This window comes from Tenrec ecaudatus, chromosome 10, assembly GCF_050624435.1.
Source record: "Tenrec ecaudatus isolate mTenEca1 chromosome 10, mTenEca1.hap1, whole genome shotgun sequence".
Lineage (NCBI taxonomy): Eukaryota > Metazoa > Chordata > Mammalia > Afrosoricida > Tenrecidae > Tenrec > Tenrec ecaudatus.
This window is the reverse complement of record NC_134539.1, coordinates 134,032,488-134,154,383: the sequence shown is the minus strand read 5'-3', so window position 1 is coordinate 134,154,383 and position 121,896 is coordinate 134,032,488. Positions and strand designations below refer to the sequence as shown.

At 41.5% G+C, this 121,896-nt stretch overlaps 1 protein-coding gene, 1 non-coding gene and 1 pseudogene across 2 annotated transcripts; 1 reads left to right on the top strand and 2 right to left on the bottom strand.

Annotated features, from left to right (window-relative positions):
* The first annotated feature begins 3,489 nt into the window (after nt 1-3,489).
* On the top strand, nt 3,490-92,333 carry NPEPPS (aminopeptidase puromycin sensitive). Its single transcript, XM_075561716.1, has 23 exons — nt 3,490-3,856; nt 16,986-17,070; nt 47,251-47,328; nt 60,653-60,774; nt 64,785-64,892; nt 66,317-66,517; nt 66,968-67,064; nt 67,177-67,210; nt 68,164-68,278; nt 70,650-70,814; nt 71,796-71,900; nt 72,274-72,334; nt 74,580-74,689; nt 76,956-77,019; nt 78,686-78,825; nt 80,822-80,956; nt 82,117-82,336; nt 85,436-85,578; nt 85,989-86,045; nt 87,419-87,526; nt 88,019-88,174; nt 88,413-88,460; nt 90,894-92,333. Exons 1-23 carry the CDS (start codon nt 3,596-3,598, stop codon nt 91,050-91,052), a joined length of 2,772 nt encoding a protein of 923 aa, XP_075417831.1. The 5' UTR covers nt 3,490-3,595; the 3' UTR covers nt 91,053-92,333.
* LOC142460441 (U6 spliceosomal RNA) lies at nt 89,215-89,314 on the bottom strand (annotated as a pseudogene).
* A 26,475-nt stretch (nt 92,334-118,808) lies between the features above and the next one.
* Nucleotides 118,809-118,917, bottom strand: LOC142460380 (U6 spliceosomal RNA). Its single transcript, XR_012786592.1, has one exon. It is a non-coding gene; the product is annotated as a U6 spliceosomal RNA (small nuclear RNA).
* Between the last annotated feature and the right edge of the window lie 2,979 nt (nt 118,918-121,896).

Genomic DNA, 121,896 nt, shown 5'->3' with positions numbered 1-121,896 from the left:
GCCCTCTGAGTTTTGGCCAATGATTGCCCTCTGGATGTCCTGCGGTTGGTTCGGGGGGGGGGGGGGGGCCTCCCATGGAGGCCTGTTGTTTGGCTGAAAGTTGAACCACAACTGTGAGTGTGGTTCTAGGCTTCAAGGGTATAGGAGAACCAGACCCTCAGGGGTTAAGACGTACAATTATGGTTAGGTGTGCCTCAGTCAGTTCTGACTTCCAGCCACCACAGGTGTACCAGAACAAGACACTGCCCAATCAGTCTTCCTAATTTATCATCCAGCCTTCACATGCACAGAGAAGTAGAAATCAAACTCACCGCCACCAAGTCCACCAAGTCCGTTCTGACTCAAACATGCGCATGAAGGGATGGAAATGCCCTGGCTCAGGTCAGGTGCTCCGTGGGCCTCAAAGAGATTATTTGCTTTTGAATATTTTAAGGCGCTTGCAATAAACGACATGGGGACTAGTGTCATACCTGACCTCCCCTGGCACCTAGACTTGCTTTCACCATCCAGCCTTCCTCTACTTCTGTGCTCTGATTGATCATTTGTTGCAGTGGCTACACAAAATTCAGACACTATTCACAACCAAGGGGGGAGGGGGTGTTAAGCAAGTGAATAGGACTACAAGCCAGGAGCAGCAAATAGTAAGACACAGTTCCTGGTCCACAACATCTCTCCTCAGCCAGCAGCCAAGTCTTTCTCTAGTGATCAGCCACATGCCACATGGTCCCCGGGCCTTTGCCTCCTTGGGCCAGGAAACTCCACCTTACAGTCCCGTAGTCTGTGCTGCTGCTCATGCTCTGTCTCATAGACTTTATCCTACAGTCTCTGGGGCACCTGATCTCGGTGACCTCGCCACTTCAGACAGAGATCTTGGACCTTCCCTTTCTGGGTTCCAAGGCTCTTAGACACAGAAGAATGGCTTTGATGGAGGTGTAGTTTTCATCTTTTTTTTTAATTAAAATGTTTTTAATTTTAAAAAAGTTTATTTAAAAATTTAAAAAATTTATATTATTATTATTATTTTAGTTTTTATCTTATAGCTGACCATAACCCCAAGGAAAATTCAGGATGGAGTCTTAAGTCACATCCTCTAGTAAAGTAGTCTTAAAGATACAGAACACCCTCCAAAATGAGAGCACAGCCATAGGCACAGCGTCCAGAATTATAATACATCAACTAGGGAATTATAGCTATGAGACTCATATTAATTGACTGTACCTCAGAGGTGTTTTGCAGCACATTTGCCCAATGCAATATACCATTCAACTTTTTCCTTTTAAAGTTTTATTGTGAATCGAGTGAAGGTCAACAAAGCAGATCATCAGTTTTGCATTTGATAATCCACACACATTGTGCTTCATCTCACTGATCACAATTCCCGCAAGGTAACATCACTTGTCCCACCCCCTTCCTGTGTTTTTCATTTCTATTCGTCCTTCTTCTAATCCTGCTGAACTTTGGCCTTGGGTAAATGCTGCCCTTTTGATCCCAAGTGGGTTGATTATTCTAAGGTGTGTGTACCTCACTGGTGTTATTGTTCCGCCTTATAGATCTGTCTATTGATTGAGCCAAAGAATTAAGTTCCAGACCCCCAAAGAGTGACTAAGGGCCATAGCTTAAGAGTTCTACCAGTCTCTGTCAGACCAGTAAGTCTGGTCTCTTAGCATTTTTGTTCCCACTTTTTCTCCCACTTTATCCAGGACTTTTTGAAGGAGCCCTGGTGGTACAGTGGTGACACACTGGCAGTGAGCTGCATGGTGGGCAGTTCAAAACCACTAGCAGCTCTACAGGGGAAAGACTGCGCTTTCTATTCTGGTAAACAGTTACAGTCTCGGAAACCTACAGGGGTCACGATGAGTCAGCCTTGACTCATGGCCGTGAGTGAGTATCCAGGAGTTTTAATGTAATCCCTTTCAGAACAGTTGGTGGCGGGAACTGGGCATCATTTAGTTCTTCAAGTCTCAGGGCAGTGGAAACATGCTCTTGTGGTCCCCTTGTCTATTGGACTGATCCTTCAAACGAATAGTTGCACCCTAGATAGCTGCTCACCAGCTTTGAAGACCCCAGTAGCTATTCACCAAAGTAGGAATGTTGGACACTGTCTTGCTGTTATGATGATTTACCTTGGTGTTCCCTAAAACATGCATTTGATTACTTGACTGGTGCTTAATGGGCATTGTGAAGCCAAGTTAAAAAAATGCTTGGTAACTTAAATCTTTTATGTTTATCATCGTGCTACTTATTGGTCCACTTATACGGATTTTTCTCTCTCGATGTTAAAGTGTGATCCATACTGAAGGCTGTATGGAGCCTTTGGTCTTCGTCAGTAATTACGTCAAATCCTCTTCCCTTCAGCAAGGATTTGTCATCTGCGTAATGCACACGGTTAGTGAGTCTTCCTCCAATCCCAATGCCTCTTCTTCTTCCTATGGTCCAGCTTCATGAATGATTTCTTCAGTACATAGATTGCATAGTGTATAGTGCAGGGACACAATCCTGACACACACCTTGCTTGAGGAATTACTAAAGTAACTGCTTCACTTTTACGTTTTTAAAAAATGTAGCTACCTAAAAAAATGTAATTACTAGGCGATTCTTAACTATGAGTCTACTTCAATTTTTGCTTTTTTCTCCCCTTTTCAGTCACTCCGACCAACATTTTGGTCTGAGGGGTAAGGAATCTGGAAGGTTCTAAGGCAACAATCTTTGTGAATAAATGGATTTAACTTCAGAAGTTTCTATAAAAAGGAATGTGAGAATTGGGGCTCAATCTCCTCTGAACACATGAAAAACAAATACATGCACCTCCATTTGTGAGATAGTCATAGAACTGAAGGAATCACATCTAGTTCACTATTAGCCAGGCCACAATGGGTAAAAGTCTCTTAGGAAGAAACAAACATAGAAAGAGGAGAAAGGTGAAACGTTTTACTTTAGACATTAGTCTACGGAAACAAATGAAAATTTGTCCTAACTTTAAACATCTTTCCTTCAAAGGGCTAAGCTGTCATGGTTTAAGTAGCCTGGACGATTAGGCAAAGCACCTTTGAAACCGTCCTTCAGCCTGGTGGTAAAATCCAGTTTGGGGCTTAGCGCTCAGTTGCTGTTTTAAAAACGTGCCCTGCGGTACTGACCACCTTGAACTTGCAGAGACGTTTCTGGAGTCCGTCGTGCCTTTCCCTCCACGGCTCGGGTCCTCCCGGCTCGCTCGCTCCGTTTTGGCTTCGACAGGTGCAGCAGAGGCTCGCGCCTGCGGCCGCGCACGCTCCCCCTCCTCCGAGGGCCGCGCCTTCGCCGGCCCGCCCTCTGCCCAACGCGCGCGCGCACGCACGCCGACGGGGGCGCGCCCGGCCGGCGGGGCCGCGCACGCAGCCGCCACCGTCTCCTCCCTCCTTCCCTCCCACCCTCCCTCCTGCCGGCCCTCCTCCCCTCCCCTGCCCTCCCCTCCGCCCCCTTCCCCGTAGGCAGCCCGCCGCCCGCCCGCCCGCCCGCACTGCCTCCCTCCCTCCGGGCCCCTGGCGCTCCGGCTGGGTCTCTCCCCCGCCCCCCAGGCTTCCCCGGTCGCTCTCCTCAGGCGGTCGCCCGCACTCGGTGGATGTGGCTGGCCGCCGCTGCCCCCTCCATCGCTCGCCGCCTGCTCGTCCTCGGCCCTCCGCCTCCTCCCCTCCTCCTTCTCCTCCTCAGCCGCTCCCCTCGCCGCCGCCGCCGCCTCCACAGCCTGGGCCTCGCCGCGATGCCGGAGAAGAGGCCCTTCGAGCGGCTGCCCGCCGATGTCTCCCCCATCAACTACAGCCTCTGCCTCAAGCCCGACTTGCTGGACTTCACCTTCGAGGGCAAGCTGGAGGCCGCCGCCCAGGTACGGCGACCCGGGGGCGCCAGGGGCCAGCAGTTAGGCCGCGCCCGCGGGCTGGGCTGGGCTGGGCTGGGGGCCCCGGCCGGCGGGCAGGCGGGCGGGCGGGCCGGGCTGCGGGGCCCGGGCGGGGAGGCCGGCGCGGGGCCGGGCGCGCCCCTCTCGCTCTGGGCGGCGGCGGGGCGCCCAGCCGGCGTGCTCCCGGGCTCGGGCTGGGGCCGCGCTGCGGGGGGCGCTGCGGGCGCTGGCGGGCCGGGCCCGTGCGCCCCCGGGGGCTCGCACACCTGTGTGGGGCTTCCACCCGGGCCCTTCCGGGCTGGGCAGGGCTCCGGGAGAGGCTGGAGCGTGTGGGGGGAGGTCGGAGGGGGGCTATCGGGGTTCACGCGGTCGCACTCTCCTGACTCGGTCCTTTGCTTGGGGGGTAGCTTGGAAGGGGCGGGCATCGGAGACTCCCCGGCGGCGAGCCGTAGCCAGGAGGGGAGCTTCTACAAGGGGGGAGAAGGGAGACGGCGAATGTTACCCCAGGCCGCCCAGCCGAGTTCTCCCCGCCTGCTCCAGCCCCAGCCCCGGGGCCGGGCTTCCCAGATGATCCGCCCCCTCCCCCTTTCCCCGCAAGTGACAGTGCGGCCGTGACTTTGTTCTCTTAACCTCTGGAGAAGCTGCGGGAGGACCCCGTCTCCTCTTTCCTTCTCTCTCTCTTGCTTTTCGGCCTGGGAAGCAGGTGGATTAATTGTTACCGTGATGGTTGCTTAGCATCTTCCGAAAGAAGCTCTCAGTTTTAGCCTACCACTGGTGGAAATATTCCATTACTCTTCTTTGCAGTTTTTGGTGAATCATGGCCCCATCGCACGATTGGAAGGACTGTTTGATTTGGGGGACTCTTCCTCTGGGGGCGGGGGCTCCTGCAAGGGCCTGAACAATAGACTTTTATAGTGCCAGGTTGGCTGAAGTGGTCCCTGGAGTCTTTTATGGACACTGGGCGCTGTGTAATAATAAGCTATCTTGAAAACCAGTGGTGGTAAATGTATTTGGTTTCCTTTCTTTACCTGCTGCAGCCAGTGGGTAAAAAGTCAGTAGGCCTCAACCCCGAACAGGGTGTATGTAGCAGCAGAGATGAAAGAAGTGTAGACCAGTCCTGGGATGAATTGAAAGTGGGCAATTGGCTTTGAAAGTCAAGAGACCACGATACTCTGTTCGAAAAGATGTCTAAAAGGAAAATTTAAAAGTATGCTATCAGATTTGGGGTGCTGATGTGAGGGCCGGAGCTCTCTAGCTAGGGTCTGGCCACATCAAAAGGCAACACTTATCCCTGTGAAAGTCAGGTGATTTAAAAATTTTCCATTAAGTAGATGAGTCAGAATGATTGCATTTTGATTCTAAATTAGGATTTGAGAGGGCTCTTTGGGAGACTTTGGTTTAAGCCAAGTGACTTGAGTGTTTGATATATATTGGCAGTGGATAGATGGGAGGAATTGTCAACAGAAGCCAGTCTTGTGACTTGGCAAACTTGCTGGGAGAAGGCCCTGGTGATGAATGAGCTCAAATTATGTGAGAAGACTAACGTTTAAAAAAAAAAAAAAAAGAGAGAGACTTTTAACTTCCTTGGTTGGCACCATGAGTCCCAGTCAGCGCAACAGGAACAGGTATACGGTACAAAGGTATTTGAAAGCAACTAATTCTTCAATCACTGCACATTGCTTAATTCCTTCCTGTTCCCCAGTAGTCAGCACGCCAGGCCTGGTTAAAAATCCACTAAGTTTCTGTGTAACCTGTACAAATACTCTGGGTTTAGCATAAAGTTTTCATAGCTTTGAGAAGCATATATATATATTTAGAAAAAATTACTTTAGGAAGGCAAATGATTTTACATGATTATTCAGAAGCGACAGTTTTGTTAAGTCCTCTGCCAGAACAGTACTGGGTGACCTGCTTCTTTTTTTCCCTTTTAAGCTTGCTTTTTCAAAAAAAAAATCTCGAGGATGAGAACTCCTGTGACAGAGTTCTTGGGCCACTGAAGAAGTTCATAAGGTATCATTACCAAGGACTTGTTAATTTGATACCAGAAAACAAATGGGCCTTTTAGTATCATGAACAATTTAAAGCATTTCTTTTTAGAGATTCTTTTCTGGGTAGATGACAATATAAATTCAAGAAAGCATGGTAGTGGATTTTAATAGGCTTTATTAGTATGATTAGACTTTTTTATTAGATTTCTTAATTAAGCTCATTGCTATCTTTGGAAGTATAGCAGAATTTATATTAGTAAGAAGTAATAAGCATATATTGATGTTTCTTTACTACATGGACTTTAACGGTATGTTTAAATTGTGGCATTAGGTGGTATTTCATTGTATGAAATGCTAAATTACTAGCAAAATTATTTTCTCTAGAAATCTAGATTTATATCTGTTGTTCACAGTTCTTAAATGGTTCTTTACAGTGTCTTATTAGTTGGAGTCGTTACACAAAGTACGCAAGTGTCTGCACTGCTTTAGATGCAAAATTTTATGATAAACCCAGAGTATTTGTACAGGTTACATATTAGAAACGTAGTGGATTTTTAACCAGGTCTGGGGTGTGGACTCCAGGGGTACAGGGAGGAATTAATCAATATGCAGTGACTTAAGAATTAGTTGCTTTAAAAAAGAAAAAGAATTAGTTGCTTTTCAAATAACATCCATGTCCCTGTTACTGTGGAGTTGACTGGGACTCATGGGGATCCCCCTTCATGTAGTCTAGTTCAGCAAGCTCTGGAAACATGTTACCGTGGACTGAGGAATGGGACATTCCTCCTCCCTTTCTTTTCCATTGGCTATTTAAGAGCAAAGTACTTTTGTAGATATTTAAAATTTTGATTCTCTGAATTTGTGGCCAGTTGAGATTAAGGAGTTTGTTGTAGTTGGTACAGTAGTTACCCTTTATACTCTTGTATAAACCGAGTTTTTCCATCACATTTTTTAAAACGTTTTATTAGGGGCTCATACAACTCTTATCACAGTCCATACATATACATACATCAATTGTATAAAGCACATCTGTACAGTCTTTGCCCTAATCATTTTCTTTCTCTTTTTCCCCCTTTTTTTACATTTTATTAGGGACTCATACAACTCTTATCACAATCCATACATATACATACATCAATTGTATAAAGCACATCCATACATTCCCTGCCCCAATCATTCTCAAAGCATTTGCTCTCCACTTAAGCCCTTTGCATCAGGTCCTCTTTTTTTTTTCCCCTGCCTCCCCTCTCCCCACTCCCTCATGTGCCCTTTGTAATTTATACATCGTTATTTTGTCATATCTTGCTCTATCCGGAGTCTCCCTTTCCCCCCTTCTCTGCCGTCCCTCTCCCAGGGGGGAGGTCACATGTGGATCCCTGTAATCAGTTCCCCCTTTCCAACCCACTCACCCTACACTCTCCCAGCATCGCCCCTCACATCCTTGGGCCTGAAGGTATCATCCACCCTGGATTCCCTGTGCCTCCAGCCCTCATATGTACCAGTGTACAACCTCTGCCCTATCCATTTATCACATTTTTAATGTAGTTTTTGTGGTAAAATTAGGTGCCTCGACTGATATTTGGTCACTGTGTACTCGAGTATATACGGTAGTTGGTCTTTCTCTTGAGGAAATATTTTACCTGTGCCTGAGAGATCAACTTCGGTTTCAAGACTAGAAACTAGGATATGCTAATCCAGATCTCCAGCTTCTGCCAACCAACAATCGTGTTGACAGTGAGTCACCTGTCACTAAGTGGATAGGTACAGATACCGTAGTTTGTTTGGCAGGCCCCAAACTTGGCTCCTAATTCGGTGTTATCGTCAACCCTGTTTATATGCTTTTAATGCAGTAATTTTGATGGTGGTTTATTATGTCAAAAAAAAGGCAAAATAAATAATTTTTTTCAGCATTGTGCTAGAGTCAGTAAATATATTAAAATTTTATCTAAATTTGGAAGCTTGATGGTAAGGAATTGAATTTGTTCAGATTTTCTATTATTTCTTGAAATGTATCTATGAGGAATTATCTTAATTATAACAAACTCTTATATGTGAACACTGTACCCAGTATCTTCTGGCAGTGAATTCTGTAATGAATTTTCTTGATATGGATGCTTACTATTTGAGGCATTTAGACCTCCAAAAAAAAAGTTACTGATTTAGATAGAAATATTCCTAAATTAGAAGTTGTAAAACATTATTTGACTTCTTTTTAAAGTGTAGGATGTTTTTTCCCAAATACTAGACATTATTCTGGACATGTTACTGGTGCTAGATACTTATAACGAACTTTAGTGGCTACACAAAACGATATATTGCAACTTTTAAGTTTTATGTCTGTTCTTTGAAGTTTTTAAATTTGTTTTCTTTGCTCAGGTTATTACTTCTTGTTCCTTGTTACTGTCTCCCTTCTTTTATTTTACTGAGCTTGATTTGAAGAGGTTGAGTAACCAGATAAACATGCCTGCCTGAAATTTGTTTCTAAGTAAAGGCTGGATGGATTTCTTCTGAGTGAAGGGTATTAGTTTTATTGTATGGACTTTGTATCATCCATTCTGACTCCCCCCCCTCTCCCCCCAAACTTACTTCCTGGTTGATATTGTTCAATGCAGCCTAAGTAAACATGGTTTTGAGTAGTAAATTATCTGCGGAACTTTTTGAACTTTGCTACATACATGAGTTTGTTTTTATATGGTAAAGTCAATCTTATTCTAATCTCTGTGTGTAAAGGACAGGATGGTAGCTGTTTTGTTGTTAACTGAGATTAAGTTCTCCAGATTTTAAGAGATTTTTTTGAATACCATACAAGTATGTTCTTACTTATGTTAAAAAAATTTCAGTTTTGTAATTTGGAAAATATTTTCAAAATACAGAAAAGTGACTTAGTATTTAAGTTTTGTCACATTTGCTTTGAACTATGTAAGGGTAGCCTCAAATGAGTTTGGTTTACTTGTCTCTCTGTTCGGCTTGAGGGGGTTCTTGATAGGGCTCAGTTGCTCCAGGGAAAGAACTCCACCTTTAGAGGGAACAGCTTTGCTATTGGTTTTGGAGAAATAAAATGTCACTGCACTAAAGCCCGTTTCTGTCTCTTCCCCACACCCAGAGGTAGCCTCTGTCTTAAGGTAGGTGTAGATTATTCTTTTGAATATTTGTTAACGTCTTGCATATGACGTAGCCATGAAAAATAAATATAAATGCTCTGTGGGTTTAAAATTTTGACGTTAATGTTATTTTTGGTTGACTTGCAGCTCACACTTTTCACTGTCTCTTATTAGGAAATGCTTAATTTGAGCTAATTATTTGTGCCTTATTGTCTTTGGCTATTATAGTAATATTCTACCTGTACAATTATTATAAAATTTCAGTGGTGAAATATCCTGATAGGCTAAATGACTCCGCCTATAGACTGACTGATATTTAACATTGTCACATTGGAGATTTCCTTTTGCTACAGTTTCGAGACTTTGGCCATCTTGGGGAAAATAACATAAAAACCCTCTGATTTGTAGTAAATTAAGGTGTGTTCTGGAGTGATTCTAGTAAAAACTCATGAATAAAGATGGATTTAGGAAAAAAATTAGTTGTCTTAGATTGCTGCCTCTTCCTTCTAGGAAACTTCCATGGTCAGATTGCTACCAAGAGTCAAACTACGTCTGAAGTAGCGCCATGGGGTGTGGTGCAGTTGAAGTGCAGTTGTAGGACCTCAAGAAGACTTGTCCTTGGGTTTGAAACCAAAAAGGATACTAAAGTTCCATTCTCTAGTTGCAGCAAATGGAGCACTTAATACATTATCGACATAATTTATACACCAACTTTAAGATCTTCTATTTTAAGTGTAGAAAGCGAAGCTATTGCTGATATTCCTTTGAAATGTGTGTTACCTGATTTTGATACTGTGACATGCAGATAATACTAACATGATGTCATGTGTTGATTATGTGAGAAGTCACCCATGCATCATCAGGTCAGCTGCTGCTGTTTGGAAAGCAAGGAAAAGAGCAATGTCATGGCATATTGCAGCCAGCAGTAAAGCTTACCTCCACACTGATACTTGAAATGACCTTCTTTAGTGTTCTCTCTCTCTCTGTCTCTCTCTCTCTCTCTCTCTCTCTCTCTCTCTCTCTCTCTCTCTCTCTCTCTCTCTCGCTCTCTCTCTCTCTCTAGTGGGATACGAATATCCAAACCCACTACTGTTTCCTCAGTTCTGGCTCATAAAAGCCTAAGCCAAACTCTCTGCCTTTGAGTAAGTTCTGACTCACAGCGACTCTACGTAGGGTTTCAGAGGCTTTTAATTTTACCTGAGCAGGAAGACAGCCTCCCCTCTCTCCCTACAGCCCCCTCACCCCTTGCTGGTGGGTTGGGACAGCTGACCTTGCAGTTATCAGCCCAGTGTTGAACCTATTACTCCACCAGGCCCAGCGTCGACGTAAATTACTAGGGGAGTGTTATTACCTTAGTTTTATGCAAATGATAATGGCACACAAAGGTTTTAAAAAGTTCTGGGGAAAATTCCATTATCTGTCCCCCTCCCCATTATCTTTTAATTCCATTATTCCATGAACCTTTGGAAGCCCCCGCATACCATGTGCACAAATCCCGCATCTCCTTCTGTACTTCCTATGTTTGCTATGCATGTGTGAGTTATTTAAAATATCAATGCAAAAGCTACAGAAGATGGTATTCAGAGTAGTCATATCTTTATGTCTCAAACTCACTCGCTGCCATCAAGTCAAACCTCATAGGCGAACCTATAGGACAGAGGTAGCGGTCTCTGTGGATTTCCAAGACTAACTATGGGAGTAGAGCCTCATCTGTCTCCTGTCTTTAAGGCTAGCACGCATTCATTTAAGTTTGTGTGTGTGTGTGTGTGTGTGTGTGAATAACATCTGCTAATTGACTACAATGTATTTGGTAGTGAGTGTTAAAATAAGTATTTTCATGGTTACCCCATCTTTAGTCCGTTTTTTAAAATCACTACATTTCCTTTTCTTTGTCCTTTTTAACAGTTTTATTGCCGCTTCATCCACATATCATACAGTTCAGTAGTTCATTCACATTAAGAAGAGTTGTACCCCCAATAAAATGATTTTAAAAGAAGAGTTGTACAATCATTACCACAGTCAATTTAAAAATATTTTATTCTTCCTTGTACTCCTTGTTATTCGTGGTCATGTTTTTCAATTGTGACAAAAATACACATAACAAAACATTTTCCCATTCAACAATTTCTCCAGTGCCAATGATTATACCCTTTTGTATTGTATAACCATTGTTGTACATCCTTTTCCAAATTATACTACCACATTAACATAAATGCATTTCCCTCTAAGCAAATATGGTAACCATAGCTCAAGTCTGGTTCCCTTTTTTTAAGTAGTTTTCTTGGTATATCATTCACTTCTATAGTTAAATGCTTTTACTTTTTAATCTTTATTTTCCACACCTGTCAGTGATTTAATTTTTTAAAGGTGGAGAGTTTTGGAGGTGAAGGGGGAAGACTGTAAAAGGGAACACTGAAAATTGAGTATGTGCAAGTGTAAACCAATCTAAAATATAAACGTGGGGGGGTGGAGAGGGAATTCTGATGCAATTAGACAGTAGAGGTACTTAAAAAGTAAACTAACAACCCAAATTCCAACCTTGTAGCTTGGGTCTGAGTTATAGTTTATATGAAAATTAAAAAACCATAAGGTTTCTTCACTAAATTCTACAGGACTATAGGATACCTAACATATGCTTACAAAGTCTGCCTTGTTCCCTTTTTTCCAATTAAAATGCTTTTTAAAAATAGTTGTATTTACATCTTCACAACCAGTTCTAATGCTCCCTCTCCCCTCCCGCATTCATTGATTGCTCCTCATTCCCCTCTCCCTTCTCCCCCATCCTGTTCCTGATAAACCACTATGTTAGGTACTTTCTCTCTGCATCCACTCCTGTGCGTCATAAACTGGGAAACGTAACGGAAACAATTAAAAAAGAAAAACCAGGAAAATGAAACAAAGAAGAAAATGATAATAATAAAAGTATAAAAATAAAGAATAAGAAAGAAAAGACCTCCAATAATATTTTAAAAGCCAGAGAAGAAATTTCTGTTTGGGGCAAGAGAGAAATATTTGCGCCTAGAGCAAATTCAGGTTGGGTCAAGAGCCCTGGTTCTCAACCTGGGGGCCCACGACCGCTTTCGGGATTGAACGATCCTTTCACAGGGGTCGCCCGATTCATAACAGTAGCAAAATTACAGTTAAGTAGCCAAGAAAATAATTTCGTGGTTGGGTGGGGTCACCACACACAAGGAACTGTATTAAAGGGTTGCAGCCTTAGGAAGGTTGAGGCCCACTGGTCAAGAGGGTGGGCGGCTGACCAAGTGTCATATTATACCGTGGTTCCATCCACCACAGTCAACTTTACAGTCACCTGTCTGATAGTAAAGCTGTTCCAGTCCCTTACCTTTGGCAGGAGGGGATCTATCACCAGAGGCTTGATCTGACTACTCTGCAGATGGATTTTGGGTTCCCACTGCTGTCTTCATAAATTGGGTGTTCACAATTTAAGCTTTGATAGTTTTACCTTTATTATATTTGGATTTTGTTGTTGTCACTATTGGATCACACTGGCTAGTGTGCTTTTTGTGAGTGGATTTAATTGACACCCCACTTAGTGGTTGCTTGTTTGCATACAAGCCTTTTACGATCCCAGACACTAAAAGGAAATAATAGAAAGCAGAATATACTGATGGACTTTTAAAATTTTAATGGAGTTCTAATTTTCAGATAACTTTTTGATCAGAAACCAGTTTCCTGAAGGGGGTGGGTGGGAGGAGAGAAGGCTGTTGACCACAATTTAATTCATTAGTATAAAGAGGTAGGCCTCTAAATACAGGAGGAATAGCAATGCTCTCAAAATTGAATGGTGTAGACTACGCCTTTCCAAAGCTCAGACACTTTCCTCAGAACGCTTACAGCAGTGTACACTGCAAGGTGAGTTGGCCTATGCAGTGCTCTACAGGTACCTTGGCACTGGGGGATTAACTGCTTGGCTACCATTAAATTCGCTGTAGATGTTGATGGATGAAAATGTAGTTGCCTAGATAAGAGGATTAAGGCCGGCTACTAAAACCACCGTTACTGTTCAGGCAGCACAAACTTCACACTGTAAAAGTCTTGGCTCACTTTACTCTGGCATACCCCACTAAGTCAGTAAATGTTTGATTTCTTCATGTTTTTGAAGTTTTTCCAAAGTCAGTTTATGAAGAGGCAAAAGATGTCCCCCCCCCCTTTTTTTTGTTTGTTTAAATGTAGCCGTATAAAAGGCCAGTTGGGACATAAAGGCTTTAGCATTGTTTAGGTATGGTTTAGTGAAATAAACAATGTGAAGAATATCACCACTTGAAAACATAAAAACTTTGTTAAATGACTGTTTTGAAACAATTCTTTGAGAATGGTTTATTTTTTCCAGGGCTAAACAAGTTTCACTCTATGTCTTAGAGATTTTGAGGGTCTGTTACAGGCCTACTAGCTAACTGTCTATAATTTAGGTCAAGTAATTTTAGCTTAAAATTAATTAGGTTTAAAAAGGTATTGGTATTAATAAAATTATTGTCAGGTAAAGCTTTTTCATCTAGATATTACTTTGATGTTTTCGCCGAATTCTGTGTTCAAGCATCTCAAGCTGAAAACATTGTTGACTGACTTGTATGTGTTTTGCTTGGTCCACACAGAATCTAAAATGAGTTGCTGGCATTTGAAAATTGGGAGACTATATATCAAATCTGAATTTGTGGCATCTTTTGAAAAATTGTCAGCACTAAACTTGTTTTTTAGATCCACTTGGGTGCTTATAAGAAATGAATACCGTATATACTCGACTATAAGCCGACCTGAATATCATCTGAGGCACCTAATTTTATCACAAAAACTGCGTTAAAATTTTTTTTAATAAAAGAAATGATTAAAAATTTTTTAATAAAGAAATTAAAAAGTCCCCCAAAACTGCGTTTAAAATGTGCGGGAAAACTCGGCTTATATATGAGCATATATGGTACTTTCTCCATACTTAGAGACTTTGGCATAACCCCCCATTTGGCCTGTTGCACTCATTTGCAATACCTGCTTCACTGGCCCTGTGGAGAAATGGCAAGAAGGCTGAGTCTGACTTCCTCAAACCAAAAAAACAACCAACGGGGATGGAGTCAGTGCTGACTTACTGTGGTTTCTGACACTGTAACTGTGTGCAAGAGTACATCTTCCTCCCAAGGCGCTGCTGCTGGTGGTTTCAAACTGCTGACCATGCAGATCGTAGCCAAACATGTAACCACTATACTACCAGGGCTCCTTTCTGACTACACTGGGGGAGAAAGAATCCAACTCGACACTACCTCAGGGCCCATTGCCACAAGGCAGAGGTCAGACCCTCCAAAATCCTTTATTCAGTTCTCACACCAACCATTTCTCACAGAACTCACAGACAGTATTCACGATTGTGGGGTATGTTGGGCAAGGTAACAGGTTATCACAAGTCAAGATAAAAAAAGACATGAAAGGATAAATATAGACCTTTAGTCCACAGCAGTGCTTCTTTGTTAGTCATGCTGGCAGGCACGTCTCTCTCTCTGGCCCTCAGCCTTGTGGCCCCTGGCCTTTCTCCGTTGTTACAAAGCTTAGCACTGACAAATATTCAAAGAGTACCCCACTCTGCAAGCCGGCCTCCTGGCCTAAATACCTGGGCTGGAGGAAAGCTCTTGATCTCAGCATCGCTCTCTGGTGGAGGCCTCTGCTGCCTCTGCCCCTTCACTTCAGGCAGGCACTTTACATGCAGGTGACTCCTCTTTTCTGGATGGTCAGAGATTCCTCTTCCGGCTTCTGAAATGGCTCACTTTATACCCAGTGGAGTGGCGGAGCTGACCTGTCCTGACTTTAGGGCCCTCCCTCTATAGTTATGTGCTTGCTCTCCCCCCAGTCGATGTCAGGTATCAAGATGCATTTTGGTACTACTTTAGATCATAAAAAGTGGAAATACCCTAACTTCCTTCAAGAGGAAATTATAGTTTAGTTGTGGAATGGAATACTATTTACAGTAGTTAAAATGAATGAATTTAATCCACATCTGTAAGTATTCACCCATCTCAAAAACATAATGCTAAATGAAAAAAAGCAAATTGTAAAATGTTACACATATTTTGATACCATGTGTATAAAATTATAAAATGCTGTTGGTAAATCTAGCAAAGTTCTAAAATATATATCAGCTGTGGGCAGGAAATGAGGAGAAAAGGCTTTCATTATTTTATTGACGTTGAGCCCAACGAATAGGCAATATTGTAGGACATAGCACTGCCCCAGAGGGTTTCTAAGGCCATAAATCTTATGGAAGCAGATTGCCACATTTTTCCAGTGAACTGGCTGGTTGGTTCAGACCACTAACCTTAAGCTGACCACATAACCTCTGTACCGCCAGGGCCAAAGCATGTGTTCTCTCTATATACAAATACACATTTTAATCTGAAGCAAATGGACAAAGTCTTAAAAGTTTATTTAACTTTGGTAGTTAGTACATTGGCATCTGCTAAATCTGAAATGTTTGGGAAAAGAAAAACATGAATGGTTTATGAGGTTTTTACATGATAGTTTATAGTACGATATTTTCCTCTAGCCTCACAAAAGGCCTCTTTTTTGTTATACGGAAACTCGTACAGATACCGTAACATTCCATAGTTCAATCACATGGTGCAATAGTGTACTGTTGCTACCACAGTCAGTTTCAGAACATTTTCTTTCTTCTTGACCTCCTTGATGTCAACTCCTCTTTGTCCTCTCCCTGCCCCTTCCTCCCCCACAGAAGAGCTCTCTGTGTGTGGTGTTTGTTTTTTTAAAATTCTTAATGGGTTTTACATACAGGATGAGATATATTGTAATATATGTATGTATTTTTTATTGATCATTTTATTGGGGGCTCTTACAGATATTATAACAATGCACAGACCAATTATAAATTAAAACAAGCAAACTTGTACAGATGTGCCATCATCATTTTCAAAACACTTTCTACTTGAACCCCTTGATATCAGCTTCTCTTTGTTCCCTCCTTCCCCTACTCTACCACCCTCATGAACCCCTTAATAAATTATATATTATTATTTTCATATTTTACATCACCCAGTGTATCCCTTCACCCACAGTTCTGTTATTCGTCCCCCTCAAGGGGGGGTTATTACATATCCATCATTGCTATCAGTTCCTCATTTCCCCCTTTCCTTCCTATATGCGCATATAATTGTTACTCCCATTATATTTTAATATAATATATAATGAAGAATTATATGTTACTTTCTTTTAAACCATGAGACCAGAAGAAATGGATGGTGTCCAGCTTCCTTTACCAAACATTTTGATCAAGGAATCAATAGATGAATCTTGATCAAAAAGAGGATGGGGTGGCAGGGTGGAATAGAGTTTCAAATTCTTACGGGATCTATTGAAGTTGGCAAAACTCCTGAATCTGTGGCTCAGAGTATCTTCAAACCATGAACCAAAATTATCCCCTGAAGTCATCTTTAAATTAACTATTTAGCTAAACTAGTAAAGAATGCACCAGAATTGTGCTATTTTAAATAAAATAAAATAATAACTAAAATATAGACGAAAAGTTTAAGGATAGAGTCTAAGTCAGTCGTGGTGAAACAATATGGGTAGAGATAGCAAGAACAGTGATGTAATGTGAACAATGGTAATTAATAGGACTTGGTTGTGCTATTTTTTGGAGAATGGGTATTCTGCTCTATATATTTACACCTAAATTAAAACTAAAACATTTAAAAAATAACAAAAAGTATTTCATAACTAAATTTTAGTTATATTTAAATAAAAAATTGGTAGAAGAAAATTACTTTTATTTGGCTCATTGGTCACATGTTTAAATGGTATGAAATGCTCAAGCATTACTTTCTTTTAGTATAATTTGAAAATGTAAATAAGTTTTGGACTTAAAAATAATCATTTATATCTACCTGAGGCATAAATATTTAGCTTGGATTTTAGTGAAGTCTAGGTGTAAGAAAAAAATTACCTGGGCTAAGATGAAGATGTAGTATTAATTTAGGATGTTTCTGACTCCTGATTTTTCTCCCCCTTTAGGTGAGGCAGGCGACCAATCAGATTGTGATGAATTGTGCTGATATTGATATTATTACAGCTTCATATGCACCAGAGGGAGATGAAGGTACAAATGACTTTTCATTTTAATATGCTGTCTATGTATGTATATCCTTGGATATTTTTAAATTGATTTTTTCTTTATATCGATCTTTGTTACTTTAGAATAGAATTTTATTGATATTTGTGGGAAAAAATTAGTGGTTCTGTTTTGGGCTACTAACCAAAAGGTCAGCTGTTTTAAATTACCAGTTGCTCTGTGAAAGAGAGATAAGGCTTTCCTACTCCTTTTAAGAGTTATAGTCACCGAAACTCACAGGGGCAGTTCTACTCTGGTGTTGACTAAATGACTGTGAGATTTTGAATTAATCGGATCACAGTTACGAGTTTTATAAAGGAAATGTCACAATTGTAATTCTACTTCAAATATTAAGTTATTGTGTGACCTCCTCTGCCATTGAGTCAATGGTGCCTCATAGTGACCCCCCTCCCGCTATGGGTTTCTGAAACCATATCTGTTAAGGAGAGAAGAAAGTCCAGTCTCTCCCGAGGCGCTGCTGGTGGTTTCGAACTGCCAACCATGTAGATTGCAGCCTGTTTTTGTTTAGGGTGAAATGAAGAAAATAATGTGTGTAGAGCTGAAGAGTTATTTCTAAAAATAAGGGGTTTAAAAATGAAAGGTTCATGAGGGACTTAGTTTGCATGTGTTTTTATTAAACATTTAAAATTTCTTCCTCTTGAAACAAATTAAAATGGACATAATCTTATTCACAATTGGAAGGAAAATAATAGCTTTTGAGATTGACTAAGAATTTAAGCCAGATGGTGGAGCTAGTTATAGAGTAAGAATACGAGAGGGCTTCAGAATGTGGGGAAATGGAATTAAAAGACAATGGAGGTTGCATAGAATGTGTGAGCACTTTATATTCAGAGCTTTGAAATGAGCACTGTTGCAGACCTTGCAGTAACGATTACATTGGGTAATTAGTTTTGCCCTGAAATCTCATTCCCGTCTAAAGTTGCCTTTTTAAAAGTTACAAAGTTTGGCAAGAACTCATACAAGTACATTTATATTGAAGCTAAATTACTTTTTAATCCTGATTTCACTACGGTGCTTTTTGTCAAATGGTCTTTTTTCTACTGCCCTTTTAGAAAATACTCTCATTTGATATAAAATACATTAGAAACTTGTCCCTTTAAATTATGTTTGTACTGCTATTTTCTCTTTCCTTTTCATTTCATTGAAAAGTTGCATACAAATAACATTTTAAGATTTGGCAGTATTTATCTCATTAATTCTTACTTAATTAAAGTGTCCCTGGCAAGACAAGAAAGAAGAAGTATTTGTGTTCATGATATGACCATATTTATGATTTTAAGTTTTGAGGACCAGGTCCCTCAGATGGGCTTGAATGAGTGCCACATTAAAGAGAGTTGTCTGGTAGATGAAATAGTGAATATTTACATATCTTTAACTCTGAAGAATCATGGAAGCACCTTAGCTAAACATATAGGCAAAAAGCATGTAGGTGGAAACATTGGAATTCAGTGCATGGATTTAAAGTTGTGCCCAGTATATCCAGAGGTAGACATAGTAAAACAAATGTGCACTTTTCAGCTGCCATCGTTTGAGCTCAAGTTTTTTTGTTTTGTTTCATTTTCAATTGTAGGAGATCCAGACTTTTAAAATTGTAATTTTAAAAATGATTTTTAAATTGTAAATTAGGTGGGAGATACCAGGTTTATTTTTATCCTCCTCTTCTAAAACTGCCAGAAAAGAAATCAGAAGACTTAAAAGTTCTGAATCTGTATAACTGGGTGATGCCAAGCTCATAATAATCTATCTGTACCTCAAGGAAGCAGTGATAGTTTATTTTATTTTATTTTTTGATAGTTTTTTTATTAAGAAGATTAGGAGAGAAATGAAAAGTTAGCAGGATGTAAAGAGGGTTTAGAACCCGATTTAAATAAGAACTTTTCAAAAGGTACATAAAATATTTTCCTCCAGAACAAGCTAAGGTGCATTTTTCAATTCTTTTCTCCTACAACCTTGAAAAACCTGGAACTATATGTGAGCCCATTTAATTTTATAGAGTTGGAAAGTTGTATTAGATTTGGGTTAGGAACAAGGATAGATTTGTCTCCTTTTGCCCTTTAACGTGGTAGCATTTTGTTACTTTTTAATCTTAGGAGAAGACATAACATATTGTTTCTTTAGAAATAACTTATGAATTTGACTGCAGTTCTTTCCAGTGCTGTTTTCTGGTGACAGGACAATAGATGGAGCCAATTGGAGAGAGATCATATCGTAACACAGTTAATTTCATCTAGTGTCTGCTGATACTTAAGATTGCCTTCCGAAAGATCCATTTAGATATGCATAGCCATTATACCTTTGTCCTTTAAGGTGAAGTCAGAAAATTATTTGAAGGCATGAAACTGTTGCTTCTTGTGTAACTTCTTAATTGATACAAAAGGCCATGTTGTGTTATGTGTTGAGTACTCCAGAAAGACCTGTTGGCATGTGCCTCTTTCTGGCACTGTCTTCTAAACAGCAATAGTTATTTAAAAACATATTTGAGATCTTAATTTGTAATATTTGAAAAATGAGAAACCAGTAAGAAAAACGGCTGAAAACTGTTTTTTTACTGTTCTGCACTTCAAGGGTTGGTGAAATCACTAGCACTTAAACCAGTGCAAGGAGTGCACCTCCCTACACAGTGCAGGGATTAGTATTGCCACCAGCTTCGGCAAGAGAGGGACGAACTCAGGTCCCGGCAGGTAAAGAGTCTTTTACTTTATCATTCCTAGACGGCTTGGGCAAAACCAATGAAAGTGATCACTTGAAAGAGTTTATACCAGCTTTTCCCTTAGTCTCCTCTGTCAGGTATGTGCTTGTAGAATTAATTGTATAAGCATTTTTTTTAATTGGTGGCATACTATTTCATACAGTGTTCTAATTCAGTTTCCTATCTGACAACATCACTTTGGTTTATCCATATAAGGCACAAGAATCATTACCATATTTATTCTTGAATAGGGTTGTATATTTAAATGAGTGCCTATATGTGTGCTTGTGTAGAAGGACAAAATCACTTAGAAGGATTGCCACATATTAATGATTTTGGAGAAAAGCTATTAGTATGACAAAAAGGAATGGTTCCTCACATCTTATCATGAGCCTTATTTAACTATTAGTAATATATATTATGTCATACAATTATGTATAGACTAATAATGACATCAATAAACCACCAACTTTGGCAGTGGAGTAGTTTATGTCATTTGAAGATAATATAGCTTAAATGATTAAAGTGCTAGTACTCATATCAGAAAGCTTAAAGGAAAAAATCCATTTCTAATAGAAGGCATTGAAATAAAAGATAATAGGAGTTTCATAAGGAAACTTTAAATGAATGGAATCTATGTATAACATCAGTTCTATAAATAAGACTAAATCTTAGGGCCCCAAAGCAAAGTTCATGTTGGGGTTAAGCAAATAATAAAAGTTATTGAATTGGGCTGGGTGTTGGAAAATAAGAATGATAGAACAGAGACTGAACAGAACATTACATGCCCCATGTAAATGTAAAACTAAACATTATCTGGCCAAGAAGGACGTTTCTGTGGACCCTATTGAGTTTTCTTAAAAGTTTAACCTGTGAAGAGGCCCCATTAAAAAGATGGAGGTAGAAAAACACACGAGTCTTACATGTTTTAAAATTGCCAGTGATATAAATAATGCATAATATTCTGATTGGTTGGGTTTGTTGTCTGTTTTCCAGTGGGGTTGTATGTGTGTATTTATAAGTACGTATATTTTTAGGAATTCAGAACTAGAATATATGAGAGGGGTTAAAAAAAGTGTATTGAAAAATTCCATTTCTTTTAATTCTATTATCCCATGAACTTTTTTGAAGCCCTCTCTTAACTATTTTGGGTAGCTTTTAGAGTTCTTAGAGCAGTAAAATTGCCCTATTTCTGAAATTGTGTTTTTGTCTCTGGCTTATTTATTCTCAGTGTATCAAGTTTTGAAATTTTGAGTGTAAGTTTGTTATGTACTCCTATTCTTAGAATGAATAGGTAAATTTATGCATGAGCCAGCCACTTATATTGAGGAACTAGATATTTTCCCAGTGTTTTGATAATTTTCCTTTATTCCCCTGGATGAAATGATGATTTTATTTTTATTTCTGATGTAAAAAGCTCTATTTACAAAATGTTAAAAGTCTGATTGTGTAGAGAAATTAGAAAATTAAAAAATAAATGTTAAAGTTTTTTCTATGCATACATACTTACTGTTAATAGTTTATCTCTAGTTCTTTTTTCTGAGAATAAAGATATCCATGTAGAAATGTTGTTTGAGTACATTCAACTCATAGCGACAACGCGGAACTGCCCCCCAGGATTTTCAGACTGTAACTGTTAGGGTTGCTGATAACCAAGTCTTCTTCCTGTGGAAGATCTTGGTGGGCTTGAATTGCCACCTTTCAGTTAGTAGCCAAGTGCTTACTTTTGGTACCACCAGGGTCTGTTAAGAAACTCACAGTGAAAAACAAAGTAGAGCGTTTATAAGATAACGCGGCTTATAAGAGATACATTTAATATAGATATTGCAGATTTCAAAAGAGTTTGTTAGCTGTTTCACTTAGGACCATATACATATATTTTTGGTTTATTTTTCATGAGAAAGGAAAATTGCCTAAACTGGAAGCTTTACCCTTGAGTAAAACTGATAGAATTTTTTTACACATACGTAGAAGTGAAGATCTTATTAATGATAATAGCTTCATGTTCTATTGAAATGATACAATGAGCTGTTAGTTTGACAGAGTAAATAGATTCTTAATGCCTGTGGAGTTGTCAGGAGACTTCTACTTCCTTAAAGATTTACTGTCTTGGAAACCTTTAGAGGCAGATTTACTCTGTCTAGAGCTGTGGTTTTCAACCTTCCTCACGCTGCAACCCTTTCACACAGCTCCTCATGTTGTGGTGACCCCCAACCATAACATTATTTTCGTTGCTACTTCATCACTGTCATTTTGCTACTGTTAAGGATCGGGCGGCCCCTGTGAAAAGGCCGTGCGACCCCAGGTTGAGAACCGCTGGTCCTAGAGGTTGCTGTGTGTTGGAATCAACTTGAGGACAGGGAATTTTTTTTTTGAGTTCTTCAGAATTTGCGTGTTTCAGTTTTTTGGCAGATTCTTCTATGTTTAAAATCTTTTGTATATACACACAATTTATTTCAGTATTTTAATCTAAAACTGGAACACATTTTGTAATTGCTAGCATACCATGATTTAATTGGCAATACATGTTTATTTTAGATTTAACAAAATAATGATATGCATTATAATTGTTGATGAATATGGTGAGCATGCATCCCTCCTTTGACTTTCAAAGGAAATCGATAGAATATGAAAAAAAATGTTTATGTTGCTTCAAAGACCACACATTAAAAAAAAATCATTTTATTGGGCCTCATACACCTATCACAATCCATACATACATCAATTGTGTAAAGCACATTTGTACATCTGTTGCCCTCACCATTCTCAAAACATTTGCTCTCCACCCAAGCCCCTGGCATCAGGTCCTCATATTTCCCCTCCCTCCCCACTCCCCCTTCTCTCATGAACCCTTGATAACTTATAACTTATTATTTTGTCATATCTTGCTCTGTCCCACGTCTCCCTTCCTCCACTTTTCTGCTGTCTGTCCCCCAGGGAAGAGGTCACATGTAGATCTTTGAAATAGGTTCCCCCTTTCCAACCCACCCTCCCTATACCCTTCCAGTATTGCCACTCACTCCACTGGTCCTGAGGGGACCATCCGCCCTGGATTCCCTGTGTTTCCAGTTCCCGTCTGTACCAGTGTCCGTCCTCTGGTCTAGTCAGGTTTGCAAGGTAGGATTCGGATCATGATAGTGGGAGTGGGGGGAGGAAGCATTTAGGAACTAGAGGAAAGTTATATTTTTCATCGTTGCTATATCGCACCCTGACTGTCTCGTTTCCTCCCTGAGACCCTTCTGTAAGGGGATGCAAAGACCACACATTTTAATTGCTCAGTAAGCACCCATCTGCCTTACTGTTTATAAAAATTAATTTGCCTTTCCTAAAACATCTCTAATTTTTTTTCTTAGCTAGAGCTCGTTTCTTTTTAGTACTTTAAAGAGTATTCTTAAATTTATTCTCTTGATGTTAATCGGTTCTCACCCTGTGGGTCGCGACCCCTTTGAGGGCTGAGCAACCTTTTCACAGGGGTCGCTCGATTCAGAACCGCAAAATGACAGTGTGAAAAAGTAGCAACGAAAGTAATTTTATGGTTGGGGGCTCACCACAACATGAGGAACTATATTAAAGGGTCGTGGCATTAGGAAGGTTGATAATCACTGATCTAGCTGCTTCTTTCAATGATTTACTGTATTAGAGCTATACTGGCCAGAGTGGTAGCTGCTAGCAGCTGCATGTAGATCTTGAGCACTTAATAGTCTGAATTGAGGTATGTTGTAAATTAAAAGCCACATCAAAATTACTGTATACATAAAGAGAATGTAAAGTGTCTTAGGCTTTTTATATTGATTATATGCCAAAATGGTAATATTTTAGATATGATAGATGAAATAAAATGTATTAAATGAATTTCATTTTCTTTTTAATGTGGCTTCTCAACAGAAATCAAATGCATTGCTTTGAGTTATATTCTGACTCATAGGAAGTTAATAGGATAAAACAGAACTGCCACAAAGGGTTTCCCAGGCAGTGAATGCTTGTGGAAGTAGACTACCACATCTTTCTGTCTGAGTGGTTGGTGGGTTTGATTCCCCGACCTTTCGGTTAGCATACACACCCTGAACCATTTGGTGTCACTAGGTCTCCGTCAGTGTGACTACTAGAAAACTTAGAGACAAATGAATGTGTAACTCACTTTAATGGCTTTTACAATATTTCTGTTGCATAGTGCTGTTATCGAGAGTCCCTAACTTTAAGTTTGAGTTTCTCTAACTTCACTAGAGGGAGAGAGATTTACCATCAGCATCAGCCAAAAAGCTGATTCCTGTGAAACAGATCACACGTAACCTGTACAACCTTTTAACCAATTTTGACACCAACGATCCCCATTGGTACTCGTGATTATGGCATTGATTAGGGAAGTATAACAGGTTATACAGCTCTTCTGTAAAGCCAGTCTCTTCGCAGCTGTGTCTACAGCAGTGGCTCTCAACCTTCCTAATGCCACGACCCTTTCATACAGTTCCTCAGTTGTGTGAACCCCCCCCAACCATAACATCATTGTCGTTGCTACTTCACAACTCCCATTTTGCTACTGTTATGAATCGGGCGACCCCTGTGAAAGGGTTGGGCGACCCCCAGGTTGAGAACTGCTGGTCTACAGGCGTGCTCTTCTCAGGCCCCCAGGTCTCTTGGGTTGTTAGCCTGCCTCTGCCTTGCCTAGGAATGTGTTGTAAAGCTCTTAGCTAGTGATGAAGAAACTGAAGAATTCTACCAGATTTACTAGGACATCGATAGAGCATGCAATCAAGATGCATTGACAATTGCTGGCAATTGGAATGGAAAAGTTGAAAACAAAGAGGAAGGAGCAGTCGTTGGGAAAATATGGTCTTGGTAATACAAATGAAGCTGGAGATTACATGATAGAATTTTATAAAGGCCAATGACTGTTCATAGCAAATACCTTTTTTCAAAATACATCAACTTCTCCCCGTGGAACACACAGAAACCAGAGTGACTACATCTGTGGGAGAAGACATGGGGAAACTCAATTTAAGCAGCTAAAACCAGGCCAGGGGCTGACTGTGGAATAGATCATCAAAATGTAAGTTTAGGTTGAAGCTGAAGAAAATTAAAACATGTCCATGGAGCCAGGCAGAATACAACCATGAGTTTGTCCCACCTGAATTTCGAGAACATCGCAAGAACAGGTTTGCTGTATTGAACATTAATGACAGAGGCCTGATGTGCTGTGAAAGGACATGAAACACATCGTTCATGAAGAAAGCAAAAGGTCGTTAAAAAGACAGGAAAGAACAGATCAAAGTGGATGTCAGAGAGACTCTGAAACTTGCTCTTTATCATAGAGCAGGTAAAGCAAGTGGAAGAAATGATGGTGTAAAAGAGCTGAATAGAAAATTTCAAAGGGCAGCTCGACAAAGTTAAGTACTGTAATGAAATGTGCAAAGACCTGGAGTTAGAAAACCAAAAGGTAAAAACACATTCAGCATATCTAAAACTGAAAAAACTCAAGAAAAAAACTCAAATATCTAGTTGCAATATTGATTGGAAGATTCTATGGGCCAGAGATCGAATCATGTAGGAAACATCCAAAGAAGATGGAAAGAATCCACAGTCATTATACCAAAATATTCCACCATTTCAAAGGTAGCATAAAAGCAAAAACCCAGTGAGACTGAATGAAACCACTCAAGCTAAACTGAAGGCATTATACTGAACAGCACTCAAAAAACCTTTTAACTACTATTGAGTCAATTCTGGCTCATAGCAGTCCGACAGGACAGGGTACAACTGCCCCTGTGGGTTTCAGTCTGTACTTTTTAAAAAATGTCTTCTAGTAGATTTAATTTAGATTTGTTAATTTTACTTTTTCCTCTCTATTTTTAAAACATTTTTTCCTTTTTTTAAAACATAGTTTTACATCTCTTACAACAAACAATCCACACATTTGGGTCCGACAGTTCCTGGGGGACATGAGAGAGGGAGAGGTGGGGGAAAGGTAGTGGTGTTAACAAACCCAGGGACAAGGGAACAACAAGTGATCAAAATCGGTGGTGAGCAGGAGTGGGAGTCCTGGTGGGTCGTGATCAAAGATAATGAGGAATTTCTGAAACCCAGATGGGGACTGAGCATGATAGTGGGACAGGAGGAAAGTCAAAGGAAATAGAGGAAATAGGTGGGAGGCAAAGGGCATTTATGGAGGTCTAGATAAAGGCATGTACATATGCAAATATATTTATATATGAGGATGGGAAATAGATCTATGTGCATATATTTAAAGGTTTAGTATTAAGGTACCAGAAGGACATTGGGGCTTCACTCAAGTACTCCCTCAATGAAAGAATACTTTCTTCTGTTAAATTGGCTTTCTATGATGCTCACCTTCCCAACACAACCGTTGAAGACAAAATGGGTGAATAAGCAAATGTGGTGAAGAAAGCTGATGGTGCCCAGGTAACAAAAGAGATAGCATCTGGGGTCTTAAAGGCTTGAAGGTAAACAAGCGGCCATCTATCTGAGAAGCAACAAAGCTCACATGGAAGAAGCACACCAGCCTGTGCGATCACAAGGTGTCGAAGGAATCAGGTATCAGTCATCATCAGAAAAAAAAATCTTATCATAATGAATGAAGGGGGAAGTGTGGAGTGGAGATCCAAAGCCCATTTGTAGGCTACTGGACATCCCCTTACAGAAGGGTCACAGGGAGGAGACGAGCCAGTCAGGGTACAATGTAGCAACGATAAAACATACAACTTTTCTCTAGTTCCTAAATGCCCCCCCCCCCATCATGATCCCAATTTTACCTTGCAAGTCTGGCTAGACCAGAGGATGTACACTAGTACAGAGAGGAACTGGAAATGCAGGAGGGAATCCAGGGCGGATGATCCCTTTAGGACCAGTGGTGAGAGTGGCGATACTGGGAGGTTGGAGGGAGGGAGGGTAGGTTGGAAAGGGGGAACCGAGTACAAGGATCTACATGTGACCTCCTCCCTCGGGGACGGACAACAGAAAAGTGGGTGAGGGGAGATGTCAGACAGAGCAAGATATGACAAAATAATAATTTATAAATTATCAAGGGCTCATGAGGGAGAGGGAAGCGGTGAAGGAAGGGGAAAATGAGCTGATGCCAGGGGCTTAAAGGAGTAGAAGGCCTCATCCTTCTCCTGTAGTTTGGAAGTGGATTTCAGCCTAACACATAATCACTACACCACCAGGACTCCACCGAGGTTTAGCAATCCACTACCCCATCTTCCAGAACTCAGTAAGCATTAAGGAAAACTGCTTATGTGGTTGTAGGTGCTATTAAGTCACAAAACCAAAATCTAGATGTCCATCTGAAGGAGCCTCCCCTCATACAGGACTGCTTGTAGGTCTGGTAATTGGCCAGAATTCAAATCCCAAGAACCCGGGCTCAAGCAGAAATTAGTCACAAGTAGACTCCAGAGCCAGAAGTGAAAAGGTCCTAACAGCCAAAACAGGTTTTGCTTCTACAAAACAAGGCTCAAAGAATTGCTAGAATGCAAATTGAAGTGTTTCAACAAGTTCATGAAGCACTGGAAAAACTTTTTTTTTTTTTTTTAAGATTTGTAGTTGTTTTGTTTTTATTTTTTTAAACATTTTATTAGGGGCTCATACAACTCTTATCACAATCCATACATATACATACATCAATTGTATAAAGCACATCCATACATTCTTTGCCCTAATCATTTTCAAAGCATTTGCTCTCTACTTAAGCCCTTTGCATCAGATCCTCTTTTTTTTCCCTCCCTCCCTGCTCCCCCCTCCCTCATGAGCCCTTGATAATTTATAGATTGTTATTTTGTCATATCTTTCCGTATCTGGAGTCTCCCTTCCCCCCCTTCTCTGCCGTCTGTCTGCCAGGGAGGAGGTTATATGTGGATCCTTGTAATTGGTTCCCCCTTTGCAAGCCACTCCCCCTCTATTCTCCCAGTATCGCCCCTCACACCCCTGGTCCTGAAGGTGTCATTCACCCTGGATTCCCTGTGCCTCCAGCTCCCATATGCACCAGTGTACAACCTCTGCCCTTTCCAGTCCTACAAGGTAGAATTCGGATCATGGTAGTTGGGGGGAGGAAGCATCCAGGATCTGGGGAAAGCTGTGTTCTTCATCGGTACTACATCGTACCCTGACTGACTCATCTCCTCCCCTAAGCCCCTCTGTGAGGGGATCTCCAGTGGGCGACAAATGGGCCTTGGGTCTCCACTCTGCACTTCCTCCTTCATTCACTATGGTGTGTATATATATATATATTTTAATTTTTGCGTGATGCCTTATACCTGGTCCCTTTAGCACCTTGTGATCGCACAGGCTGGTGTGCTTCTTCCATGTAGGCTTTGTTGCTTCTGAGCTAGATGGCCGCTTGTTCACCTTCAAGCCCTTAAGACCCCAGACACTATCTCTTTTGATAGCCGGGCACCATCAGCTTTCTTTACCACATTTACTTGTTCACTCGCTTTGGCTTCAGCAGTGTGTCAGGAGGGTGAGCATCGTAGAGTGCCAATTTAATAAAAGAAAGTATTCATGCATTGAGGGAGTGCTTGAGTAGAGGCCCAAGGTCCTTCCGCCACCTTAACACTAAACCTCTAAATATAGACACATAGATCTATTTCCCCATCCTCATATATATGTTTGCATGTACATGTCTTTGTCTAGACCTCTATAAATGCCCTTTGACTCCTAGCTCTTTCCTCCATCTCCCTTGACTTTCCTCCTGCCCTACTACCATGCTCCGTCCCCACCTGGGTTACAGCTATACTTCTTCTCTACGTAACCTTATTCTTGATCATGCCCTACCAGGCCTGCCACTCCCCCCTCACTACCATTTTGGGTCCCATGTTGTTCCCTTGTCCCTGTGTTTGTTAACACCACTTCCTTACCTTTCCACCTCCCCCTATCCCAAGTCCCCCTGGAACTGTCGGTCCCATTGTTTTTCCTCCTGATAGTTCATTCAGCCTGTCTTTAGACAGACCTGTGGAGATAATGACATGCACGGAAACAAGACAGAGGAAAACAAAGCAATAGTATACAACCAGACAACAAAACAACAACAACAAACCACTGACAAAGAACAAAACAAAACGCATCAAGAAAGAAGAGCTTGTAGTTAGTTCAAGGATCATTTGTTAGACCTTAGGAGTGTTTTCCAATCCAGTCTGTTGGGGCACCACGCCCTGGCCCCAAAGTCCACTTTCAGCATTCCCTGGGGACCTTGCCACTCCATTCCCTTGCTGTTCCGCTGCAGTCCACCACACTTTGCCTCGATGTGAGATCAGGTCAGGTGCAATTCGCACACCGTGTCTCCAGTGCTGTCCCCTGTATCACCCTTGGTCACTGAGGGGCATCATGTCTCATAGTGGGGCCAGCCATGTTGTTCTCTGAAGAACTCATTTTCCCAGGAAATCTGGGAGACAGCTATTTGGCTAACTGACAGGAAGAGATCCATATTTGTACCCATTCCACAGAAAGGTGACCCAACAGAATGCACAAACTATTGAACAGTATCAGTGACACCACATGCAAGTAAAGTTTTGCTGAAGATCCCCAACAACAGTTGCAGTAGTACACTGATAGGAAATTGACAGAAGTTCAGTCCAGCTTCAGAAGAATACATGGAAGAAGAGATATCATTGCTGATGTCAGATGAATCTTGGCTCAAAGCAGAGAATACCATAGAGATGTTTACTTGTGGTTTATTGATTATTGCAAGGCATTCAACTGTATGGGTCATAACAAACTCTGGGTAACCTCCAGAAGAATGGGAATCCACTTCACTCTACTCAAGCAGAACTTGGACATGAATCCAAGAGGCAGCTGTGCAACAGAGCACGCATGGCTTAAAATCAGGAAAAGTGTGCATCAGGATGGTATCCTCCCACCAGATGTGCTCAGTCTCTATGCTCAGGATATACTCTGATAAATTGATTACGTAAAGAAGAATCAGGATTGGAGGAAACCTTGTTAACCTGCAGCACGCAGATGACAACAACTTTGCTTACCGAAGTGAGGACTTGAAGGACTTACTGATTCAGATCAAAGATTGCAGTCTTCCATGTGGATTACAACTCAATGCAAACTCCTCATAACTGCCTCAGTAGGTAGCATCATAAGAAATGAAGAAAAGGTTGAACTGGTGAAGGGTTTTTCTTTCTTTCTTGGATCAATAATCAATGCTCATGGAAACAGCAGTCGAGAGAAAGGATATATTGCATTGGACAAGTCTGCTGCACAAGACCTCTTTGAAGTGTTGAAAAGCAAGGATGTTACTTTGAGGACTAAGGTGTGCCCCACCCAAGCGCAGGTGTTTTCAGTTACCTCAATTGGATGTGAAAGGTGGACATTGAATAAAGAAAACTGAAGAAGAATTGATGCCTGTGAATTGTGCTGGTGAAGAATACTGAAATTACTGTGGACTGTCATAAGGACAAACCAATCTGTCTTGAAAGAAGTAGGTTTCCTTATCGGCAAGAATGGCGAGACTTCATCTTCCATACTTTGGGCATTTTGTCAGGAAAGACGTGGAGAAAGACATCATGCTTGGTAAAGTAGAGGGGCAGCTAAAAAGAGGAAGGTTCTGGACAAGATGGGTTGACTGAGTGCCTGCAACAATGGCCTCTCCAGTATGGGACCGATGGTGGTGATGACTCTGAACTGTGCACTGCTCTGCTCTCTTGTGCGTGGGGTCCTATGGGTTGTAACCAACTGATGGCCCCTAACAACAACTCAGGTAAAGTTCTCTGTCAGGCCAACCCCAGGCAGGTTTTTCTCAGGTTCTTAGCCCCTCAGGCCTTATTTCTGCCTTGCCAAAGCACATGTTACAAAGCTCTTTAGCTCTGCTCAGAGGTATCCCGATGCTCCAGTAAGGCTCTGCCCACAAAGCCATGACTCTACGGTGAGTCTCATGCTGGTCTCCTGGTTCTCCACCTCTGCATCTCTGTTTCTCTGTCACAGTTTCTCACTGTCTGCAATATTATAGTTCACATTTTTGGGTCTAGGAGGTTCCCAGTGCAGGGAGCATAACTTCAAATGATGTGCTCTATTCTCTTAATTTCTTCTTGGTGGTAGGCAAGTCCTCCATTTCCACCTCTGGGATAGCTATTTTAAGCTGCACAGGCTAGCAAAACTGACTAGTCCCCTCCTTAGGGCTCCATATATCTTATTTGTATGTTTCTACCTCTACAGAGTTCCATGAACCTCAATAATAAATTAGCAAATTGTCCAGTATCCTTGGTGGGTTACAAAACACCTTATTTGCATAGTCCTATGTAATGGTTTGTAGAAAGCAGTAAGACAGGCTTAAACGACCTTATAAAAGTGGTTCATGTGGTGGGTGTCAGGGGAAGCCAGCCCCTAACACATCATTTCAGGTTCAGTAGGCGCAATTGTACAGCGATAATAAGTAAAGATTATAGTAAAATTATAGAGAGCATGAGAGATAGAAGTATTGAAATAAATGGAGTCAACACAATTCATTGTAGCATGCTCACCTCAGCCCTGCTTGGTGGTCCATGTGGAGGGAGAGAGACCTATTTAATGCTAGCCCAGCTTTTATATTCTCTGGAGACATGCAAACCCCTTAATTACAGGTGAGGACCCAGGTCACAGGGAGAGGCTGTGCTATAGGTTATAGAGCATTGAGAAGGGGTGGTCTAGGGAAATACACGCAGTAGGAAGAGGAGGGATTGGGGGTATACATGTGACAAGATGGACAGATCTTAGAGTCAGGATGGTAGCCTAACCTTGGTCATCCTTGGACGGGTTTGACCTCTGGTGTCTCCTACAGGGAAACAGACAACTACTATCCTGATCAGAAGGGAGTGGACCCTACTTTTTGTGGGATAAACAGTGGTGTCTGCTCGGTCTAGATGGCCCATAGCTCTTAGGGAGAATGACCTCTGACCTGCTTCTGATGACCTCCAAGTGCATAGTCATTCGCAAGCAGCTAAGTTTGGCATATATTTTGGGGAGATAGCTTGGGAGAAATCCTTGTTTCCCACAGGTAGGAGGGAGGGGGAAAATGAGCTGATACCAAGGGCCCAACCAAATAGAAAACAAATGTTTTGAGAATGATGATGGCAACAAGTGTACAAATGTACTTGATATAATGGGTGTATGGATGGATTGTGATATGAGTTGTACAACCCCCAATAAAATTATTTTTAAAAAGTTAAAGTTCCAAGGGCTCAAATAGAAAGTACATGTTTAGAAAATAATGATGGCAACATATGTACAAATATGCTTGATACAATTGATGTATGGAATGTTATGAGAGCTGTAAGAGCCCCCAATAAAATGGTTAAAAAAGTGATTCATATCATACTAACTTATTATATGAATTTATTTGTTGAAAAAGCATCGAGTGCCTGTTATATATCAGCTAGTCATCAGGAATACAAAGAAAATAAAATTGTGTTTAGGCTTGTCCTTCAGAAATTTGAAACTTAATATATTTTGTAATAGAAAACAATACTCGCAAAGGACCATTACTCCTAGATTTTTTTGAAGACCAAAATTTTGAGTGTGTCCCTTCACTTCAACGCTTAACCTTTGTAGTAAAAAAGTTCTTTAAGGGCGCTCTCTCCTGGCAAAGCCAAGTGAAGAAGGCGGGGATTTCCTGGGAGAGTAGAGAAGAACTGCAGCAGGGTCTGATGGCAGCAGCCTGGCAGGAATGAGCGAGCGACTTCTTGGGCGGCGTGAGTTAGGAGGCTGCAGAGTTTCTATGTGGCAAATATGTTTAGCTTGAAGGTTTTTTTAGTTGGAGACCGTTTGGTCTTTAGCAAAGTTGTTTTAATTTGTAAGTTGCTTCTGAGGTAAAAACAGTGGTTTGTGTCAGTAATATCATGTTAAAATAAGATTCCAGTGAAAATGAGGGTGAGAGTTCAGTGTGCCTGTGAAGCAGAACCACTCAGCTAGTGGTTAAAGACTTCATTTTCTGCTACCTGTCTATTGTACACCAGTCATTCCAGAGATGAACTGACAGTACGATTTTGCACACAAATTCTTTTTAATAAAAATTTTATTTATTATTTTAAATTTACTTATTTACACACAAATTCTTACTATGCTAGAAAATAATTCAAAGTACACATTCTCCTTGGCCTTTCTGGATATACATGAACAATATGAATTTAAAAGAAACAAATCAGATTTACAGTTATGATAGTTTAGATACCATCTATATAAACGAAGAAGTGAAGAACTTCAGTGTACTTTTAGCTTAATGGTGAATTGTTTGTATTCATATATAAGAGAGCTTCAAAGTTTGTTGGAAAGACAATGAAAAATTTCCACGAACTTTTTGAAGCCCCTCTCCTATTTAAAGACTCTAAAGTATTGTATTAGGCTTTATGTTCATATATGAACTTGTTTGACTTTGAGTCCCTGATTCCCCAACTAATTGATATATGTATATGTAAGTAATGTTGTACATTTTAGTATATTATTCCTTTTGCGTTTACTTAAAAAAAATAAGAATAACAAAACCTACCCCCATTGAGTGGTTCAGAGGATTAATGAGATTAAAAGTAAATAGTAGCTCTATGTCCCTGACATGTATGTTATTTTGTTCTTCTTTGATTGACTTGTGTGTTGTTGTGGTGCTGGAAGGTGTACCACTAGTCTTTCAAACACCAGCCAGGACAGGTTGCAGTGGAGCTTCCAGACTAAGACAGTCTAGGAAGAAGTAGTAGGCTATCCACTTTAGAGGGATTAGCCACGGAAAACCTTAAGAATAACAGAGGTACATTATCTGAAATAGTGCAGGAACATGGGCCCCTTAGGTTGGAAATAGGGTCTACTTTAATGACATGGATGGAACAAAGCTTTTAGGATTTGCTGAGGAGGCATGATGAAATAAGGAACAGTTCCAAATAGCCATTAATAATTAGAACATAGACTGTACACAATATGAAAATAGAACAATGAAAAATTGTCAGAAGTTAGGGGTGAGCGGGAAGGGCGGGGGAAAATGAGCTGATGCCAAGGGCTTAAGTGGAGCGCAAATGTTTTGAGAATGATGAGGCCAACGAGTGTACAAATGTGCTTGAAACAATTGATGTATATATGGATTGTGATGAGTTGTATGAGCCCCCAATAAAGTGATTAAAAATGTAAAAAAAAAGTTGTCAGAAATGAAATGGAACACATAAAGATCAATTTCTGACGCTTAGGGAGCTAAAATAGTTGGTATTGACCGTTTTTAATCAGGCAACTATCATCTGTGCAGAGAATGACATTTAAAAGGAATAGTGTCACCTTTATCAAAAAGAACATTTGAAGATCTCTCTTGAAGTACAGTGCTGTGATAGGATGCTATTTGTGTACCTGGAAGGAAGACTAGTTAATACAACTATTACTCAAACTGATACACCAACCACTAAAGCTGGTGATGGAGAAATTGAATGCTACTGACTTCTTCAGTCTAACTTTGATCAAATATACAATCAGGATACACTGGTAATTACTGCTGATTAGAATGGGATATTGTAAATGAAGGGGGGGGTGCATTTGTTGAAAAATATGGCTTTGGTAAATAAACCAAAGCTTAAAATCACTTGATAGAATTTTCCAAGACCAATTTCTTCATTTTCCAATAACACATACACGTAAACCTCACCAGATGAAATAGATAGGAATCCAATTAATGACATCTGTTAATGACTCAATATCACCAGTCAAAACAAGGTTAGGGGTTACTGTGGAACAGAACATCAGTTGCTCTTAGGCAAGTTCAGATTGAAGCTGAAAAAATATGAAACAAATCCACGAGAGCCAAAAGATACCCTGAGTATATATATCCCACTTGAATTTATAGACTATCTCTAGAATAGATTTGATGCATTTACCACTAATGACTGAACACCAGACCAGTTGTGGTATTATATCAAGAACATCATATATGAAGAAAGCAAAGGGTCATTAGAAAGACAAGAAGAAAGAAGACCAAAGTGGATGTCAGCTGCGGCTCTGAACCTTGCTGTTCCACATAGAGCACTAACATGAATGGAAGCAATTATGAAGTAAATGAGCAGAACAGAAAATTTCAAAAATGGCAGCTTGAGACGATCAAGTAAAGCTTTATATTAAAATGTGTCAAGTCCTGAAGTTAGATAACCAAAAAGGAAGAACATGCTCAGGATTTATTGAGCTGAAAAACTGAAAGAAAAATAAAAGTACGCCTTGAATTATAATGTAGCTGGACTCTATGGGCAAAATGCTGAAAGATGCAGGAACCATCAAGAGAAGATGGAAAAATACACAGAATCACTACCAAGAACTAATGGCTTTGAAGGAAGAAGTCCAGCCTGCACTGAAGGCATCGGTGACAGACGAAGTTCTACACACTGACAGTACCAATGGAAATATTTCAACAAACTTGATTTTGTGCTGGAAGTATTCACTAGTCTATGGCAAGAAATTTGGAAGATCCGGGCAACCAACTGTCAAAGATCCATTTATCATAGTTTGTACATGAAGACATTTGGAATATGTATATAAGCTATTATCTGAACAGCTCAAAACTATGCAGAAAGCAAGTCTTTTTCCTGCCTTTATCCTTTCCAAAGGAGATCACGAATAGCATATTCTTTTTTAAAATTGTTTTATTAGGGGCTCATACAACTCTTATTACAGTCATTATACACACATCAATTGTGTAAAGCACACCTGTACATTCATTGCCCTCATCATTCTCAAAACATTTGCTCTCCACCTAAGCTCCTTGCATCAGCTCCTCATTTTCCCCCCAAATGCCATATTCTTTTGTGTCCTTTAAGAGCACGTCCTATTTGGGTTAAAATAGTCCTTTTTATTTATTTCTATATCATCATTATTGTTACTGGTGCCATTGAGTTGAGTCTGCTTCATAGCAACCCTGAATACAGTAGAAGGAAACACTACCTGGTCCTGCACCATCCTCCCAATTATAATGATACTTAAGCCCATTATTAGTCACTGTGTCAATCCATCTCTTCTGAGTTGCAAGCACGATATCCTTTTCAGGGACTCATCTGTCCTGTTAACATGTCCAAAGTGCGTGCAACGAAAACAAAACAAAACTTCATCACTGAGTGATAGGATATTGTGGGGATATAAAAAAGTTTGGAAGAATTCCATTATTTTTAAATTCCATTTTTCCAAGAACATTTCAAAGCCCCCTCATGTCTGATTGCTTCTCTTTCTGTATAATATCCCCAACGATTATTAATGGCATTCCCCCTCCCCCCCGTTTCCCTCCCCCCCCCCCCAGTCTTTATCTTCAGAAAGGTCAGCATGTCTGATCGAATCAAACCACTTAGGTAATTTGTCAGGTAAACTTGGGAGGACTAACTGTATGGCCACTGGTTCAAACACACCATTAGCTCCATGGGAAAGCAGTGAGGCCTACCTGCTCCCCCAAAGAGATATGGCCTCAGAAACGCTATAGAGGGTTACTGTGGGTCAGCAGAGACTCAATGGCCATGGGTTTGGGTTTGGTTCTGGTTTTTGTCCATCCTATTTTTTGTTATTTATGTCTTTCTGCCAGAGTTCTTTGTTTTATAGTCAGGACTGCTTGCTTTCCAGATCCACTTCCACAGCAATCACGCTGGTATGTACCTCTTCATTCTCCTGAGAATTTCTGTTGCCTTCCTCTTTGATGGGATCCTTTGTTTTCCTCTTAGATTGATCCTTTGATATATTTGATGGCGTACATCCTCTGGTCTTTTTCTGAGACAGGACTCATAGGGAGAACAGTTTTGAGACTTTACATATCTAAAAATATTCTACGCTAGCACTTCATCAATAGTTTGGTATCCGTAGCGTGGGAATAAGTTTCCTTCAGAACTGTGATGTTTTTGCGCTATATTTTCTGCTTTCCAGTGTAGCTGTTAGAAATCCCATACTCTCTTGATTTCTAAATTGCTGTATCCTTTAGTATTCTGAAATGTTATGATACTGAATATTGGTTTTCTGTTTTGTCATTCGTTTTGATGGCCATTTAATAGATTTTTTTAAAAATCTGGATGTTTATATATCAACTGTGAAAATTTTATTGAACTGCTTCTTTAATGGTTTTTCCTCCAGAGTTTTTCTGTTCTGTCTTTCTAGAATTCCTAATCAATACATTTTGAAACTTGTATAGATTTCATCTTTTATACGTTTGTAGATTTTAATTCTACCTATATCTTAAATGAGGTTAGCTGCGTAATCACTTCTATGTTTTCTTAAATTCCATGAGACACTATTGTTGCTTCAAATGCTACTATTTATTTATATTTATTATACCTAGTGTTCTTATTTCTTTTTCCATGACTACGCTTTCATCTGGGATATTTCCCTTCTACCTGAAGGAAGTGTTTATCTGTCTCCTATTCTTGTTCTGAAAATAAGTTTATTTGGTCTCTATATTTTAGGAATATTTTTTCTTGAACCTCTAGAGTCAGCAAGTGGAATAAGGGTTTTGGGGGGAGGGGAGTCACTGAGGTGGTGGCAGGATAAAGGAATGATGACATAAAAAGGGTCCATATAGAAAAATAAGGTTTGGAAACGGATTGTGGTAGTAAATGTACAATTCTGCTGGACTTGATTGAACTGTGGGATGATTTGATAAATGTATTAATCCCAATTAAAAAAAGAAAGAATATTTTCCGTGTTTTGGGTTTAATTTTGCAGCTGTTTTCTTTTAGTCCTTTAACTTTGTTGCATTTTCGTGTGGTTTCCAGCAGCTCTATGGGGAAGCCAGCTACACTCTGTGGTGGTTCTTTTCTCAGGGGCCCTTTCCACTCCCTCGACAGCCCCATCTTTAAGGTATAATTGGTCTGTAGTAGCGTTTTAACCATCACCACAGTCAAAATGATGAATGTGTCAAGGCAGCCTCAAAGGTTCCTTACTTTCTTTTATAGCCCTCCTTGCTCTCCCCTGTTTCTAGGTAACCACCCATCTGGGTTTTTCTTTTTCTGGAATTCTATATAAGTGGAATCATGTTGCATATACACTTTTTTTTATTTGACTTCATATGCTCAGTATATTTTTCATCTAGGTTTTTGTGCTTATGTCAATAATTTGTTCCTTTTGTTATATATAGCTATCTTAAAATTCATCTGTTAAAAAAATCACCTGTTTTGGATTTTTTCCCCTAGTATCTGGCTAGTATCTCACTAATAAAGTGCTGTGAATATTTGCGTACAAGTCTTTCTGTATATAGGGCTTTTATTTGTCTTGAGGATCCTAGGGAACTGTAATGTAACTTTTGAAAAGCACCTGCTGGTTTTCCAGAGCGTGTCCCAGAAGTGCGTTCGAGTTGTGTGGATCCTGGCCAGTGCCCGCACCGCACTGTTTTTATTTTAGCTATCCACTTGGAGTATTGTCGTCTTAATTTGCATTTCCTAATTTCTAGTAATGTTGAGCTGTTTTATGTGTGCTTATTTGCTATCTTATATCTTCATTGGTGGAATATTTGTTTAGAGCTTTTCCCATTTTAAAAAATAGGCTTGTTTAACTTACGGAGTTATAAGGATCTTAAATATGTTTTCTAGATAATGTACTCTTTGTTGGACATATGTTTTACAAATATTTTCTCTCTGTCTCTGGCTTGTAACAGTATATTTTTAATAGCAAAAGCTTTTAATTATATAAAGTCCAGTTTATTGAGTTATTTCTTTTGTAGTTTGTGGTTATTTTCTTCTTTCCAAAATTGCAAGCTTCAAGGACATTTAAGATTTTCTCCTTCTAAAATTGACTGTGGTGATGATTGTTCAACTCTTAATATGATTGAACCTATTGAATTGTATAGTTCTTGGATTATGTACCAATAAAACTGTTAAAAAGATAAAATTTACAAAGAAAGACTTTTTTTCCTATATTCTTTTTGTAAGTTTTAACTTTCACATTCAAGTCTTTGATCCATTTTAAGTTAAGCTGTGGACAGGGTATACAGTGTGGGTTAAACTTTATGTCTGGTGTAGTGTGAGGATCGAGTCGGTTCCGACTTAGAGCGACCCTACATCACATCCGATTGAAGCACTGCTGGCTCCTCCTGCACCATTCTCCCAATTGCTGAGGTCAAGCTCTGTGGTGCAGCACTGTGTCAATCCATCTCGTTTTTGCTTCCCCTCTACTTCACTGAGCATCATGCCCTTCTCAAAGGACCGGTCAGTCCCGACATCATATTGCAAAGCACATGAGACGGAGTTTCCCCATCCTTGCTTGCCTCTAAAAACCATTCCAGCTGGACTTCTTCCATGGCAGAGTTGTTATCCTCTTGGTAGTCCATGGTGCTTTCAGTAAACTTTACCAGCATTTTTCTGTGTACTGATTGCTCTCGTTTTCTAGGATGGCTATACAAAATAGACAAACTTGAGTGGCTTGTGGGAACAAAAGTTCGTGGGGTAGTTTAGGAGTCCACGTTCAGGATATTTGACAGGGCCATGTGCCTTCCAAAGAACAGCCTGTCTAACCTGGCCCATTTCTGGTGTTCCTTGCCTTGTAGGTAGTTTTTACATGGATCTCTTTTCTTTGTGTCTGTATTTTCTCTTTATAAGATCAGCAGCCATATAGGATTTAAACCCACTCGGCGGATGGTGTGCTCTAACAGTAACTATTAATGCCTTCAAAGATCCTATTTCTAGACAAGATCACATTCACAGGGACTAGGGGTTAAGAGTTAAACATTATTGGTTTGGGGAATACCATTGAATACATCATTGCTATCCAGTTTTGCCAGCACCATTTGTTATGAAGAATATTCTCCTCTTGAGTTGCCTTGACACGTTTTGGTTGGAAATCAGTTGACCATAAATATGTGGGCCTGTTTCTGGACTTCCTGTTCTGTTATTGTAAATCTTCAAATCAGGCAGTATGTGTCCTCCAGCTTTGTTCATTTCAAAATAATTTTGGCTAGAATCAGGTTATCCATTTTTATTTAAAAGCCTGTTACTAGTTCTATTTAAGCTGCATTGACACCATTGTGGGTGAGCAAAATTGAGCCTCTCATACTATTCAAGGATCAGCAGATTTTAGGAGATTCTAGTGTATATTATTCCTATCTAGAGAGGTGTTTTGGGAGGCATTAGCTTGATCAGGTTGGATCTGATCTTTTTCAACTTGCTCACCCACCTGATTTGTAGCCCTGTAGAGGTCTTTACAAAGGCTTTTTTTCATTCTTTATGGTTTAAAAAAATCAGTGTTAAAAAAGACCCCGTGTTTAGCTCCTTATTGTTATAGAACTTTTTAATTTTGTTATAGAACTGTTAAAACCTAGTAGTCAGCAAATGTCTTGAGAGGACAATGATCAAAGAATGTTAGACCTTCTTTTTAATGTGGCCTCTTTTTTGGGATCCTGGCTCTTGAATTTTGGTTTCCTTGTAGGTCCTGAATTCTAATTTTTGTCCCCCAGCCCAGCAAGAATACTGCAAGTGCTGTACCTGTTTTCTTCTTTGGCTTCTGTGTTGTGCTTACAAGTAAGCAGATAAACCAGCAGAATAAAGAGACAATTTCTGTGGGGTTCCCTCTGACACTTTAAACATTTTAATCCACTGTTATTCTGATATCAGCTAAACTGTCACAGCCAGAAGAGTCTAGATATGACATTTTAAAATAAAATATAAAACATATCTCATAATTTTGATATCTATAGCAGGAGGTATAACTACACATTTCATGCATTTATTAAAGGTGGCATAATGATTAATGAATTGGTCTGTTCAAAAACCAACAGAAACTCACAGGGCTAGCCCTACTTTGTCTTGTAGGGTAACTATGAGTCCTAATTGATTCAGTGGAAGTAAAGTCTCAACCCATATACAAAATATCATTAGTATTGACATAGTGGTTTAATAATATGAAAATTATTATTAATTTTCAAAATGCTTTCCTAAGTATTACACAGGGATAATTTTTTTTTATTTTAACAATTTATTGGGGCTCATACAATTCTTTTCACAGTTCATACATATACATACATCAATTGTATAAAGCACATCCGTACAGTCTTTGCCCTAATCATTTTTTTCTCTTTTCTACACAGGGATAATTTTTTAATCTGTAAATGTTCATGCTATCTATCTAGGTTTTATACAACCCATTTAAATATTGTCTGGCTTCTCTTAAAATTACAAAAGGTATTCATGCTTCTTGTAATAAAATATAGAATTATATGAAGATGTGAGAGCCCTCCGCTTTCTTCATTGCATTACCCATCTAGTCCCCAAAGCAACCACTCTTAATAATCTAGTATGAATTCTTAATAATCTAGTACCATTCATACATGTTAATAAAGGTTTCTATGATTTTTATAGCTTTACTTTTTGGCTTATTGTCATATACCTATCTTTGTATATTTACAAACATACCTATAAATTAGATAAAAATGAAAATACTATATTAAACATGAACAGATAATACAAAAGATCCTTAGAAAGTTACATCAAGAGTATAAGAATGTTTACTACTTTGGCCATGTCACTGGATATTGTTCTTCAGCTTTATTTTTTTGTCAGTCTGAGGAAAAACTATAAGATTGTAATGTGAATTTTTATTAGAGGCTGAATATCTTTTCATCTATTTATTGACTTAAATTTTTTTCTTTATATTTTTAAGTAGTACCTCTGTAATATTTCTTGCCCATTTCTGTATTGCCTTGAAAACATGTATTCTGTATAACTAATTCACAACTCCCTATTACCATTGAGTGTATTCTGATTCATAGCCACTCTATAGGACAGGGTCGAACTGTCCCTGTAGGTTTCTGGACTGTAACTTTACAGAAAGCCAAATTGTTCTCCCGAGGAACTGCTGGTAGGCTTGAACTGATGACCTTGTGCTTAGCAGCTCAGCTCATAGCCACTACCCTAGCAGGGCTCCTTACTGTGTTACATACATGTGTTTTTGTTACATTTATAAGTGTGTGTTATATCTTGTGCTTACCTTTTATGCCTTCTTTAGAATTTCTGGACTTCATTCGGTATATGAGGTTAAAGATCTGCAAGCTAGAATTCCTAGTTAACAATGTATGGTCATCTTTTCATTGAGTACTATTGGGACCTACTCTACAAATAAAAGAACTTGTTTTAAAATAATCTTTGATATATTTTATACTAACTCTTTTTTGAGTATTGAAACGGATTGTGGTAGCAATTGTTCAATACTGCTTGATGTGACTGAACTATGGAATGATATGATATCTGTGTTACCTCCCATTAAAAAAGTTTTGGAAAAAAATTAGCTATTCTACTCTGTCTCCCTTGGAAAGATGAAAGTGAAACCATCTCAGATGAAACACCACTTTGTTTTTCATCTCTTGAGTCGATTTGAACGGTAGATTCACACTGATAGAAGCAAATTTCCCAGTAGTTTGTACTTCTGGAATTGTGCCATCCACACATCAAGAGGCTATTTAACTTTATTAGGAAAGTCTTCATCAGCTTCTTGTCTTAATTGCACCATTTATACATGTTCTGCCTTGAACTTCTCTGGCAACTTACAGTGTTGATTTCAATATAAGTATAAGTTTAATGACAACTTTAAGTAAGTTTCCCTTCTTCCCATGCCCTATTTCCCATGTTAGTGGAATTTTATTATGAAACTACACACTTCCATCGAAGTGGTTGTTGTTAGCAGTCCCGTTCCCACTTGTGTGGAACTTTATTGTGCAGCTGTGCGTTTCCATTTACGTTGCTGTTAGCTACCGGCAGGTCTTCTGGCTACTCACGGCAGTCCCAGACTCAGAGACTAACAGTGCTCACAGCCCTGACCACTTCTGTGAGTGCCTGTGAACCAGACCATTGTGAATCATTAGATTTTCAATAGCTGAGTTTGGGGTGCAGATTTCCCAGCCTTTCCTCCGAGGCTGTCTTGATAGGGAAGCTCTGCTGACACCTGCTCAGTGTCCTAGCAACGTGCAAGCCTCCAAGGACAGATGGGTTGTGGCTGCTCATGAGGTACATTGGTTGGCAATGGAGCAGAGTCTCCCATATAGGGGCATACCATTGAACCACCACTGCCCTTAAAAGGTAGGTAGGTAGGTATTATTCCTATGTAAGGAGGCTAATGAGACTCAGGTTAAATAGCTTGGCCAAAAGCCACAGAGAGAGTGACAGAGACTGCCCCACAGGGTGACTGGTCAGATACATTTTCTTGCCTTACATGCATTATAAGGAGCTTACTGTTTATTTGAAATGCTCTCCTTCTCAAATGTCGAGGCGCTTTGATTTTGCAGAAGTAGTAATTTATGTAGTCATTCAAGTTTTTAGTACATAGCCATGTCTAAGTGATACTGGGATCAACGTGAAAGCAGTATGGTTGTGTACTAAGAGAAACTGCAAATAAATTTGCATTGAGAGAAAACCTTATATTTCTAATTCATAATCTTGTTTGGATTTCTAAGTTTGCATGTGAAATATTTTCACGTTTCTAGGTTCCTCTGAAACCTTTCGTAAGCCAATATGACATAAAGTGAAGAAGTAGTTACTATTAATGTATATGGAAATTTTTTTTTTAGCATTTCCACACCTAAAAGAGTAATGACCAAATTATACCATATAACCCACAATCTAAAGTAACACTGACATATAGGAAAAGCAGGAATGATATGATTATTGGACAGTGTAGTTCTGGGGAAGGATTGGCAATGCTACTCAGGGTAGGGACTGCCTCTAATGGCTTAACAGAAACAAACACTGAATGAGTTTTACTTTTTGTGTGTGGCAAAAGCAAAAATCCTCATGGGATGTCTTTTGGTGATTGAAAACAGGTGCTACTATAAGTCTTTTGTAAAGGTAAAGTGGTATAATCAAGCTATCCAAAAAATGAATGACCTCTGTAATATTGTTAGTTCAAACTGGAGTCATAAGAATAAACAAGAAACCCTTTGTTAGAGCAAACTAATGACATCCAACCCTTTCATTCTTTTAAGTGCAAGTCAGAGCTTGATACAGGAAGTTTACGTCAGTATTATTTATATTCGTTTACTTTCACTTTCATTGGCTTTAAAATCCTAAAAGGCCAGCTTCCATATGATTATGTACAAATATAAAATACAGTCATGCATCACATAGCATTCTGTGAGATAGGTCGATATGTGGGTTGGCCATTGGGTAAATACCATATTGTATTCTTGGGGCTTCAAAATTTTTTGAAAAATTCCATTATCTTTTAGTTACCTTTGTTGTGAAACATAAAAGACATTATACATGAAGAAAGTAAAAGATCATTAAAGAAAGTTAGCAAGCAAGCAAGAACACAAGTGGAAGTCAGAAAGAGACCAAAGCTTGCTCTTGAATATGGAGTAACTAAAGTGAACAGAAGACATAACCGCTGCTTCCGTCAGTGCTGGCTGTGGGACCACTTCACTCTTTTCACCATTTAGCATGATGTTGGCTATTGGTTAAGTTGTGAACGTTTTTATTTTCTTTAATTGAGTTGTAACCCATCTTGAAGGGTAACGCCTTTGGTCTGTGTCAGTCAGCGCTTTAGGTCATGTTAGCTGCATATCTTAGTCTTCCTTACTCTTGATGCTGCATTCTTCTTCATGTGGTCTAGCTTCTCAGATTACTTGCTCAGCAGACAGGCAAAATACGTTTGGTGAAAGGACACGACTCTGATGCTTACTGCTCCTGATTTTTAACCTGGCACTAATAATCACCTTGTTCAATTGTAATGACTACCTCTGGATCTGTGTACAAATTCTCCCTGAGCACAAGACAAGTCCTGAAATAACCATTTCTTACAGTGTTGCCCTTCGTTTGTTGTAGTTCTTTCTCCACCACTCCCATCCTTCTCCCCTCCGCAGTCAAGGAAACAGAAATAAACATTTCTAAGTCTCTGGTTTCAGCCCAGATGCATTTGACGTTAGATTTAATATCCCGCATTTCACACCCTCCTCTGAATCCAGTTTGAATTGCTGGCATTTCCCTGTTGATGTACTGCTGTAACTGCTTTTGAATTATCTTCAGTAAAGTTTTGCTTGGCAAATGATACTCAGGATTCTGTTTGATAATTTCTGCGTTCTGTAGAGGTCACCCTTTTTTGCAATGGGCAGGAATATGGATCTCTGCTAATGAGTTAGCCAGGCAGCTATCTTCCAAATTTGTTGGCACAGACAAGTGAGTGCTTCCAGTATACTTAATTAAATACATTTCAATTGGTATTCTGCCAGATCCTGGAGCATTTTTTAGAATAATGTATTCAGTGTAGCTTTGACTTCTTCCTTCAATACCATCACTTCTTGAGTATATGCTCCCTCTTGAAATGGTTGATTGTCAGCCAGTTCTTTTTCGTACAGTGTCTGTGCATTCCCTACCCACGCCCCCACCCCCAATCTCCCTTCTTTTGATCATTTTTCCTGCATAATTTGTATTTTGCCCCTAGAATCTTTCACTGTTGTAACTCTAGACTTTGCTTTTTTCTTCAGTTCTTCCAGCTTGAGAAATGCTGAGTGTGGTCTTTTAGCTGTTAGGATGTTTTTTTCAAGATGTCTTTTGAAACTTGTTGTTCTGATCTTTTACTTTGGATTGTCTTAGTCACTGCTCTTTTAAGGATTTAGATGGCTTATAATTTATTATAGAAGGTACATTTGTCTTCCTAACTTAGGTTCCTTATTTTTCAGACCAGGATAGTTACCCAACTGAGTATATAATTTTGTATGTATTAATACTTAAAGATAATAAAGTTATGAAGAATCAAGTGTTTACTAGTATGTCAGACACCCTATTGCAATATTCTTTGGGTGCATTTTAGTAGTTTGCTTATACTTTAAATTCTTTAAGGCCCAGTGGGCATGATCTTCTATTAATGCCTAGGATGTAGTAGGTGTTGAATAAATATTTATTGAATGTACTTGAGTGTGAGAGTAAACCAGTCTCTAACAACCGAGGGGGTCTGTAGGTGCAGTTGTCTTGTTATCATATATAAAGATCGTAGTAAAGTCATAGAAGATAGAAGAGACAGTAAAATAAAGGAGTCAGACACATTTTATAGTAGCATGCTCACCTCTGGGACGGCCATGATCCCAGCAGCCAGGTCTGCACAGAGAGAGACTGCTTACTGTCTTGAGACATTTATAGGTAGCCATATGACATGGATATTCAATAGTTACACACGTCACCAGGTGGGTGGTCACCACAGTAAAGTCCCTGAGCTCACAGGTGAGGAAGCCTAATGCCTGCAGTGGGGGAAGACATGAGGGGCATGGGTGTCGTAGCGGGAGGGAATGACAAGAATGTCTGCTGCATCCACAGGGAGACAGAGTCAACCACGTGCTCACTTTAAGGCAGCAGAGCCCTTAGGGGAGAATCTGTGGGAATGTATTTAAAGCAGGATCATGTGCTTGGACTTTTATCTCTAATTTACCAAAGTGACTGCTTTCCTACCGTGGAACACTAGCTTTTTAGATTCCCTCTGTTATTTTATTATTATTTTTAATCATTTTATTGGGGGCTCGTACAGCTCTTACCATAATACATCCATCCATCCATCCATTGTGTCAAGCACATTTGTACATTTGTTGCCATCATCATTCTCAAAACATTTTCTTTTTACTTGAGCCCTTGGTATCAGCTCTTCATTTTTTCCCTCCCTCCCCCAAGATTCCCTCTGTTGTAAGTTGGGGAGTAAGTCCTGCTCATATTTCCTTCAGTGTGAGTTTCCCACACTTGAGCAGAATCTAGAGAAATGAAGTAAGTCTATCATGTTGGTTAGGTTTTAATTTTTTCTTACATTTAATACTGTCAACTTTATGGACAATAAAATTAAAATGTATTTGGTATTATCTTGTCAGTAGCTTTAACTTGTGTTTTGCTTCTTTGAGGAATATACACCATCAAGGTATTTTCTAATTGCAAATATTCTGTACACAGTTTGAATATTGAGAAAAATAAGCATTTTTCTTACATTATATAATGTTGGATTAAATAGAGAGGAAAGTGTTATATGAGAAACTGTTCTAAATGCGAACCTGTAGGAGTTGTCCTCCAAATCAGTGTTCACTAGCTTCCCCTCCCCCATCCCTGCCTTCAGGCGTTATTAGAAAATGATAATGCTATTTACCTTTCCTTTGTGTTGAAAATGTTCCTTATAAGAGTTTACATATTTCCTTTTAAGTGTATTCTTAGCTGTTTTATCCTTTTTATTACTTTTATAAAGGCATTTTATTTTATCTTCCAGTTGTGAAGGCACTTGAAAACCATTGAGAATCTATGTTAATTCTGTAGCCTATCTTAATAAATTTTAGCATTTGCAATAGGCAATCATTGTTTGCTTTAGATTTTCCTGGCATGTCATCTTAACATTTAAAAGCAGTGAACTTTCATCTATATCCATTTTATTAAGGGTTTCTATCAAGAATAACTTCTGAATTTTAGTGTGTGTTTTTATCATCTATTAAGATAATTAAAATGTTTTTTCCCCACTTAGTTTGCTGTATTTCATTGGTTTATATTTCATGTGGATTGGTTATGTTCATGTAATCAGACTTGTGGTCTGAAACTTACTTTCTCTTTCAGAAATACATGCTACAGGGTTCAACTACCAGAATGAAGATGAAAAAGTCGCCCTGTCTTTTCCTAGCACCCTCCAAACAGGTGAGACAGCAGCTCTTTAAAGATGGCGTGGTAAACAGTGACATGTCTTTGTTTTTCAAAAAAAATATTATTTTTGCCCTACTTTTTTTATCAGATTAGGATAAACTTTTGAAAGAGTGGTTCAGTGTAACTTGAGCCACGTGTTTCTTCTGAGGAGGTTGGCTGTGGGAAGAACAGTTCCGTTTCCTAGTGCTCCATATTTTCAACAACCACTTAAAACAGCCCCAACTAATGACCCTATCTTGAATACAATGCATTGTAGTCAACATTTGAAACCTACACTCTTACTGTGGCTCAGTGAAGGCTTCTAGCCAGGTGACTCCCACCAAGTAATGGTGTGGAATCAGACACATTCAGTGTTTGAGACTTGCCATGGAGTATTGGCTAGTCCATTAATAAAGCAGTAAATAGGTGTGTCATTTCTACACTACATCCATTTTCCAATTGAATTCATATCTCTGAAATATAGGACTTAGAATTGTATTTATAAAATGATGCTCTGCAGATTATTTTGATGCACAATCAGAGATTAGATGCTAGTGAGGACACTAAGAAAATACTGATAAGTTACTCTTATTAGGCATCAAAATAGAAATTAATATGCTTAACCTTTGGGTTAGAAGAAATCTCTCTGTGGTTAACATAATGAAAGAAATAATATACAAAGCAATAGCTGTAAAGCATTGAGATTTTGATAAATGACAAACCCCTAAAGCCCAGGCTCAATGTCAGTAGTTACTCATAGAGCCCTTTGGGTTTCTGAGGCTATAAATCTGTACGGGAATAGAAAACCTTATCTTTTTTCTAAGGAGTAATGGTGGAGTCAAAGTGCTGACACCATATAAAATCTACTTCGCCACCAGTGGACCATAAACAAATGAAATAAAACACATAATGTGCAGGAAAGAAAATGCAAATAGCTAATAAACATAGAAGAAGATATTTAGCCTTCCAGTAATGAGAGATCCCCAAACAACAGTTACCAGTGTTTGGTTGTCGTGTAACCTGGAGAGGGGTGAGGGGTGGGAATTCTGGATGAGTGACTGCCTTGACAATACTAGCTGGAGCCTACATCCATACTGCTTATTTTCTCTTAGTTTCTTAGTGCTACTTTATAAGAGCAATATAAGTGGGTGACTTTAATGAACAGAAGTTTATCTTCTCACAGTGGCACAATGAAGAAAGTGCTTGACTGCTAACTGAAAGGCTGTCAGCTTAAACATACCCATTTGCTCCATAGGATAAGGCGGTGACTTTCTGTTCCTGTAAATGTTGTTGTTAGGTGCCATTAGGGTGTGAACTCCACCTACAGGAACCAAATCAATGACCACAGGCCTGTCTGGTGACTGTCTTCAGGGAGGATGTCTGTAAGCATCTGACCTCCCCCACAGCACTGGGTCTGGGTAGTGGGGTGGGGAAGCATTCAGGAACTAGAGGAGTGAGGTGTGCCTCCTTGGTTGAATTGCCTCTTCTTTGTAACTCTTGTGTGGGGGGCGGGGGTGTCCAACTGTCTACAGGTGAGCTTTGGGTTTCCACTCCAACCCTTTTCGTTCACATTGATATAATTGTTTGTTTTGGATCTTTTGATACCTGATCCCCTCGATACCTCCTGGTCACACAGACAGACTGGTGTGTTTCTTTCATGTAGGCTTATTTGCTTCCCTGCTACATGGTTGCTTATTTAGCTTCAAGCCTTTAAGACCCCAGATGCTAAGTCATTTGATAGCCGGGCAGCATCTACTTTCTTCACCACATTTGCTTATACACTCACTTTGTCTTCTGTGATCGTGTCGGGAAGGTGAATATCAAAGAGTGCCAGGTTATTAGAACAAAGTGTTATTGTGTTTAGGGAAGCCTTGATTAGCAGTCCAAAGTCCATCTGCTATCTTAATTCTTTATATATATATACACACACACACATTGGCCTCTATCTCTTTCATTATAAATTAATATATTTACATTATACGTGCCTATAGCTATACATCTATAAATAGCTTTTGCTTCCTACTTATTTTTTCTTTCCTTTCACCTTTTTCCTGTCCCACTATCATGCTCACACTCCACTTGGCTCTCAGTAATTCCTCTTAGATACATTGCACTTGATCAAACCCCACTAGGCCTCCTCGCCATCATTTTTAGATATATATATGTATATGAATATAATAGTGATGAATCATGTCCCAGAAAAGGTACACATAAGATGCCTGATTTTTATCTCAGTGTTGACATAATTCAGGTGACTTAAATAAAAATTAAAAAGAAATTTCTCTAGTTTCCAAAATTCTTATATTGACGGTTCTGTTGCCTTAGTTTAAAAATATTTTAGAAATTAAGAAAGTTTTAGTGGGTGAACAAGTAAATGTGGTGAAGAAAGCTGATGGTGCCTGGCTATCAAAAGAGATAGTGACTGGGGTCTTAAAGGCTTGAATATAAACAAGCGGCCATCTAGCTCAGAAGCAACAAAGCCCACATGGAAGAACACACCAGCCTGTGTGATCGAGTGGTCCCAAAGGGATCAGTTACCAGGCATCAAAGAACAAAAAATCATATCATTGACTGCACACCTCCATGATAGGATCGCTGAAGACAAATGGGTGCATAAGCAAATGTGGTGAAGAAAGCTGATGATGCCCGGCTATCAAAAGAGATAGTGTCTGGGGTCTTAAAGGCTTGAAGATAAACAAGCGGCCATCTAGCTCAGAAGCAAAAAAGCCCACATGGAAGAAGCACACCAGCCAGTGCGATCACGAGGTGCCAAAGGGACCAGGTATAAGGCATCATGCAAAAAAAAAAAAGAATATGAGTGTGTGTGTGTATATATATGTATATATATATATGTATGTGTGTATATATATACCACATTGAATGAAGGGGGAAGTGCAGAGTGGAGACCCAAGGCCCAAGTGTCGGCCACTGGAGATCCCCTCATAGAGGGGTTTAGGAGAGGAGATGGGTCAGTCAGGGTGCGAGGTAGGTACCGATGAAGAGCACAGCTTTCCCCCAGATCCTGGATGCTTCCTCCCCCCAACTACCATGATCCGAATTCTACCTTGCAGGGCTGGATAGGGCAGAGGTTGTAAAAAAAAAAAAAAAAAGTTTTAAAGTTTTACTTTAGTGGTATTTGCTTTTTTTCTTACTAGGATTTTGTGTGTGTGTGTGTGTGTGTGTGTGTGTGTGAGAGAGAGAGAGAGAGAGAGAGAGAGAGAGAGAGAGAAGAGAATTAAAAAATTTATTGTCAGGAGCATGTTTTTGTTTTCAATTTTTTAATTGTAAATTTGATGAAGGCTGATAGCCATGAATGTGCATTAAAAAAATACCGAGTCAGAGCATAAAAAAACAGTTGGATTTTTGCCAGGGAAGTGGTGAAAGAAATATATACTGAAAAGTATTAAAAAGGTGCTTAAGGAAATGAAAGAAAGCCTTAAATAAATGGGAAAACATCCTGTGTGTATGGAGTGAGAGATTTAATACTGTTGGCAATACTACCCAAATTCAGTGCGATCCTTATCAAAATTTCTTAACAGCCTTCTTGTGAAAATGGGATAGCATGTCCTCACATTTGTGTGGAATTAATCAGGTGCCTCAAATACCAAAGTACTCTTGAAAAAGAAGGCCAAGGTAGATGGGCCTTCTACCAAAGTACCAAGAACTCACACTTCTCAAGTTCAAAACATGCTTTAAAACTATAATAAGCAAAACAATCTAATTTCGGTATGATGAAAGACATATAAACCAATGGAATAAAATTTTAACAATTTTTTAAACAATTGATACAGGAACAACCAAATCTCTACATGCAGAAGAAAAAAAATTGGACCCCCGTACGTTTTGGGTATATTACCATACAGAAGAACAAACTAAAACGGATCAAAGACCTTGAATCATAAAACTTTTAGAACAGAAGAGTAATGTTTCAGGACTTAGTTTCTGACAGTGGCTTCTTAGATAAGACACACACCCCCACACAAAACATGAGCAACAAAGACAAAAGAGATAAATTGGACTGAATAAAAATTTTGTGCATCACACCTCCATGATACGATCGCTGAGGGCAAACAGGTACATAAGCAAATGTGGCTCAGAAAGCTGATGGGCAGCAGAAAGCTGATGGTGCCCGGCTATCTAAAGAGATAGTGTCTGGGGTCTTAAATGCTTGAAGGTAAACAAGCGGCCATCTAGCTCAGAAGCAACAAAGCCCACATGGAAGAAGCACACCAGCCTGTGTGATCACGAGGTGTCGAAGGGATCAGGTAAAAGGCATCATCAGAACAAAAAAAATCTTAACCACAGTGAATGAGGGGGCAGGGGAGTGCAGAGTGGAGACCCAAAGCCCATTTGTCGGCCACTGGAGATCCCCTGTGGAGGGGTCTAGGGGAGGAGATAAGTCAGTCAGAGTGTGATATAGCACCGATGAAGAATATAGCTTTCCTTTAGTTCCTAAATGCTTCCTCTCCCTGCCCCCTACCCTCTCCCCCCACTATCATGATCCGAATTCTACCTTGCAAGTCTGGATAGAGCAGAGGATGTACACTGGTACAGATAGGAACTGGAGGCACAGGGAATCCAGGGCGGATGATACCTTCAGGACCAGGGGTGTGAGTGGCAATACTGGGAGGGTAGAGGGAGAGTGGGTTGAAAAGAGGGAACCGAGTACAAGGATCTACATGTGACCTCCTCCCTGGGGGATAGACAACAGAAAACGGGGAGAAGGGAGACGTCGGACAGGGAAAGATAGGACAAAATAATAATTTATAAATTATCAAGGGCTCATGAGGGAGCGGGGATTGGAGAGGGAGGGGGGAAATAGAGGACCTGATGCCAAGGGCTTAAGTGGAGAGCAAATGCTTTGAAAATGATGAGGGCAATGAATGTACAGATGTGCTTTACACAATTGATGTATGTATGGAGTGTGATCAGAGTTGTATGAGCCCCTAATAAAGCGTTTAAAAAATAAAAAAGAATGGAAAAACAATTTTGTGCGTCAAAGGATTTTATCCACAGCGTGAAGAGACAACCTACAAAATGGGAAGGAACATTAAAGGAAGTGAACACAAACAAAAGACAAATGCTTTATTAGTATTTTACACAGTAAATGAAAAATTCAATATAAAGAAAACCAAAAGTAATTAAGAGTTACCAAAAAAGGGGAGGAGGGGAACAGAGGGGGCTTTGTTTAGAATACACGAGTGTACATTAATGGCAGTGGGAGAATTTGGAAAAAGAGGGTAAAAAATGTTTGCACAACTTGAAGTATACATGTTGAAATTGATGAAATGTGTAGTTTCTGCCATGTAGCTCACTATAGTTATAATAAGAATTTATAAAGGCTGTAACATAACAATCAAGACATAGCACAAACCAATAAAAAAATTGGGCAAAGAAGTTGAATAGGCAATTCCAGAGAGTATACAAATAACTATGAAAAAATAGTATTATTAGTCATTAAGGAAATGCAAATTGAAAGAACGTCACACAAAGATAGATAGTATCTAAAAGAATGAAAATAACAAATGTCCGTGTGTAGTGTGTAAATTAGGAACTTCATCGATTGCTGGTGGGAATGTAAACGGTGCCACTGTTGAGGAAAACAATTTGGTTCCTCAAAAAGTTAAAAGTGGAGGGTTCATGAGGGGAAGGGGAAAGGAGGGAGCAAAGTGGAGCCAATACCAAGGACTCAAATAGAAAGTAAATATTTTCAAAATAATGATGGCAATATCTGTACAAATAAGTGTGATACAGTTAATATATGGATTGTTATAAGAGCTGTCAGTGGAGGTAGAGTGGGGTGGAAAGGGGGAACCGATTACAAGGATCTATATGTAACCTCCTCCCTGGGGGATGGACAACAGAAAAGTGGATGAAGAGGATGTCCGACAGTGTAAGATATGACAAAATAATAATAATTTATAAATTATCAGGGATTCTTGAGGGAGGGGGAAGCAGGGAGCGAGGAGAAAAAATGAGGAGCTGACACCAAGGGCTCAAGTAGAAAGCAAATGTTTTGAGAATGATGATGGTAACAAATGAACAAATGTGCTTGACTCGATGGATGTATGGGTTGTGATAAGAGTTGTATGAGCCCCCAATAAAATGATTAAATAAAATAAATGATTTAAAGCTGTAAGGGATGGAGGGAGAAAATGAACTGATGTCAGGAGCTTATGTGGAGAGCAAATGGTTTGAGAAAGATGAGGGTAACAAATGTACAAATGTGTTTTGTATGGTTGATGTATGTATGGATTTTGATGAGTTCTATGAGCCCCCAATAAAATGCTTTTTTTAAAAAAAGCTGGAAGAGCCCCCAATAAAATACTCTTTTTAAAAAAAAAAAAAAAAGGCTAAACATAGAATTACCGTATGATCCACCAGTTGGACTCCTAGATACATATCCACCCAAAAGATTGGAAAATGAGGACCGAAGTAGATAATTGGTGGAGGCATCAGAAGAAGGTGGAAAGAATGCAGTCACCATATCAAAAAGAACTAGTCGAGCTTCCACTGCACATGCGCAAGAACTAAGGGTGCTGAAGGACCGAAAGCTTTAGCCAAAACCAACACCAAGATCCAGGAATTGATGGAATACCAATGGAAATATAAGCTAACAAAGCACTGAAAATACCAACTTATGCCAGGAAATCTGGAAGACAACTACTTGGCCAACTGACAGAGATCCTTATTTATACCCATTCCAAAGGTGACCCAACAGAATGCACAAACTGTTGAACAATATCAGTGATATCACATGCAAATAAAATTTTGCTAAAGGCCAACAGGAATTGCAGCAGTACATGGATAGGGAATTGCCAGACGTTCCGACCGGATTCAGAAGAGGACATGGAAGAGGAGGTCATTGCTGATGTCAGGTGGATCTTGGCTCAGAGCAGAGGATACCACAAATACGTTTACTTGTGTTTTATTGACTAATCCAAGGCATTCGACTGTATGGGTCATAACAAACTGAATAACCTTGGAAAGAATGGGAATCCCAGAACTCTGCACATGGACCAAGGCAATTGTGCAACAGAAGAAGGGGACACTACATGGTTTAAAGTCATGAAGATGTGTATTTTAGGGTTTTTTCTTCTCACCATACTTAATCAATCTGTGTGTTGAGCAGATCATCAGAGAAGCTGGATTATGTGAATAAGGATTCAATGTCAAGATTGGTGGAAGGCTGATTAACAACCTGTGATGTGCAGACAGCTCAACCTTACTAGCTGCAAGGGAGGAGAGCCTGAAACTGACTGACGAAGACCAAGGATTGCCGTTTTCAATATGGATTACAACTCAGTGTAACGAAGACCAAAGCCCTCTCAACTGGGCCAATAGGTACATGATAAATGGAGAGAAGGTTGAAGTTGTCAAGAATTTTGTCTTGCTTGAACCCACAATCAATGCTCATAGAAGCAACAATCAAGAAATCCAAACACTTCATAAGGTAAATCTGCCACATGAGACCTTTTTAGGGTATTGAAAAGTAAGACTGTTTGTTTCAGGACTAAGGTGTGCCTAACCCAAGCCGTGTTAAAATTTTCATTTGCTTCATGCATGTGAAAGTTGGACACTATGGAAAACCAAAGAAGAACCGAGGCAGTTGAATTGTGCTGGCAAAGAATATTGAAAGTACCGTGGATGGCTAAAAGGACCAACAAGTCTGTCTGGCTGTAAGAAGAACGGCTAGAATGCTCCTTGGGGGCAGAGATGGTTAATCTTAGTCTAACATGCTTTGGACATACTGTCAAGAAAAAACAGTCCCTGAAGGAAGGACATTATGCTTGGTCAAGTAGGGGCAGCAAAAAGAGATAGGTCCTTAACAGGGTGGATTTATTGACACAGTGACTGCAGTACTGAGCGCAGACATAGGAGCAATTATGAGGACGCATAGGAGCAGGCAGGTTTTGTTCTTTTGTGCACAGACCGTGGGAGGGTCTAATAACAACAAGTAGATATACACTAGTACTCATTGTTGCACTGTTTACAATAGATAAAAGGTAGAAACTAGTCAAATGCCAACAGATAAAGAAACTATAGTGTCTGTGTGTGTGTGTGTGTGTGTGTGTGTGTGTATGCAATGAAATACTACACAGTCCAAAAAGTTTTAATATATGTTAGGACACATGAGTCTTAAAAATGTGCTGAGTGAAATTTTAGACACAGAAGGACAGATTGTGTCATTTCAGTTCTGGAATATCTGGAATGGCAAGTATACTGCCAGAGGTGAGTGCAAAAAGGAAAAGGGGCGTCAGTGATTAAGGTACCTTGTTTGTGGCTCAGGGTAAGGAAAATTTGGAAATTTTCTACTACATGTTCAACATGGTGAACAATAATGTCACCAAATTAATTGAACATGTAAAAATGGTTGAAATGGTAAATGTTATAATTTTAAAAACTGGGTGGGTTGGGAGTCTAAAAATTAAAATGTGAAAATAGAAATTCCTCCTCTGACTCCTTTCGTTTCCATTGTCTGGTGCATTCTTCTAGAAATATTCTGTGCCTACATAAGTGTATGTGTACATTTTATACATGCATGCATAATCCACAGATAGCATCACACACCTCAGTGGCTTTCAACAAGTATTTCCTGCTTACATGCTGGCCACAAAGACTGCTGGTGATCATCGGCAGCCACGCCACAAACTGTGGTCCTCTGCTCGGCTCAGACGTTTCTCATTCCAGGACCCTTCGTGAAAAAGCAGCCGCTATCTGTAATATGTTATCACCCTGACCAAGGGCAGAAGCTCGGGGATGGGGACAGAGCCAAATCACAAAGACACATTTCAAGCTTCTGTATGGATGGTGTTACACTCCCTACCCTAGATTTCAAGACCAGCACACCAGGCCCAATGGCAGTCTGCTGTCTGTGTAAAGATTGCCTTGGCACACTGTGGACCTGCTCTAGTCTGCCTTACAGGGGCTCACACACTCGGTTTGGGGTTTTTGTTTTGTTTTAATTTAACATTACAGATGATTTATATGTGTCTGTGAATTAGATACACGTGGGTAATATAAATATTTTATATTCTTTTTCATTGCATTGTGAATATATAGGTAACAAAACACTTGCCTTTACTGCAGTTGTCACATGTACAGTTAATTGCATACCTACAAAATTTTAAGCATAATTTTTATTGACCACTTGATCTGTGCTAACTACTGTTCCAAGTGCATCATACACAATTATTTCCCCTTTATCAAGTAACTAAAGTTAACTTGCACAAAGTCACATAACTTAATTGGCAGAGTTGTGATTTGGACCCAAGCAGTTCATCTCAAGAATCTGCACTTTTAACCAACACTCTCTTCTTAAAGATTATTGAAAATATTATATAATATAATTTTTCTTAATTATTAAAGATAGTTAAGAATATATATAAGAGGGTACCCACCCCCAAAAAACAGAATTGTGCTGGGCTGAATGAAGTTTTCATAGTATGCATTTTTCATGCTAGGCAATCATCCAGCAGCTCGCTCGGAGTTACTGCATCCAGCAGCAGGGCCTGGGTAGGTTCTCTCTGGTCACAGTGAATTTTTTCATAAAAAGCAGTTTCGCTTGAACCTTGTGAGAGCCGATTTAAGAGAACAGCGTGCGGCTATGAAGTTTTGTTTCCTTCTTAGGAAAAATGCTGCAGAAACTGTTGTGATGTTGAACACAGCTTACAAGGACAGACCTCCTTCTGGATGTCCCATCAGTTTCCCAAATGGACAAAATTGCTGACTTGTAGTGCACTTGGAGTTCACTACACCAGGTCAGACTGTTCATCAAGCTTTCTATTTTGAGGTTCTGGAAAGATTGCGTAACAGTGTGTGACAAAAAGATCTAATTTGTGGCAGACGGGACTGGGTTTGCCATCTTGACAATGCACCTGCTTACGCAGCCACCTCAGTGTGCCAGTTTTGGGCAAAAGCTAGCATTCCTCTCTTGCCCCACATACTTAACTCACCTGACCTTGCTCCATGTGACTGACTTCTTTTTATTTCCGTGAGTAAAAAGGGACATGAGAGTACAGCATTTGATAACATAGAAGAAGTGAAGAAAAAAATGAGGGAGGTGCTGTCAGCTATTCAAACAGATGAGTTTGAAAAATATTTCAAAGAATAGGATCCCAGATTTGATAAATATAAGGCAATAAGATGGTTTTGTTAAAAAAAATTTAAGTACATGACTTTGAAAACAAAAATCCGTTTGTTTTTTGGAACCCCCTCGTATATGTATGTATTTTGAAATTCAAAAGTTAGCATTGTGGAAATTTTGTTGGCTATTCTATTGCGGTCTTCCTCCCTCAGCTCCACTCCCCAGAAGCAACTAGTTTTCTTGTATTCTTCCCAAACTAAGCCATGCTGCTAAAAACATCTGTGTATAAATATGCTCGTAAGAACACACACACACACACACACTGTATATGCTTGTGAATAAGCCAAGTTGTTCAACATATTTTTTGGACCAAAAACAAAGGCCCTTTTTTCTTAAACATTACTTTACAACCATGTGTGCAGGCATAGCTCAAGCCTGAACCAGCTCCAGAGGAGTCTAGGCCACGCTAGGCCCACCATCGTCACCCTTAGGTGGGGACCCAGCTAGGTAGGTGTTCAACACATTTTAAATGCCGTTTTTGTGGTAAAATTAGGTGCCTCAGCTAGTACTCAGCTTGGCTTATACTCGAGTATATACAGTATATATGTCATGTTATACATAATATTCTGCGTCTTTTATATAAGAATGGTTTCATTCTTGATAAGGACTTTACTGCAGGCAACCTAAATCATTAAATTTTAATAAAAATAGGAAAATGATCATTATTAAAACACTGCATTTTAGCTAATATAGTTAGAATAGAATAATTTGATTGAAAGTCTGACTTTCATGTTTCCCCAATGTTCTTTGAGTCAAAATTATATAGTCATTCTTTAAGAATGAAATTGTAGTGTTTTCAAATGTTACTAGGCTAAAAGTGATCTTCTGATTGAGTATACTTTGAGGCCTCATCAAATATAACAATTATTCTATCATATAGCCTCGTACACATGTGAAAGTTGGACACTGAATTTAAAAAAACCAAGAAGAATCAATGTGTTCGAATTATAGTGCTGATGAAGAGTACTTAAAGTACCATGGACTGCCCAAAGAACAAGCAAATCTTGTCCTCCTTAGAGGCAAGCATGGTGAGACTTCATCTCACGTACTTTGGATATGTTACCAGGAGAGACCAGACCCTGGAGAAGGACATCATGCTGGTAGAGAGACAGCGAAAATGAGGAAGGCTCTTGAGAAGATGGATTGACAGTGTGGCTGCACAATAGGTTCAAACATAAGAACAATTGTGAGGATGGTGTAGGACTCAGTGGCTCTTAGTTCTGTTGTGCATAGGGTCACTGATTCAGCACCAATGGGAAGGCACCTAGAACAGCCAAGTAAAACTGAAATTAGGAACATTCTAGGGCAGTGGTTAGGTTACCATAATTATTTTGAAGGCTAACAACCTCAGAATTGGTGATTTAGTGTCTTTGCAGTGAGTGACATTACTATCGAGAAAAACTAGAAAGTATTAACCCTTTGAAGAACGAAAATCATAAGGGTCATAAGAAGCGACACCAAAGCAAAAACTTTTGCTCCCTTTTTTTTTTTTGAAAATTTAAAAATTTTTCTCCCTTTTCATATAAATAGATCTTTGATTTTGCAACACTTTAGCAGGCTCCTTAAGTTTCGCATTAAAGCATTTCAAGATCTATTCCAGATTTTACAACATTACAGTTTCCTCAGTTTTAAACACACCATTTTGCCAGTTTGTTACACTGGGTTGCTATGATACTGGAAGCTAAGTCACTGGGATGTCAGATACCAGCAGAGTTTCCCACGGTGAAAGAGAAAAGTTTTCAGTGGCTCTTCCATACAGGGAACAAGCTGCAAAGAAAGGAATAGGTTATCCGCTTCTGAGTGACAAGCCCCTGAGACCCTTATGAGTACCACTGGGGCATTGTCAGTGCAGGGAGATGAGCAAGAACTGCGCCTTCAAGTAGAGTCTCTCTACTATCATGTTCCTAAAAGGACACCTGCCCCAATTAAGGAGGCACCCTTTATTCCTCTCTCCTCCACTCAGCCTTTCAGGTTCTGTATTTACAGTTACTACCCAGCAGTCTGTTTCCTTTATTTAAGAAAACACTGTCATATTCCAGCAACCACAAGTGTACTTCGTTGTGTTATGCAGTATGTCCTAGGCCCCCTCATAATTACTTGAAGAATTTGTCACTTCAGTGAGGCTTTTGCTTCAGGGAACTGACTTTTTAATTTGCAATCACTTTCAGAACCAGTTGAGGCACATAAAAAAATCAGTTTGATTACTTCAGAGACAGACTTTGTTGTATAGTTGTAGTAGATATTTGACTTGTTGGACTCCCAAACACTAGATTCTGTTATAAGTAGGCACTGTTATAAATAGGCACTTTAAAATGATCAATTAGAGTGAGCATTTTTCTGTTTTTGTGTGATTTGATTTGCAAACTGTAGAGTTGGATCATTGATTTGTCTTATATCTCAATTCAGCAACTGACCAGAGGATAATAATAATATTCTTTTTACTTTTCTTAAAGTACATTTACTCACAAACAACTCATATTTTGTCTAAATTGGTTTACTCTTCTATAAGAATATAATACATATTCAGGTTATATTTTATCAATGTTTAATAATTTACTTTAAACATTTTTAATATGATCAGGTTTCACATCATTGAGGTATTTGTAAAACTTGGTTTTATGCACTGTTGCTGATCAAATCTTCATAGAGTATGGGATTCATGTTCTTTGGATTGAATTAATGTTCTCTTGTCTTAATGTTAGAGTAACTGACTACATTTCTTTTCCTATGCATGAAGTTGGCTAAGAGATAAAGATAAATGAAGTGTAATATGTAATTGACAGAAAAGCATGAATATTGGATTAGCATATGCCTAAATTTTTATTCCTTCCTTGTTATTTCCTAATTGTGTGAATTTGAACAAGTTAGTAAACTCTTCAGTCTGTCAGTTTCCTCATAAAAAATAGGGACCTACTTCCAAGTTTATAAATATTTATATGGGAATTTTAGTATATGTAATCGTATGGGTCACATACTTAGTGTTAATTCATTTTCTTACTTGTTTTTTAATCTTCATGTATTGCTGATTTTCTAAGTATTACAGTAACATGGTGGCTCCATTGCAGAAGTATTTGAGAGAAGAATGATTTGAACATTATAAATTTAATCTAATGCAGTATCTTGAGGCCTTACGTTCCATAACTTACACTTAGCATTTCTGTAAAATTGGTCTTCATTTATCTTCCCTCACAGGTACAGGAACCTTGAAGATAGATTTTGTTGGCGAGCTGAATGACAAAATGAAAGGTTTCTATCGGAGTAAATACACCACCCCTTCTGGAGAGGTGCGCTATGCTGCGGTCACTCAGTTTGAGGTAAGACTGTTTGTCTCAAATACTGTACTTTTAGAATCTCAGCATTGTGAGAAAGGCGGCATTGGTTGCAGGGATGGTTATTTTGTTGTTTGGGATGATTATTTCAAGCCAGGCGTTTTTAGCTATGGTTATTACCATAATTTTGGAATTTTTACCTTGTGTTCAGCCAAGTTATATCCTTCTCCAGGAAAGAGGGAATGAGGGTGCAGGTTGGGAACTAGGTATATATAGGTATTTGGACAGAATTTAATTACCTGGATTGCTTTTACACTTCGAACTGTTAAAATTGTAATTATTCATTAGAATCATTCTTTTAGTGTTGACTTCCCTGACTTTCCATAATTTAATACTAATGCTGATATATAGCATTCCTTTGGTTTGATATTTCTTGTATCTTACTATATCACCGTTGTTTTCTTTTGATTTTTGTTATTTCTAGTCCTTGCAAGTTATAAAACTAGTTTAAAATCTAATTGCGGTGCTTTCACGTGTTACATGTACTTGGATTTTTTTCTGTAATTTTCCATATGAATAGCAATTCACTATGGAAACAACTGATGGCATCCATGCCCATATCCCTGGATTGTTTGTTTGACATGGCCTTGAACTTTAGATTGTATTTACTACTTGGAGTATTTTTCTTTCAAGGATTCTATTTTATTTGCTTTATGTTTTATATTGCTTTCACTGTGTTTTAGGTGAAAGTTGACACAGCAAAGTTCCCCTGTCAATACTTGTATATAAAGTGTTCAGTGACACCGGTCATGTTTTCACACCCTGTGTGTCAGCACTTTCCTCATTTCTACCCTGGGTCCCCCATTTCCTTTTGTCTGTTTTTCTCCTTCCTGTTTTGTCATCTTTGCTTTTGGGCAAATGCTATCGTTATTGTGTCTTAAAACTGATACAAGGAACGCATTCCTCTTGGAGGTTACTGGTTTTAAAGTGAGGGCTTATTAACTATTTTCTTAATGGAGGTGCAGTGAGTTAAGCATTGGATTAGTAACCAAGAGTGGTGGGTTGGACCCACCAGCCACTGTGAGCGAGAAAGATGAGACTATGTGCTTCCATAAAGATTGACAGTCTCAGACAGTGATGGTGGTGGTGGGTGTGCGTTTGTGTGTGTGTCCTCAGATCAGAAGGGTCTCTTTGGCCTATATTTTGAAGTTTCCTTCTGTTTTAAAATTGTTGTTAGATAAGGCTAATTGAGAATATCCACTTGTAGAATTGCCCTTGGTTTCTGAAAGCATTCTCTAGAGCTGGTGTTCTCAACCTGTGGATCACAACCCCTTTGGGGGTCGAACGACCCTTTCACAGGGGTCACCAGATTCATAACAGTATCAAAATTACAGTGATGAAGTAGCAACGAACATCATGTTATGGTTGGGGGGTCCCCACCACATGAGGAACTGTCTGAACGGTTCACGGCGTGAGGAAGGTGGAGAACCACTCCTCTAGCGTGAATCCTGCTTTCTTGGTCCTCCCTCAGAATCAGAGGAGATACTCCATAGTTGGCTGTGATATAGGCCCTCTCTTGCTATAATAAATTGAGGACTCACCTTGTTCAACTGTATCCTTACCGTTGAAAAGCTTTTGGCATCTCATTTTGTTAAGGGAATAGTCATAGCTATGATATTTTTTCTCCTTTTGTAGGTAACATGCTTTGCCCTCCCCCCCGCCCTCGGTTATTTGTAAAATTATTTGGCCCTAAAATTTGTAAATATTTTATTAGATTTTTAATTAGTTTTGCATAATTGACATTTTCATGTTCCAATGTGTCATTAATAAAGCAGTTTCCTCATTCTAAATGTGGTTTCTGGCCTTTTTTCGAAGAACATTAGTTTAATAATAGAGTAGCTCGGGTGTCTGAGCCTCCAACGTATCTGTGTTCGCTTTCATCGCTTTGTCCTCTGATGGTTAAATGTTTCCATCTTGTTCTCTACACCATTCATTTCTGTAGCATCAGCTCATTTCTCCCCTGCTGCTGCCTCACTTGAAAGTCTTTTATGCTAGGATTTCTTTCCTGATACTTAAGAAATCTCTGATGCTGTGGGTTTAGCCCGGTACCTGTGGCACTTCTAACCCTGCCAGCGACTCTGGGAGAGAAGGGGCGCTCTCTGCTCCCATTAACCTTTACTGTCAGAAATCCACCAGGGCAGTTCTGCTAGGTTCTCTAGGGTCACTAGGAATTGGAATCAAGTCACTGGCAGTGAATTTGCTTTTTTGGGTGCGTCAGGATTGACTCAGTGGCATTGGGCCTAGGCGTACTTTACTCTTATTTTTTAGATGTCTTAAAGGAGTTTGAAAAAGTTTGTGGAAAACAGAATTACAAGAAAAGTTTCATCTTCCATAAACTTCTTAAAGCCCCTTCATTTTTATTATTTGATGGAATTCATAACTTAATTTCTTTGTACAAACAGCTTTCCAATTTTTTTTTTTGAGAAAACCTTTTCCGAGAAACATGCTTCCTCCCGTTGCTGCACATTTTGACACTTCCTTTCCTGAGACAGAACCCTGACATTGGTTCCATGTTTTGTCTATTTAAGTTTCTGAATCTCTCTTATGTATACCTGTGGGAGTGTTCTTCAGGTGAATGTTGCCTATTTTTAAAATCACTGTATTGGGGCTCTTACAGCTCTTATCACAATCCAGACATAGATCCATTGTATCCAACACATTTGTACATCATTTTTAAAACATTTTCTTTCTACTTGAGCCCTAGATATCAGCTCCTCATTTTCCTACCCCCGCCCATAAACATTGCGTTTTATTGTGCGTTAAGAAAAAGATCCTTTGAGGTAGATCAAATGGGGGCAATTTTGTGTGTGGAATGTGAGCATCGCATGAACCGAATGACCTGTTTGAGTTAATAGTGATGCTCTTTGCCCACTGCTGCCATTCCAGGTAACGAACAAAGCACATTCAAGACTCTGAAAATAGTTTCCCTCTTTTTTTAATTAAATAAAGACCATAGAAACAACCTCTCCTATTTCCCAGCTCTGAATCCTGACAGTGTATTTGTTGATTCTCCGGTGCTCTGTGTTGCATAAGCATTATTGATGAAACCATTTGCGTTATGTTTGAAATGTTGTAATGTTTTAGAAACATCAACATAATTGTATTTTTAACAATTTAAAAGGTGTTAAAGTGTATGCTAACTTTTTAACACTACAAATTAAGATCTGTACCTGTTTCTCGGCCAGGGCTGAGGTGGTGGTGACAGCAAGTACTGTGCTTTGTTTGCTGTCAGCACTGAGGTCTTTGCCTGGACCAAGTAGAAAGTATACGCTGGAATCCCCCCATTTCCCACAGTGCGCTTGACACTGCTCTGCTTTTACAAAAGACAAGCACTTGGTACTTGTTTTTCACTAACTGGAAGAGGGCCAAAGAGGATTTTTGCTTTTACCAAAGAAAAGGGCACAAAGGGAAACTAGCATGGGGCATTAGTTTGCAGGGACCTACTTCGAGGCAGAGTGCGCTCAAAGCAAGGGAGAGAGTGCCCAGCTGCTGGAGGCTTCCAGCAGGGACTTCCTGCCCAGCATTTCAGCTCCCGACACAGGAGCTTTGAATTGTGTCTGTGAGCACTTTCTGGTAGCATTGTTTTGGTTTTATGTGTTGTTTGGTATGATGTAGTAGGATCTGGGACTGCTCAAAAGTTTTTCCAATATAAATTAATGGTAATTACCAAGGGCTCAATAGAAAGTAATTGTCTAGAAAAGAATAATGGCAACACATGTACCAATATGCCTGATACAGTTGATGTATGGATTGTAATAAGAGTTGTAAGAGCCCCCAATAAAAATGATCTCTTAATAAAAATAATTAATGGTAATTTCATCTTTGCTTCATGGCAGTTTGATTAATAGAAAGTTTCACAGGAGTGCTGTACTTTCAGATGGTGTGGGAAACTTGTGTTTGAATAAGTGAACGAGTGAGTAAATGATGAAGGAGAAACGGCTTGTTCATGAAACAGCCTATTAGGTTAACTCAGTATTTTATATTCTCTTATTAAGGCTACTGATGCCCGGAGGGCTTTTCCTTGCTGGGATGAGCCTGCCATCAAAGCAACTTTTGATGTTTCATTGGTTGTTCCTAAAGACAGAGTAGCTTTATCAAACATGGTACGTATGTGTCTGTAAGTATTTTTAAAGTTTTAATAAGCTTGTAGCATATGTAGTTTGCTGATTAGATGGAATAACAAGAAACAGATCTAGAACAATTCTTGATGCTAATGGGAATACAAATGTTAGTTTTCTTTATTTCCAATAAGCCCTATTTTTCTTTTTCCTTACTTGTCTTATTTGGTAGGGTTATTTACATATTTTAGAGATATAAATGTCAAGTTTAATCAGTTATTACCTGGAAGAAAAAAGTCAAGCTTCTTACTAAATGTCAGAAGATATGGGCATGCCATAAAGTGTATTTACCTTGTTGACAAATTGTGTTCCTATAACATGCTCTCTCCATCCATGTCATTGATCTCGTTCATCAAGTAAGCATTGTTCACCCCAGAGTATTCTAGGACGACCTTGGAGTAGCCTGTAACTCTTGCCCTCCTTTTTGGTTGCAGAGAATTTTATGATAGACAGAATGACATTCTCTCAGGAAACTAATATATTAATTTATACTTCAGAGTGGATTAATTCAGATCTTGGAGCCCTGGTGGTGCTTTTAAATAAGCATTGGACTGCTAGCCACAAGGCCATAGATGAGGCTTCCAGGCTCTCTGTTCCTTTGAAATTTACAGCCTCAAAACAAACCAAAAACAAAACGCCACTTGCATTTGAATTGCCTCAGTCACAGTGGGTTTTGGGCTCTTGAGCAAGAATACTAGAGGTTGAGGAACCAAGAACTTGAATAGAGGAAGGAAGGAGAACATCAAAGAGAAATGAAGAATTCAAAAGGTAACATGTAGTCCACGGGTGGTACAAATGGTCAGTGCATTCAGCTGTTGCTGAAAGATAGGGGCTTGGGCAACCGACTTCAGAGAAGCAGCTATGGAGCACTAGGCCACACAGTTATACACTGACACCATCGGACAGTCGTGAGTCAACCATAACTTAAGGCAACAGGGGCTTTTGCTTTGTTTTTAGAGATAAAGTGGAGGATTCTGTGATTTGCACAGAGCCAACCTCGGTACCCACAACTCTACAGAGATCTGCTCTTGTTTGAAATGGCTGATTTTGCATTTACATTTGGTTTTGATTAATGTCTCATCCTATTTCACTTTGAAAGTATTGAGTTCTTTCTTACATCGCTGTACTCCCTGGCATATAAAAGTTTTTTAAAAATTGATTCCATTTACATTCCTGCTGGGTTAAACACTTTAGCCCCCAACTCCTTATGGTATGAGTGCTTTATCAGCTTACTCTCCTTTGAAAAGGAAAGTGCTTGACAGAATAAAAGCCCTGGGTGAATTATAGTAGAGAAATAAGTAGTAATACATGCAGAAGAGAGGCAGTAAAGCCTACAGTTTGGGGTTAGTGTTCGCCCTAGCATATTTAATGTAATTCTGTTTAATTTCCCCTCCTTTTTTTCCCCTAAGAATGTAATTGACCGGAAACCATACCCCGATGATGAAAATTTAGTGGAAGTGAAGTTTGCTCGAACACCTGTCATGTCTACATATCTGGTGGCATTTGTTGTGGGTGAATATGACTTTGTAGAAACAAGGTCAAAAGATGGTGTGTGTGTCCGTGTTTACACCCCTGTTGGCAAAGCAGAGCAAGGAAAATTTGCGTTAGAGGTAAATGTACTTGAAGAGGATTGTTCCAACAGTCTATAACTCCAGGTTGGGGAATTTACATTTCGATCAATTATTAGTCTGGTTATGTATCGTTTAATCTAAAATGCATTGTGCTTCTTTGGTTTTATTTTTAATAACATGCTGGGAATTTCGACCTCGGGGTAGCACTGACAGTTTATAAGATAATGATTAAGGAACATGAATGGAGTTTATCCAGGAAACGGGTGGGAAAGTGTAATTATAGTCTTCACACCAAGTTAAAAGGGGGTAAAGTTGGGCCAATATATACAAAGCCTGGGCTGAGGAGGTCCTTTGGAGGTAGACTCCCGAGGCGGCTCGGTGTCCTGGTGCCTTGAGCTACTTGGGCCTGCAACAGGATTCCTTTGTGGATTTCTCTCCGAATCACAATGAAGTATTTACCACATGACACTTTTGTTTATGCTTTTATAGGTTGCTGCTAAAACCCTGCCTTTTTATAAGGACTACTTCAATGTTCCTTATCCTCTACCTAAAATTGATCTCATTGCTATTGCAGACTTTGCAGCTGGTAAAGTAAATTTCATTTTATTGCTGAATTGTAAGAGTTTTTCTTGAATTTTGTGATTTTTGAGGAATAAAATTTATAAACATCAATAAATGTTTGTATTTATTTTATGAAGGTGCCATGGAGAACTGGGGCCTTGTTACTTATAGGTATGTTAAAGACACATTATCTTTTCAGTCCCTGATTTTATGAGGGCTTTGCCCCTCGAGCCACAGGGGGATGGCTTCTGCTTTATACGCTGTTGTAAATTTTCCTTTCTGTGCACGCTTCAGGAATGCAGCTGGACCTCCTCTGGTGCTACTATCTGAGGGTGTAGAATTTTAAAATGAACATCTGGCATCAGTGGCATTTTTAGATGTATTCTTGGCTGAGTTTCTAATTTCAGTACTTTCTCTTCTTTCCAATAGTTTCATAGTTATTTATCCAGCTTGAAGAACCCTCCCTAATTTCATGTAATTTAGCCAGGTTTTCACATGTCTGTCACCACAATATAAATATGTGGGTTGTGTAATGTTTAAAGTAAGGTCTATAAACACGTTTTTGCCTTCTATTTTCAATTGCTTTCTTAGATGAGCTAAGTTTTGGACAGCCTGCCCAGTGACCTTTCTAGAACCACAGAATGCATCTCTTCCCCTCTCCCCACCCCACCCCCTCTTTTTTATTTATTCACTTTATTGGGAGCTCTTACAGATATTATGACATTCCATAATTCATTCACATCAAGCACTATTGTACAATTGCTACCACAATCAGTTTCAAAACATTTTCTTCTTCTTAAATTCTCTGATGCCAGCTCCCACTCCCCCTTTTTCATGGAAAATATGTCTTCTCTCTCTAGCACTGTAATCTCTAATCCCTTAGACAGAGCTTTTCTAAAAATTCAGGTTGCTGTCCTAGCAACAAACTGATAATTAATCTTCTGTCACCTCTTCCATCTTTTGTTGTGTGCATTATTGGGGCTGCCCAGTCTTCCTGTTTACTGGGCGCGAGTCTTTCACCTTGACCATCAGTGACTGTGTAGAGCCCCCCACTTGAACGTGCCAGCGTCTGTTGCAGTGCTTTTTATTTCACTGTTTAATTTTCTTTTCTTCTTTAAACACAGGGAGACTGCATTGCTTATTGATCCAAAAAACTCCTGTTCTTCATCACGCCAATGGGTTGCTCTGGTTGTGGGACATGAACTCGCCCATCAATGGTTTGGAAATCTTGTTACTATGGTATTTAATATTTTTAAGTGCTCAAATATATTTATCTTCATCCTGAAGCACATTATTTTGGCTACATAATAGTCCAGGCTTGGCTGGAACAATGTGCCAAAAGCGATTGAGTAATAGAAAAAAATTATCTGAAAAGATCCACCCTGTAAATTCTGTTGTGTTGATCAAGAGCTTGCAGACAATCTATAGTTGCTTGTAGACAATCTTGATTCCATAGAAAACACTTAAGTTGACTTAGAATTTCCCTGTAAATGGGTAAAGAAGCCAAGGCAATAGTTTGGGTGAGAACAAGTGATTCCTCTTAAAATGATTGACTCATGCCCTGGTAGTCCAGGGTGATTGTAATTTTTAAATGTTTTTATTCATGTTTATTATTTAGTTTACTAGCTGAAAAAAATAGCCTGATAAATAGTAACCTGATTTTTGATTACTGTAGGTCAAAATGTTCAAAGGGGTTAGTTTTACATTGCTTGAATATTAAGTTGAAATTAGACAATAATAAGAAATGACAGGGCACCTATTAAATATGTTCACAATTGCAGCTGTCCCTCTGCGGGCTTTGTTTCTCACAGCGTTTGCAGTGAAGGATCTCTGCTCGCTAGCTTGACCTTCCACTCTTACTCTGCCTATGTACCTGTGCTGTCTATGGAAGCAATCATCCCAGCAGTCAGGGCTTAAAATCACGGATGCCGGCGAGTTGGGAGCCAGTGAGAACACTTGACAGCATTTTAAGTTCTTGAAGAATAGAACCCAACTTAGATACTGGTTAAATCCACATGGCACTGAAGTAAACAGAAAAGCAAGACAGTCCATCCTTGAAAGGAAAGCCTGGGCTGTCCAGCGTGCAGAAGTCTTCCTTCTGCTGTGGTGCAGGCTTGCTACTGCCTGCCAAGCCGAATGGTTCTGTTCCGTTTGGAGAACACTTTGATTACTTGTGCTGTGTTAAAACCACCAGCAATAAATTTTAGAAGGGGAAATGTGTATGATCATTACCACTTTAAAGCAACCTTTTCCTGGATTTGTAGTACTGGTGGGGCTACATTTATGAACCGGGCTGTAAGCCTACCCAGCACCTCCATGGTAGAAACACCTGGTAGTGTGTTTCTGTGAAGATTAAAGCTTACGACCCCGAGGGAGCAGCCCTGTGCCGTGCCGAGACCCTGAGGAGGCAGAAATGGACCCAGGGCCACCGCCATCAGCAGCTCCTTTCTAACTTTCAGATGTCAATTGTTGCATAAACTGAAATTCCAAAGGCTTCCTAACAGGCCGTATTTAGTTTTGTATCAATGTATCTTTGTGGAAATTACTAGCTACATGACATACAGTACTTAGAATGATAGTCTTGTGTCACTAAATATTAGAAATATTTTATCTTTACAGAATTTTAAAGAACCCCTTTGTTTCGCCATTGCATCGGTTCTTTGGAACTGTCTTGCATTCATATATTGCTTTCTTTTCTTAAGAGATTGAGTCAAGGTTAATGATAATTAGATTGAGGGTTTTTAAAATTTTATCCATGACAGTGTATATCATGACAGTGTGTATCATGACAGTGTATCTCATGACAGTGTGTATCCCTTGTCCATTCTACCCACTGTAAATTCTTATTAACAGGTGAGAATGTTAATATTCCATAAATGTTCAAACTCCATTCATTACTGAACCTACTTATTGCCATGACATTTCTATTAATTTCACACCATCCTTATATCAACTGCACATCCTTTCTAGTTATCTTGGAAGTTGGCCTGTCAATGAACAATGACTTTTCCCAGTCATTGTGGAAATAGTCTTCACGTTTGCCTGCGGACTCTGCTTTTTTTCTTTAGGGTAAAGTCCTTTACTAAAGTACATTTTATATGATAGTATTGCTCATATCTGCCGTGACACATTTCTGCATTCTCTTCCCCTTTCGGCTCCTGTCCTGTCTGCCGCAGGCAGTAAACACTGTGATGTAGGCATGTATTGGTAATGAAGGAGCCCTGGTGGAGTGGTGCTACATGTTGGGCTTCAGTCCACAAAGGACACAGTTCATCCCCACCAGCTGCTCTACAGGAGAAACAGTAAACAGTCCTGAAAACAGTGACCGTCTCGGAAGCGCACAGGGACAGCCCTGCCCTGTCCTCCAGGGTTGCTATGAGTTGGAGGTTTTTTTTTTTTATGTTGGTAATGTCTCCAAGGCATACATCTAATATTACTAGTTGGCATCTCTTTTTAGGTCTCCCCTGCACCCAGAGATGTGAGTTGAATTAGTTCACTGAGTTGTTAGGTTTTGATTATAATGAGGAAGAGACTTAAAGAGTTCTTCAAACACGTAGAAAAGAAATCTTTTAGGTTTATTTTTAACATATTTTCTTCTTTTTTTTTAAAGGAATGGTGGACTCATCTCTGGTTAAATGAAGGCTTCGCTTCCTGGATTGAGTATCTGTGTGTAGACCACTGCTTCCCAGAGTATGACATCTGGACTCAGTTTGTCTCTGCCGATTACACCCGAGCCCAGGAACTTGATGGCCTAGACAATAGCCATCCCATTGAAGTGAGCCCTACTTTCCAATCATTGATAAGTAATAGGATAGAAATACTTAGCACTCTTGAAAAAAGAGAACTTGCTTGAGAGAGTTCATGTAACTGGTGTATATTTTTCACCTTTCCAGTCTTGAAAGTCTAAAATACCTCTAGGGGAGTATTTTCTTTAGGACAGGCGTGATGCAATGTCGGCGGGTCCCCTCGGTGGTCACTGAGTGGTGTGGGAGAGTGAGGCCTGTGTGTCCACTGCTGTGTCAAGACAGTTCTGAACGTCTCCTTTTACTGGTGCCACTGTTTGCTTTCGGGCAAGTTCCAATTCTCTGGACTTAGGCTATCTTAACTGTACTTAGTGTGTGTATATGTTTCAATTTTACCCACTAAAAACTAGAGTTGTAATCTTATGTGAAATATTTAACCAAATCTTATACAACATAGGCCAATATAACTAATGGGGCTTTTCATTTGCCCCCGTTTTTTCTCACCTTGAGCATTAGTAGATCCATAATGACTTTTCTCTTGGCAGAGGTGAACCAGGAGTAGAACCCAGGCCTTAGGACAGCGGTTGTCAACCTGTGGGTCGCGACCCCTCTGGGGGGTCAAACGACCCTTTCACAGGGGTCACCGATTGATAGCAGTAGCAAAATTACAATTATGAAGTAGCAACGAAAATAATTTTCTGGTTGGGGGTCACAACCACATGAGGAACTGTGTTAAAGGGTCGTGGCGTGAGGAAGGTCGAGAACCGCTGCCTTAGGAGATGATAGACGTGCACTCTGTACTCCACGTCACCAGTATTAGTCCACACACTTTTTGAATTGTAGTAACTATTGATTATAGTTAGCTATTTGGTTGTAAGTGTGCTTATTTGAGTAAGCTAAAGGCAGAAAAGTATCTTACGAGTTAGAAGGGTTTTCCTAGAAAGCGTTTTATGTAATTCAGTGTTACAGGCTGTGTGCTTCCTGTCATAACCCTGAACCACACTGTCTGCCAGGTCAGTGTGGGCCACCCTTCTGAGGTCGATGAGATCTTTGATGCGATATCCTATAGCAAAGGGGCGTCTGTCATCCGGATGCTGCACGACTACATTGGAGATGCGGTAAGGAAGGCATTTAGAAATCCTCCACGCTGGAGTGTTTGCTTTTTTTTAATTGTATTTGGAATCAGTTCCTAGATCGTTTTCCTAGAAGAACATTATTATCATGTTTGACTTGTCTTCCAGTTTTTAATTTTGATTTTATATTGACTAAGGGTTTCTTAGATAAATGATGGGCAAATATGTTAGGACGCAGGGATGGGAGAGAGTGTAATACTGTATGGCAAGCTGTAGAGAAGGCACAATTCTTAAAAGGCAGTATTTTAACTAACACTTAGATAATTTGAAAAAATAATCCTTTTAAGTACTAACATGAAAATGTACTGTAAATTGTGAGACTTGATTTTCTTGCATTTAAAAACTTGTTTTTTCTCAGGACTTTAAGAAAGGAATGAACATGTATTTAACCAAGTTCCAGCAGAAGAACGCAGCCACAGGTAACCTACAGCACCCTGACGCAGCGCCGAGGAGGGAAGAGTATTGACTCTGCGGGAGGGCCATGCTCTTTCCTAGATGCAGTCATTGGCCGGACGCAAATCGGTTGGGGTGGGGGGGAGGCTCTCTTACCTTTCTCGAGCGGGTTCTTTATTTCTTTTCTGTTTTTAGAGATTGGCCCATTTTATTTAGTAATACCATAAAAAAAAATTTAACATGTGGTTTATAATTTTTTGGATTGTGGAATCAGTAAAACAAAATGTGTAAGAGTTGTTTGATTGTAAAAAAGGAGCCTGACTTGGAATTTTGAGTTCTTTGGTCAACAAAAATACTTCCCCAAGAAACAAACTCATTGCCATTGAGTCAATTCTGTCTCATAGCGGCTCCATAGAACAGGGAAGAACTTCCCTTGTGGGTTTCTAAGACATCTTTTCACCACCGTAGAAATCCTCAACTTCCCCCCACGGTTTCAAACTGCGGACCTTGTGGTTTGCAGTATTCACTACCCAACCAGAGCTCCTTCAAAAGATAAAAAAGTTTATGGCAATTTGTATTTAACAGAAGGGCTAAGGTTCAAGCCAGTGTATCATCATGGCCCACCCCCACCCAAAAAACCATCCTGCTTAGTTTGTACAACGTGGAGATCTGTTTGGTTCCTTCACCTCCCTGGGGTAATCCCCAGTGTGGCTCAGGGTACGTGTTCAGTGTGTAGTACAGTTTATCATGCCTGGGATGGCTACTAGAGGACGACAATGAGTGACTTCTTAAGAATTACCGGCCTACAATATAAAACAACAGATTTTATGCAAAAAAAAATGTACCGCTTTGGGTACAAAGTTACTGACATAATTAGACCACCAGGGAGGTTTAAAGCAGGGGTAGGGGAACATGTGCTTTTGCCTACTTTGTAAGTCTTCTCTATGAGTGAGGAGTCCCAGTAACTCAGGTGCTCAGCTGCCAGCCAGTGGTTGGACCTCACTCACCTGTCTATGGGGGAAAGAAAGGTGTAGCAGCTGTGTCCGTAGAATAGACAGTCTTGCCAACCCCAGGGGAGCAGATCCACTCTGTCCTCCATAGGGTCGCTGTGACTTTCAACCAACTTGACTGCAATGGGCTTGGTGTTCTGGGTGTGTATGTATATTTATGTGCTTCTTCAATTATAATTTGTGTGCTAACTGCAGTCTATTAAAATACTTCTAAAAAATAAAATGCTTCTAAAGCAGTAAGCTAGGGGTGGGGCCTGGAAGTTTGCACTTCTGAAAGTTCTTAGGTGAAAGGAGTGATGCTGGTTCCTGGGCATGTGCCATGTAACAGATCTTACATTTAATGTGGAGAAGACACTCGGCAGAGAGTATGTATGTCTCTTACCATCCATTGTTCTCATTCTCTTACAGGAGCTCTAACATCCTGGCATCCTCTGTCCTTCTGCAGAGGCCTCTTAACTCATTGATTCTTGCCTGCCCCCTATCTCTTTAGTTGTAGCTCTCCCATTAAGTTAGAGTTACCTTTTTTATATGTGAATATCTAATTGCATTAGACCTTTCTGATTGAAAGTTCTTGAGAGGCCTCATTTTGTTCATGGTGAAATCTGTGCTTCTTTGTCAGACTTCACACACCTTAGCCGCCCGCCCGTCCCTGCTCCCTCCTACACGCACCTTCCATTCTTCAGCCTTCGTGAACATGCTCTGATGGCTCATTTTGTCTTTCTCGTATGTATTCTGTCCACTTGGAATGCCCATGTCTAGTAAACAACACTTATCTTCTAAGTACAAGACAAAAGTCACCACTTTTGAAGCTTTTATTTTCCTCGGTGTGCCATTTTCTCACATTGTACACGCTTACTACATACATGTATTCTGCTACTTTATTATCACATTGTGTTATATTGCTGTTTTACTTTCTACCACATGTGGTATGTGACTCTGAATTTTATTTCAGCCTCATCAACATAAAATATCGTTAACTTCTGTTCATTGACTTGAGTGTAATGGTTTTCTGAACTATTTATTAGTGATGTTGACCCAGCGTTCCCTTTCTTCTTGTTTGTAATAACCTGTCTCATCTGTTACAAGAGCTCACTTAATGGTGGGGCAGTAGGGGTCATTTTTCCCGCTGTTGTTTCCAAGCTTGAAGGAACTGAAGGGTGAGTCGGCATGACAATGCCGCCGTGTGGGGCTCAGTATGTTGCTGGTTGTTGGGGAAAATGGTGTGTAAACATTTGAGGTTTCCATTGTGTTTGCTTTCTAGAGGATCTCTGGGAAAGTTTAGAAGATGCTAGTGGTAAACCCATCGCTGCCGTGATGAACACCTGGACCAAGCAAATGGGATTCCCTCTCATTTACGTGGAGTCAGAACAGGTACACTGAAACAGAGCCCTTCCGCTTGTTTGATAGTATATTTTATAAAATTCAGTAAACACTATGAAATTTGTTTTTTCTACTAGTTTTTTCTTTCTTTTCTACTAGTTCTACGTGACATTTAAACCAATTTGCTTTTACTGTTTTCTCAATGACTGTGCAATAAACTATTTGCTTTCCACATCGTTAAAAAGCTACATATTATAGTAGAAATAGGATCCCTGGTAGTGCAGCTGGTTAAGCATTGGGCTGCTAGCCCACTAGCTACTCCACAGAAGATGGGACTGTCTGCTTTCCTAACGATGTTCAGTCTTGGAAACCCTAGTGGGCACTTCTCCATCCTGTAGGGTTTCTATGAGTCCAAATTGACAGTGGGTTTGTTTTTGTTGTATTCTTTTTTGTTTATTTTTATTATAGTAGAAAATAAAATATTCTCTGTTACTACTGTTTCAAAGGAAAAGCTGTAAAATTGTTGATATCTAAGAGGAAACTTCAAAAAGTTCATGGAGAAATTTCTCTTCATTTTGATACTGCCGCTAATAAGCCATTTAAACCATTGGGTTTATTTTAGGAATGCTACTTCAAGGTTTTACTTTGTCTTTTGTTGTTGTTGGTTTGTTTTTCTTTTTTTAATCATGTTACTGGGGGCTCATTCAACTCTTATCACAATCCATTCATCCATTGTGTCAAGCACATTTGTGTATTTGTTGGCCTTATCATTCTCAGAACCCGTTTTTTTTCTTTCTACTTGAGCCCTGGGCATCAGCTCCTCATTTCCCCCTCCCTGCCGCCCTGCTGTCTTTATTTTGATGTTTGTGTTGCAGGCACAGCAGACTCACCCATCTTCTGCTCTAGTCGCAATCTTGTCTGTGTGCTCAAGTTCTGTAAGGCAAGACGGGCTCTGCAACGTGGCAGTTTGATTATGATCTACTTCTCATCTTTCATTTCCTAATGTCAGCATTTTGCTTTAACTTGTGTTTTATTTGTAAATCTTTTGTCGATTAGGAAGTCTGACAGCTGTAGGTCCCCTAGTGCTCACTTCACAGCCATTGTGCCCCCACTCTCGTTTTCTTGTAATATTTTAACTATCTCTTGTTGTTGTTAATTTTGTACCCATGAAGGCCATGATTCAGTTTTTAGTTAACCAACTGTAAATCCATGTCTTGTGATAGACTTATTTATGGGAGAAAAACATTTCACTTTTAACAGTTTCACTAACGTACAATTCACATATCACACAGTTAAGTGGTGTTGATACATCAGAAAGCTGTACAGTCACCACCATAGTCAATTTGGGGTTTCTCTGTGCTGCCTTCTAAAAAAATCTAAGATATGGCAAATAATAAATGAAACTTAAGAGATCGATATTGTTGAAATATTTTTCCAGCATAGCATTGTTATACATAGCTTTTGTAGTTATGTATGGTTTTTCACATCTACTACTTTTATGTGTGTTTGACTACAAAGGCCATCTTTCAAAGGTTTTTCCTCCTCCATTGTTTACCAAACCCCTAAAATTAACTCTGAGAGCCACATACTAAGCTAATGTTGTCACGCTGGAAAGTATTGGCGACTCAATGTTATGTATAAAAACTCCAGTGCATGTTTTTTTTTTAATTACTGGTTACTGACTGCCCTGTTGAAAGGACAGTGCTGGTGGTATCTGGGCTCCACATCAGGCTGGTAACTGCCAGGCCGGCAGTTTGACACCACCCACCGCTCCAAGGGAGCAAGATGAAGTGGTCTAGTCTGGTCAAGAGAAAGCCCCAGGAGCAGTTTACCCCATCCTTTGGGTTACTATGAATTCTTAAAGCTTTTAGAAATTTTTTCTCATCCCTATGTCAGATTTTTTTTTACACTATCTTTTGAAGGGCCATATTATGCAGAACCTGACCTCTTGTTCACAGTGTTACATCTTAAGGGCTAAATGCAAATGGAGACAGCTCCCATTCTGTTGTGCTATCTTCATTACCTTGCATTTTCCCTATTCAGGAGCTTTGCTAGTCAGATGAAAGTTTGCTGGGGAGGGGAGGGGGGTGCAGAGAAGCCCAGACCAAGGGTTCAATAGAAAGTAAATGTCTAGAAAAGAATGAAGGCTACATATGTACAAACATGCCTGATTCAGTCGGTATATGGATTGTGTTAAGAATTGTATGAGCCCCACAATAAAATGACTTAATAAAAAGTCTGCTTGTCACAAAAATGCTGCACCCCACCTCCTTTGTCCCTTTACAGTACTACTGTAGCCTTTCTTCTGCTTCTTTAGGTAGAAGATGACAGAGTACTGAAGTTGTCCCAAAGGAAGTTCTGTGCCAGTGGACCTTATGTCGGTAAGCTAATGGCTATGAGTGAGATCTGAACATTGAATTTGAATTATCTCCCAGGAATGTTCCAACTAATAGGAAACAGTTTTCCATTTTTTATACTTCTAATAGAATCCATTAAAAGCAGAGAAATAATAATGGAATAAAAAGGAAAACTAGGGGATCAAGAAAAGGTGCTCTTGAACTGTGTAGTGATTTGTCACAGTCTTGGGTTTTTGATTCCTGGTCTCTGTATTTTTAGAGGCTAGAAGAATTGGAGAAGGGTTAGGAACACCCACAAAGTCATTTCTCCAGCCTTAATCCCGGAGAGAGGACTGATTTATTTTGGATAGGGTCTGAGTCAAGCCCAGTGATGATTTAGGTGTGATGTACCAGTCGTTGTGCTGAGCACCTTCAACTGGCCATTCTTGTGTGTTCTCCCCAACCCTGAGTCAGATTATGTTTTCATGTTCCACCCATCGAGATCTAATACGCTTTATTGACATTATGAGGGACAGCCTTTCACACTGGGCCTCCCTGTGCATTGAAAGTACTCTTGTAATAAATATGTCTGACAAGTCAGATGACAGACTCATTATCTAAACAAATCCTTAAGTGTCGCAGTGGCTGTTTCTGCCTCATACCTGTAATCTGCCTTGTGGACCTGACTAGTTTTACTGGTTTTCCTGAGGCCCTGTGACCAATTCAGGCAACTTTAAGGCCTAAGATATCCAAGTGTCAAGAGAAGATTTGAAATCTGGTCCAGCCCGATAGCAAAAACCTGTCTAACTAACAAAATAGCCCCATTAATGTACTCTCTTTTGTTTGACATCTTAATGCAAAATCTGTTTGTTTCACTGCCTGACATCTAAGACGGTGTATCTGTCTTATACAAGCTTTGACTTTTAGATATGACTCCTTTGTGTTGGAATCCAAAAGCTCTCAGGATGTATTCGATATGTCACAACAGCAAAATCCAACACTTTAGTTTTTCAGTAGTGTATGCATACGTGCAGAGCCCTGGTTTAGTGGCTTTCAAGCTGGGCTGTTAACCACAAGGTCAGCAGTTTGAATCCACCAGCCGTTCCTAAGAAGAATGATGATCCTTTCTGCTCCCATAAAGAATTGCAGCCTCATAAAACCACTGAGGTGGTTCTACCCGATCCTGTAGGGCTACTGCGAGTTGGAATCAACTCAATAGCAGCGACTCATACACACATGGGGTCGCCCACAGTTAACGCCGCTCATCTGTAAGTGCTAGCAGTGATATCCCTAGTACTCTCGGGGACTGCACTTTAGTTTTATGCTTTTGTTTTTTTCAACTTGTTTTTAAGTGCTGTGTGAGAAGTTTTTACCTTCAGAAAATTTATTTTAACAACAATAAAATGATTGCCATTTCAATTGCTTTGGAAAAGGAAATGATTTGGGTAAAAAAAATCATTACACCGATGACTATAAATGAGTAAGCTGGTCTTTTTCAGACTGTTGTGATTTTGTTAGTAAATTATCTCTTTTTTTTTTTTGGTAAATTATCTTCTTTGCACTAACATTATTCACATTCCTGGAAGAGTTCAGACATTACAGTTAAACTCAAGTCTGCAGTTAGCACCAGCCCCCTCTCAGCCTACCCTCCGTTTCTTAGGGAAATGGTTTCCTCCTCCTCCCTTTCTCTGTTGTTCTTCTCGTGTTCAAGGTGAAGACTGTCCCCAGTGGATGGTTCCTATCACAATCTCGACCAGTGAAGACCCCAACCACGCCAGATCAAAAATTCTCATGGACAAGCCAGAAACGAGTGTGGTTTTGAAAAATGTCAGCCCAGACCAGTGGGTGAAGGTGAGTCCCAGGAATAGCGTGCTCCTGTGTTCCCCATGCATGAAATTCAGGGCTGATTCCCAGACATAGTCGTCCAGGGATTTGCTTGTATGTTAGGAAAGGGAGTGATAGGAAAACAGATATGAAGGGTAGGGTTGGTTAAAGATGAAAAATAAATAGTAGTCTGTGTCTAAAATCTCATTAACCCAAACATTTATCATCTTGCAAGTCCAAACTGCCCTGCCACGCTAATGACACTGTAGTTTCAATGATGTGGTGTTGTCATATCTGTATAACTATAATCATGTGAAGTCAGACATCTAACGATCAGTTTGTGTCACTGACATGTGAAATTCATTTAGTTGGTATGTGTTTTAGAAATTGTTTCATGAAACTAATATGTGACTAGGGCCTTCCATTACTCTGGACTCAGACCCTTCTATAAGAAAAGTATCTACTGTAAGCATTTTACAAATAGGTGTTAAAATAGAAATTCTACACTGTCTCAGACTTGTGCTTTTTAAAAAGTGAACCATTTTTCTCTTAATTTTTAAAGTATACTTAGTGGGATATGATATTATCGTTTGAAATTATAATCTAGAAAATTACACAGCAGTATAAAATTTGTCCTCGGGCAGAAGTTAACATGTGCTGTGGTTCTAATTAGGCTCCCTGGGGTGGTTTTCCTACAGTAACAGATAAGATAATAGCTGTTTAAGTTGTGGGTGACTTTAAAATAGATCTGCATGAAAACCGTAAGATACATTTTATGCTATCATTTTGCTGTAAATGTCACTATTACAGTGTTTTTATTTAATATTTTTAGAATATCTTTTGACTCTTAGTAAACAGTTTATAATAATGTTAGTCAATCTAGGACTCTCATGAGATTGCCTTTTAGGTCCGTGTAATTCCTTACAATTTGGGACCAGAAGTTCTCACTTTGTTGAGGCTCTAGGATCAGTAATAGGTCAGTGTTTGTAGAGACTCCATCTGCTGCAGACCCCACTGTCCGGATGTTTGAGAGTTGCCCTGGAGTCAAGTCCCACTCAGGGTGCTCCTGCGGGATGGAGGAAAAGTGCCTGGGGACTCAGTGCCTCATCTTTCTCCTATGGAGCAGCTGCAGGGTTCAAACTGCTGACCTTTTGCTTCACAATCAGGACCTTTCACTACTACAACATGTCTTGTTTTTATATGTAGTATAAATTGTCTCTAATCCTAAACATATGTACTGGGATTAGACATTGAAATTGAGCCCCATTATTCTTTCCCTGCCAAATTCCTCTTATTTCCTCTCACTTTGGCCTCTTCTACTGCAAACTAATGTAGTGGTCATCCTGACACCCAATTCTTACCCTCATGTATTGTTTTATTGTAATCCCCATCAGTTAGTGCATGTGATTTTCATCCACATGTATCTAAAACTAGAACTCTTCACAGTTACAAAAGGTTAATTTTCAATCCCTGGGGTTTTTTAAGTTTGATTCTGGAAGCTTCTTTTTGAGCCCACCTTTTTAGCTCAACTAAAGGTCCTTGCCTTAATCTTGGATCGACTTTGATTCCTCCTAGTAATTATCATTCTGCCCCAAACATCACCTACGGGCTCAGTTCAATAAGAAACGTGGACAAGCTTAACTCTGTAGTCATCTCTGTCCTATAAAAGCCAGGGAGGTTGTTAAGTATTTTATGGAAGTTCACTAAGCCCCACCACAAATTCACTTAATTAAAATCTGGAGTTTGGCTTGTGCATTTTTACTTTTCTCTCTTCATTTTCACTTTTAACAAACTGCAGTTAATTCTTAGATAACACCAGTATCTGAGAAATTCTGCTTGTAACTTCTTTGGAGAGTTCTTTTTTTCCCCTATTACTTTTTTTCATATGTCTATTGGATGTTGGGTTAGTATTTGTATAGTATGAAATAAAGCACACAGTAAGCCATTGACCCAATTTAAAAAAAAGTTAATTTTCAAAAAGTAAGTGAAATTGTCTTATGGTACTTTTAAAATATCTTTTCAGTTAAACTTGGGAACAGTTGGATTTTATCGGACCCAGTACAGCTCGGCCATGCTGGAAAGTTTATTACCAGGCATTCGGGACCTTTCTCTACCCCCAGTGGATCGACTGGGGCTGCAGAATGACCTCTTCTCCTTGGTGAGCACCTCTCATTCAAGTCAGATGATGAATTGTGTGGCTAAAGGCGTTTGTTTTTTCTGGATTGTCTGGCTGAAGCATAATTAGAAGATACAGCTCTTCCTGCAGGCTAAATTCCCCTTTGGGATTAGAGCAAACAACTAATTATTAATTATCAGGACAAGACTAAACCTGTATAATTTACCAGAAAGAAACTCTACTTCACCATTTCTAAGCAATTTTGTCAACATTTGTTAAACTGTACTTTGTGAGGCAAAAGATTTCCTTCTTTTGAATAGAAATAGAATAAATTTCCCAAATAATACGTTTCCTTTGGTATTGTTTTAAAATAACAATTTCAAAGTGATTTGTTTTTCTGAATTAGTGTTTGTAGTTTTCTGGGGAAATCTGGAGGGGCTTTGTTTTTATTTTGACATTCCACCATTTCTCAAATTATTTTATTTAGAATTATATTTATGTTTAGCTGTGTTTCAAAAGGATGTGAAGTAGTATTAGCTTTATGACTCTAGCATGGCTCAGAGAGTTTCTAGATGTCTTTGACTCTTAGAAAACTATAGAAATGGTTCCCCTAGCTTTCCTTTAATTTGTGCAAACACAGATTAGCGTCTGCTGAGAAAGCCCTGTCCCGGGAGGGCGGGCTGGTTGTGCAGTTGATTGCTGTATCAGACGTTCTGAAAGGGTTCTGGATTGCGGCCTTTCTAGCTGCTCCCTTGCAGACAGGAGTAAAAGACAGGTTGAGTCGATGTCGCTCGTCAGTCTGGTACCAGGCCTTAGCTATTGTTGGCACTTTGCTGAAAGTAAGAACATCTGAAAAGAAAACCAGGACCTCAGCAACAGACTAGAATAAAAAATTCACCCATTCTCTTTCCTCCCCCTTTCCCTCACTCACACACACCCCCATTCATCCCCACTTGGTGGAATTTTAGGGTTTTTTTCTTTCCAAAATGTCTGTTATCAGTGGAAAGAAGTGAATGGTAACTTGGGTCACAGTAGGATTGCTATCCTAACAGTTCTCTTTCTGGGCTTAGATTGATAGTCTGATTTCCCTAGATGACCGCCTAGCAATTAAATATGAGTCATTCCCCAAATACATGTGTGTTTGTATGTTTGTTTTGTTTCTGTTTGACGACGAGATTAATTTATGTTTTTTCCTATCCCAGGCTCGAGCTGGAATGATTAGCACAGTAGAGGTTCTAAAAGTCATGGAGGCTTTTGTGAATGAGCCCAATTATACTGTATGGAGCGACCTGAGCTGTAACCTGGGGATTCTCTCAACTCTCTTGTCCCACACAGACTTCTATGAGGAAATCCAGGAGTTTGTGAAAGATGTCTTTTCACCAATAGGGGAGAGACTGGGCTGGGACCCCAAACCTGGAGAAGGTAATGGATGGACTTTAAATGGTTAAAGAAATTGGTCCGAGAGGGGGCTTTTCCCTTTGCAGTGGTTCACATTATCCATGGCATCATCTGTGAGTCTGTTGGAGGTTACTGTGTACTCAGGTGACCCAGAAGTCCCGTTAAGACTTTAATCTTTTAAGCCTACTGGTGAAGTGGCACGGGTCACCAACATTGAAAGTGTAGGGGCTTATGGGTATTTGTTGCCAAATGTGATTTGTGCATGAAGCCAGTGATGGATGCAAGTATTTTACAGAGTTCCAAAGGTCCAGTGATAGGAACCATTATCAAAAGGAGTTAATATATTGCCATCATAAATACCAAGCACCCTGTTTGTATCTTATAAAGGTGCTGAGAGTTATTAAAGGACCCTTTTCTGAACTTAGGAAATTATTTGTTTTCTACATGTGTTCTCTCTGCTTGGACTATTTTGTAATCTTTTTTTTAACATTTTATTAGGGGCATTTTGTAATTTTATATTTGCTCTTTTGCTACTAAAATCTTGGAACTGTTACCAGAGTTTTAAATATAATTATTTTAATATCTGCTAATAATAATAATAATAAATAAAGGTTCTCTGGTGGCTTTGTGTGTGTGTGTACCTGTATACATGCTCCTGATTAGTCTTGATCTGAGAATCTTTTGTCAAAGAGCAAATAAAATAGTGCCTAGAGCTCTGGTTCTTTATTTATTTAGCAATTCCTTAAGCACCTTGTAAATGTCTAGGAACCTCCTAGGAGCTGGTAGTAGAAACATGCTCGTGGGAGGCGTGGCAAACAATGAAATGTAGAGGGTGCCAAGGAGCAGTGAGTTTCCTGGTTGGGGGGGGAGAGGGGGTTCGCAGAAGGTAGGGTAAGGTAGATAAGGAATAGGAATGGTGAGTCACTACTTTTGACTAGATTAGTTGCACTTAAACAGTGATCTTGGGAGAGAGCTTGATGCTCTCTAGGGGAGAAATGGTCCAAAGAGAGGGACCTGAGGCAAAAGCATGGGAAACCAGTAAGGCCAGGCCGGAGTAAATGAGCGAGCGAGCGCCAAATGACCTTTGAAAGGGGGGAAGGTGTGTGCGTGCTGGGGCAGATCAGATCCTATAGGGCCTGTGAATTGTAACACAAAGTTTTTGACATTAACATTTGGTGATGTGAGAAGCTAATAGCATTTTAAGCAGAAGAACGTGCTGTGTGATTGTGTGCAGAACAGATTGAAGAGAGCAAACAGGGAAGACCAGTAATCAAGTGCTAGTTCATTCAGGGTATATCGTCAAGGTAGAACTGAACAAGGAGGATTGTGCTGGGGGAGTAAGTGGAGTAGAAAGGAAAAGGAGTTAGCAGATTTTGGTCTGGAGAACTGAAAGGCTGACCTAACCTTGGAAGAGCCCCGTCTGAGCAGGGAGAGAGCTGGGATCAGGAGAGCCAAGGGGACTGAGCCCGACGGACTCACCTGGGAGAGTTGCTAGAGGTGTGTTTGCAGCTGTGGTTCTGAGTGTAGGTCGAGGAGAGTGCAGGCAGGCCAGTTAAAGCAGTGGTTCTCAACCTCCTAATGCCGAGGGCTCTCATACAGCTCCTCGTGTTGTAGTGAGCCCTCAAAATTACTTCTGTTCTTACTTCATCACTGTCATTTTGGTGTTGTTATGAATCAGGTGACGCCTGTGAAAGGGTTGTTGGTCCCCCTCCCCCGGGGTCGCGACCCACAGGTTGAGAACCACTGGTTTAAAGCTTGGGTCGATGAATTAGCAAAGAGGAGCCTCACATGTGGACTTACAAAGGATCTTTGCTGCAGAAGAGCTGAAAGAGAGGTAGATGAGAGAAGCGAGTAAGAGGAGGGCCTTTTTAAATTGTCATAAATGTGTAGAACCAGAAACCTGATACTGCAACCTTGTTGGTTTTTAGTACACTTCAGTGGCATTAACTGCATTCACCATGCTGCCTGACCATCACAACTATCCGCTTTATCTTCTTTTCCTTTTTCATTCTATCAGCTTTATCTGTTTCCCAAGTTTTTCATTGCCCTAAACAGGAACTCAGTACCTGGCGACACTGATCTACTCTTTGTCTCTCTGAATAGTTCCTATAAGTGAAATCACTATTTTTCTGTCTGTGTCTGACTGACTTCATTTAGCCTGTTTTCAGTTCATCTATGCCATAGCATGGTGAGAACTTTTTTCTTTTTCTGGCGTACTATTCCATTATTTGTATATACTACATTTTATTTATAGTGATCTACTCATCCTTCGATAAATACTTGGGTTGTCTCTGCTCTCTGTGTGTTATGATCAGCACTGTCGTGAACACTGGCACAGAAGTGTCTGTTAGCTGGGAGTGCGATTGGCCAGGTGATAAGGTAGTTTCCTGTCTCCATACTGTTTTCCAGCTGCTCCACTTTATAGCCCCAGCAGTGATAGGTAAGGACTCCCGCGTCTCCACACCCTTGCCAACACTTGTTTTCCCTTTTTGTTCCCCTGTTACTAACCATCTTAGTGGAAGGGAGGTGGTGTCTCATTGTGGTTTTGATGGTCATTTCCCTTGAGTGCTTATTGGACATTTATATATCTTCTCTGGAGAAACGAATCTGTCCTATTTTTGAACTGAAAACCTAAGATTTTAATGTCTTGTATGAAGGCATACTGTGTTCTCCAAACCTTGATTAAAAGCTACGTGATCTACCATATATACTCGTGTATAAGCCAAGTTTTTCAGCACATTTTTAATGCGGTTTTTGTGGTAAAATTAGGTGCCTCGGCTGATATTTGGGTTGGCTTATACTCAAGTAAAGGTCATCTTTTCACACATGATCTTCAGCACTGTCATTAACTAGACAGAACGAGCTCTTAAAGAATTCAGATCAAGGACATTGGTGATGTAGACAAAGTCAACAAGTTTGCTTACATAGTCTGTTTAGCACTTCATTTTCCTCTCTTGATTCAACCAAATATTCTCAAGCATTGAGGCAATTAATTGTGTTATTCAAGAATGTAAGCATGAAGTAATGATGAGATAGTTAGGCGAGTGTGTGTAAAAAAAATACCACCCCTCCCCCTATTTTGTTTCAAGTGTAATCCTGTATCTACTTTTGCTTCCCAACCAGGTCATCTCGATGCTCTCCTAAGGGGCTTGGTTCTGGGCAAACTAGGAAAAGCAGGCCATAAGGCAACACTCGAAGAAGCCCGCCGCCGGTTTAAAGACCACGTGGAAGGGAAACAGATTCTTTCCGCTGATCTGAGGAGTCCTGTAGGTTTCCATCATGAATTATCTTGATTTCTCGGTGCCTGTATCACTCCACATAGACACTCACCTGAGTGCTGACCCACCATCCAGGTCCAACACTCTGTACTATGTACCTTTGAGAGGATGTGTCTCCCAGTTCTCACTTGGGTATGGTTTCTCCATTGTTAGCACTGTGAGGCTGCAAGTTGGTTATGGGGAACAGCCCCCCACCCCATCCCCAGTTTCCACACTGCAGTGACTGCCTCCGCCCACCTTCAGTAGTTGATAGGAGCTATTTGCGCCTTGACACAGTTTATGTAGCATTCACACCCAGCTGTTTACAATTTTTTATACTATCTTTTCTGAAGCATTACAATCTTTGAAACAAGATGTATGTAACCAAATGTCCTTTTGGACCTTGTCCTCTCTTGCAGGTTTACCTGACTGTTTTGAAGCATGGTGACGGCACTACCTTAGACATTATGCTAAAGGTGAGCAAGTTTGGAGAGGGTTCCCGTTTCCTGCCTTTGATCTTAGATCAGCACTGTAAGTGATGGGGAAAAAATACATAGCAAAGAATGTCTGCAAATAGGAAGAACTGTAAAAAAAAAGTACACATTGTATTCAGGAGCTTAATACTGCTTGCCCATAGCCTTATTTTTCACAGTTTTTTTTTCTCCCCCCACTCATGAGTTTATGCATTTTCATTGTTAACTCTGAAGTGTTCATTTTAGTAAAAAGTCAAAGTTCTTAAGATTTCCACCCTTACAGTGACAGGTTTGTTTCTGTACCTAGGAGATTACTTAAGGATCAGAAGTTCCAGGGTGAGCCCTTACAAATGGACAGGAAGCGCGGCCTCGGTGGGTTTCCCAGGGTGCGGGCTTATCGACAGAACTTGCCCTGGCCTTACATGAAAACAAGAGCCGTGATCAGTTTGAAAGTCATACTGGCAAACAAGTGCTTTCTCCAGCCCCTATTTGATCAGTCGGTAAAGAAGTACTGCCACTTTCCTAGAGAGGAAGGAGGTGAATCGACTTAGTGTGATTTTTTTTTTAAAGCACGAAGTGTGTTCAGGTGCTCAGCCATCTGTCAGACTCACACAGAAGGGCAGCACAAACGCAGAGGGAAGGTGCTGGTGCTCCACGATCCCCGGAGTGTCACTGAGAAGTGGACCGGCAGTGATGGTTTAAACAAGTCCTGCTAAAAATTTCTCTGCGTGTTTGGAGACCTACAGGCTAAATGTTGTACTGTTTTGACTACTACTCTTATAGACAGATTTCCTTTCTACTTATATAAATATATACTTTGGGTGTTTTTTTTAGCAAATGACATTAAGGTTCTTTCTCCTTCCCCCCCCCCCTTCTTGTTCTTAACAGTATGTGAACCTATCTGCTAGACAGCCTGCCTTTTTTTATCTGTCATAGGGGGAGGGGGTATACACTGGTCAATTTCATAAAAGTATTGGAGGAAAATAGAGATTTTATGACAGATAGGATACCTTGGTGTCTTCTGGTCACGGCCCACTGAAGAAGTTGCACAACTGGGTATATTTAATACGTTTGTGTTTAACTTAAGAACGCTCTGGCTAATTCAGGTGTACTGTGGAAAGAGCTCTCATGAGTGCAGAATCAGGATTCTTGAAGAAGGTAGCTGGCAAGAGAGGAGTGTTTTCTGGTGATGGTTTCTGAATGAGGCCGAGTAGTGCATTTGAAACCTGTGGTGTTATAGGGCCACCTAGTGGACATGGCAGGTTTTCCTAGGGAAGATTTACAGCCAATTTAGACCTTGGATTTAGGGGAGCCTCACGTGAGCATCTGCAGAGCGTTCTCGGGGCAGTTAAGCAGCCATCTCTGTCTTTTTTTAGCTCCACAAACAAGCGGATATGCAAGAAGAGAAAAACCGAATTGAAAGAGTCCTTGGGGCTACTCTCGCACCGGAACTGATTCAGAAGGTCCTCACCTTTGCACTCTCGGTGAGTCACCCTGAAAGTGACTGTAGGAAGATTCGTTATCCACTCTGCAAACAGGGTCTCTGATTCTCTGTCCTCAGGCTGACTTCCTCTTAGGAAAACTGGATTGAGCTTTGGTTTCTGGTTTTTATTAACTCCCTCTAGTGGTGAGCGTCAGAATTGAGAGAGGTAATTCTGTCCAGAGGAGGCATTGTGAGGTCGGGGACAGGGACACTGGTGCAAGCTGGGACACTGATTGATCCCCGTGCCTTTGTTTACTTTGTAAGATCTCAGGCCAGTGTTTATTGGTCAGCCAGTTGTTTACACTTGTTCCAACAGCCCATGTTCAATTGGCTGATCCTTAGGTGAAATGTGCTCCTCTGCTGAAAGCTTTGAATGCTGGGTATTCTTAAACCTAGGATTGCTTGTCTTCAGTGAAGCTTCTGTTCCTTGGAGACCCCAGTGGCATGTCCACTCGGGGACACGCTGGACTTTGAGATCTCTGTCTGCTTGCAGGACGAGGTACGTCCCCAGGACACTGTCTCCGTCATTGGTGGGGTCGCTGGAGGCAGCAAGCATGGTAGGAAAGCTGCCTGGAAATTCATAAAGGACAACTGGGAAGAGCTTTACAATCGATACCAGGGAGGATTCTTAATATCCAGACTAATAAAGGTACGTGGAAATCATTGTGCTCAGTCGTTCACTATTCTGAGTATGTGACGTCTACGACTCACTGAGCCCAGAAATGAGGTCTGTGCTCTTGTAGGCGTTTCCCTAGTTCAGAGACCTCTCTGCACCCTCTTTTAAAAACTCAAGTTGAGAGAACGGAGCGGCTTGTTCTTAGAGTAAGTGAAGTTTGCTCTCAGTCTCGTTCAGCTGCACTCACTGTTGTAACTGGTTGTCTTTTCAGCTGTCAGTGGAAGGGTTTGCAGTCGACAAAATGGCTGGAGAGGTGAAGGTAAGGGATACTGTTTGCTTTCCCCATCCCCGCCCACCCTTATTGTGAATTGGGTGAAGATTTATAAGAACTGGTCGGTTTTCCATTCAGCAGTTTTGCATTTTGCTCACGTCCTTGAGGGCAATCCGACGGTGCAGCACCGCCACCCCACTTCTTCCCTGTGTTTCTCATTTCCACCCTCCTCTCCTAAGCCTTCCTTCTGAACTTTGTCCTTGACTCAATGATCTGGAGTGGTGGGTATTCTGAGTAGTGCTCGTGTCCTACTGTTGCCCTTTCCCTGACAGACCTGTCTGTCCTCTGCCTGAAGACGGAGCCCAGGGCCCAGCGGGAGTACCTTTCACTTTAGTAAGCAAAACAGCTAACTGGCTGAGCTGGGACCAGACGTGGTTGCACTGTGGCAGGTAGCTCCTGTTCTCACTCGGTAAAGACCACTTCGTTGAGGATCTTTACTGTCTGAAGAATTTAGGATGAGGATCTTTGAGGACATTAAAATAGGATTTTTTAAAAGATAGGTAACACTGGCCTGATGGCTCATCCATCCAATGGGACGATGATAAGATTTTCTTAAGACTATGGGACATAGTGGAAGCCAGGTCAGAGTGTTTAGTGACGGTTTCTTTCCTGTGGTCATCGGCCTTCCTGGGTCATTTGCTTACACGTGAGATTTGAGGGTTACATAGGGGTTTAGTGTGAACTTGGAACTAGCAGTGTTCAGCACTTGGGGGCAGAATCTGCATTGGTTGGGAAAATCTCTCTTGACTATGGCCACTTCCTGAATTTGCGGGTCATCCTTGCGCAGAGGCCATGCTGATCTTCTCTGTCATTCCAGTCTCTCTGTGATGCGAAGTGAGCACGGGTGGGGAAATCTTCACTCTTTATGTCTCAGTCATGCTTAGTTACTGGGTATTTTTAAAGTGTCAGCTTCACTTTCATCTTGCTGAAGACAAAGGGTAACATTGAGTGTGAATTTGGGAAAATGAGAGCTATTAGTGAGGCTCACTGTATGCGCCATTATTAAGAATAAGACGTTGAAGATTTCAGATCTCATTGAAAAAATCGTAAAAGACATCTCATTTCATTTCCGTTGTATTATTGCAGGCGATCCTTTTATCACAAAAGTAATTGGGACTGAAGGAGAACTCCTTACAGAGAGAAAGTGGCCAGACCAAGGCTAGGGAAGTAGGTGGAGAGCAGACCGTATAAGGGTTTGGAGGCCATATTGAGAAATTCCCAAGAATTAAAAAAGCCTTGAAACATCTGTAAACAAGGGATGGCTCGGTCTGCTCAGTTACTGAGATTCCAGTCTGGCTCCGGTGTGGAGAATGGTTGGGGACAGGGAGGGGGTGTGGAAAAGGGAACTCCCAGGCAACAACAGTGCAGCAGCTTGGAGTAGAATGGTGGTGGGTGCTGGAAGATGGAGTTCTGAGAGATTCCGTGGGTTGATTTTGTCCATCCAGAATTCAACAAATGTTTACTGAGTGACTTCTCTGCTGCAGACCTGTCTGGGGGAGGAAGCAGGGTGGTTCCAGTTGTTCTGGCACATGTGTGGCGGTGGTGGCATTGGTTGAGTTGGGACTGGAGGAAGACTTGTATCTAATTCGGATTGTGAGAAGCCAGCTGTGATTTAGGAACCTCGTGGCAGGGCACCGTCATCTGCGTCAGTGAGGTTGTTGATTTCAGACTGGAAGGTCTAGACTTAGTTAGCAGTGGATTCTCCCTTTGGCTCCTGTGACCGCTGGTTCAAAGGAAAGGTGGATTGATTTAAGAGCTGCTCTGCCTTTATAAAATTAGGTATTCTTCATTAGGGAAAAAAAGTTCCTTTAACCCTTTGTTAGTAAACACTATAGAAAATTAAAAACTTACAAATGGTCTTCTTACATTAAAAATGTAAGAACATAGAATATAAAATTATTAGGGTATAGTAGCAATTTAAACATTGTGCCAAGCTACAATAGCTTGTTTCTTCATTTGTCTGAAATAATTATTTTCTCATATTTCTGTATTCCTAATAGCCATGAAGGGACTCAGAGTCACAGGCTCTGAGTTTTTGTTTGTTCCCACATCAGGTTCGAAAGCCTAGATTAACAACTAGGAAATGAAGCTAGAGGAAGAGCTGTAGGTTCTGTCTCTTGGCTAGTGGTTTTGGATCAGGTTTTAAGCCTACGTAATCGGAGTGAGAACAACCCCCCATGTGCAAGCCCAAGGAAGATCACTTACTGCCCTCTGGCCTGGGCACCTGGAAAGGGAAGGAAGGGGTAACTGCAGGGAGGAAGTGGGTGGTGAAGGGGTGACGGTGGCACATTCCCTGGAGGGAGCTGGGGAATTCGTAAAGAACAGGGCCATTCTTTTCCAAGCCCGTGGCGGAAACATCTCGCTCTGGCTGGGAGTGAGCATTCAGCCCTCACGCCTGCCTTCTGGGTGGTTTTTCGCCAGGTGTTCTTCGAGAGTCACCCAGCTCCATCGGCTGAGCGGACCATCCAGCAGTGCTGTGAGAGCATCCTGCTGAATGCCGCCTGGCTCAAGCGAGATGCTGAGAGCATCCACCAGTACCTCCTTCAGCGGAAGGCCTCGCCCCTGCAGTGTGACCCCTGAGCCCCTCTGCCGTGGTTCTGCTGCTCCACTGCAGGGAGAAGACGGTGGAGCCACCCAACAGTTGATTCTCATGCCAAGAATTTGGAGTCTTCTTTCAAACCAGTGGGGGTTGGACAATGAATGTAGTTAACTGGTTCCTGCTCACACTCCAGAATTAAATTCTATTGAAAAAAAGGAAAATCAGCAATTCAGCAAAAAAGTAAAATAAAAATGTAAATATGATAGTAATAAAATAGAGCATAACAAAACTGTGAAACTTCCTGAAGCCTTGTCAGTGGTTAAAAGTATTTAACACTCTCCTGTAAATGACAGATGTTCTGTTTTTATAATCTACCCAAAGGAAACTAGAGGCTTCTGGGTCAGGAGGATGTTGTGAACCGGGGCCTACAAGCAGCCTCCAAGCCAAGGGTGGGCCAATCGCTGGGAACTTTCACCATGACAGGCTGGTCGTGGGTGTCTGCATAATTCCAAGTGGGATTTTTATTGTTGGTTTTAGTTCTGTTTCGTTTTACGGCATGGGGATGGGGCAGGAAGGTATCTTTTTCTGCATAACTCAGTCGGAACCAAGGATTGGAGTTTTCCTCCTTGCCTTCCCTCCTGTGTAATCCCCGTGGCCAAAAAAAATGCCTATCCTGTTCTGGGTTAGTTCCTCCCCTTAGTTCCAGGCCCCTCCCCGCCCCGTGTCCTCCTTAGAGAGAAAGAAATGATAAGGAAACAGCCTTTGTAGCCACATTAAATAAGAGAGACTGATTGACATTATTTTTCTCGCTTTTTAAAGATGACTTTTAAGAACCCTGAGACGCATGTAGATGAGACGATAGGAAAAGGTTTTCAGACAGGCTTTCCTGGAGGAGTGCTCTCCTGAAAACTGCTTGATTGTCGGAGGCCAGCTATTGATCCTCTTCCTCAGCAGTGTGGGCACCAGCCTCTCCTGGCCGGTGGCATGCCCAGGAGACGGCCTTCCTGATACTGGGACTGGTGAGAAGGACGAGGACCAGCAGGCTGTGCGCCGCACTCTGCTTCAGCAGCGTGCCCTCCTAACAAGCCCCACCCACCCAAGCCGATGAGTTTGAGTTTTCAATCTCTTTCCCTACCTTCCCTCACTCCACCCTTTTCTTTTCTTTTGTGTTATTAACAGGATTTCATATTTGGTGTGGCTTAACTATTTCAGAAGGTCATCAGATTGTGAGATTGCTTCCTTGAAACATTTTTGTGCTATTGTTTTAAAAAAATAATAATAATTAAAAACCAGTTGGCGTTAATAAAAATGTCAATGTGAAATCCATGTCCTGATTTCTTTTCTTCTCTTTGATAAGGAACTAAAGCTTGCTGGTCTTTCAGTAGGATTCAATCTCTACTACCTCAAGATTTGAGTCTAGGGAAATCCAGCTCTGTAATTCTTTTTTTAAATTTCTTTTTAATCATTTTATTGGGGGCTCATACAACTCTTACCACAATCCATACATCCATCAATTGTGTAAAGCGCATTTGTACATTCGTTGCCCTCATCATTCTCAAAACATTTGCCCTCCACTTAAGCCCTTGGCATCAGCTCCTCATTTTCCCCCTCTCCCTGTCCTTGCTCCTTCATGAACCCTTGGTAATTTATAAATTATTATTTTGTCACATCTTATACTGCTTGATGTCTCCCTTCACCCACTTTGCTGTTGTCTGGCCCCAGGGAGTAGGTTATATGTAGATCCTTGTAATCGGTTCCCTTCAATACTTATTAAATAGAATCAAAAGAGAAAAATCCAGACTCGTTTTCTGGACTCTCAAACCCTTAGCCTTAGAGTTGGCGTTCAGGAATTGGGTTGAGACGGAACTGACACCGTTTTCTTAGCCCACGCGCCAAACTCAGAGCTGCCTGGGAAGACATTGGGGCAAGTCTAAGGCATACGCAAAGACAGGAGCGCAGCCTTACCATTGTGATTCCCTGCAGCGTCCATGGAAGTTTGTGTAGACTCAGTGGCTTGAATTACATTGGAGAAGGAGTGCTGGAGAACTTCTGCCTCCTTCAGAACCGCTGTCCATGCTGTGCTGGGCCCCGGGGGGGTGGGGGTGGCGGACACCGCATTAACTGGTTCCCCTGCCCTCTGACTTGAGGTTGTGTTTCTCCGATGAGAAGGCGTGAGAAAGGATGGTCAGGGGCTTTGTCCCCCTGGCTCCTATCAAGCCCCTTTTGCTGGCACTTAGAGCCTGTTTTTACCCCTTCAAATCGAGGCAACGTAAGGACGGCTCCTCCTGGCTCCGGGTTACTCTCTTAGCTTAGGTGCACACCCCTATCAGAAGTCTCTTCCTTAAACACCCCGGCATTAGTGTGCCCTCTCTCCTACTTTTAGTTTACTGGACTAGGCATCGCAACCTCGATATTTGGGGTCTGGCACTTTTAATCCAGTCTCTGAGGAATCATTGCCTTCCAGATGGCCCCTATGTAGGCACTGGACCCATGTTTTACAGATGAGAACGGAGACTAAAAACCTAGGCGAACTAAGAATATTTCATGATTTTCCTTTTGACATCTTTTGGTTTAAAATGTCAGTGGAAATCAGAAGGTTGGGAAGAAAGATGAACGTGTAAATATACCCATCTTCGAGCTGCAGGGTTTTCTAACTTTTTTGTTTAATGGAGAACTGAGCCTTTGAGACAGTGGGTAGGTTTGGGTGAGTTTTTTAACTGGTAGTTCCTGAAGATGGATATCAAGTAGCAAGAAGCCCTTTGGACTAGTTTTTCAAGAATATCCCCAGTGTACAATTTTAGCAGAAGCAGCTCTATAGCTTTAAATAAATTCTTAGAAATTTATACTCGCCTCACAGTTCTAGGATATTGTCAGAAAGACCACGGAGCCCCACTTGTGCAGTTTTTATTTGATGCTTTACAAACCAAGAAAGAAACTTCTGGTAAAATATACATAGTGCTGAAGCAACACATCATTATTTACAGAAATAGACGAGCAGCTAATGTCCGGATGCTCATTGTCGGATCTTAGAGTTGGTTTATTTCGTATCTGTTTTGTTCTTGTGAGCGCACGGAATACCAACCCAAGAAAACCTGTGCCTGTTTGTACCAACTGGAGCAGGCAAAGGAGTCAGACTTGGTTTCAAACAAACCAAATTTGGATTCAAGTGCACGAGTTAGGGAGAGGAAACTTTGGTCTTTAACAAGATGTTGGCCCAAACCATATGAGTGAGTCTGACGGTGGTTCTTCCACTCGGTGAGCAAGCAGCGAGGGACCGTTGATAGGGTGTCACTCATCTGTGAAGGTTGTCCCTGGGCTTCTGTTGCTGCCGTCTTCGCCAGCTGTAGCTTCACTGTCAGACGCATGTCCACCACGAGGGAAGAATCCGTAACCAAGAAGGAACAGAGCTTACTATGATAATCTCAGGGAGGTTGCCAGCAGCTGACAGCAAGCATGCAATCTGCCAGTTAAGATGATAACCAAGGAGGAGAAGATTCTTTTTAATTGTTTTATTGTGATTTGGGTTAACGTTTACAGAGAAGATTCGTTTTCCATTCAACATTTCAGACACATCTTGTTTCTTGACCTAAATTGCAATCTCCACACTAAAAAAAAAAAAAAATCATTACATCATGCCCTGGTTTGGCTGGGCATATCAATACGGATCGCGAGACACCTCCGCACACACACAGCCCCCCCCCACACTCGGCCTTTCCATCAGTTTGACAGGTTGTGCAGTATGTTCCAGTCTATTCTCCCTACTCGTTCTTGAGAATACGCATGCATGCCTGGTTAGTTTGCACTTTGGAAGAAGGAATCAAAATCCTTAGATGGAATGATTTCAGTGAAGAAATTTCAAGGCCACAATGCAAGATAGAAGGTGGTGGGTGGATGTGGGGTGGAAACAATTTAGAAGGAAAAAGTAAAAGACACTTAAAATAGGTGAGATGCATGGGATAGATAAGATACTTTCCTCACAGCTCAGTTTCCTCTTTGGTCCAGGGGATAAGGGGACACTTGAAAGTTAGGAGACTGGAAGGGAGGGGCTGTGGGAGGACAGAGTTCTTCCTGTAGTTTGAAAATAGTTGAACTAAAAAAATTTTTAAAAAGAAAATAGTTGAACTTTTCCATATTTTCTGTGATGGGATGATAAGATATGTTGGTATCTATTGGATAGATAGCAGAATGGTACAAGAAGTCCCTGCTTACCACTTACAAGTATTCTGAGCCCACCCACATGGTGTTTTATTATTGTATTGCTAGACAAGCAGAAAGCACTGTATTGAAGAGGTATGTTTATAGGTCGTGTAAAGATCCGGGTCATAGAGGCAACCATGAGAACACTTGACTGAACATCAAGAGAGAGCCTTGTCCAGGAGCTTGCAAAAGCCAGAACCCGGAACTAATCGCCAAAGATGGTTAGTGCCCGACGTAAACGCCGGCAAAGCATGTATTGAGAAGTGCGTTTCCCTTCGTAAAGCCATTGACTGGTGAACGTTTTGCGGCCTGACTTGCGTTAAATGCCAGTTTTGCAGTGGGAACCCATTTGGGGAGTGTAGCTTTCAGCCCCTGGCTCAGTGTGTCAAGTGGCTGCTGTAATGAATTCGCTCGGTGTTCTTTCCTCCCTGGAGAGCAGGGGACTGTATTTGGAATGAGCAAACACTTGCCATCCTATGCACTGCCGCCTGGGTGCTAGCTACCGATTTTGTTTAACAACCCCCGGTACCTAGATTTCGGAAGTTATGGGGAGGTAGGTTTCACGACTGGTGAGATGTCATCGGCCTGGGAAACACAAAAAGGCCTCTTCTCCCAGGTCCCTAACCCGCAGGGACTTCAGCTGCATCTAATTGTTGAAATGAGGCCATGAGTGTACCTGCTGCATGCCTGTCACGCCACGCCAGCCTGAACACCCGCTCCGTTAATTTGGAGCCTGTACCTCACAGCGCCCAACAAATGAACAAACATGCCATCAATCTATAAATGGCACGGGTGTGCACGAAACCACAGAAGGGCCTGTGGTTGAACCACCTGGGCTGCTTTAAATGACCCTGTCAGGCGGGAGCCGTCTGAGCCCTCCTGTGGACACCGGGCAAAGGACACCACTGATATGTGAGGATCGCCTGGTCTTCTCTAAATGGGAGCCTGGTGCACCAGAGCTGCCTTCTACCCTCCCACGGAGCTGAAAAGTCCCAGCACTGACCTGGAGGGCAGTGTCCAAGGAGAGCGGCTGCTGCATCAGTCCTGTGCTGCGGAATCCTGACAGCAGTCGATCCCAAAGCTTCCGGGCAAAAGGATGTTGCAGTAGGCCCCGAGGCCATCTCAACTAGGCAGACTTGGTCCCTCGGGGACTTTATGGTCCAGCAGGAATATGGGACAGTGAGGGCAGTTTTTCATTGGTGCCTTCGGAGAGTCACGCAGAGTACTGAACGAGGATATTAACTAGGGAGGAGGACGCCGTAAGAGGATTTGCTACCAGGGGTTCCGATCTAGACGGCGTGGTTCTGAAAAGGTGTCCCCGAAGACATGCTGCTGAACTGACCCGGCAACAACTCTTCGTTAGCCAGAAGGGGAGGGAGGGGAGGGTCCGAGGCAGAGGACAGAGCATGGACCATGGGCCTGAAGCTAGAAACAACCTGACCGATTGAAGGAGCCAAAAGATGTCTCTCAAAACCAAAACCGAACTCACTGCTGATGAATCAATGCCAACTCGTAGCCTCCCTAGAGGTCAGGGTAGAAGTGCCCCGGTGGATTGCTGACACGACTCTCTCTGGGAGTAGCAATCCTAGTCCTGCTCCCACAGAGCGGCTGGTGGTTCCAAACCGCCGCTCTTGAGGCTCACAGCCCTCCCTGTAGCCGGCATGCTGCCAGGGCTCCTGAGAGAAGCCTTCCATTGCTCCAGCAGTTCTGGCGGAGATGGTGCGAGAGAGGCAGGCCTGGACCAGAGAGGGACTTCGCCATGTTGCAGATGTTAGTGTAGTTGGCTGCTAACCAAAAGGCTTGAGCTCTGAATCCATCCAAAGGTGTCTCAGAAGAAAGGCCTGGTGAGGTCCTATAGAGCACAGCTCTCCTCTGACACACATGAAGGTTCCAGACCATGAGAAGCCATCTGTTTCCTCGTCTGTAAAGTGAAACAAGTCCGTGCATGAGCTTGCAAGGTCTTTGTAAATTATAAAACATTAGGGGGCTACTGCAAATCTTATTACAGTATTCATAGTCATAAGCTGTGCAGCCGTTTTAAGAAACAGGGCCCACGAGCCTGACTCTCTTCCAGATGTGTGCAGTCTCTAAACCCTGACCCAGAAGGAGCTGATGAGAAGAAGCTCCGTTAACTTGCCGTGCGTGAACTCCGCGGAGCCCCGGGAAGAGCTCAGCGGCTGGGAGCAGGACAGAACCATTTATGGCCATGTGGTTTCTCCTCCACCCCACGCTGCCTCCCCAACGCCCTCCCAGGAAAGATCAGGATTCTGCCTCTTTCCCAAAGCCACCAGAGCTGAACCTCCACAACTGTCTTTCCCTTGGATGGCTTCCAGCCACAGCTTGGGGCCAGCATCAGCCTAGCTCAGCTGTTAAGAGAAGTGGCCATCGGTTGGGGGTGAAAAATTACAATCCTCTCAGTCGCTCATGGCAGAATAATGACCCCATTTGTTAGCATCTTCTGCATCACATTTTAGGGAAAATTCAATACCTTTCTGAATCAGTGACGTTTTACTCTTAACAGTGGTTCTGTGAAGTAGGTAAGAAGCCCAAGTTTACCTAAGATACCCTGTTTACCCAAGTCTCTCAACCAGACTCCAGACCCCAAGCCCTTCCTCTCCGGTCTGGTATCACTGACCTGCCACCATGGAGACCTCAGTGGTTCCTTTTTGATGACTTTTCTCTACCTGTGAGCCCTCGACCGCAGGCTCCGGCAGCAGGATCAGTGCTGAGTGGACCCCAAAGTGGAGCCAGGTGCCCCTACCTCCACGCGCCAACCTTTTTTTCCCCAACCAATGTGACATCTGCCATTGGCCTTCCCGCAGCACTGCTTCGCTGCTGGGCCGGATGATTTGTTGCTGTGGCCCCTCAGAGCTCACCCCCACCTCATGATGATGGGATTGATTAGGGAACAGTTAAAACTTTGTCAGTAGATTTCCCCCAATGATGCAGGCAGGACCAGATCTGACAGTTTCCAAAATTATCTGTCTCTTTGGTTTGTCCTGTTTTGTTTTGGTTTTTGCATGCACATACTGGGTGCATCTAAAGGTGTGATATCATTGGAGGACACCCCTCCTGAAGCTGTGTTATATGTTTTTTCAGTTCTTAAATGCACGAAACCCAGGATTGCTGAGCCTCTAGGGACAACACAAAGAATGAGGGGTGTTGGGGGAGAGGGGCTCAGTGGTGGTGGTGGAGTCAAAGGAAGACGACATCAAGGAACTCATGTCAAAAAGAAGGCTGTAGCAATTGTACAATCCTGGTTGACAAGATTGAACTATGGAATGATGTATGTATTAAATCCCAATCAACAACAACAAATTGCCCAAATGGAGGGTGTAGGCATTGGAGCTAACACCCGTCACCACGCTCCCTTTGCCCTCCCCCCGAGGGTAGAACAAGTCACACACAGTTCTTCCCAAGGGACAGGGGACAGTAAGTACCATGAGCGCCCCACCTCACTGCACACCAGAGATTGCAAGCATGCATGTCTTCCTTCACCTATACAATGCTTTCTAAACCTTTTTGAAGCTTGTTTAATGTTTTATTGTGATTTGGGGGAAGGCTTACAGAGCACATGTTACATTCAACAACTTGTATACATTTTGCTTCAACGTATCCATTTCAATCCACTCAATGTGCCCTCAGTTACCACCCCCCCTCAGACTTTCTAGTTTGCATCCCTCCTCCTCCCCTACTCCTCTGGCCTTGGAGAAATGCCGCCTTTTTTATCTTAAAGGCTTGATTATTCTAACAAAGCGGTGAATTCAGTTCCAGAGCTGAAGGGTGACTACGGGTCACATTTGGGAGGATCCCACCGGCTCTGACCAGTAAGCCTGGTCTCTGATGATTTTGAGTTTTGTTCCAAATTTCCCCCCATTCTATCCAAAACCTTTGAATGCAACCCTTTCCGGAGCAATTGGAGTCCCAGAACTGGAACCATCTCCTTCTGGTCTCAGGGTGGCGGCGACTAAGGTTTACATGGCTTTTTGAAGATGTAGACGCCAAGCCAAACAAGCAAGCAAATCCACTACCAGCACGTCAGTTCTGACTCAGCGTGACCCAGGATGGGATTTGTGTTCCATCTTGACGGGACCACTCTCGTCCTCCCGCTCAGAATGGGCCTGGGTTGACACCCGAGCCTACACTGACAGCCAGTGCTTGGCCACAGTGAGATCAGGACTCCTAGTTGGATACCAGCATCTGAAATTCAAGGTGTTCACATAAACGCTCAGACTTCAGTGTTTCTTGAAACGTTGGCACCTCTTTCATAAATGTCCGCGGCTGACCAGAGGCAGGCACAGCACGGCGCCCACCTAGATCCTTCGTGGAGCTCCCACGACATGCCCAGCGGGACAGGTGGGTCTGTCGTCCTCTCAGCCACCTGAACCGAGTCCCAAAGAGCCCTGGCGGCGTGCCGTGCCAAGGTGAGCAGACTGAGCTCACCAGTTTCTCGGAGGGATAACGGCGAGGCGTAAAACTGTACCCTTCCATAAAAATTATAAAAATTTACCTGGGAAACAGTTCAGTTCTGTCCTATGGTCAGAATTGGAATGCTAGGCCTGCCAGCCTTCTTCCCCTCTCTCCCCAATGACCTTCCTCACAGTGATGTCTCAGAATACCTGGAAATAAGCCCACTTAGGAGTCAACTGCCCAAAGCCTGGCAACCCAACAGCATATAGAAATTACTGATCAGTATCATTAAGTCACATATGAACCAAACCTCATGGCTGTACTATTGCTCCTTTGTGACCCTGAACATGGTAGGGTTTGACTTGTTTGAATGTAACTTTGAAAATATTTTTAGAGACTTTAATGTAGACAATAAAGTAAGATTTGTCTACTCCATGTTTCATCTCTGATGGATCTGAAGGTATTCTTTGCTGCTCCTTCCCAATGATAAAGATTTATGTTAAACAGAGCAAGCCATTGTGAGGATTGATAAGTAGCCAAACGCAAGAATGATGATCTGATTGATAAACCCCACCTAATTCACAATTTTTAAAAATTCTAAAGAGACATTTCCTGTGTTCAGTCCTAGCTTCTCAGTAACTTTGTTTTCCCATTTATTAATTTAGTTGTCCAGAACCTTCTTTGTATTTTATTTTATTTTATTAAGTCTTTGGCTGGCATCGTTGGGTAGCCCAAAGGGCTGATGCACTAGGCTGCTAACCCATAGCTTAGAGATTCTCGTCTACCCCAGGTGTCCTGACAGAGAGGCCTGGTGATGTGCTTCTGAAAAATCAACTGTGGAAAAGGGTCCCCTAAATTGGTACAGACATAGCCGCCTGTTCTCAACGAAGGTGCTGGGACACTGTTCACCCACGCATGTTTAGAACGAGATGGCGGGATTTATTACTTGTAAAACTTTTTATTGTGGATTAGATGAGGGTTTGCAGAGCAAACCATAGTTTAGATTCAACAACTCATGCGCAGTCTGATTCAGCTCATGCCTTGCCATCCCCCAGCGCACCACCACTCAGCCCACTTCCTCCCTGCACTTCCTGTTTCCAGTCCTCCTTTCCTGACCCTCTGAACTTGGCCCTGAGTCACTGTGACCCCTTTGACTTCAGGGAGCTGGTTGTGCTAACATGAGGTGGTGGTTACAGATCTGGGGTCAATTTGAAGGGATTCCAAATGAAGGGGTGGAGTCTGGCCTGTCAATCAAGATATAGCCAATTAAGCCTCTGTGCGGGCATGGCCTTCTCCTGAGAATTCTGGGAACTCCTGTATTCCTCTTTGGAGGCGGGAGACACTTCTCTATCAGCTCACTCCCTGGGAGACTCTCTATTGACAAGACTCACTCCCTGAGAGACACCCTTGCGGCCCTACCCTGATGCAGCCATGGGTGCTGGAGAAGCCACGTGGAGACCCCTGCCAGCGCTGAGATGCTTCTACCACCACTGGATCCAGAGGACTTCCCACCCACGGGCCTGTGATCGTCCTGCATCATTGCATGTGTTTCGTGAGTCTGAAGAGTACTTTATAGATTGGTATTGGACATGTGGGCTAATATCAGACTTATGGACTTGATCTGGACTGGGTTGGGCTGTTTTCTTAATATTCAATTGCTCATGTATACATATATACATATGAGTGTCTAGATTTGTTTCCCTGGTCTACCTGGACTGACACGTGGAGGTGAGTTCCATCGCAGACCTGACGGGAGAGGTCCATAGTCTCGGGTCCCATCAGCCTCTATCTGACCAATAATAAGCCCTGTGTCTTTGGTGACTTCTAGTTCTGCTCCACACTTTCCTCCCACACCACCCGGACCGTCAACTGTGGTCCTTTGCAGGGCGGTTGGTTGAGGTAGCCGGGCACCATCTAGTTCTTCCAGACTCGGCTGTGGAGGCTGACGTTTGTGTTGTTCGTTAATCCAGTGGCCTGCTTCCATGTGTTGCGTTGTTCTGTTTTTTAATTTTCATCATTCTTGTCTCCTCTGGATGAGGGGAGACTATAGACCATTGTCTTTGTGAACTACGGTATGTTAGGGCAATGGACCTTGGTGTTTCCTGTGAAACTGTGGTCCAGTAACTCGTTCTCTCTTGGTGTTTGGTTATGTATGTGGAAGTTTTTATAACTTTACCTCGTTTGCTCCACCATATTCATGAATACATTTGCAGCAAAAGTAAATATGTATAGAAATGGGGAGCAGATATCAGAGGCTCAAGTGGGAAGAGAATGCTTTGAAAATGATGGCAGCATAAGTGCAAATGTGCTTGACACACTGGATGAATGTACGGATTGTGATAAGAGATGTAAGAGCCCCCAATAAAAGCATTTTTTAAAATGTATATGCTGAGCATAGTTAATGCATGATTCAAGGGAAAACATAATATATGTATGTTTGGTTTAAAAAATTTTTAAGTGTCAGAACTTTAGACATAATGTATTGTAAATAAGCATATTTTATTTTTTTGCCAAATTTTTTATGTTTAAATAAAGGATTATAATTTGTTTTAAAGCATCAGTAATATAATGTCTGGGGTCTTAAAGGCTTGAAGGTAAACAAGTGGCTATCTAGCTCAGAAGCAACAAAGCCCACATGGGAGAAGCACACCAGCCTGTGAGATCACGAGGTGTCTTAAAGGATCAGGTATAAGGCATCATCAGAACAAAAAAATCTTACCATAGTGAATGAGAGTGGGCAATGCAGAGTGGAGACCCAAAGCCCATTTGTCAGCCACTGGAGATCCCCTGTGGAGGGGTCTAGGGGAGAAGCCAGTCAAGGTGTGGTATAACAACGATGAAAAACATAACTTTCCTCTAGTTCCTAAATGCTTCCTCCTCCTCGCTCCCACTACCATGATCTGAATTCTACCTTGCAAGTCTGGCTAGACCAGAGGTTGTACACTGGTGCATATGGGAGCTGGAGGTACAGGGAATCCAGGGTGGATGATCCCTTCAGGACCAGTGGTGTGAGGGCGATACTGGGAGAGTAGATGGAGAGTGGGTTGGAAAGAGGGAACCGATTATAAGGATCTACATGTAACCTCCTCCCTGGGGGATGGACAACAGAAAAGTGGGTGAAGGGAGACATCGGACAGGGAAAGATATGAAAAAAATAATAATTGATAAGTAATCAAGGGCTCATAAGGGAGGGAGGAGCGGGGAGGGAGGAAAAAATGAGGACCTGATGCAAAGGGTTTAAGTGGAGAGCAAATGTTTTGAAAATGATGAGGGCAATGAATGTACAGATGTGCTTTACACAATTGATGTATGTATGGATTGTGATAAGAGCTGTATGAGCCCCTAATAAAACAATGAGAAAAAAAAAGAATTGTATGAGCCCCTAATAAAATGATTTTTTTTGAAGCATCAGGGAGTGTCAAGAGATCTGATCTTTGTTTTGCTTTGTTCTGTTTTGCTCTTGACTCCTGTTCACGGTGACCCCACGTGTCTGTCTGTGTTCCATTGTATTTTAAAATTATTTTTGAAAATACACAGCCATTTCTACAGGGACAATTCCATGACACCGATGACCTTCTTTAAGCTATGCATCCATTCTTGCCCTCTGTTTCGAAACTGTTCCTCCTGATCACACAAACTCCTATGTAATATCAATGTATCACGCAAGTATTATTACAAGGCAATGTAGTACATTGGTACGTAATATCAATTTAGCACCAGAAACCAATGAGCTCAGCCATATGGGAACACTCCACTCCTCATCAGAGCATCATGCAACTTTCTTCTGTGTACCTGAATTCACCTGATGGGAGGCCACACCACACCTCTCAGCAATTTCTAAAAATAGTGTTATACAATTGGTTTTCTCTGACCACGACGGAAACTATTAGAAACTACTACCTGAAGGACTTGGGTACTACTGATCTAGAGCCAATGTTATATGCCACCGGGCAAGTCAACTTCACCCCCTGGCACTCAGGGCCCTTCTCCAAAATGGGGCGACAGAGAAATGGCAGTAAAAGCGCCAGCCTTCATGCAGGGCAGACGGGTGTGACCATGCTGTATAAGCGATGGAATACTATGCAAATGCTGGGCATAGTCATCAAATTATAGTTTCTGCGATGACACAATAAATGCCAGGTAGATTAAAAGGGGAGAGGAGACAGGCTCTGTGTGAGGTGTCAGCACCACAGAGATAGAAGAACTATAGCCTACCTTCAAAAGACTCACATTCTAGTAGGAAGAATAAACGCGTGGGGGGGGGGGCAGACGGTGCAATATAAAGTGCTAAGGGCTCATCTAATTTATGCTAGAGTCAAATATACCCAAGTAAACGTCCCTATAATTTGGCTGATACTTGGACATAAATGATATGTTGCTTGGCCACATTGATAGTTCTCAGATTGTGGTCTGAGCTTTAGACAATATTTTCCAGACGCTTAGTCCACAACTTAGCATTCAAGTCCTTTGCTTGGCCCTAATTTTCATATTGATATATTTTTTTACTCATATTTTAGTATTATTTCTGAATATCAGAGTTCTCGGTCAGACTTGCAAGCACTTTTAAACAAGTCCTTGGCAACCTCCAAATTATTCTTGGTGACCTTGATATCCCTGTGGCCATAGTGATATTTTAACACAATTTATTTATTGATTTAGTGTTGAAACAGACTTGGTTGTTTCTCCCCTAAAGTTTATTTATTTATTTTGTTGAGAATATGCGCAGCAAAACAAACACCAGTTGAATAAGTTAGTGACATTGATTATTGTGGAGTACCAGCCCCCACAATTGAATGGGTCTGAGGGGCGGTAGTGTAATTGAGGGATAAAATTAAAGAGACATCAGACAAGAGAAGGCATGCAATGGCTCACCTCCAGGACCGCCATGACTTCAGGAGCCAGGTCCACGCAGAGAGAGGGAATTTATTTCCAACCAGGGATTATATATACTCAGGGGACAGGAAAGCCCCCTTAATTCAAGGCAACCACATGTAACAAAGTGGGCTGTATCCTCACCCTAAAGGTCCCTGAGTACATAGGAGGAGTAACCTAACACCAGTGCCCTGGGCAGGTAAGGGGGCGTGGCTGTCTTCAGAGCCCTGAGAGCAATAGCATCTGTCAACTCCTGCAGTTGAAGCTGCCTGCTAGATAGCAATCAGCCATGTGCTTGTCAGGGGTAACTTTAAGGTAGCACTACTATGGGAGGAGGTAGTGGGCAACAATATGAATTATGAGAACATGATTGGGACTCACCTCTACCTCACAAGGGTGAAGGCCTCCCTCCATCTCAGAAACCCAGCCTGCCAGGCTTCTTCCGAGATGAGGATCGAGGATTCATCCGTGTACACTCTCTTCCCGTGCTCTGCTTCCCACAGATTATCATTTTCAAGTTGGGCAATTATTCTCACTTTCCTTGCCTGACCTGTGAATTCCTCATTAACATAAGCTCACAGTCACCTAAAGTTGTCTTCTAGGGCCGGCCCCAATCCCAACTGCGTGGACACCTGCCCCTCCCCCCAGAAGAATTTATTTCAAAGGACAACACTGAATCTACAGCTCCGGGAGAGGGACATGTCTGATCAGATCACACGGGAGCAAATGAAAGGGGAGGAAGAGAGAGTGGAGCACGCCCTGGTGCACCAAGCCTTGAGGACGATATTCCCACTCAGAGCAGCCAATCCACAGAGAAGACCACATGGCCAGCCCCACTATGAGACACAACATCCCATACCGACCCATAGCCCTACAGGAGACAACACTGGAGACACAGTGTGGGAATTCCGCCCAATCTGATCCCACCACACCGAAGCAAAACACTAAGGGCGTGCAACAGAACAGCAAGGGGAACAGAGCAATGAAGTCCCCAGGGAATACCAAAAATAGACTTTGGGGCCAGGGCATGGCACCCCAACAGACTGGACTGGAAAACACTCCTAAAGGCCAACAAACAGTCCTTGAACTAACTACCAGCTCTTCTTTCTTGTGTTTTGTTTTGGTTTGGTTTTTGTCATTGGCTTATTGTTTTATTTTGTTGCTTGGTTTTGTTCTGTCTTGTTTTGTGCATATTATCTCTGCAGGTCTGTCTAAATAAGATAGGCTGGATGAACATTCTGGAGGAGAAAACAGCGGGACCAACAGTTCCAGGGGAAATGGGAGAGGGGGACGTGGGGGAAAGGTGGTGTTAACAAACCCAGGGACAAGAGAAAAACAAGTGATCCGAGTTGGTGGTGAGGAGGGTGTAGGAGGCCTGGGGGGCATGATCAAGGGTAATGTAACCGAGAGGAATTACTGAAACCCAAATGAAGGCTGAACATGATAGTGGAAAGTCAAAGGAAATAGAGGAAAGAACTAGGAGGCAAAGGGCATTTATAGAGGTATAAATAAAGCCATGTACATGTGTAAACATATTTGTATATAAAGATGGGGAAAGAGATCTATGTGCATATATTTATAGGTTTAGTATTAAGGTAGCAGGTGGATATTGGACCTCCACTCAAGTACTCCCTCAATGCAAGAATACTTTATTCTATTAAACTGGCATTCTATAATCCTCACCTTCCCGACACAATTGCTAAAGACAAAGCGGTAAATAAACAAATGTGGTGAAGAAAGCTCATACAATTCAACACACAATCCCATCCATCCATCCCATGTGTAAAGCACATTTGTACATTTGTTACCCTCATCATTCTCAAAACATTTGCTTTCTACTTGAGCCCTTGGTACCAGCTCATTTCTCCCCTCCTTCCCCCACACTCCCTCCCTCATGAACCCTTGAGAATTTATAAATTATTATTTTTTCATGTCTTATAATGACCGATGCCTCCCTTCACCCACTTTTTTGTTTTTGTTCCCCCTGGGAGGGGGTTCTATTTAGTTCATTTTGATCAGTTCCCCCTTTCTCTCTTCACCTTCCCCTTCCCCTGCTGGTATGGCTACTCTCAATATTGGTCCTGAGGGGGTTATCTGCCCTGGATTCCCTGTGTTTCCAGCTCTTAAGTGTAAGCATGTACATCCTCTTGTCTGGCCGGATTTGTAAGGTAGGACTGGGGTCATGATAGTGGTGGGGAGGAAGCATTTAGGAACTAGAGGAAAGTTGTATGTTTCATCAGTGTTATACTGCACCCTGACTGGCTCATCTCCTCCCTGTGACTCTTCAAAAAAAAAAATCTATCTTGAAGTGCAATGCTGCTTGTGGTCAGAGAATATCTACATACACAGAAGGAAACCCAGTGAACCGACTGTTGTTCACACTTCCATAGCGACCACTGAAGCCAGTGGTGACGAAGTTGAGTCCTACCCATCTTCACTCCGATGACCACTGGGGGTGGGAAGGAGCAAGTTGGAAATAAAGAGGCAGGAACAGTAGTTGGAGAAGAAAGCCTTGGTAAGAGAAACAACTGGAGCTCACAGGATAGAATTTGCAAGACCAACACTTTCTTAATTGAAAATAACCTTTCTTTTTTTCCTTTTTGGACTTCCTTATTTATTGTTCATATGCTTGGAGTGGGTCCTTCTTAATCCTCAGAGTGCCACCTGGGAGCAGGGGGGGAAATGGAAGCTAATAACAATGAGGACAAGAACGAAAAGAAAAGTTCTAAAATTGATTGCAGTGATGATTGTAAACTTTTTAAATTACATTTTTATTAGCACCTAATTCTCATATCATACAATCCAAGAGTTCAATCATATCAAGAAGAATTGTACAATCATTACCACAATCAGTTGTAAAACTGATTAAATCATGGTTAAATCACCTTTAAAATGAGTTGTGTAATCACCATCAGTTCTAGTGCTCCCTCCCCCCTCTACAGTTTACTCCTGAAATCCCCTCACCCTCCCTCTCTCCCACCCCATCCCTCCATCCCCTATACACCCTGTTATTACCTCTGTGCACCCACTCCTTCTGTGCTCACAAACTGGGACACCCAACAGAAACAAACAAAATCAACATATAGTGGTAAGGATAAAATAATAATAATATAAAAATAAAAATCCTGAGTAAGAAAGAAAAGACCACCCTCACTATTTAAAAATCTTGGGAAGAAATTTTGTCATGGAACAAGTGTGAATCATCTTTTTAAAACAACACACATGGCAACTATACGCATGGATGTCACCAAATGGAATATTCAGAAATCAGACTGACCACATCTGTAGGAAGAGACGGGGAAGTGAAGGATTAGCAACCACAACAAGGTCAGGGGTTGACGTGGAACAGATCATAGATCGTAACTTGCTCATATGTAAGTGTGGTGGTTACATAATCTGGTGTCAATCTGAGAGGATTAGGAGGGAAGAAGTGGAGTCTGGCCTGTTAATCAAGATATAACCAATGAGGCCTCTGTGTGGCTTTCTCCTGAGAATTCTGGGAAATCTGGGTTTTCCTCCCTGGAGGCAGGAGAGACTCTTTGTTCACTCCCTGGAGACATGGCAGCTGACAAGACGCATAGAACTACTCTGGTCCCCTGAGCTGGAGAAGCCACATGGACCTACCCTGATGCAACCAGACCTCTGAAGCTGGAGAAGCCACGCAGAGACCCCTGACAGGGCTGAGATGCTTACAACACCACTGGATCCAAAGACTTTCTACCCACTGGCCTGTGATCATCCTGCATTCGGCATCATTGCATGTGTTTCGTGAGTCAGAAGAGGATTTTATAGATTGGTATCGAAGATAGAATGAAGTTAAAGAAAAAAATTTTTTTAATTAAGAAAATTAAAAGCATGTCCATGAGAGCCAAACCCCACCTGAATTGCAAGAACTTCTCAAGAACAGACTTGACTCATAGAACCCTCATGCAGAAGACCTAATGAATTGTGGGATAGCATGAAAACTACCAGACATGAATAAAGCAAATGGTGATTACAAAAACAGGAAAGAAAGAGCAAAGCAGAGGTCAAAAGAGACTCTGAAACTTGCTCTTGAACGTAGAGCCGCTAAAAGAAATAGAAGACGAAGTAAAAGGCCGAACAGAAATTTCCCAAGAGCAGCTCTGGAAGACCAAGTAGGTTATTATAATGAAACACGCCAAGATCTGGGTTAGAAAACCCATAGGTAAGAACATGCTCAGTATATTTCAAGTGGAAAAAAACTGAAGAAAAAATTCAAGCTTAAAGCTGCAATATTGAAAGTTTCAACGGACAAAACACCGAATGATGCAGGAATGCACAGGATCAAGTACCAAAAAGAACTGGCTGACTTGCAATCATTTCAAGAGGTAGCATATGACAAGAACTCTGGAAAGAAGAAGTCTAAGCTGCATCTAAGGCACTAGTGAAAATCAAGGCTCCAGGAACTGACAGAACACCCACCGAAATGTTTGAGTAAGCTGATGAATCCCAGTGCCTCACTAGGCTACGCCAAGGAATTTGGAAGACAACTCCCTAGCCAACCAACTGCTAGAGATCCACCTTCATAGCCATTCCACAGAAAGGTGACCCAACAGAATGTGGAGGTCTTAGAACAATGTCACTGATCTAATCCGCAAGGGAAATGTGGCTGAAAATCATTCAACAACAGTTGCAGCAGCATGCTCACAGCTGCCTGCCAGAAACTCACGCCTGATCCAGAAGAGAAACAAGGGATACCACTGCGGACATCCAGCGGCTCTTGGCCGAAAATAGAGATTACCAGAAATATGTTTACTTGTGTTTTCTTGGCTAGGCAAAGGCACACAAGTGTGTGGATCATAACAAATTATTAATATCATTGAGAAGAATGAGAATTCCAGAAGATTTCGTTGTGATCATGGGGAACCTATACATGGACCAAGAGGTTGTCCTTTGAAGAGAAAAAGGGGGTGCTGAGTGGGCTTTTTCATAGGTTCATATAGTTATTTATGTATTTTCCTTTTCTTTTGAAAATCATTCTATTGGGGGCTCGTACAACCTTTAACACAATCCATCCATCCATCCATTGTGTCAAGCACATTTGTACATTTGTTGCCATCATCATTCTCAAACATTTGCTTTCTGCTTGAACCCTTGGCATCAGCTCCGCATTTTTCACCTTACCTCCCTGCTGCACCTGCCCCATGAACCCTTGAAATATATAAATTATTATTTTGTCATATCTTACACTGTTTGACATCTCCCTTCACCCACTTTTCTGTTGTCCGTCCCCCAGGGAGGAGGTTATATGTAGATCCTTGTACTCGGTTCCCCCTTCGACCCCACCTTCCCCCCACCCTCCCGGTATCGCCACTGTCTCCTCTGGTCCTGAAGGGGTCGTCTGATACTGAGCGGTCTCAAGTCAGGAGAGTTGTGTCAGGGTTGTATCCTTTCACCATACTTGTCTCATCTGTACACAGGACAGATCATCCGAGACACTAGACTATCGGAAGAAGAACATCAGGATTGGAGGAAGACTTATTAACACCTGCAAAACACAGTTGACACTGCTTTGCTTGTTGGTAATGAGGACTTGAAGCACCAGCTGATGAAGATCAAAACCTGCAGAAATCAGTATGGACTATCCCAAATCCTCACAACTGGACCAGTGGCTAACATGATAAATGGGGAGATGGAAGCAGTCAAGGATTTCATCTTATTTGGATTCCCAGGCCATGCTCATGGAAGCAGCAGGCAAGAGATCAAAACATCGGATTGCATTGCGCAACTCGGCTTCAAAGGACCTTTTCAACAGGTTGAAGAACAAAGATGTCATTTTGAGGATTAAGATGCGGCTGACTTCAGTTATAGTAATTTCAGTGGCCTCTTATGGATGTGAAAGTTGGGCGATGATCAAGGAACAAAAAATCATATCATTGAAAATGTGGGTGAGTGCAGAGTGGAGACTCAAAGCCAACCGGTAGCCAACCGGACACCCCTTACTGAAGGTTGTGGAGAGATGAGCCAGTCAGGGTGCAGGGTAGCAACGATGAAACATATAACCTTCCTCTAGTTCTTAAATGCTTCCTCCCCCCCCCACTATCATGATCCCAATTCTACCTTACAAATATGGCTAGACCAGAGGATACACATTGGTACAGATAGCAACTGGAAACACAGGGAATCCAGGACAGATGACTCCTTCAGGACCAGTTGTGAGAGTGGCGATGCCTGGAGGGTGGAGGGAATGTGGGGTAGAAAGGGGGAACTGATTACAAGAATCTACGTACAGCCTCCTCCCTGGGGGATGGACAGCTGAGAAGGGGGGGCATCGGACAGTGTAACATATAACAGAATAATAATTTATGAATTATGAAGGGTTCATGAGATAGTGGGGAGTGGGGAGGGAGGGGGAAAGTGAGCAGCTGATAGTAAGGGCTCAAGTAGAAGGCAAATGTTTTGAGAATGATGATGGCAACAAATGTACATATGTTCTTGACACAACGGATCCATGTATGGATTGTGATAAGAATTGTATGAGCCCCCAATAAAATGATTTTTTTAAATAAAGAAAGAAAGTAGGGCGATGAATAAGGAAGATGGAAGAAGACTTGATGAGTTTGAATATGGCGCTGGTGAAAAATACCGCAAGTGCCATGGACTGCCAGAAGTACAAACAAATCTGTCTTGGAAGAAGAAGAGCCCGAGCAGCTCCTTAAACTCAAGGATGGTGACGCTTCATCTCCTAAGTTTTGGACATGTTATCAGGAGAGATTGGCCCCTGAAAAAGCCATCACGTTTGGTACAGTAGTGGCTCAGAGGACAAGGAGACCCTTCTTGAGCTGGATTGACACGGTGACTGCCACAACAGACTCAAACAAAACAATTTAAACAATTACGAGGATGACGCAGGGCTGTCCATTCTGACGGCCACAGGGTCTCCGTGAGCCGAAACCAACCTGATGGCACCCACAAGCAACAACGTCATTCATGTATTCTCTTACTGTCTGCCAAAATGTCAATCTTTTCCCTATTCATTTGATCTGATTTCTTGTACACAGCCTGCCTGGTGAGATCAGGTGTCCTCTTGGGCCAATCTTGACTGATGCTCCCTCGGCCTGCTGCCCAGCGGTCTCCCTGGGGTCTCCCGTCTCACCATCTTGGGGATTCCCTTCACTGCTCACTATATCGAGGCTCCTGTTTCTTGGATCCCAGGTCTACCCAGTTTCCCGGTTCAGTTTATCATGTTGGTGCACCACACCCTTCGTAGTTTCCTGAGAAAAGGTGCAGTGAACAGGAAGTAAAATTATAAAGATTGTTCACTGCTGTAAATGTGTTTACTGAATTGATCGTTTGGATAATTTATAAATTCTGGGTCATGATTTGAAAACATCTCTCAGCGTTGCTGACGAAAAGCTTGATGGGTGTTCCTTTGTCTGTGACCTGCTTTTCCTCCATGGAACGTTTTCAAGTCTCCTATTTCCCCGGTGAGCTGGCACTTCGGGATGACGTGCCCTGGTATGGTTCTTTTGTGTCCAGCGTGCTGGGTACTCAGTGGACCTTTTATTCTGGAAACCTCCGCTGCTCAATGTAAGGCCGTTTCTTGAACTGCTCCTGCACTGCCTGCTTTCCTTCCAGTCTTCTCTGTCCCACAGGACCCCCAACTTCTCTTAGGTGACTGTTAGTCCTCCTGGACTACCTCTAACTTGTTTACCCTTTCCTGCCTGTTTTCCAGCTTTTTTGGTTTTGAAAGGCCATCTTCTCCATTTTATCTTCTGACCCTCCAATTGAAAGTAATGATTATATTTTCAAAATCTGTTTTCATTTGTATGGCTCTTCTATCCATGTCTCTGTAACTCCCACCCAGTGATTGGAATAGCAAATGAGATGTGTGATTGGCTAGTTCTGGTTGCCATTCCTAGGGCTGTAGGAGAGCTCTCTCAGAAGCAACAACAGAGAGAGAAGTCCCAAGACCCCCGAGGAAGAAGAGCTACCAGTGGAGCGCATTCAAGGTCCCTGGCTGAAACGGTGGAGGCTGCAACCAGAGGGTGAGCAGTGGTGCCAGACTGACGCTATGAACTGAAGCAGAGCAACAAGCTGGCCTCCTAGCCCCATGGAGGCAGAGCCTAAGGGACCACAGAGAGAGACATGGCAGCTGGCTAGAAAGGTGTTCCTGTGGGTTAATGGCTGTAGCCTATTTTCTCATCCTGGCTTGTTAACATCCCCAACAACCCTCTCCATCGAGAGGATTGTCTGCGAGTTCTGTGTGGCCATTGCAATGGATGATGGAACCCAAGAGACAAGTAATGTCCCGGGAGGGACAGTGGGTGTCAGAACAGGGTAAAGAAAGATGGAGGAGGAGCACGTCTCACTTCAGCATTGTGACAGCAGCCCTTGGGCTGGTGGGGAGTTGGCTTCTCCCCCTTGTCTAGCCAGAGGAGGTCAGATACGATCTCCATGCTGTTTACTCAGCTTCCAGTTCATTTTCTTTTCCGTATAATTTCCTGTTCCTGTTTCATGCGTGCAGTAGCTTCCTAGCTCTGTGACAACATCACTTTCAAGTTCAGAGTCGTTTGGTTCTCCGCATTGCTTCTGCTTTCTTCAAGTTCATTTTGTTCTTGTTTGGTCTTCAACTTCACGTTAGACTTTCTTAGACTACATGCTGTTTGGTTGTCGAGTCGGAATGAAGACTAGGCACTCAGTTGTCTGGGAGCTCTGTGTTCAGGAAGCAGGGCTTCTCAGCCGGTGGGAGCTGCTGCTGTGAGCGGTTCCGCTGTGCATCCGCAGCTCTTAGTGTTCGTAGGGGGCGGGATGTAGCTAAAAAACACATGTCCTTAAACGCATAGCTATATATGTATATCTGTATCTCCACATCCCAGTCTCCAGGACTTGTCAATGCGACCCTCCCTACATGGGAAAGGTTGTTTCTGCAGCTGTAAGCCCACTAAGCCCACTGGAGGAGACCATCCTTTATTATCCAAGGGGCCCTGAACGCAACGACAAGTGACACACACAGAGAAGAAGGCAATATGAAGATGGATTAAATTTGTTCTAGTTTTTGTTTAATTTCCTTTTTTTTTCCAGGACAGTTTTTTCCCTCTGGCTTATTCTAATGTTGTTGTTGTTTTTCCTCCTCCTTTGTAATACATACTTCCTGGTTTCATTTTTTCCCCTTTGTTATGCTTTACAATCTATAAAGTCCAGGATAGGCAAACAGAGAGAGACAAGAATTGGTGCAATCAATGGCTGATCAGGGATCTGGAGTGGGGGCGGGGGGGGCTGGAGGGAAATGAGGAGCAAATAATGAGTGCAAGAAGGAAGAAAATGTTCTAGAACTGATTGCAGTGATGTACATGCAACTCTTTAATACACCTGAATCATGGAAGTGTATGACATACCAATTATATCTCAATAAAAATTTTTTTAATGAAGGTGGAGGCAGGGATTGCCTGGACGTACTAGAAACTAAAGGGACGAGGAACAGAATGGCCTCTAGAGCCGTTGGAGCCCGTGCCATGCCACGTTGATTTCAGAACTGGCAGGGAACACGTTGCCATTGTTTCAAACCACTAAGTTAGTTTGTGACACTTCACGACAGTCACACTAGGAAACTCATACAGTATCCATAGGTGTTTCCTCTTGGGCTGGTCCGTTTCCCAGAGATGGATCCTCCAGTCTCCTGAATGGAGACATTACTCAACTAGAAGAATCTCAGAGCCAAGTGTGTGAAGAGGTCGGAAGGTCTCACCATCTGGAATTGGGAAAAGAGCACGGTGTCAGACCTTGGCTAGAACAAACTGCGTGGCCATATCTGGCCTCTCGCTCGCCAGAGAAGAAGAAGTGCCACGAGACAGAAGTCAAGCAAGCATCCCCTCTCCATCTTTGTTTTGTTTCTCTGGGACCCCACTCTTGCTACCATAATGTGTTAGTCCGAGTAGACTAGGAGAACAAATTCACTGACACTCAATATATGTAAGAGAGAACTTTATATCAAAGAGCAACTGTATACTAAGAAACATCCCAGCCCAGTCCAGATCAAGTTCCTAAGTCTGATATTAGCCCATAAATTCCTCTTTAGACTCACGCAACCATGCAAAAATGCTGAATGCTGGAAGATCACCGGCAAACGGGTAGAAAGTCTTGTAGCTCGTGGCGGTGGAAGCAGGTGTGGGTCTCCATGTGGCTCCTCCAGCTCCAGGGCTCTGGCTCCATCAGTGTGTCTCCATGTGCCTTGTCAACAGGAATGTGAAGCAGAGTGTGTCCTACCTCCAGGGAGGGAGACAGGCGTTCCCAGAATCCTCAGAAGGCCATGTCTACACAGATGCCTCGTTGGCTATGACCTAATTGACAGACTAGATTCCTCCCCATTCACTCACATTGACAGGAAATTATCTAACTGCCACATCTGGCTTCGGGGCAGGCGGGGCAGAAGGAGTCACCATCCTCACCATCCTGACAACCCTGAGGTAGAAGTCAAACATGCCTTAACTCTCTGATCTTTTTACCGATTCCGAGACCAGCCATCCTCCCCAGGGCACTCTCTACTGCTCTGCCGCGTTCGCTAATCCACTGCAATGGCCACACCGGACTCCCAGACCACACTCGTAATTATAGGGTTCGTTAGGGAAGGAAGAGCTTACAATTCTGGATCAGGATCAACTTGAGGAAACAGGAACAGATCAGAATAAAGTTCTTCAATGTGGACAGCCTCTTCTTGGCTGCTGCTACCTGGTCCTTGCTCTGGGCGAGTGTGACAAAGCTCTTTAGCTCCTCCACCATGTGCTGAGAGACACCGCACTCCACCAGCCACCCTAGTGTCAAAGATACTCAGTTTTCTCACTTGGGTCAGCAAGCCTAGCCTGCCAGTCCAATGTCGCTACCATCTCTTACCATCTTCAGTGTGACAGCTGTCGCTTCAGTCTAGGACGTCCTCAGTGCAGAGACCCTGAGTCCAAAGCACAAACTCCATTTCTGGATCTTCTGGATGGTAGTGAGGGAGTCCCTCTGGCCTCTGGGATTGACTCTTTTTAGGACTAGCAGGATGGGAAAACCGACCAATCCCTCACTAGGGCTCCATACACTTTAATCTTACAGTCCCTGAGCAGCTCTCTGTGCCTTGTTTGCATTAGCAGATTGTCCGATCCTCTTAGTCTTACTGGGCCACAATCACCCGATTTGCATAGTTCCATCCAATCATTTTGTGGGAGCCACAAGACGCGTATCTAGAAGGGCATGTCAAAGCAATTCACTGCTCTGCAAATATGTGGTCTTTTACCTAATCCCACATTTTTCAAAATACTACAGTATCCTATCTTGAAGGATCCTTGGTTGCACAATGGTTTAAGCACTTGCCTGTTATCCGATAGATCAGAGGTTTGAATCCACTGATGGTTCCACAGGAGAGAAGACCTGCTCCTGTAAAGATTTACAGCCTAGTGGAGTCGATAGGACAGTTCTACTCCATCCTGCAGTGTCGCTGTGAGTCAGAATGGACTCAATAGCACACAGTAACAAGAACATTATCTCTCTTATGCGTATTGTCCTAGACTTCGGAGTTTTTCTGGAATAATCTACTAAATGGGAAAACTGCTAAACAGAGATAATCGACAGACTGTCCAACGATGAAGAAAAAGATCTGGAAGTCTAACTGCTTCTATAAATTTTCATCCAACCTCTCTGGCTTCTGCGTTACATCTCTAGCCCGCTCTAACCGCTTCCTTACATTTCCAGAGGATGGGGTCTACTTGATAAAATCTGTGAGGCAGTTTTAAAAAGCGTGTCTGTGAATTCCTCAGACTCCACTTTTCAAGACCCACCAATCACCACCAAGCTGCCTCTTACTCATGGTGACTCCTCCCGAGTCACAGCACATGTGTGATAGGACTTCTTGTTGTCGTGTTTTCACTTGACCTGACATGGCCTCTTTCTGTAACTTTTACGAAACAAAATAAGACGTAAAGCTATTATTTTGTGACACATCCCCCCACCTAGTTCTAAACATTCATTTTTCTTTCAAACCAATGTCTCCCATATTTATTAGTTCGTCAACATCTTAGTGCGGAAACATAAACACAAAGGAAGAAGCCAGATCTTTTCCAATACCGGTTCAATCGATCAGATCAGATTCTAGGTTGCTGTGGTAGGATGCAGGTGGCACCTGCTGACCCTGGATAAAGGACGTGTGTCATGCCACGTGACTCCTTCTACACCCAGCGTGGGTCGTGGCCAATGGCTTTGGAGCTGTATTTGCGATTTCCAGTTTTCGCTAGACTCCACTGGGGACTCAGAGGATTCTGCCTGTGTTTCTTGGCAGGAATCTCTTGATCCCGAAGGTCTCGCGAGAAGACATTATAAGAATGGAAGGCAACCTCACTCACATGATGGTGGAAAAGCCGAGAGCTGGGTCCATACACTTCCGGAGACAGTGTTTACATCTCTCTAACCGTTTCCCCTCATCCAAGGGGCTGCACTCTTGGCCTTGTTGCTAGGTGTCATCGAGCTGGCTCCGGTTCATCATGACCCTGTGTACAACAGAAGGAAGCCCGCCAGGTCCCGCACCCTCCTCACAGGCGTTATGCTGGAGCCTAATATGACAGTCACGGTGTCAACCTACCTCGTTGAGGGTCTTCCTGGTTTTCTCTGGCCCTCCCTGCCCTTCACCCAGCACGCGTCCCTTCCCAAGGATTGAGCTCTCCTGCTACATGTCCCAAGTATGTGGGACAAAGCCTTGTCACCCTCACTTCTCAGGCTCATCTTGGCTGTATGACCTTGTTTGCTCTTCTGGCAGCCCGTGGAAGTTTGAATATTCTTTGCCAACACTGTCATTAGAATACATCAGCTCTTCTTGTCTCCCTTGGTCACTGTGCAGCTTTCTCTCTCTCTCTCACACACACACACACACACACACGCACACACGCACGGTTTAGGTCAGGCGCGCTTTAGTCCTCAAAGTGACACCTGTGCACTTTAACGCTTTAAAGGGGTCTTGTGTGACCATTGCCTTATGCAACGTATCATCTGCTCTCTTGGCTGCTGCTTCCATGAGGATTGATGCTGTAGCCAAACAAAATAAAATCCTTGACATCCATCTGTTCTCCATTTATCATGATGTTGTCTATTGGTCAAATTATGAGGATTTTGGTTTTCTTTAGTTATAATCCATTGTGGTAGTTACATAATCTGGTGTCAACTTGTGGAGGGGTGGCGTCTACCCTATCAATCAGGTAGCAGCTTGATGACCTCATTTGGAGATGCCAGGGAGATAAATAGCTCGCTGGAGGTGGGACACAGACATGCCCTGTGAGACATTCCTGTTGACAAGACACATGGAGCCAGGGCCCTAAAACTGGAGGAGCCACATGGAGACCCATGCCAGCACTGACATGAATTGTTTGGAGCCAGTCACAAGACTTTCCACCCACTGGCCTGTGATTTTCCTGCATTTGGAATCACTGCACATCTTTTGTGAGTCTTAAGGGGAATTTATAGATTGGTATCAAACATATGGGCTGATGTTGGACTTATGGACTGGGCTGAGATGCTTTTTCAATATACAATTACCCTTTGATATAAAGCTTTCTTATACACAAATGAGTGTCTATAACTTTTTCTTTAGTCCACCCAGACTAACACACCCATATTACAGGCTACAGCAGGTAGCCTGCATCAGCAGGTGCATCAGCAGGTGCTTCAAGCCCTCTTCACTTTCAGCAAGCAAGGTTGTGTCATCTGCATGTCGTAGGTTGTTAATAAGCCGTCCTCTAATCATGTGTTCGTCTTCATATAGTCCAGTGTCTGGGATCCTTTGCTAGGATACAGATTGAATAATTCTGGTGAAAGGAGACTACCTTGCACATACCTTTCCTGAGTTTATATACTCAGTATCCTCTTGTTCTGTCTGAAGGTCTACCACTGAATCCACATACAGGTTCCACGTGAGCACCACGGATGGTTCCGGCATTCCCACTGTTTATAATATTATCGTAGGAGGCACACCGCCCAATACTTTTCATCTTCAATAAAACACAAGTAAACACTTTGTTTTTCTATGCTTTCAGCCAAGATCCAGCTGACATTAACAATGATATCCCTGTTCCACACCCTCTTCTCAATCAGGCTTAAATTTCTGGCACTCAGTCCATGAATGGCTGCAATTGTTTTTGAATTTTCAGCAAAACTTTATATGCATATGATATTAATGATTTTGTTTGATAAATTCCTTCCAGTTGAGTCACCTTTCCTTGGAATGGGCACAAATATGGCTTACTTCCAATTGCCTGGCCAGGTAGTTGTCTCCCACATTTCTTGGCACAGACTAATGAGTACCGTATATATTTGAATATAAGCCGTTTTTTAAAAAAAATATGGAGTGCTTCACGAATTTGCGTGTCATCCTTGCGCAGGGGCCATGCTAATCTTCTCTGTATCGTTCCAATTTTTTAGTATATGTGCTGCCAAAGTGAGCACATAAGCCAAGTTTTTTGGCACATTTTCTATACAGTTTTTCTGGTAAAATTAGGTACCTCGGCTGATATTCGGGTGGGCTTATGCTTGAAAATATACGGCACTTTTAGTGCTGCACTTTAAAAACATGTCTATTGGTATTCTGCCAGTTCCTGGAGACTTGTGTTTCACCAATGCCTCAGTGCAACTTGGGCTTCTTTTTTCAATACCATCATCGCCTCTTGATCACATACTACCTCTTGAAATGGTGGAATGTTGACGACATCTTTTGCGTACAGTGACTGTGTATTCCATCTTCTTTTGATGTTTCTCGCATCGTTCAATATTTGTCCTATAAAAACTAATCAACCTTGTAACTCAAGGCGTGAACTTTTTATTCCGTTCTTGTAGCTTCAGGTATGCTGAAGGTTCCTTTGCTTTTCTAAATTTAGGACTTCGTACACTTTAATACTTTACTTTGTTCTCTCAAAATGCCCTATGAATTTTCTGTTCAGTTCCTTTACTTCGTTTTATTTCCTTTTATTTTAGCCACCACTCTACATTCAAGAGCAAGTTTCAGAGTCTCCTCTGATTTCTATTTTGGTCTTTTCTGTTTTAACTTTTTTGATTGTGAACTAGGTGAAGGTTAGGAGCCCTGGAAGCATAGTGGTTATGCATTGGGTTGCTAACTGCTAGGTTAGCAGTTTGAAACCACCAGTTGCTCCACTGGAGAAAGAGGAGGCTTTCTATTCGCGTAAAGAGTTACAGTCTCAGCAACCTGTGGAGGGACGTTCTATTCCATCCTATCGGGTCATTATGAGTTGACATTAGCTCAGTGGCAATGAGTTTTTAGGTGAAGGTTAGTGGAGTGGACTATAAATTCAACTGTCAATGATAAGGTCAGCAATTCAATCCCCTCCGGTGGTCACTTCTAGGGAGAGTGATGAGGATGTCCCAGAAACCCAAAGGGACAGTGTCTACTCTGTCCTATATGCTTGCTACACATTAGACTTCATTTGATGACAGTGAGTGAGGTGAGGTCTACAGAGCACATCAGTCTTCCAATCAATAATTCATACAGGTTTTGTTTCAATCCATTCATTGCAATTCCCTCAATCACTTATCCCACTTTCTTCCAGGGTTTCCTATTTCCAATACTTCTTCCCTGACACTCTGAACTCTGTCCTTGGATAAATGCTGTCGATTTGATCTGAAAGGAATCCTGGTGTTATAGTGCTTATGCTTTGGGCTGTTAACTGTAAGGTCAGTAGTTCAAAACCACCAGCTGCTCTGCTGGAGAAATATAGGGTTTCCTCCTCCCATTAAGAGTTTCAAAAACTCACAGGGCATTCTACCCTGTCCTATAGGGCATGCTGTAAGTTGCCATTGACTCGATGGCAGTTAGTTGTTTATTTGGGGGGCAGATTCAGGTTGAATCTGAAATGGTTGATTGTTCTAACACAGCAGTGAATTCAATTCCGGACCTGAAGGGTGACAAAGGGCCAATCTTAGGAGTTCCCCTCCAGTCTCATCTGACGAGTAAGCCTAGTCTCTATGATGATTTTTATTCCACATTTTTCTCCCACTCTATTCAAGATCTTCTAATGTGATCTTTTTCAGAGCAGTCAGTTGTAGTAGCTGGGCACCATCTAGTTCTTCTGGTCTCAGGGTCATGGAGACTAATGCTCTTGTGGTCCACTTGTCTGCTGGAATAAGGGTTTCCATATGTTATTCAACTTTCATCATTCTTTCGTCTGGATGGGGAGACCAATGAAGAGAGCGCCTTAGACGGCTGCTCACAAACGCCTGAGATCCCAGCCACTTCTCACTAAAAGAGGATGCACAACACTGTCTTTGTGAACTGCTATGCCATTGACCTTGGTGTACCCAGAGACTATGACTACAGCATTGTTTGTCCATTTGCGGTAGATTAATTTCACTCAGCATAATGCCCTCTGGGTCCATCTATGTTATGAGGTGTTTTGCAAACTCACTGTGAATCTTTAACATTGTTTAGTATTTCATTGTGTGTATATACCCAAGCATATTTATCCATTCTGATGGAAATTTAATCCCACCCCCAACATCTTTTGTTATTGTGAATAGTGCTACAAAGAACATGGGTGCACACAAATCTATTCATGTGCTGACATGATAATCCACATGACTGTACAATTCACAGTGGCCCCAAACAGTTCAATTCTGTTCACTAAAGCCTAGGGTTATGTCCCCACCCCCATCCAGTCCTGAGGCTTTGGGGCTCGGTTCAAGGGGAGAGTCCCTCTGGGACATGGGGTACAGTGAATGGTATGACCCTTTGCTGGGCATGCCTACACAGTAGGGTATGCCGGGCCCCTTTAGGGTTTCCCGTATGGGCTCCAATAATTTTTTTTCCCTTTTGCTTAACAAAAAAAAGCCTAGGGTATTTAATTTTCACATGTCCCATTTAATTTTTGATGCCATATTCACACATTCCACATTCTGATGCTTAATGGAGGCTTGCAGCTGTTTCTACTCATTTGGGAATGTGCCACACCAGCAAATGAAGGTCCCCCCAAACTTTGCTCTGTTCATCTCATTAAGGTAGTGCCTACCTTGAGAAGGCTGCTGTTCCCTGGTCAAATTTAGAAAGCCTGCAATCTGTAAGGTCAAAAGTTGTAAAACACCAGCACTCCTAGGTAGAAAGAGGACATTTTCTACACCCACAAAGAGTTACAGTCTCAGAAACCTACAAGAGCAGTGCTGCCCTGTCCTATAGGGTCATTATGAGTCAAAATTGACTTGATGGCAGTAAGTTTTTGAGTTCCAACGTGAGTGGCTCATCTTTGAGCAGTATATCAATGTTCCTCTGAAGGGTTTTCAGTGGCTAATCCCTGAGAAGTGGACTGCCCGTCCCTTCTTCCTAGTGTTTCATTCGGGAAGCTTTGCTGAAGCCTGTCCATTGTGGTGACCCTCCAAGGATTTGAAATATCGATGGCATAGTTTCCAGCATTTACAGAAATG

Coding starts and splice junctions, on each gene's coding strand:
- NPEPPS (XM_075561716.1), top strand. CDS start 3,596: ATGTGGCTGGCCGCCGCTGCCCCCTCCATCGCTCGCCGCCTGCTCGTC. Junction 17,071..47,250: donor TGCACCAGAGGGAGATGAAG/GTACAAATGACT, acceptor TTTCTCTTTCAG/AAATACATGCTACAGGGTTC. Junction 77,020..78,685: donor TGCCAGTGGACCTTATGTCG/GTAAGCTAATGG, acceptor CTCGTGTTCAAG/GTGAAGACTGTCCCCAGTGG.